This window comes from Dermacentor andersoni, chromosome 5 (genome assembly GCF_023375885.2).
Source record: "Dermacentor andersoni chromosome 5, qqDerAnde1_hic_scaffold, whole genome shotgun sequence".
NCBI classification, from domain to species: domain Eukaryota; kingdom Metazoa; phylum Arthropoda; class Arachnida; order Ixodida; family Ixodidae; genus Dermacentor; species Dermacentor andersoni.
The window spans coordinates 140821259-140933513 of record NC_092818.1 but is presented as its reverse complement, the minus strand read 5'-3'; the positions used below and the strand labels follow the sequence as shown (position 1 = coordinate 140933513).

General features: G+C 44.5%; 2 protein-coding genes across 2 annotated transcripts; one reads left to right on the top strand and one right to left on the bottom strand.

The window, feature by feature from the left end:
• Positions 1-1446: 1446 nt before the first annotated feature.
• Positions 1447-4317, top strand: LOC126531270 (tRNA wybutosine-synthesizing protein 3 homolog). The gene is made up of 7 exons (XM_050178725.2): positions 1447-1710; positions 2054-2134; positions 2294-2392; positions 3249-3320; positions 3392-3460; positions 3617-3681; positions 4060-4317. Exons 1-7 carry the CDS (start codon positions 1528-1530, stop codon positions 4220-4222), a joined length of 732 nt encoding a protein of 243 aa, XP_050034682.1. The 5' UTR covers positions 1447-1527; the 3' UTR covers positions 4223-4317.
• Positions 4318-10097: 5780 nt separating this feature from the next.
• Positions 10098-111715, bottom strand: trx (histone lysine N-methyltransferase trithorax). Its single transcript, XM_050178724.2, has 34 exons — positions 111548-111715; positions 107690-108953; positions 96892-97065; positions 95262-95441; positions 93950-94036; positions 88752-88916; positions 85531-86389; positions 81843-81890; positions 78450-78993; positions 74976-75086; positions 72876-72986; positions 71741-71881; positions 70102-70197; positions 67914-68025; positions 66323-66378; positions 63250-63307; positions 58999-59147; positions 54962-55106; positions 53465-53529; positions 53107-53187; positions 49717-49933; positions 46273-46334; positions 43486-43623; positions 41895-42053; positions 41529-41649; positions 40759-40837; positions 36301-38693; positions 31709-31783; positions 28050-28174; positions 26981-27225; positions 23870-23999; positions 19545-19640; positions 15758-15825; positions 10098-11565 (listed from the first exon to the last, which is right to left on the bottom strand). Exons 1-34 carry the CDS (start codon positions 111713-111715, stop codon positions 11460-11462), a joined length of 8628 nt encoding a protein of 2875 aa, XP_050034681.1. The 3' UTR covers positions 10098-11459.
• Between the last annotated feature and the right edge of the window lie 540 nt (positions 111716-112255).

Sequence of the window (112255 nt, the reverse complement as noted above, 5' to 3'; positions counted from 1 at the left end):
ACCACACCAACGACACGAAAATTTCCTTGGGCGGTAGAGGTATACAGCTTCGCTGCAAAATAAGAGCTCTAGAGAAATCGTAACATCTCCATATTAGCGGTATATTCGCGGACAACTTTCTGTGGTTATGGAGGGAAAGCTACGGGAGCGGAGCTTCTGCGCATGTGTTACCGCGATAAGTAGCCCGCCAGCGTTTGACAGTGCTTTTGGTTGCTCGGAACCGACGCTGAATCGACGCATCATCCATGTGCGATGGTTTCGCGTTTGCCTAGACACGGAAGCGAAAAGCCGCAAAATAAGTAGACCTTTACATTCAGTCGTGTGTTTTTTCTTATTTAACTGTTGCTAATTAAGTGTTTAGATTTTCCCTTCCCCAGCTCAAACTAACGTGGATGAAAACACGGGACTCTTTGCAGAAGCGCTCTCACTTGTGCGCGCTTTGCCTCTGTAGCTTTCCCTTCATAGCCACAGAAAGTTGATCGTACTTACAACCGGTATTTCTTTGTCATCACTAAATACATAGAGTTACTATATTGTTGGTATAATAACTATACTAGTTATATACTAACTCTGACTAAATATTAATTCATTGTTTATTTGGTCAAATTTTTCATTATTGCTCGAATCTCTAACATTTCAATTATAAAGTTGTAGAGTGACTCAAATAACCTCGAATTCAAGCTTCTTCTTTTTTTTTAACAGCGAAGCTGTTGAGGGTTACTTGCCCCAGGATCGTGTCCGTGTGTACGTTTAGCGCGGCATAGGCACCAAATCGGAAATTTGAACTGCGCTTCACGGTGACCTCTCCGCCGTAGCCATCGCAGTGCAAGGCATCGCAGTGCAGTGCAAGGGGAGCACAGCTGACGCCGTGTTTGATTGCCGATAACTCCGCTTCTTCTACGACTACGCATTGAAGTACTTTTTGCGGCAAATTGGTTCTGAAATAGCCTATCTTCACTTCAAATGTCTTTCTCTGCTTCGATAAAAAGTGGTTCAGGGCCCCTTTAATGTTTTTTTTTTTTTTTTTTTCCATCAATCTCGGCGCTTGGCGCGGCCTACGCTGGGTCGATAGCGTTACTGTTATGGACCGCTATCTGGACCATGCTTTCCTCCATCTACGTCATTGCTACCATTTTCGTTGTGATGCAACTTTTTTTACCAACGCGCCAGCTGTTTGCACACACCTTGCGTGAAAGCGCGAAACGTTTCTGAGCGAGAGAGAAGCACAAATAAACGGTAACGAGCGCTTTTTGTCGTGTATTTATGTTCCTGCCTCGCTACCAACCGTTTCGCGCTTTCACACAAAATGCTTCAACACCAACTAGCTCAATCTGCTGTTATGTTACTCAGTTTTGGGCACTTCACAAATAACTATTCCAAGAACCTTTGAAGCTAGCCCCAGCGCCATGGACAATATCGAGAATCAACACAAACGCACATGTAGGTGTTCCGTACGCGTACGCGGTTTTGTTTTGGCCAAAGGCTACACGCCAGTGCGTTTTGCAAACTGATCAGTTACATGTGTTAATGTCCAAATTGATGGATTCGTTTGCTAAGGAAAAACGCGAGCGGCTTGGAAGTGCCGATGCAAGCCGGAAAGGGGCAATAGATTCTAAGATTGTTGATGTGACCGACCAATTGAACTCGTTTCCGCAGTACTGTACGACAAGCTCATGCTCTGGGAGAATTATGATACTTTCAGGCGCAGAAGTAAGTCTTTCCGTCGTTGATAGCGCTTTAAGGTCGTAATTATAGCTGAGTGGTGCGGCACTGTTTTTGTCCATGTTAAGCGCGTATTCACGAGCAGCTTGTTTTGTTCATAGAAAAACTGAAATTCCTGCGAGCTTTACTTGGGATACTATGCATTAGTCCCAGGAAGTTCTACCTTCTGACAGTAAAAGCACAAAGTTATCCGAATTGAAGGACCCTTCAAGAGGTACTGATGGGAAAATTGACAGTTACAATGCAATTAAATTGTCTATTTGTCCGCCCGTAAGGATCGTTACCGCACAGATACACCGCTAGAATTATGTATTTCTTTCGTTCTCTCTAGTCTGACATTGGGAAGCCAACGGTGAAAAAAGGTTGTCGATGGCACCTCGTCACACATGATCTTCTTACAGAGGATGAACTGGTACGTCTTGTTTTCTGCAGGTAAACGAAATGTACCGTGTCTGCAGTACCTGTGCATTACCTGCTAGTTTCAGTTTCGAGGTGCCTTTGAAGTGGCTAGGAACATCGGGAATTATTCCGAAAAGGTTGACTTTACGTTGCTGTTTTTTGTTTTCTGTAGGACGATGCTCTGACGAGAACGACTAACTCTGCAACTTTGAAGTTTGAACCATTTATCCTCCATGTACGGTGTCACAATTTGGATGCAGCCCAGAAACTTGTACGTAAAAATGCCTTTATGGGTACAAACTATTTTATTATCACTGGAGCTGGCCAGAGAATATTTATTCTGCTGCTTAAAAAATGCAGACAGAGCACATTTTTGATTCTATGGAGATTTTTGGTGTATGCCTGAAATAGGTTCAGACTTTTGTTGAACTATACTGACACCATAACCTCTCACAGTAATTATGTATCCTGCGCCTTGAAATAATGTAACTTCCCATAACAGTATGCAGTGTACTGACAGGGGGTTATCGTATTTTGGCCTCTGCCGATTGGCTGGAGTTGAACCAGTGGGAATGAAACTGGATGAAACTGGCTGTAAGTACCTGTTCCCTTCTTGCTGGTACCCCAGCCCAACCACTCAGCACTTCAGTGCAGTACAGGGTAGCCAACCGAGCTCAGTCCTAGTTAACCTCCCTACCTTTATCCTTTTCCTCTCCCTCTCTCAGCTGCAGCTGAAATGGCCATGTCCACTAGGTGGACACTTACAAAATACCTCTCCTGCTGTGCCTGTCATACATCGGTTCACGCAGGCGCTCTAGTTACTAGCGAATTTTATCTGAATCAACTTTGGTGTTAACTTGTACAACCTCTGTGCCCGAAAAGAGACCTGTGTTCTTGTGATGGCTGCACACTCCAAGTACTGTGGCATCAGCATACTACCTACAGAATCCACCAGGTGGCACAGCTTGGCAGGCTTTTCTGTAGCATCACTGATGTGTAGCTTTCTTTGACGTTCTTGGCATAGTTCCATGTTGAACTGTAGTCATTGTCATCATCAAATCAACTTTGCATCTGAAATTATTCCTGAGCTCACTTTATGGATGTGCCACTTTGTCTTACTTCTACAGTTGGCCGTGAGCATAGGGGCTGGATGTCGCAATTCTGGCATAATGTTAGGCAAAACGGGCAAGGTTCATGTGGTAAGCATTAATTGTGGCACTTTCCTGCTGGAGAACGCCAAGCAAGGTCAAGAACAATATTTGTATTGCAGGCAGTTCGGACCACACTTTCAATGGAGGTTCCACTTTCTGATAATGGAAACGTGCTCGTCACACCTAAGGTATGTGCTTCCACAATGCCAATGAAATAGTTGTATGCAAAATAGATAGCTGTGTCTCTTCCTTCTTCCTTATAAAATTGAAAAAATCTGTTCACTGCACACAATGCATTTTAACTATGTAATTCATTGCCAAGTTAAACTTCCTTTTCTTTTCAGTACCTCAAGTTTCTAAGACAAAAAGCGAATGAAAAAATGACAGAAAACTGGAGACGGCTGCAAAGGTATTAAATGCAAGCCCAGCACTATGTTTTTCTATTTTGACTTTCCCTTGCATCTCTGGTTTGCCGTGTTTTATTTGTGCAAAAGCTCAATTATCAGTAAGTATCAAAGTGACACACCACCACTGATAGAAGTGCTGCATCAAGTGTTACTCGGAATGCCAGTTTGTGCAAAGCGAGTTTTAAGACAGAAAAAAATTAATCTAAGATGCTGGAACTGTAGCTCTGCCCTAACCTTATCAAAGCTGAAAGGTCGTGTGCACTGGTGTCACGATTGAAATTTCATTAGTTTTCACTGCTGCTGCTTTGCACCTTATGTGGAACTACAACCCTTTTTGTTGCACAATGTGAAATGCTGCTGTTTACTTGTTTTATTTACAGGTTTTCTGCTGCACTTAACATGCTCAGCTGTGAAAATGAAAGCAATGCGGCAGCATGTAGACTTCCCAGAGATTCGGTGGCTGCAAGGATTAAGAATGAGAAGAGTTCCTCTGCATTCGATTATGATGAAAGCGTTTCTGGCCTGTTTGACTTCTCCATGTGACGACTTCAAGGCACCAGTATGTACTGGGAAGCGTGACAGTGCTTTTATACCATTACGTATTGAATAAAACCATAAATGCTTTTGTGTAATTTTTATGAATGACTGCTATGTGCAAAATGGCTTTTGAAGATGTGAAAAACACATGATGTGCCTACAGGCTCTTGTCAGGATACTATGTGGCAGCGCCACAGATGTCCCTACATTAACAGCTCGACACCTTACCTGATCCTGAACATTTAACATACATAGTGGCAGCGTGGTAGCACTGTGCCTGTCACCATAGCACAGACAAAAGTTGGTGAGGAAATAGAAGTGGGCGGCTCAAACGGTGCAGTAAAGACGAGTAACAGCAGGTGTATTGCATTACTTGCCATCAGAGTTCGGGTACAGAGTTCCTGGGCCGAAAATGGAACCAGCACGCTCCACTAATTGATAGTACATGTTTAGATGCGCTCGGTATTTGATATTAATGCACAGGGACAGGCAACGGCCAAGCGGAGCCAACAACAAAACTCCATCTTCTTCGTCTTCTGCTGGTGCCCACATTTGGCACTACATTACCTTTGCTTCATTATGGTGCATATTTGTGCCACTTCTCGTGTTTAGTGCCCGTGAGCACATAGGCATCCATGAGGTTTGCGCCATTTGGCTGAAACTAAAGTGGAGTTGCACGATTGTACTTGGCAGTACCAACTCCACGGCCTTGTGCAGTTGTCTATAGATAACATACCTCCACGGAAACAACCGACACTGCACAGCCATTGCTCCACTGTAGACACCTGCCTGGTAGGCTGTGACTACGCAAATTAACTTTATGGCTGCACATTGCATTGTCAACGTGGTAAGCTTGCATTGTAGATGTACCACCTGCCTGCAAATGAGCAGCTGACATACTCAAAGGTAAATGTTTGGCAGATATCAAAGAGCAAAAAAAAAGATTTCAAAATTTATTTTGTATATTGGCCAAGACTAAAAAATTTCTGGAAAGAATTCGTCTACACATGAATGACCTTTGCCACTTAAACAGAGAATGCAGTGCGGTGGCAAAACACTGCAAGCTTTTTTGACCACCAGTTTAGCCCCAAAGCCACCGCTGTATTGGAAAGAGAAAAGAACCACCAGCAGCTGCGGTTCCTTTTGGAATCCTAGCACATCCAAAACATGTTGGGTAACATCAGTCATTGCTCAGGAACACGTCCTGCCGTTCACTCTCAATGACTGTGAAAAGTGTTTGCGCAAAGCGGTTAAAAAACACATATACCTAAGCACTGCTGTGCCTCACGCCAGCTTACCCCTGAAAAGGCTGGTCGGGCTCCGAAACATCGTGTTTTTAGAATTGAAACAAAATTTCAGTTAGAGTTTTCTTTGCTCTTCAATTCAGCTGAAATTTTGCATAGCCACTGCTCTAAAATATACACCTGCATAACAGGCCATTAACCTTTGATGGATGAACAGGCAACGCACCAGAAGATTATTTTTTTCTTGCCAAATTTCGGTTTTGAGTACGGAGTTTCAAGTCTTTGGCCAAAATAGAACGACAGGCGGCAAACATCGTAGTGGATAAGGTCTCCTCCTGCTGTGGTATCATGCAGGTAACGTTGAGGAATTGCTATGTGCACCTCTGTTTTATATCCGATGAGAACTGCCTCTAAGTGGTCCACACGAAGCCATAGATTGCTTGGGGTGAAGCTTGCTTCCAGTGTTCTGCCTGGTGATGCCCCCCTATTGCTGGAAATGTTTCCACAAAATATTTTTTTCTTTGCGTTGACCATTATTATTCTCTGGATAATTTTGCACATACATTTCCTTCTATTATGTTTATCTCGTCTCTAAAAGGTTAACAACTTGGCAAGCTTCTACAAACGACTACAGACCATCCATCCGCAAGTAGACATCACACCACTCACTTCCTACGGCATACTCAGGAATAATTTCATGTGAGAATGAATGGACCAGTATAACGTAGGCATAACAAAACAATAAGCAAAGAGCAAATATATATTGCTATCTTTGTTATTTTCGAGGAACAATATCAGTAACATTTCCTCTATATTTAAGCATCTATAACTTTATAACAAGTTCTACTGGTGCTAAGTGGCTGTAGTAGTCAATGCTGCTGGGTGACAGTAGTCAATGCTGCTGAGTTACCCACATTTGCCATAGCCCTTGCTTTGGGACAAGTGCAAGAGAAAAAACTACAAAGAAATGGAATAAGGTGCAACAAAATGATGATGATCCTCTATTACAGCACACACCCACAAAGGGGGATCCAATAGACAAGGGAACGGGTGGCAGGAGGCAGCACTAGAGAAATAATCGTTCTAAAAATTGAAATACAAATGCAAAATGATACATGAAAAAAAAAAAAAAAATGAAAAGAACTCAACTGAGCAGTCAGACTAACTGAAGCACTATAATACAGGTGTTAATAAAGGAGAGATGAAAGATTGCTTCGATAAAAAATTTGAAGAAACAACAGAGAAGACAAAAATTTTGTAAAAAAAAAAATTTTGCCAAGTTCTTTAACTGATCCTCTTCCTCATCGTGTGTCTCGTGATGGGCAAACAGCAATGAGGCTTCGGGCGAGGGGCTTACCAAAAAAAAAAAAGAAAAGTATCTCGCAATGTTATAAGGCAAAATTCGCAGAATAACTAAAGTAGTGCCACTTTCCCTTCCACAAGCTTTCCCTCCCGGTAAACAATGCCAGCAGTGCCATTGTGTTCAGAGGGAAGCTCAAAATGCAAGTGTTGTCCACTTGCTGCTGCACCATTGTTTCTTACCACATCATTCCTGCGCTCTCGGCACAGCACCAGCTCACTCTCCCAGCAAAAGATTCCCGTCAATACCATAGAAGAAGGAAAGAAACTAAGAGGAAGTGCCACACGATACAGCTGAAGCTAGAAAAAGCTTTAGTGAATCTCATTGCTGCACTCTGTGCATGCTTTTCAGAAAAGACAATGGGTCCGACAGCAATGTGCAGCCGCCGCACTTGCAACGATAAATGTGCATGCTACAAGACGTGACTGAAGATTGCACAAGCATATTGCGAGAATATGTGCACACAGTCCCTGGCAAAGCACACAAATAAGTACGCATCGGATGAAACCTACTGGGAGCCAAACATGTTGTGCTCCGAACCTGCAATTTGCAGCACAGACTCCGAGGTCATGTGTTGGGACGAGTCTTGGGGGCAAAGGAGTGAATACAAAAAGTAAAGGGAATGGCTTGCTTGTAACGCTGGTGTAACAAGTGAACACTAGTTCACTATACAAGCAGACCTTGTGGTTGTGAGCCTTGGCAGTAGAGCGTGAACGGAAAAATGAAGCCTCTACAGCTACCATGGCCCGATTAAAATTATTGTTCACACTCTTATGGTTGGTAAAATACCCGCAGTATTTTTACACATGAAAATAGAATCTTGAAGAATAATTTTGCAATCAAAACATAAAAAAAGATTTTAGACCTGCATCTCCCCCTCAACAGTGGACTGTACTACATATTCTCTGTAGAAGTGTACAGAGGAACAATGGTAGAGTATTTGTAGCATATACATTAAATTGTGGGGTTTAATGTCCCAAAACTGTACAGTGGCTTATGGGATGCTGTGGTGTGGTGGAGGGCTCCAGATTAATACTGACCACCTCGGTTTCTCGAATGTGCACGTAAACTAGAGCAGACAAGCGTTTTAATCGTTAAAATTACGAGTATCAAAGTGCAAAGAAGTGTGTTCGTGAAAAGTGGGAAGCAGGTCGTGTGGTAGAGGTAGAGAGGGAATGGGAGAGCTTAGAAGTGTGCACACATGCATGTGTGGGTGTATGTGTATCAGGGTTCTCCCCAGACATTTTTGAGGGGTGGATGTTTTGCAACCGGGGAGGAGGGAGTACACATGCGACTAACAGTCACCTTTTTTCTTTTCTTTTTCTTCCAATACGACAGTTCCACCATTCTGAATAGTAAATTCACCAATTTTGCACTTTGAACCCTTTGAAGGAGCCATGATGCCAAATTTTTGAGCTTAAATTATGCATTGCATGTCAAACTGTATGCATCCCACAGCAAGCTCGCAAAATTTGAGTGCATTTGGTGCAGTACAAAATTTGTACTTGAATTTTTTTTAATGTCGCAGTTGAACTGCAAAGCAGCCTGGCGACACCGAGTGGTGACAAAATGAATGAGCACCCTTGGAAACGGCTACACTCGGGTAACAGATGCCAGTCTCGAAGGCCATAATATTGTGTACTGCAAACACCGGATGTGATTGCAGCTGGAAATACGTCACAGCCGCCATGCTTTGTTTCATTTTTGCATGTACATCTCAGAGTACCTGTGGTTTGCTACTGCTTTTTATCACACAAGGGAAGAAACTGCAGGCAGAAATCAGCAGCAATGCCGTTGCTACTCCGTTGCGTTGTAGAGTGTGTGGAGAAACGTTCGATGTGGTCTCGAACTGTTTCAAAGCAGATGACACAGAGATGGCTCCTCAGTTCCCGACATCGCTCAGTCTTGCCAAAATGGCGGTTGCTGTGAGTGGAAGAAGTTGAGAGGCAGCGATTTCAAATCGAAATTTCTGGTTAAAATAGAAGTGTTGGACGACCTTGTCACAGCCCCTTTAATGAAACTAACAATTTGAGCCAGCGACGCATCCTAACATGATTGCCGTATTTCGTCCGGACAGAGAAATACACAGCTTGCCACTGTCGAAACGCGGGCAAAACGCGCTGGCGATTTAAATCTGCATCAGCTAATAGGAGGGCTTTCTGTGTCTGCATGGGAGCAGTAACCAATTACAACGCTAGTTTTAAAATTTTTCGTTAGCTTCTCTTACTTTATTTGCCACGGCACAATGTGGCACTATGGCTATTTGAAGGTCAGATATCTCCTTTTACGATGGCTAAAAAATGACAGCGTTGCATCAACGAAAAGTCATGCTAGTCACAAGCTTGATTTTCTACCTGATTGTTGTTCACAGCGCCCTATAAAAGTGAGATTTTCTGAACTTGAATGTCACTTTTCCAATATTTCCCCATGTGATAAAGGAACACCTGAATGTTGCAAAAAGAAAAAAGGAAATTTTTTACTACTCAACCGGAGTGATGGACCTGATGCAGTGAGCGGTAAACCAGAGCGGTGGATGATATTTCCACCGCCGTCCACAGGTAGACCCTTGATATTCAGTGGACTCTTTAAACGGAATCCCCAAGGACCAGGGAAATTGGTTCCGTTTATCAGGAGTTCCATTTACTGAGAGACAAAGCTGAATACAATTGCATTAATACAAAACCAACCAACGATTAGGATGGTGTTTCGTTTAGGAGGCAGTTTCAGTTAAGCAATTTCCATTTGCCAAGATTCCACTGTATACTAATACAACTTATTAGTATAAATTAATGCCGGAGCAGACCACAGTCAGTTGCAATTAGCTCGTCAGACATGGTGGGACATGTGTCAAGTGAGCTCCTGAACAACACTTGGCAATGAGGTGAACACAGTTTAAATCATGGATGCAAGACCTCGATCAGGTGCAACATAATGCCTCCCACATTTCTCTTGGCATTTATCGCTAAATCACCACTGAATTTTTTTGCGTTTCACCAGCTGGGTATCGAACCTGTGACCTCATGCGCAGCAGCAGAATGCCATAGCCACTAAGCCACCACGGTAGCTTTTTACAGCATCTATATTCAGTAGTATTATGGGACTATCACAAACTTTAAGCTCATTACAGAAGTCCAGACAAGTCTTGTTTCACAGCCTGGCAGAAAAACACAAGTCTCTTAAGTGCATATTTCTGTAAATGATTCATGTGTGCAGCTTGAGGCGTTCAGGTTAAACCAAGCAGACTGTCCTAAAATAATTGAGGAACACAGCCAAGCAATTCAGAAAACAAACATCTTTATGTGTTGTTATATTTACAGTTTCAATCACTTCTACTAGACCTAAAATGCTGCGGCAATAAATTCGCGTCCTAAACATCACGTGCGTGCTAACAGAGGCATCACAACTTTTGCTTGGGAAAAGAGAGGGAAAAAAAAAGCACTCTAGCAACGTACTTTACAATGTCATGTGTTGTCCACATAAGCCTCGGTAGCACAGTGCGGTAAAACATGCACAGTCAAAAGATCTAAAAACAAGTTACAATTGTTCATGTGCAGTTTTGCTCCCAAGCAACGACAATGAAAATGGTGGCAGGACAGAGCTTGGGTGCGCACATCCCAGGAGCCCCCGCCGAATGACTTGACGACAGAACAAAGTGTGTGTGCTCGCACATGCAATAGTGACATTACAGATACACAATTCCAAAGATTCTGAACACAACAACCGATATACATATATATATATATAATATATATACTATAAGATGAGATATTTATAAATGTGCATATTTTATCGTTTTTCTCCTTGCTGCTTTCTAATAGTGTCACAATAACTCCTCAAGTTTGTTACAACATTGTTGTCTCGTGCTCTCCTTGATGGTGGTAATTACAGCTAAAACTTCTATGCTATGTACAGGTTGACTTCCAGGGATCACAGTTGGCACCCGTAAAAACCACTCAAGGCACTTTCAGGTATCGTGTAACACATCACTCTTGATCTCACATTTTTCTCTCGTCGAATCAAAGAAACAAGACGTCGGTGCGTGTGCACACATTTGCCGACCAGAAAAATATCTCTCGGGCACGAAGCCCTGGCTAACGTGTTATCTGTAGCTCACTCCATTATCTTTTCTTCAATAATTTGTGTTCTTACTTGCTCGTTCATTTGTATTTTTTTTTCTTTTTACACAAGGTACCAAAGAGCAGGCTCGCTCGAGAACAAAGACAGGTGCCCATTCATCTGCTTTAGCACTTGCTAACACTAAGAAACACTTGTTGTTCGCATTTATCAGGAAAAAAAAATGTAAAAAAAAGCATGCTACCATGCAATCATGGCACACACGTACTATACGTACATAGTGAGGGGGTTTCGCGGTTGTGGTGATGGGACAGGGAAACACTGAAGTGAGGAGTGATGACAATAATAATAATAATGATGACAGGAATAATAATTATAATAATGCAACAAAGATGGATGTGGACACAACAGCAGCAGTGAGGGCGAAGCTACAGGCAGAAACAAAGGACTGGAGATAAAAACCCTATGTACACACGTCCCACAATTAGTGTAAGCTCGATGCATGGGGACAACAAGTGCCACCACGGCGGCAGAGTTTCCGTCATCGCCGTGTGCACGTGCCCACTTAGTTCAGAAACTTGCGGCACCTCCGGGAACCGCACGAGCACGGAATCTTGACGTCTTCGATGGGGAACTTATAGTCGTATGTCAGCTCCTCTCCTTTGAGAATGCTGGAAAGGGGCGAAAATAAGCGGACAGAGGAAACCGTTTAGAAGTTCCCACATGCAAGCTGTTCATGAGCATGAGCCATAGTAGTTTGGTTCAGAATATAACCACATGTGGGATTATGCAAATGTTTGCACCAATTATCGAAGCGTTATCTGCTCAGTCTCCAGCATAGTCTCAAATACCACAGCATTTGTAGAATGCCAGAATGCCTTGCAGAATGCCACTCCAATCCCACACTAGTAAAAGAAATATAGTCTAACCTTGCTGTAACAAAGTCACATTGGACATGAAAATACCTTCGTTATATATGATATTAACATACAGATACTGGAAAAAAAAAAAAAAAAACATTGCAATCAGCTTTAAGTGAAGAACGTATAAGTGGGGTGACTCCAACGGGCCAGCAAAAAGTCTCCTGCACATTTTGATGGTCCCTCAGAGTCTTGCTGTGCAGGTAAAATGCACTGGAACAACAATTACAAACATGCACTGCCGCAAATATGCAACCGTTCAATTGGTGTTATCATGTGGGATTGGCATTTTCGCTTGCCGACTGTGATCCAACCAGGCCAAGCCACCACTGCCGGATTTTTCGGACATGGAGGGGATTCCATGTGGTTCTGCACTACTACGGTAGTCAGTCTAGCCTGTGCGTCTGATTTTACACTCGAGTGCCAATAAGTTCTATGAATGCAAACATACTGACGACGAGCTTCCAGCAGCGGCTTGTCGCCAGTCATTCCGCCGGTCGCACTGCTTAAGTTGCCAGCCCTAACTAGTACTGCTCCGTCAGTAGTCTGCAACCAAAGTTGCAGTTTTCGCGACGACTTTGTTAGTGGCTGTTACGTTTTCAGCATCATGCGCACATTTCATGCCTGAAACATTGTACAGTGTCTAACATTTTGGTTATTGCCGTCATGCGTTGGTGCTAGGGGCAGGCTGCAGTGCCGCAGAGAAGTCCGAGTAATCATGCAGGTCTGGGAAGCCAGGTGGGTAAAAAATTAATTGCTGACTGCATTTTACATTTTGCCAACAGAATAGAGTGGAACCTCCGCTTGTATGTTTCTCACTGTTGTGTTTTCCTGGCTGCTGAGTTGCGTTTTCGCGGTCCCATCCTAAATCCCATTGACTCTCATGCATTACGTTCACATTTCATACGTCGCCATTCTGTAATGTTCCCACGTCTTTTGCTGCATTTGAATGTGGTCGCCACATAAAGTTAGCAGTACAGAGAGAAATTCACTCGCGGACATGACTATGAAGACGATAAATGTATACAGTTTACGTTGCAACAGGCGAAGAGTACATTTTAACAAGTGACCAAAGTTTGCAATAAGCGACTGAAGTTGCACTAGCCAGGCACTGAACAAGCATATTGGGAGAAAATGTGCACAGAGCACTTGGCGAAGCACCCGATCATCCAAATCGCAGGGATACATTTACATTGGGGCCAGCAAGGGTCCAACATACGTTGCATAATTAGCAGTGCTCTTTAGTCAGTTTCGCCACAATAGAGCTGTGTTATGCAGTGAAGCATATCAAGAGTGGAAAGGTGCCACTGTCACGGAACACCATATGTGCCCGCATGCACGCACTGTCCCTGGTTAGAGTACGAGTGCCGAGATGCCTAATATCTGTTTTGACAGCCATTCAAGGCTGTTACTGACACTGTGACAATCTGCACCTTCCTCACTGTTATGTATTCCTGGCTGTTCCATTTTTTCTTCCACGGACCCTTGAAAAACGTATCAATGGGGCTCTCCTATATATATATCGCGGCACGTGCAAACAAAAATTTGCTTCACTGTGACCAATACTGTGTCGGATCCCACATTTTCTATTTCATTATAGCAGGAGAAAACTCTGCTGAATGAAAGCACGGCCAACCGAATTTTGAATCTGTAGCCTGTCTTTATATCCAATAATTTGTTATGTCTGTGTTTGTTATTTCGAGGCTCGAGTGTATAAAGCACTGCTGCACTATAAAGTGTAGTGCTTTTATGTAGTGTGATTCAACTTGCTAGAAGCATTGGTACACCATGTCAAATCTGCCAGAGAAGTATTTGCCTGCGTGACACAGAGGCCACGACTTTTGCTACAGATCATGCCTAATTTGTGCCAAGCACTGTAGTACTCAAACTGCGACAGTCATGACAGCTTGAGAGGGGTCCTGCAGAACAGTGCATACAATGTTATGAAAGGTCCCAAATAACAGCAGAAGTGACCGCAGTGAGCATAATGTGCAAGCAATTGATAAGGCCAATGACTGTAGCAGATGACAAAACTGTGCTGAGAAAGCGGTGCCCTGCACTTCTCTTCTACTTTCACTTCTTCGCTGTGAGACATTTAAAAATATTATTTATATCTGACTACTGGATTACGTATTTTCTTGCAGACCACTTAACGTTAAAAAAAATTGCTTAGTACTCAAACCTTTCATGGTGTGATGCCATTTCACTCCAAGGTCTCACCCTTTCATTCACGCACCCCTCACATCATACTGAAGCCTTTTTTCCATGATAGTACAGTGAAACCTCGTTACTACGAACACCACATTAGCGAACTTTTCATATTAAACTTTTCAGAAATCCCCTGGTAACTGCTTATCATTTAAGAATATTTCAGCACAACAAACTTCAAAACACTGAACTTTTCCAGAACAAAAGTTGTTATTCAGCTTCTGTATCATGTTAACAACGTTTCAGTATTACAAATTAATTCAGAAATATGGGGATTCTTAGATTGCCATGTATCCTTCACAGTAGCCAGAACAGTAAGGCTGGCACGTAATAAAGTGCAGAAAGTGGATGCTGCAGCGCATGGCTTCAGAAAACCTGCGACATAACCCAAAGAGAAAAAAGCAAGAGAGCACTACTTTCTTTTTCTTTTCTTCTACTGTGAAGCAATGATGCATCAGGTTTTGGGAGCACATACTCGGTCCAGACAAGTGTTGCCTAGCAACGGAGGCACATTTTCCTTCTTTGGCCCTTCTTTCTGCGCATGCCTCTTTGTTCTTTTCTGCTTCTTTCTGCGGCCACTACGCACGCGGAGACATGTAACATTCGTACTCGCAGGGATGTCACGCAGTTGCATTTTGCACTTTCCAGATGGTGTCATTTACAAGCGCTGGCGCTTTGTAATTGTTTAGGTGTTGGCCTCGAGCGAGACAGTTGCGGTGTCTTACAAGGAATGTGAAAAACAAACATGCGACAAGAAACACTATGCTTTAGGGGGGGTGCCATGCCACTCTTATTTACGGTGCTTCAGTGATGCGTGGCAGCGGAACTATGGAAATTAGCAATAACGTGGGACGATGGCCAAGCGCAACATTTTCGTGGATAGCTCACATGGTGACTACTGAAGAACTGACGAGTTGATGGGCGGAATGGTTAATTCTGAGGCTTTCACTATAACAACTTTTCAGCATAATGAAGAATTTGCCACGCTTCCCTGAAGTTCCTTATATAGAGATTTCACTGAAACAATGTGGTGAACTAGCAATGCTTGCGTGCTGCAAGCGCCGAGTGGGTTTCATTCTCTTTAGGCTTGGCAGTGGCCTTAAAAAACCGTCACCCTGATCAGCAAATCTATACTTTGTTTCTTATACAGCATGCAACGCTACTTAAAAGGCTAGAGATAGAGAGACGTCTCATTCCTTGCATTCGAGACTGAAATATAGTTTGTCACACATAAAAGAAAAATATAGGTATGCATCATGTCATTCCATATCTTATAAAGTCTCAGACTTTGATGTCGCATGATATAAAATAATTATTACATGAAAGGTGTCACAGATCTGAACCTATTTACCGCCAATCGAGCGAAATGACACGTTTCTGTGAAAGCGGCTACAGCACACCAGTAGCGCTTGCGACCAAAACATCGTAGTACATTGCACACCAGAAGCACAAAAGTGCACAAATTATATGCGATATGACATAACTTTATTCTATTGAAAGCGTTGCAGATTAAAAAGAACTGCACTGCTAAACATGCGCAGTTGAGATTTCCATGACCACATTAGTTGATCAGCTTTTTGCAGCATTGCCTGCTAAGTATGAAACAGAGTATAGTAGACAAAAATTTACAGTGCAATAGCGTGGCAAAAGATGTGCATTGGGACTGTCTGCACTTGCATGCAGGGCAAATGTGCCGCACTTAGTGTGCTACAACACTCTGTTTTCAATTACTCACCTTCTCAGTGCGAATATCACAATATGTTTCTTGTTGTCCACAGAAATCACCTTTGAGTAACAGTTGGGCTGCAGAAGAGAAACACCAAGAAGAAAAAGCTAAGTAAATGTGCTTGCTCACAGGTCCCTCAGAGAAAGAAGGACAAAAGGAAAGCAAAAGAGTTTGCAGGCACCTCAGCTACACATAAAATTAAGAAAAGCATACTCAAGTCAAATACAGTAGATTCTTGTTATTTAAACTGTGAGGAGAGTGTGTGAATCTGTCTGCATGCAGTAGAATTTCAAGTTGATGGTTGCGCCTATAAGAGGAAGCTTTAGTGCAGTAGCTCCTCTCTAAATAGTTAAACCTCGATATAACGAAGTTGCTACAATTGGCAATTTGCTCTGTTAAGTGAAATTTCATTATATATTGAAATTCAACTTTGATGCAAATTAAGTACAGTTGCAGATGGATTTTTCTTACGAGGAAGAGGCCGCAAGATTTTCTTAATTATCGGGCAATAGGTAAAAGCAAATTTGAAAGTTGGCAAAGACAGATATGGTTTCATGCCATGTAAATGATGTTTTCCCATTGGTGGCACGAAGAAAAGCCAGTCATGCTCTTGCATCTAACGCCGCCCTTGTGGCTCATAGTGTCGCCCACGGTGGGACGACGCTATCCTGGAAAGCATTGGCAGTGGGGAGCAAATGCTCGGTCTGCCTCTCACTTCAACGCATTTTCAATACTCGAGATTAGGCAACCTCCAGTACTGAACACGCAGGAGGACACCGCACACGATGCCACGCCACCTCGGCACGGCACGCCCACTCTTGGCACACGCAGCATATGATTTCAAAACAGTGATCGTGGGCTGCATATGAACTTGACAGCCATATGAATACGGAGGCTGTAAGAGTTGGGGTCAGGCATGTAAAAAGGGGTAGCTGGCCCATGCCATCGTGCGACTCATCCACACTAAGAATGTTGTTGAAGGGAGGAACATGTTCTCATCGAGAACGAGGAGCACTGGGATTTATTTACAATATCGACATGAAGAGTGGAGAATATTACCGTATTTACACGATTGTAAGTCCTCTTCCCCATATCACGTGACAGAAAAAAAAAAAAAAAAAAGAAAAGAAGGAGAGCATACCCAAGGGTGCATTCGATAACGAAAATTTATTAGTAGCTGACATGGTTAATGAACTACTACTTTTCACTAGTGCTGCCATCGTCATCGTTGCTACGGTCCCACAGCGTGTCGTCGTCCAGCGAAATTTCACATTTGGCAAACAACCACACCACGACATCTTGTGGAACAGCAGCCCACACCGAATGCACTCAACCACACGCAGCCATCAGGGAGGCTCTTTTGACAGTCCAGTTGGTGTAATTTCACGGTCTTCTGCTGCCAGCCACTCATACACACGGTGGAGGAGGTCCTTAAAAGGCGAAGATCCGGGCTTGTTTCATGACCATGTCGCACTTCAGTGGCAAGGACCGATCACGCATTTCAGCGACGTACGCCGCAAGCTTAGCCTACAGCTTAGCCTACAGCTCCGGAAAGCGTCCAGACTTCGGCACGTAGGAAATTCTTCACTTGCCATCACAGGTGAAAATTTTGTTTTGCTGCATTCACCACTCGTACCACCCATTCAGAAACATCGAACTTGCGTCTCGCTGCGCAGTGATTTGTTTCTTCGGCGTAAAGGATGGCAGCCCTCTTGAACGCTGCTGTGAATGAGTGCCGAATGATTAGTGGGCCTGGAGCACTCATGACGACTGAGGAAGCATAGAAGTATCACATAGCCAGCAGTCAAGTGGAATGCGTCAAACCAGTGCCTTTCATCAAACTATAGAGAAAGCTAAGCGCAACAGGGAAAGAGAAACCCGCGAGCAGTGTCTGCTCTTCCATGAACTACCGATACTCCCTGCAAGCGCCACTGTTCTGAGGGTGCCGCCGCGAATGGAACAGCGGCACTTCCATCAGCTAATGACCCCCCCCCCCCCCCCCCCCCGAGTGTTGTATGCACTGTAAAATTGTCAAAATGTTGAAAAACCCTTCCGAAAAGCGAACAAACATGCGTGATAGCAAAAAGCTATGGGTAGGGCCATAGAGCAAACATAAAATTGTAACTAAGTTGTAGCTCCAGTTGGTCTCGCCTTTTTGGCGGTGCCATGTTTTGGTTTCGATTGCAAGTTGACCCCCCGACTTCAGATATTCAAATTTTAAAAAAGTGGGCGACTTACAATCGTGTAAATGCGGTACATCTCATCAGTATAGCATGACTGAATGAAGCACACTGAGCAGCTGAAAACGTCTGCTTAAACCCCCTCTATCCTCCCCAGATCCTTAGGGGCGGGAAACTGCCGTCCAACCTTCGTCCTATAGGACCGTCCAAAGTTGTCGAACGATCTGCATTGAGGGCAAGGGTTCACACACTCACTCCCGCACCTTTGTTCACTGAACACACAGAAAGGAGGGGAGCCTCGTAGACAGGGGTTGTCAGGCTTGACTCAAGCTGGTGCATCTTGGTTTTTGGGATGACCCCGCAGTTGGCTGCAGCACTTGTTATATGACCAACGCAGTTACCGGGGTTCATGACGAAATGCCTTAGAACCCCCCTTACCAGGAGTTTTCTTGCTCCTATTGGCCCGTGAAGGCGACACTGAACCAACAAACAATACTTGGTCCGCCAAACGTGTCTTGCCCGGCTGGCACCAGCCGAGGGGGGCGCACTGTTGCCTTCACTAAGCGATTTGTTGCAGCGGGGCAGGAGAGGCTAGAAGGTTACTACCCCGGTGGCTGATCGTAACAAGCCACAGCCATGCTAGAAAACGAGTCACACCAACCTGCCCCCACCCCTCTCACCTTGCGCACTTGATTGCGTTACTGCAAACAAGAGCCCTCCCCCACTTTCCCCTGTGCTTGTGCAGGAAGACATTTAATCACCGTCCTTCTCGGCTCACCCTCGCACATTTTCACTCACACTTAATGCATACAGTACTCGGGATACAATAGGATTTTACTGACTTGGACTTCATATGGAGCATGACTCTGCTCCACTTCAGTGGTCCCTCTTGGTCACATGGCATGTGATTTAAGGTTGTGCGTTCGCAAGCAGCTGCTTGTAATTCAACTGTTTGACTATATGAAAGCTCTCATTTATTGTCTCGGAATTCCTTTGCGGCAGCAGTGAAATTTCGTTATATTGAAATCGTTATAAACACACTTTGTAATACTGAGGTTCTAGATACATGGTGTTTTATGGCCAAGAAACTTAAAAAGGTCAATACTTCGTTGTATGGAGAATTTCATTATATTGAAGTTCGTGATATAGAGGTTTAGCTGTATTACATGAAAATGTAGAAATTCTTTTTCTCAGCAACCACAGCACCAATTTTGACGAGGCTTGTCGCACTTAAAAGGAAAGTTAAAATCTAGTAAGTGCAGGAAGTGAATTTTCAATTTATGCTATAAATTATTTTTGAAAAATTCTTAAAAATTGCAAAACCTGAAAATTGCAAACACCCTGTGTCAGCCATTCCATAAGGAAAGAATCTAGTATTTTAACATGTTCGGAACAGACAGTTTTTGACAAAACAAGTTTTATCTACAAATGTTTAATAAATGGTGGCCTAAAAAATGCACGAGTTATGAAACTATTACAGACACGTTGAAATTGGAAAGTGAATTCCTCTTGGCCACTGAAGCTATGTGGTAGAGGTAACATATCTATCCAAGCATAACACTTTTGAGAGCTGAACCTGAGACAGTGATGACAATATGTGGCTTGTGCCCACTCACCTCACAAGAGTGGTTGATGAACCTGGCGGCATTGCCATGCATCGTGGCATCAACAACCTCATGGTCGTCAATGCGGAACATGTAACAACCAATCCCCTGCAAACAACAATTGGTCACAATCAGTTTAACTTTCACAACCACAGATGCAACTGCACAGATTGTTATTATAGCCAAAGTGATTCTACAGTCGCATGTTGCAGCGAGGGCTTCATGCAGTGAGGCGACACTTTGAGCTAAACAACTTTGTTTCAATCACAAGTTCTATTATGTTGAGAGTTGCACATTCTAGCAGTTCAAAGAACATTTCACAGTCCTGATGGATCATTAACTAATGAAATATATCAGTATACACACGCCTTAATTAAGTACAAGGATTTGGATCAACAAAGCTTTAGGCTGCCACTGTGGCAGAGCTGTGACAGTAACTGTCTAATTACAGATGTCTGTCACTCCCTGACTTTCTGCCACATACAATCTACAAGCTAAATAAGCCTTGACAAATGTAGCAGTCTAACGTGGCACGAAACCAGTTACAGTCAACAACCAATTTTTCAAATTCCTGATTTTTCTAACATGCCTGCTAATTCGGATACCTTCATGGCACCACCACGTACTGCTTAGAGCCAACATATAAGGATGTCTAAAATTTTGTAAGTTGAAACCCTTTGCTGTCCAATCGTTAAAATTTTTTGCCAACCACAGATCCAAAAGGGCAATGATCGAAGCCACCATCGCTGCCATTTTAATTATCTCACAGCACTGAACCAGTGCTCTTGCATGTCGATCGGCTAGCCGCCATACAGTGCAGCAACTCTATACTTAGCTGCTTTGACATTCGCTACTGCACTTTTCATTTTAAAGAATTTGCCGCTGTCAGCAATGGTGCTGACTCTGTTTTGTCATCTTCAGCTGTGGCTTCGAAGCGCAGAAAGTATGGAAGGGATAGAGTGTTGCATAATGCCAGTTCCCAAAAATCAGCTTTGCCGCAATACAGCAGCATTGCACGGTTAAGCATAAGCAATGTATTGCGGTGAAACATACCAAGAGCGAATGAGCAATGTATTGCGGTGAAACATACCAAGAGCGAAAAGGAGCCATTGTCACAGAACATATGCAATCTTAATTAGACATGCATGTACCTGCCGTCTCCTGTCACACTTTGAGCATTGACACGCCTAATAAGTGGTTGGCTTTCAGGGCAGTTTCAGACGTGCCTGTGGTGATTTGAGCCCTTGAGGACAGTAAAAGCATGAGTTTGTATTTGCAAACTACCAGATTATTTGAATATTTTCGTGGCCTCTAGAGAGTCCGAGAAATCAGACGTTGACTGTATTAAAATTCAAAAATTAGGTGAGGCAGTAACACAAAATCTTTTACCAAGAAATGAAAACATGAATCGGTAGGCTTATTTTATTATCCTCTAATCATCTGATCTGAAATAGCAAGCCCTGCGTTTAAGCAGAGCCGACATCTAGCTTTCATTAAACTTCCTCTTTCAATGAGTAAAAGCCACACCCAAGCTCGTTAAACACACTTTCCACCATGCTGGCTCACACAACGGATGGTACACGTGCAAATGATGATAGACAGGATGTCACGTGATTTGTTGAGGGTGCGAGTGAAGTCAAGAAATTAAGGTAAGAAGGCTTGTTCTGTTCGATAAGCGTATTACAAGGTCTCCAGAGACACGAGAAATGTGCAGTCTGTTTGGCTGCAAGTCAAGATCACTGCAGTTGTTTAGACTGCGTTACACAACCTCAAAATGTTCTATCCAGCAAGTACACATATTAACCTGGCATGCTCGCTGTAGTTCTCAGCTTGTCACCAGTGGACCTCAAGACTGTTTCTAGGGCCCTCAATATAGCCTATGTGTGTGATTTCGGGCCCGATCACCAATGAGCTACTCATACGTCAGCATAGCAGTAAACATTTTGTGACAGTCTGCTGCCTGCCTGCCTGCCACGCCAGCTAGCAGCGAATTTTTTTTTTTGTGGCTGCACACAGTTAGTGTTTGGTGTACAGTTGACGCAGATCCAGTAGCAGCGGCCATATTACTCTCAGGAAGCATATGAACCACCTCACCGGCGAAAAGGAGAGTATCGAACAGAACCTAAATGGTGCCAACTTTTCTCACCGCTGTCATTTTTCAGACATTGCGCATGTGGAGCATGTCTATAAAATTGAGTGTCCTAAGTTTTGGTCAGTGTTACATTTCAGTTCAAGATGGTGGCAGTACTGCAGGATTGTTCAAATAATCAAGCAGGTATGAAAAATCGGTCAGTGAGAGTAAATGAATTCGTATTTGGGTAGTCTTGGCTATGAGCTATGTCAACAGCAATGCGGTTGCTCATCAAAACCAAAACTATCGACAGTATTCGTTTTTAAACTTATATACCGTATTTACTCGAATCTAACGTGCACATTTTCCCCAATAAAGCAGGTCCAAAAATTGCGGGCGTGTTAGAATTGAGTACGAGCCTAAATCTATGTTACCATGCTGCCATCGGCATTTCAACATGGCCGCTTTTTACGCACTTTGAGCCTAGCTGCTGTAGCTTCCTCCATGTGCTGTAGTACGTGTGCTTAGGTTAGTCCACCGTCAGTCTTCCCGTTTTCTGCATTTGCTCTATCAGCACAGAAGTGCCGACTGCAAAGACAAGCCGAGTTCATCATGATGCCGCAATTAAAAGGAAAGTGATTGTATGTGTGGAGATGGACGGAAATCGGGCGCATCACGGGCGTTCGGAGTTCCTGAAACTTGCATGAGCAACTGGCGCGAACAGGAGAGGCATTCTATTTCCGGTGGCAGCTGCTGCATACGGTGCGGCCGCACGGCCCTTATCTTGAAAGCTATCTGCGATGGAGACAGCCTATGCACCTAGGTGCACCGCGCTGTGTTGTTGCTTAGGTCGCGCTGAAGCGAGAGGCCGCATAAAGGTCAATTCGCTCAGTCCTGGTACTGCACTTCCTCACTCCAGCATTTCGATAGAGTTTTTAGGTCGCGTTGCAGCGAGAGACCGCATAAAGGTCAATTTGCTCACTCCTGCTACCGCACTAACCTCACTCCAGCATTTTGATAAAGAGTTTCCTCGGATATTGAGTGATATGTGTTCATGTTTGCTTGAGTGCCCGTGACACCATGCTCGTTAATTTAGTTAGTAAGCGACTGTTTAAAAGTTTATACAATCGATAAAACTACTATCCTTACTTTTCACATAGCTGTCTACCAATTTGTTATTGCAATCGATGCTTCGGCTTTGGGGCGAAACTGCAACTTTTTTATTTATCGCAACTTTAAGTGCATTGGGACTACGTCTTGGTCTTTCCAAATGAGAAAAAGCTGTATTTCTGTATAAAAGAATGAGGTGCGTGATACTGTAAAGGACTTTTCTTTTTTCAGGTCACAGCAAACGGGTGAGCATTACAATCAAGGGCGTTTTTTTTTTTTTCGGTCACGGTCCCCCCCCCCCCCCCCCCCCCCTTTTTTGGTCACGGAAAATGGGTGTGCGTTACAATTGAAGGCGCATTAGAATCGAGTAAATACGGTATTCGTTTGTTCCGATCACTTAAAAAATTCTGAACACTGAAATTTAAACTGAAAAATTATTGAATAGCACAGCATTTGATTGAATGCATGTATTGAATATTCACACAAGCCTAGCCTGTACACATTTTATGGTTACTCTACTAATGAAATACTGGGATGGAGCTGATAACAATAGTGATACTGTCTGACAGTGTTGTCAACCAAACCTTTTAGTGCCTTTTCTGGTTGCATGTTTTTCTTTGCTGCTGGAAAGCTTTCGTCATAGACACAAAATTCATTATGCTCTTTTCCCTGGCAGGTGTCGTTAACTTTGCCAACAAATTTTCATTGGGACTGCTGTCACCGTCGTCCTTGCTGTTAATGTTCCATCTCGGTATACATACCACTAAAACACCAACACTAAAGCTTATATGCACAAGACGAAACATGAATCATATACCTTGAAAGAGAAAACTCAAAATGGTCATCCACCTGAGAGTAACATGAAACTACAAGTTGGTTTCACGGAAAGAAAGCTTTGCAGTTGAAAATTTATCCTGGTCAATGGAATCGAACCTGGGACCAACTCTGAGGAACGCATGTGGGTTTCTTGTGTCACTTCAACAAACTTTCCAAACCTTGCGGCTTTCCACAGAACTGCTTTGCCATATTCCGCCTTATATGTCGTGACAAACCAAGACACTAATTTATAATTTCACATTTTTTTAAGCTCCTGCACAATACTGACTAATTCAACTGAAGATCCCCCAATCACATGAAAAAACGAAAAATAACCCACCTTGCTCTCATAGTACTTCTCCCTCTTGTCCGTGAGGGCTGCTCGGATAACTTCTCCAGCATACTCAATTATCATCTCTCCTCCATCAATGTTGCGCTTACAGTACAGGCCTCTTCCATGAATGCTTGACCTACGAGGGAACAAAGATAAAACACACATGCAGCGACATGAATCAACGCAACCTTTTTTTTTTCTTTTGCTGAAAACCTTGTCTGCTAATTAAGTTGCTCTACCTTCAGTAATCTGCTGCCTTATATACACCACAGTCACACAAGGCACTTTCAACTGCGATCAAGACCAAAAGGGGTCAAATTTCTCAAATGCGATAGGCTCATTGAGCTCATGCTCCAAAATGTCCCATGTGATTGGGATATTAGAAATATTATATTCACATTAATATAAAGTTACGAAGAACTATTGACCCAAATATACATAAACAAAATATTAGTTACGAAGTGAGCCATAGCCATGGGCCTAAAATAATTTTAGCATGGGGCAGCGGCATGAAAAAGAAAAAGCATTCAACGCTGGGATTTTATGTGCCAAAACGACTATGAGGCTCATTATGATGGGGGATTCCGAATTAATTTTGATCACTAGTGAGCATTTTCGCATCACACCTCAAGCAATAAGCAGCTGCAGCGGCCAAGATTGAACTCTTGACCTAGAGCTCAGCAGCGCAGTGCCATAGCCACTGTGCGACTGTGGCAGGTCATGTAGGAAACCACGCAGTCACCTTTTGCAGCAATGAATTGGCCCTTCAGCCTGGTTTGCTCTACTGTGACATTTTACAAATAGAAAGCCCATGCCCACATTCAGACAGGTAGGTTTATTTTCCTCTTGCGGCACTGAAAGGGTGGATTTGCTGCACAGCCCAGTTGTCTGATGGCTGAGCTAGTTGTGTACAAAAGGATGAATTAGGAGAAATGCAAGGAATGTTCCAAAAATAAGTTTCGTCATTTTTTTGAAAGAGAAGATGGTACACCAGGTGAAACAAACATGCCATGAGAATCCACGGCCGTTGCTAGTTCAACGACGGAATGAGCGTCAGCGGAGGAGGAATTACACATCCGCAGAGCGCTGAAGAAGAGAGAGTAGCAGCAGACTGGCGTGCCTGAGGTTATTCAAGTACAAATCCCGATGGCAAGCAGACTTGTGCTGACAATGTGGTCGCCAATGGAAGTGCATGCTGTTATCCGGTATGCATGGGCACCTGCTCCCTTCATTGAAAGCTGCACTCTCGGGACGTCACTTCCAAAATAATGCTGAGGTGGAGCAGGATGTGTGAGTGACAATTCCTTGCATCGTAGGGAACGAGTTTTACCAGAGTGGTTTCTTCAAACTGATTGCACGCTACGACAAATGTTTCGATGTTGGTGGCAACTATGTGGGAAAACAGCGCAAGGTGTATAGTTCATGATGCCATGGCGCATTTTGTTTTTGGCAACAAAGCTTCCGTGTGAAAATAAATGACGAAACCTACTGTCGGAATGTCCCTCGTAAATGTCTCGCACTGTGTGGAATAACTCTGAATATGATATGACGTGCTGCTTATTAACCCTTTCGCTGTCACGGACGTACCGGTACGTCATCGCGCTTCCCCCCCACAGTGTCACTGACGTACCGGTACGTTCTCTATCGTGCGTTCAAAATTTCGCGCCTGAGCGCAAAGCTGGCGCTCTTGGATTGGCCGCGCTATCTGTTGACTCTTTCTACAAGTTCGTTTATTCGCCCTGACCTGTGTTAGTCTATGTATTGAAAAGTACGGTGCGACTGCCACTCCCCACTTTCTCTTTGCTGAGTGGCGCGGTGGCTCCGCGTTCGCTGGATCATGCGTCGCGCGCGTGTGGTTATGGGTTCAAGGGTTGTTCTGCAATCTCCGCTGGTTTGAAGGTTTTTCTTTTTCTTCTGTTGGTGTGTCTGCTACGGCGCGTCAAGTTCAGGCGCACGTGCCGTTGCCTCTCCAAAAAGGGTGACTCGATTGCTGCTTTCGCTCTCTCGCCGCACCCTCGCTTCCGACTTGCAGCCGTAAACGTAAAGCCCTTCGAACTTTGTTTAGCCTTTTTCCATCTCCCTCTGTCTTCTTGATCACGCAACATCCCATTTATCTCCGTTGTGCGGGCGACTGAAAGCGCATCCTCCCTGCGCGCGGTTACTTTCGGATCGCTCGGCGCGCGGGACCTTCGTCTGCTCATTGGAGCGGTGGCTCAATTCCGATTCAGAATACGAGCCGAGCTCGGATTCGGACTCAGACAGAGTCGCATGCGAGGAAGAGGGTTCCGCATCGTCAGATTCGGATGTTGAACGGATTTTATAGTCAGGCTGATGATGATGATGATGTTTACTAACAACAGCTGCAGAACACTGAAATATGCATATTGCATTGACTATGTTATTTGTATACCAATCATAATCAAAAATAATGTGCTATGTTCATTCCCTGTTATGCTCGTTCCCTGAAACCAAGCCGACACTGGGGGTGCGTCACGGCCAGAAAGGTCCGACAGCGAAAGGGTTAAGCAGATAATTTTTTAAGAAGTTTCATGCTATATTCATGCAAACATAAACAGCACCTTAATTAGGAAACTGCTTTTAACAACAACAAAAAAAAAAAAACACAATAACAACAGCATCTTAGATACCCTTTTAGGAGATACTGAACCGCTATGACAGGTGTAGTATTGGTCACCAGATGCATCTTTGAGATGCATCTAGTGCATTCCCACATGTATTCCTCCATTACCACAGGTATCACAACTGTGCTGAAGAGCTTAAAAAAAAAAAAAAGCGAAATTGCTGTGATATTTTACTGTTGTTCAGGCTTCCACTGCGAAACTGAAAATGAAGCTTGCATTACCCATTTTGATTCTGTATTGCCTTGAAAATTTTTTTCGTTTCTCTTCAGACAATCAGCGATACTTTGTTTAGCAGGCGGAGAACAGTAACTAGGCTAATATTTGGCTGTTGCAAAATATTTGGTTAGTTTCGAATATTCATAAACGCCAAATAGTTCCTTTTGAATACAAATAACAAAGTGTATAGTACTCCATTCAAATTCGAAACTTCGAATGTTCACCCACCCCTATTAGAGTGCTTTGTGGTGAAGCCTACCTGTAGACACCGACAGCCTCCTTGGCAGTGTTCTTGAGGTGCCGGAAGCGCATGGCCATGGGAAGATCCAAGCTAGTCAGGCGCCGGGACGACTTGTGCAGAACCTCCACCTCATCTCCATTGTCACTGCTCGGATCGTATCGGGGTGGCGACCGGTGTGCAGACGCCAGGAACTTGAACATGTCATGATGTCCCCGTGACTTGAAGCCCTCCAGACGTGCGCAGCCTGATGGGTTCTCTGGCAGCTGCAGCGTTGAAATGGTAATAGCATTTTGCACTGTTGTACTGAGCAACCAAAACCGTGCTGTACTCGCCAACAACTTTTTCTAGCTATGAAGGTGAAGGAACCAAAGCATCCGTGTAGCACTGCCGCCAGAAATTTTCGCACAACTTCACCAGTTTTTCCAATGTTAGAAATACGAAAACATGGTTGCTTTGTATACATACTATAGCATTCAAATTAACAAGTGTCATACAGTAAAATGCCATCAATTTGAAGCTGTAAAACAGTGAAAAATTGAGGTAGGAGGAGTTTCAAGATATGTGAAATCACAATAAAAGCCTGCTAATTAAGCATAGACAGCATGGAGCCTTTTCAAAATGGCACCAGTAGTATTCCCGGTTGATAACTTTTACATGAGTGCGACTCAGCACACTGGCATCTGTGGCAACAGCATTATTGGCACTATGCCAAGGACTGAGAACTTGGGACTGAGTCAGACAATTGATAATAATGCAAGACTTCAAGTCTATCATCCAGAGAGTTTATTACTGTCTCTGGACATGCAAGAGGTCGACGCTGCTAATTTCTACAGTGTAATGAATTCTAAACAATGTCCCTCAGAAAACCGAAACCGAAACCGCCACCTGTGTGAAATTCGAGAATTAACAAGCCAGCGGCTTGGCTAGATGAGTCCCGTACACCTGCCACTCTTATTAATGCAGCATCTGCCATTTCTTCTTGTTTGCATCGAGTTTTTGTTTCAATAACTCGATTAAGTAGCATTTTTAGCAAGCAACACTTGACACCACAGCACTCAGCTCAATGTGCGCTGTCAATAAAACTTGCCTTGGTGCTGTTCCGCTTGTGGTACTTGAAGATGTAGTTTTCACAGTTATCAGCCCCTCGCAGCTGCTCTGTGAGGTACACAACAGCCTTGTGCGTGAGACCCATCATGGCGAAGCCGTCCACGTCTGCATAGCACATGAAACGAAACAAGCTCAATAAAGACAACGATTACAGATATCACCCTGAAACTAAAATTGAGCTGCCAAAGCCAGAGCTGCTACATGATACAGTATGAAAACTGACCGGCATTAATGACTAGGTTCTTATGAAGCAAAGATTGGAGGCATTTGAACTCTATTTCATTTCGCCCACTGCGCTCCTGCTGGTATTGTCAGTCTTCTCTCCTAGAAATGTCTGATGCTATGTAATCAACTTGAACAATATTTATCATTGCAGAGTGCTGCTCAGCCCCCAGACAGCTCAGTAGGTAACACTTGGGATGAACACTAAGGCTAGGCTTGCTGCTGGTGAACACCTGCTTTTCAAACTTTTTAAACCTTTAAGTGCTGGGTGTTTTGGGCATTTCTGCCTACTTTGAACTATAATCCAAGGTGTGTCAATTTCCAAGATGGATTCAATTTCTGTCAATGTAACACATTAGTAGGCGTTAAATTCAACTTGTATGTATTGGCAATAAGCTGCTGAACATTCTACAAATCTTCTTGATGCTAATAACCAAACAAAAAGCAATGGCTGTTCTGATTAATTATCTTAATTGGAGTAATTGGTACCATACCATGGAAAAATAGAATCTGTGTTAGTTTATGAGAAGACACGCTTAAAAATGTTGTTTGCACACGACACATGAGAAGACTTTTCTTGTGCGATACTCTTGTGCCAGTCCACCATGTGATTCTACATGTGCACCATACAAGCAACACTGACTAATAACCTTTCTCGTGGCACCTGTAACACACACACAAAAACCGCCATGAAATTTCAGTATGACCAATTCCTGTGTTGATGACGTGATGAGCACATAAGGCTTTTCAAGGTTGCAAATTATCTCTGCAAAGGCAGGGAGTGACCAGAAATTGTGGCATGGCTAAACTTGGGCATGGCAAGGGGTCTGTTCAGATGCACAAACACGACAAAACTGGCACAGAGCCTAAAGCGTTAATCAGTAAAGTTGATTAAAATGCCCCCAATTAAGCTGTGAAAACAGAATATGTGCCCTCACACATATCACACACACATATATTTATTTATAATTTGTAGAGTAATTATTTCACTGATGATTATTTGCGCATTACTTGGAACGAGGACTGGGGGACGACGGACACAAGCACAAACTTTCATCTGGTTTTAATGGTAGGAAGTCGAGTGGTTTATATACATACATAAATGGTGACGTAACATGAAAGACATCATAAAATAGCATGCGCAATCAATAAGGCAGACTTGCACACACACATTCGCAATAGAAAGATAATTTCTAAATAATAATAAGTATCATACCCAAGGCACACATGTCGATGGCCTAAGCATCTATCGCTCCACTTTTACAAAATCCAGCCCCGTTAAGATAATCAATTTCTTTTTGTGACAGTTCCAATGAAGCCACTGACGCAGTTTTTCACAAGGTGATGAATTCTTGCCACTTCAATAGAGTGTTTTAGTTGAGCGTCTTTACGGTACGCTCCGCTCCGAGCTGCCCCGCTAAGCCACAGCGGAGCGGCGGGCGATTTTCACGTTTTAGTTATACGTTTAGCGTAGCGGAGCGGACCTTTCGTAGTCGCAGCGCCCCCTGGCTAAATTCAGGGTAATGAAAGAAAATAAAAACACTTTATGATCACTCTTATACCGTAAAACGTATATATGTATATATATAACTTGTTTCTGCATGAAGTATCTAGACGTGCGCTTCTAATGCGTTACCGGTGCATTTTATCTAATGGAAAATAAAGCGCCGTCTTGGGGAACGCCACATGTTAGCCAGCGCGCTTGCTTTCTGCATCCAATCCAATCCGTTCTGACGCCAACGCTAGCCAAAGTGCTGCGCGGCACGCTCCGCTCAGGCAGCTTCTAAGCGGACCGTGTTCCTCGCTCCGCTATCCCGCTTACGGCTAAGCGAACGACACATGCGCATTCGCACCTCCGCTCCGCTTAACCGCTTAGCGGAGCGTAAACACGCTCAACTAAAGCACTCTAATTATGTCGTGCGTCGACTCGCTGTGGTTGCTTAGTGGCTATGGTGTTGGGCTGCTGAGCACGAGGTCGCGGGATCGAATCCTGGCCACGGCGGCAGAATTTCGATGGGGGCAAAATGCGAAAACACCCATTTACTTAGATTTAGGTGCATGTTAAAGAACCCCAGGTGGTCGAAATTTCTGGAGTCCTCCACTACGGCGTGCCTCATAATCAGAAAGTGGTTTTGGCATGTAAAACCCAATAATTTTTATGTCACACATCATCTGATTAGTCTACTTGGCTACAATCTTACAGTCACTGAACAACAGCTTACAACCGCAATCCTGACAGTGCAAGCCCAGATGCCCTTGCACCATCCTGTGTACGCTATTGTTATTTTCCCAAAGCCTATCTTCAGGCATCTGCCCATTTGGCCGATGTACTTTTTCCCGTAGTCAGGTGGGATCTCGTATACCACTTTTTCTGAGCAATCTACATACTGTTTCCTGTGGTACTTTGTACAAGTCGTCTTGCTTGTACTACTTTCTCCCTTTTCTTTGCATAGTGACGCTAACTTGTGGGGCGCCATAAAAACCACTTTTACACCAACACAGCCTCCAATCTTTTTTTAAACGGTGGGAGATGTCATGAAAGCAAGGTGTTACAGACATCCCTTGAGCCCAACTATTCTTGGTCTCGGATTGCCTCGGTTCAGTACTTCGCCCAGACCCCTTGACAGCTCGCAACATTAATCATGAATTGTAACCAACTAGCCCGAACCAGTACTCTTCTAATATATATTTCATTGAGTTTCAATAATGAAACCTGCATTGTATCAAGGCTTGACAATTGCTATGAGACATTCCTTGCTCTTTGCACTCAACAGTTTATTGATGCCCCAATGGTATATTTGACTGGAGTGTCACTTTTCGATGGGAAGGCCCCAGGTTTGAAAGTGGTTGAGGTGCATTTTTGTCTTCAAAATTTAAGTATATTTTATTTCATCTTGCTCATGATGACACGCCAATGGGCATAACTGGAAAGCTACTTGTAGCGCAATGATTTAAAGCACCATTGAGGGTGCATCTGAAGATTCCCATCATCTAGTTCACCACTTAGCTGCTCCTAAATGCAGTGTAAATGGCACGACTTCGGATATTTTTCACTTTACAGTGGCAATGCCTGCTGAGGTATCATCATCTCGTCATAATCATGTTTCCTTGACATAAGAAGTCACAAGAAAGGAAAACCCTATTTGTGCCCTCATGATTTTATCCTAGGTCTATGACGCATGAGCCTGCCATGTCTTTGTCACCGTGCCGTCATTGACTTTGTCGTCATGCCATTGTCGCCATCCCTTACTATTAAGCCACTACTATTGTTGTTGCTTTCTTTTAGGTCGCCCTCAATAATATTTTAAACTCAGGTTCATATAGTAGGCATTGCTGTCATAAAGCTGAGGAACAAAGTACACATTACAGACAAGAAATGGACAGATGGAACAAAATTAAGACAATCATCTCACTTACCATCATTGGTTAAGGGCTGCATGTTGGCACCAGCACGGGCATCCTGAAGCTTTTCGAAAAGGTATCGCCAGACCTCTACAGAAAGACAGAGAGACACAAAGCAAACCATAACATGTGAATGGAAGGTTTCAACAATAACAGCTTTACAATGGCATGTATCTCAGCACCAAGTGTCGATAAACACTTCATTGTTCGAAATGTGCCCAAAAATACTTACAATGAGCTTAACAAACTGTCCCTACTGACTCCACTGTTCCACTCCTTTTTGTTGTTATACTATTTTTAACCTTAAAAGCCAGAAAAGTTGGGCAAAAAAGCAAAGCAGTACCTCCAGGTGGATTTACACTCTTGCCAATAGAAAAGTGCTTTTTACTACTGAACACTTTGCCCAACGGAGTAAGAACAAAACACCTCGACATCATAAGCACCATGCAAAAGATCTGAGAGCCAAGGCCTAAAAACAAGTTCTTTGCATGATACAAGTTACAACACTGCCTTGCTGCTTGCACAGCGCAGCTACAGTTGAACCTTGTTATGGCAGGCATGAATAACATCAACTTTTGCTGAAATTTTATAAAATTCACATGCATTTAAGGGTATCTGTAGTAAACCTGCTCGAGCGTGTTCTGTATGATCTAGATATACTGAACTCTTCAGCGCTGAAATGTGCTTGCCCAGAATGCGTGGGGCAGACTTCTCTGCAGTGCATCAATCCTTGGTGGTCTTGTGGAAAGTGCGAGAGACTCGCTACCGCAAGCAAGCGTAAAACTATCAGATCCAATGCACTGACAGCGTCACTCTTAGCATGACAGCGTAAACACTCGATGAAATAGTCAACCTTGGCACATGGTTTCCAAGACCCAGTGGCATGTGCAGACATGCTAATGATATTGGAGCTGATTGCTGTGCACCCACTCCCACATAGGAAGCAAATCGCATTTTGAGCTTGCGGATTTCGTATCACATGATCATATGTCATCCGTTTCTGCAGCATTTCCATGGTTTGTACGAAGCACTTCACAATACAGCGGAAAGCCAAATCACCGTTGAGATTTTCGGCTCTGTCACCCAAGTGTCTGGGAGTCACAAAAGGGTTGCTCCACCCATGCTGTCATCCTCTGTTGTGTGAACGCTAGCTGCGAAGTTATCCTATGCGCATTCCATATCACGTGACTTATTCATCGTAATCACGTCTGTCATGTGAATCCTGCTTAAATGCTGCTTGTTCTGTGCAGTGAGATAGTCTATGTACATGGCCATGCGGAACGCATGGTGGAAAACACTAAGCGGAAGAGAGCTCTGACATACATGGTGAAGTCACTCGTCTTAAACATATCTGTCAACCTGAGAACATTAAAATTCGTGAAAATCACGTGGATGGGGACGTGGAGGACAGCATGTATTTTCATAAACTTTACCTTTAGCACACACTTTTGTGGTATACATATGGAGCTTATTAATGATGATCATACTTTAGACATGGCACTGACGCGGCAGGAAACTCTGAGCAACAGACTTATTAGCAAAGCATTGTTTTAGATCCAACTGACTTTTTCAGCGACTTTGCTGTTGCTGATCTCACCTGCTTAGGGAACTATACTGCATAAACTTGTTCAATGCAAGTATGCCTCTGGTATATGGTGCCTTGCGCCACTCTGTATTTGAACACCTTTAAAGGGACCCTGAAATGATTTGGACGATTTTGTACAAACATACTGAGTCGTTAGAGTAGGTCCTTCTGATCATTAATTGATGCATCTAAGTGCTCCGTGTAGAGCATGTAATTTATTACAAGGTTTTAAAAATGTGCATCACTACTGGTCGCAGCACACTGCTCGGCAAATTTTCAGCCGCCCCTACCCATATGACGTAAATCACCTATATGACATCATTAGGGCGAGCTATCTGATTGGCTGCCCAGGGCGTGTCACCGATAATTTTTCCATTTTTATGGCGAACAAATGATGTTCGTAGTAGTTGGAATGTTAGTTCATTTGTTTCTATAAAAATGAAAGTAACAGAAAGAGAATGCACAAGAACAATTTCTCACTACACTTAAGCACTTCCCGCACACAGCAAGCGTTGTCTGCTTGTGTTACAACGTACTCCATTTTGACGAGAGCTCTGCGGTCAGAGTCGGTCTGTCTTTTCGCGAGCACTATGATTCAACTCTGTTGCGTTGTGGACTGCAAACATAGCGACTGGCAATATGTCAAGCTGCAACATCGTGTCCCTCTGCAAGGCAGCAGACGAGCGAACTGGCTGCTGCCCATCGGACTGCCGCTATCCGATCGGCGCCAAGATTTGCGCGTTTGCGGCCGTCACTCTACACCGGAAGATTACTAACCAATAGCGTTTCGCGAGTCAGGTATTACGGCAAACGCAAGCGCAAGGGGACAGGGTAGCCGCTTGACTGTGCCGTTTAACGGGATGAGCAGAAGTGCAAATGTGAATGGTCTGCATGGTGCAGCCACCTGGTGGCACAGAGCTCAACCATACACAGTAGCAGTAACGAAATGTATTCTTTGCTGTTGGCGTAAATTTTTCGCAGGAGTGTAATCATCAACACATTGTTTTTGTAAATGTTTAAAATGTTTTACACTTGGTTAGAGCAATATTAGCGCTTTGTTTGGCTGGTTGAGCGCTGTGACATGTGGCTGGACCATGCAGATCGATCAGGCCACTCACGTACGTCTACACTAAAGTTCCTTCATCAGCTTGAGTTTATGCCTCCAGCCATCTTCCGAAATGCCCAGCTTGCCTGTGATTATCGGAATACCAGACATGTTTGGCGCTTCCACAGACTGCTCGCAACGCACGCTGCTTTGATAGCTCTCGCTTGGGGTCAACTGCCAAGCCAGCTGGCACAGAGTTTGGAGAGGCTTAACGCGCTTGCTCCTAGAGAACCGGAAGTCGACGACACGACATGCCATCATGATGCAGAGCCAGTGAATGCGGAGCTTAGCCCCGGTCACTTGGCAAACGAGTTGAGGAGAAAATGCATGACTGTGGAGGAGGTTAACTTATAATCGTCCGTAGCTCACACAAATTGTGGTGTGAATGATTAACTTTAGCTGTACCCTATGCGTCTACAAATTTTGTCCAAACCATTTCAGGGGCCCTTTAAAGCTTTTTCGCGAACAGAACTCATCTTTCTTAAAACATAACACAACATTAATAAAATCGTAGAACTAGCCTAATTTGTAAACTTCACAAAATATTGAGGAGATTTGGCTGTATGTTAACATCATTCTTCTGGCATAAGTTTATGATAACAAATTTCAGCTATGCCAAACTACAGGGATTTTCACTGTTTACTATAATGAGGTTTGGCTGTAGGTGCAGCATCACTGCAAAGCAAACTAGGAGTGAAAAGAAGCAAGCTGGTGAATACACACTCAATTTTAAAATGTGTGGTTCTGGTGCCCATAATAAAGAGTTGCCTTACTAAGTAGACATATGCCACAATGGATGTCTGCACTGCAGCAAAAAGTGAAGATAAATGAATTTCTAATGAACCTGATAGATTGCAAAACATGATGGATATTTAAAAAGTCACTAAATTGTGTAATTAGGGTTGATCGAATAGTAAAATCTCCTAATCAAATTTGATATGAATATTCGAGAAAAACAACCCCCAAATATAGAATTGAATATTTTATTTTTCACTATAGTGAAATATAAAGTTAGTGCAGAGTCCTCTTGGTATAAAAGAGGCCTACTGACATGGCCTACTGATTATATAGATGGCTTATTTAAAGGCATAGTCAAATGTATGCAATGCCATCAGCAAATGGTTGTCCGGTAAACTGAGGAGCTTGTACGAATGAGGAACAACTGCTTTTAAGTTATCTGGTGCACCATGACAGTGACAGTAATGAAGAAAAAAGGAACCGCATGTCATCAGATGCATCTAGGTTCCATTCAAAGAGAGAAGCATTGATACTACTGCACCGCACATTGCTTTAAAGGGACAGAGGCATGGTGCGAATGGCCAATAATAAAGTGATTCGGCTAAATTGCGACAACAAATTCGCACATACTGTATAAACTCATGTAAGAGCTGAACCTTTTTTTTCACAATTTTGACGAAGTGTGGCCCTTTACAGGAACAAATCCTTTGGTCAAAATGGCGCCGATGCAGCCAGCGACTTGCGCACACCCAGGACCCATTGCATCAGAGGTCAACGTGCAGCTCTCACCATCTAGCAGCAGCACGGGGAAGTATGCAGCACACGAAAATGCGCTGATGCACGTGTGTGGTATTGTTTTCTATTATTTCAGGCCACAATAAGCATTGTCATCTCTGACGTACTTAAAAAATATATAGATTCAACAATTTCAAACAGCAAATTCTTGAATTGTATGCAAATCAAATAACAAGGACATTTCAATTTGCAGTCAAAATTTCGAATACTTGCACACCCCTACAAAAAGAATACATCACAAATCAGCCATAGACAACTGCAACACACACTATCTGATTGGAACTCCCCCCAAATACACAATGCGCAACATCAAGCAAGCAAACAACAGCAGGAGTAGGTAACAACTGAAAGACATGCTCGGGCAAAGAAAAAGGAGCCCCATACCATGTGCATCAGGTGAAGAATGCAAAAAGCCATCCTCGCTGCTGATTTCATAGACAACGTAAGGCCGCTCAAAGTGCGACGAGCGCATCTCCTCCTGCAGCGGCACCGCTGGAGGCAGCGTTCCCACCGTGCTATGCACAGGTTCCTTGCCTTCTGGAGGCACGGCCGTGGACGATGTTGGAGGGCACGGCTCAGGATCACCGTCAGTTGGCCAGCCATCCTGAAGAATGCGTTGAGCCGCTTTTTGGAGCAGTGCAAAGATGGACTCTGCACCGAGAGAACCCGAGTCGCCCGCACCACGAGGACTCTCCTGGGGGCTTGGGCTGAATGGCGGCTGTGGCGGTGGCAGAAGCACTGGTGACACGCGTCCCGGTCCGCTGAGGAACTCCGTTGACGAGTCTGGCTCGGGATAAACCTCGGGGGACGGGGCACTGCGTGGTGCATCGGTTGCTGCTGGCAACACTGGTGGAGAAGGAGCCGAAGTCGTGCTTGTTGGCGTGACTACTGGCGCTGCTGGTGGGGAGGTGGTTGTTGCAGGTGCAACTTTCACAGCATCACTCACAGCAGCGACTGCAGCAGCAGAGGTCGCTGCTGTACGCACTGGCAGAACGACGCACTTAGTGCACTGTTCCCGAGCCACAAACGTTTGGCTTTGGGCCACAATAGTCTTTGCCACCTGTTTCCCAGACTGCAGCAGCCTCTTCCGCATCATGGCTGCCTTGGCACACTGTTTCTGGGCAAGCATGTTGCGGTGTGCATTTGCATAACAGGGAACGCGCTTGGACGTCGGGCATGACCTGGAACCTGGTGTTGGTCCAGTGCTCACCATGGAGGTCTGACTGGTGATTGACGTCATGAGTCCCGCCGAGGCCACACCGGGGGCCATGACACCAGCATTTGCTACGAGCCCGCTGCCTGCTACAAGGGGCACCTGGCCGCACACACCAGGCGACTGCAAAGCAAGGGGCATTACAGGTGCCGGAGCTTGGCCTCCGAGGCCACCAATGAACGCAAGTGGTGGTGCTGCTGGCTGCATAAAGGGCGCTGCCACCAGAGGCAGTGAGCCCAGGTAGGCGACTTGAGCCCCTGCTGCCATGCTCAGCGTAGACACACAATTTTCAAGTCGGTAGTGCTGCCGTGGTATGATGATGGTGCCGCCAGGCACTTCATACACCTCAAACTTGTCACAGCTCACGCTCGTCATGTTTATGGTCGATGGGAACTGGTTGATCATGGGAAAGTTGTAAGCATATGGGGAGTAGCTGACCAGGGGCTGCGTGGCGGCCACAGGGGGTATGCCGAGGCACGGCGACTGGGCCTGCAGGGCGTGTGGCACCATTGAGGTTGCTCGCTGCTGCTGGTGATGCTGGTGATGATGATGCTGCTGCTGTTGCTGCTGCTGCTGTGGCTGATGCTGGTGTTGATGGGGTTGCTGCTGGCAAGAGGCAGGCCTCGACCTCTGCTGACAACCCTGGGACTGGGAACCTGGCACCTTGGGCAGGATGGTCTTCGGGGAAGCAGCTGGCCGCGACCGCGCCCGGCTGGGTGTCATAGCCAGCTTGCTAGCTACTGTCTTGGCTGTCCGGTTTTCACAGGTGCACCCACACACGCTTTGCTGCTGCTGCTGTTTCACAGGTTTTGCGACACACTTCGGAGTAGACGACGTTGCACCACTGCTAGCCAGTTGCTGCCCACTGCTCTGCACCGTCACATGTGCCTCAGGGGATGGCACAGTGGACACCAGAGGTGGCTCAATGACCCCTCGGGCACTATCCCGATGCAGCGGCTGCTGGTCCTTGCCACCGACCGCAGGGGCAGTCACTGCCTCGCACTTAGCTACATCACTACTCCTCACCGATTTGTCCTGGCACACTGTCAATGACTGGTCTGCCACAGCAGGAGGTGTCGCAGATGTTGCTGCCTCTGCAAACTCACTACCACCACTATTTACACTGGTTGTCGGTGCAACACTGCTGCTACTGCTGCTACCGCCATCAGCACTTCTGGAGGAAGCAGCCACCGGGTCACACGACCTCGATATGTTCTCCAGGAGCTCAGCAAAGTCCATCTGGCTGTCGCTGCTCTGGACACACCGAGCAAGTTCATCAAGGATTTTGGCATCAAGGTCATCCAAGTCGGGGGCAGGTGGAGCAGGCAAGCCGTCACTTGATGACACACTGAGCCCGCCACCCGTGCTATCACAGTTTGCAGACGAAATATCACATTGTGCTAGGGCACTCCCAACGGGGGATGGGTCGTCGTGTACAGTGGTCACATTTATTCCCCAGTCCTCCTCGCATGGTGGAGGGCGTGGCGGACGCACCTCATACGTCCGGCACACATACACCACTCGCTGCCTAGGATTCTGGGTGCTCCAGAACATGCGCCGAACCCTGCACCATGTAAAAAGAACATCCAGATTGTGTGTGCGTTTTTTTTTCCTCCCACAAAGGCAATGTGCAAGAAAAGCCAAGAAACACCATTCCTAGTCGTCAACCACCTGCAATAAAGTTTTAAGGGACACTAAACAGAAAAATAACTTGAGCTGTACCAGTGCATTATTCTTTTAATATACCAAAATAAAATTCTGCAGATCCAACCCACATGTTGGAAATCTGGGAAGCGAAGCTTTCGTGAAGCTGTTAAATAAATTCCATGCAATTGATTATATTCTGCACAGCATATTGCACCATAGTGGTTAGCTGCTCGCCACTGAATCTCAAGACGCAGAGACCTACACCACATTACTTATGTGCGTGCATTATACTGTCTCCAGGAAAAGACTCATTTGCTTCTACATTGTATTGAGGGTCAGCACACCAACTAGAGTGGGCTGATCCTGGAGATAGTTCAATCTACCTAGAGTATTCTAGAGTGCTTGCACTGCACTCTAGAACAGCCAAAGATGACATTTACCAAGCTCCAAGAATTTGTATGAGCCACAACGGCCCTAATAAGAAAAAAAATACTTTGAAATCAATGTCCCATTGACACACCTTCACTGGGGTTTCGATGTGAAAATTTGGGGTTTCGATGTGAAAATTAAAAGTTACATGTTTAAGTTTCATTTTTACTTTAACGATCAAGCAATTACCACAATATTATCAAAAATGTTATCTTGAAAGAATATTTTATTAGTCTATACTAACTTAATTCTTGTTTTAGTGTCCCTCTCATTTTTGTAAGATGGTGCCGCACATAACATTCAGTGCAATAAATGTCTTGATATCAGCTGAAGTGTACGCTTGGGCAAGTTTTTTGTACATCCCTGGAAGGGGGACAATGCAAAAAGTTTATGAATCCCATGCAGTTTGAAACAGTACTCTGGCAGCTACTACCAGGCATCTCGCAATGCTGGCAGGATGGGGGTTGTTGCCAGTGGCATTGAGAGTGTCATATTTCCATGGTGCATGAGATGAGACCAACAGGAAACCATCAGAGTTAGACAGTGCCCAGTGAAATACTAGATAGGTAAAGTTAGCTTGATGTTTACTGTTCGTTTTGCTCAGACCGGCGTATACACACAGCAGCACAGCAGGAATGCTAGCGCGCTTATTGTGTGTTTACACACACCACTCATGCCAGCAGCAGAAGGCACAAGATTGTCCTGGCTCTCCCACCAAGTTGATTGAGTGGCGCATCGATGATGCGTAAACTCCGCTGTGTCGCTTTTACAGCCATACGCACTCGGCGTCTCTGGAGACTGTCTAACCTTCTGCGCATGATTAGCGCATGCATTGTCGATAGTGGGACAGCATGACCACAGCATGCCTAAAGCATTCACATAATTGCTGTCGCAATAAAAGACACAAGAAAAGAAATAAGTAAAAAAAAAGGGGGGGGGGAGCGCAATGCTGTTGCTCTTTCCCTTCCGTGTCTTTCCACACTGCACTTTTTTCACTCTCTGAAATGGTAGGCATTTATCCATCCACTGTCTCAACACTTTAGCAAGACTGCTAGCAGTCGTGATGATAGTAAGTGTACATTTACCTCTAGTCAGGATTGACTGATAATGTTCAGCACATTCACCTTGAAATTACATTTTTTCCTTCACTGCCCTATGTAAAGAGAAAATGACAGAAAGGCAGCATGACAATGCAATGGCAGCGACATTATGCACACATTTTTACAATGTGGATGTCAAGACTGAATATTCATTCTTCAAGACATAGGCCTACCGCCTGATTATGCGCTACGTGGCTGCATAAACAAGTATGCAGTTACCTCAATGCCTGTGTGAATGAATGCAGAGGCTGCCATAGAACTTGCTTTTTCATAACCTCGGTGTCTTGTACTCTTTCACCACACAATTTATTCTTGCACTAGCAGCACAAGGGCAAGCAAAATTCAGCGAAGTTACGGTCACAGTGCCACCACTTGAATAAAAAAATTTGTTATTCAAGTACCGTATAACAGGCCATTTCCACGACCAGTGTGACAGCAGGAAAAAAGGCGTACCTGTAGTTGACAGGAACAAGAACATTTTCAAGGTCCGACGCCTCTGTCAAGTGTCCCAGGCACTCGATGGTCATGGACCCTGTATAAGAACATACAACACGACACTGCATAGGTGCAAGATGCCACATTGTCTGCTAGAGAAAGGCAGCCATGAAGCACAGTTTAAAAGGCCCAAGCTTTCACTCTACCAGTACAAACTTGTTATGGGCCTCATATGCAAAAATGTGAAGCTATGAACAAGTAAAGATTGTGTTCAAAGAATAGCCTATATTTTGCCCCTTCCAACAGAACCCCAGGTCACTTGGGCAAGTTTTTCATAGATCTCTGGAAGGGGGACAATGAAAAAAAATTTATGAATCCCATTCAGTTTGAAACAGTACTCTGGCAGCTACCAGGCATCTCACAATGCTGGCATGTAGACCCCTTTGTGTAACCATGAGTTGCTGTGGTGGCTATGAGGCTCTAGTGAAAGGTTGCATCACTGACAAAATTTTCAAACTGACCGCTACTTTTTAACAGTATTTACCATCATCATAACCTTAATTAGGTGCACTGCAGGACAAAGGACTTATGCAGGACAGGGATCTCCTCATTATCTCTGTCCTGCATAAACCAAACTTGCCCTGTACCCGTGAATGTTCAGGAGACACCTTCAACCATCAGTGGGCACAATTAGACTGGTAATAATAACAAGCAAAGTGTTATTAAGGCAACGTGAATGAAACCACTCAAAGTGTAAGACACAAGTAAGAAAGTGCGCGTCACAGTACCTGCAATGACAGTCATCTCCTGGGCAAGAGTTCCCTCCCAGGCTTTCTGCCATTTAGGATTGACATCCTGGTGGTCCACATAGACTGCACGGCAGACGGAAAACTTGTCCCCTTCAACCACCTGCACAAGGGCAACACATTTCACTATTCAGAAAGAATTCACTACTCAAAATAAAAATTTGGTACAAGCTCTATCCAGAATAATGCACTACGCTAGTCCCCTATACCTCCAAAACGGAGTTTCAGGGAGGGAGGGAGAGAGAGAGAGAGAATCAAAAGATAACTTCTGTATCTGTGTTCTTTGTAACATGATTCAGCCATGCAGGGAGCCAGCCCCTGCTGGGAAAGACAGTCGGTAACACGCACCTCTCGGTTGACATTGCTCTGGTGGAAGGAACAGAAGACCTTCTTGTCGGCTTGGAAGACGGCTTGCGCTGCTTGTGCGCAGCCAAAGTGGAAGTTGGCGGGGCACCCTCGTACGCAGCACCCTACCGTTGCACCCACGATGCCACACACCTCGCAGCGCTGCATTTTGTCAGGTAAGTATACAGATCAGCGATTCTCTTGTGGTAGTTTCAAAGTAAAAAGTCAGCAGAAAAGTCAGTCACTGAAATTTGTTTTACTGCATGTTTGCAAAATGCTGCGTGCATGCTTACAACGCTTAATCTTACTTTATTGAAGTACAACTTCAGCTAGCCAAATCACCCCACCTATTGCAGCCACTGAAGCTAGAAGCAACATTGCAACCCCAAAAGGGCAGACGAGTGCTGTCACTGCGATTCTATAATTACAGCAATACAAACAACACTTTCTGTAGACCCTCCTGAATGCCTGCCGACAATCCGCACGTGTAGGCAACATACACAAGATTAGAAGCACAGCTCGGTGAAATTTAACCAATCCATGCAGACATCAGTAGTGCTACTTAGTGGGCCAGACTGTTGTTTTTACACATCACTGATACTGGCACTAGATATGTGCAATGTGATAACACTGACATGTCTAGTGTATTTTATTTGCAACTAAGAAATATGTCACACAAAGAAAGCAGGCAGAAGCTATAATTACCAGCTCACTGCGGCTGTGGCCTTTGCAAACACACACACAGCAACGCAAAAACAACCCAAGAAAGGAAACACAGACCACTTGTGCAGGAGTTAATAAGTGACGGCAGGCAAATGCTCAAACTTATAAATACAAATTGCGATTAAATTGCAAGTAAGTAGCACCCGAGATTCCACTGTAAAATGCAACTGCAGAAGCAGAACTGCTCAGCGTATTGCACAAATAAAACTCCTGGGTGCTACAGCTATGCAAGCAAGTCTGACCTCGTCGAGAGCCATAATGCTGGTTGGAACTAGAGCGTGCTTCAATCAAATGACTGTGGTAATAGCTGCACCCTTTCCCTTCTCAAAAACATTCTCAAGGTGCAACTATACAAGTATAACCAGATTTCACAGCATCGGCGGAAAAAGGAGGTAAATGTACACATCATTCTGTACTGCATGCATTGAAAGCCATATTAAGCATATGGTAGCGCTCATAGTACAAAGTGCACACTGAGCTGCATATGGAGTGCCGAGCTACTGTGCCCAAGCAAAGAGAATCACTGAGACCCTGGATCTGACGTGATGGACCTTGCCTTGCTTGCAGGTTAAAGTTACAGAAATGTCTAAAACAAAAGAGGCTTTTATGTATTGGGCACCCAAATAAGCATATTTTAAACATATGACAAAAACTGATGGCACAAACCTAAAACTGTGGCCCTCAGAAGGTTACTAAAAAGCTGATCTGTCTTCAACAAAATTTTGCAGTGTTTACTTACCGGGTCACATGGACTTGCAACTGCAGTCCAGAGCCCACCAGAGCCCACCAAAAATGCATCCATTCTGACTGCTCGTATTTTTTTTTTTTGCACCACACTTTCATCTAGCTAACAGTGGCCACCCACGCTTACCAGGTAGCGCCCTCTTGAGATGGCAGAATGCACCCGGTGCAGGGCACCATCACCCTGTTCAAAGACCTCCGCCGACCAGAGCGCACAGTTGACGTGCACCCAGTTATCCTGGCCAGCATACAAGAGTCGGCCGGACTTCTGCATGAAAGAGCATGGCACACACCAACAATGCATTTATTGCATCAAATTCCTCAGATCCACACTTAAAAGAGCACTACTTCAGTAAAATCTCTTTACTACGAACACTACACTAACGAACTTTTCAGAAATCACCAGCTGACTTCTTATGGTTTCCAATGTAAAAATACTTCACTACTACGAACTTCAGAATACCGAACATTTCAGAATAATGATCGTTATTCAGTTTCTGTGTTATGTTAACAGCGCCTCAGCATTACGAACTAATATTCCGAAATCTGTGGATTCCTAGATTTCCGTGTATCCTTCATGGCAGCCAAAACAGTAGGATAGCAGACAAGGCATTGAAAGTGGACGTCGCGGTGCACGGGTTCAAAAAACCTGAGAGGGCGCTAAAAGAAAAACAAAAATGCAGGAGAGAATATTTTTAATCTATTCCGGATGCAATGGTGCATCGGATTTTGCAAGCACATGCTCCCCGTAGGTAAGTGTCGCCTAGCAATGGAGGCACGTCTCTTCCTTCTTTCGCCCTTCTTTCTGCAAACGCCCCTTTCTTTCACACTTCTTTCTGTGGCTGTGCTAGCTACGCGTGTTGAGAGATGCAACGTCTGTAGTCGCAGGGATGCAACACGGTCACACTTTGCACCTTGTGGACAGCGTCATTTACACGCACTTGCGCTTTGACATAATTCAGGTGTGTGCCTCAACTGAGACATTTGCAGTGTACATGGCAAGGAATGTGAAAGCCAACAAACAAGCGGCATGGACGCAGAAGCGACATGGAGCTTCCTTTTTGTCAGTAGTTTTCTCAGCGTCAGAGCCTGCTTTGCACACGTCACTCAAGGTGCTTCAGTGGTGCGTGGCGGCAGAATCTATGGAATAAAGCAACGGCACAAATTGATAGCCAACAGCGACATTTTCCTGGATAGCTAAAACGGTAACAACTTATTAACTGATGGCCTAATGGGTGGAGTGGTTAATTTTGGGGCTTTCACTAAAACGACCTTTCAGAATAATAAACTACCGTATTTACTCGCGTAATGAACCCACCTTTTTTCCAGATAAGTTGACATAAATTTGGGGGGAGGGTTCATTACGCGGGGAAAAAAAATTTAGATATTTTTTAGGTCGAAATTTCATGTCACAATGAAGATAGGAAAATCGCAATCCCAACCTTACCTTTATAGTAAAAACACGTACGCGATGAATGTGAATTAAAAATTCATTTTTATTTTCATGCTGCTGGCTGCTTATGGTCTGTCTCACTCGGGCTCGCTATCTGAATCCACGCTTCCACTCATATCGCTTGCGACTTCGTCGGCGTCGTCGTCTTCCCACAGCGCGTCGTCTTCACTGCTGTGACTTCTTGCAGTGGCCCGCGCGTGATTCTGTATCAGCTCGTGGGATACGGCACATCCTTCGTTGCGGAGCCTCTTCACATAGCTCAGAACTTCTTCCTCGACGCGAGGAAACTTGCCCTGCTTCGGCCCGCGAAAGGCCCGGCGATCTTTCTTCGTCGCTCTGAGTTCCTCTTGTTGATTCCTCCAGTAGCGCACACGCACGGGGTCTACACTAAAATGCCGTCCAGCCGCGCGATTGCCATGCTCCAAAGCATGCTCCACGACTTTGAGCTTAAAACCGGCCGTGTAGCTAGCGTAACGCCCCATCGCACAACGCGCAGAAAATGCACAGCACGCACGAAATAATGCAAAGGTCGTAGCGAAGCACTTAAACAGCAACAAAATAGGACTGGCGAAATGGCGACCGACGCTGTCCAAGTGCGTTGTCTTTACTTCGTTCTGCCGCCGCCGCGCATGCATGGCGCTATAAGCAGAGGTTTGCTTTGCATTTAATAGATGGCACTCGGCAACCTGCATCATCATCATCATCATTGTAAAAAAAAAGAATCTAGAGAAGTTTGACAAATTGGTTCGAGAAATACAAAGAAAATAGCCGAGCGTGGTGGAAACTGCCGTCACCCCATTTCAAAGAGGACGCCCCAGTAAAGCCCTTTGCGCATCCACCAACGAATCATGCAAGGTCAATGAACGATCAACGAAAGCGTGCAGTCGACGCCCGCGTCACCCGCGTTCGCGTCGCCGGTGTTCAGCATCGTTGGCTTCAAATGATGTTTATTTTATCACTGCGCGATCAGACAATTTTATGATCGTCGACAGTCGACAGCGCCGGCCAATTGAGCCGAGATAACGCGAACATGCTGAACACCGACCCTGCGGGCGGGTGCGCGTTATTTACGCGACGTAAAAAAAAAAAAAAATTCAATTTTCGACGACAAAAGTGGGGGGTGGGTTCATTACGCGAGTGGGTTCATTACGCGAGTAAATACGGTACTTTCGGCAGTCCTGCGTGATTTGTTATATTGAGATTTCACTGTACACTTAGCCAATTATAATGCATACCTTTCTTCCATGAAAATAGGTCAGAAAGCTGTCACTATACAACAAAACTTTGAGCTCAGTGTGGTTTGGGGGCCATTTAAAATATATTCCAAATCTCGCAGAACTGCGGCGTCAAGCACAGAATGCTTAGACATAATTCAGTTGGTTTTATCCAAGCTCTCACATCCTATCACAGTTCCCCATATTCTCTGAGCTGAATAAGTCCGATGCAATTCGGAAGGAAACTCACGGTACAGGAGTCATCACCAGGCTGACCACATAGCACACACTGCCGAGAGTCCACTCCTTGCTCTGCAAGCAAGCAAAAATGTAACACATGTATGAGTTCACTGCTGTGTTAATTAGAATGGACACCACAACATACACAATGCAGATCAAGGATAATCACAGAGCTTCACACAACCGTTGTGGCAGAGAAACCCTGCAAATGTATCTTACCCAAGTTGCACCAACAACATACAGTCAAGCCTTCCTTATAACTGAGTCACAACTGACACGAAGATACCTTCGCTATACAGTCAAACCTCAATATATCGAACAGCGCAGGGATCACGAAATACTGTGGATCGATATAGCCAGAATTCAATATATAAAATAATGTAAAAAAATGCGTAAAGAACTTGTACAAATCAATTAATGAACCAATCGTGGCGTAGCAAATACACCCTTGAAGCTTCACACAAAGTATTTATTTCTTTGGCTGAAAGTACTGCAGTAGTGTAGCCTGCTTCTTATTGGCAGCCACGTGCTTAACCATAGCGTCCCCAACATAGTCTAAACGATCCACAAGTAAGAGGCCGGTGCCTTCTATAGCACTGCAGTAGCGGCGTAGAAGGGCCAAAGCAGCTACAGACTCAGCTGAAGTTGGGAGCAGGGCAAAATCAGCGCTTGCGGGATAAACCTCGGCAGCGCCTTCATTTGGCCGCTACTTCCGCTGCAATCTCTACATGCCGAGTGACGAGCCCCCCTCTACACTGAGTGACATTCTCGATACAGCAACAGGGGCACGGAGGCAATATGGGCACCCCCACCCAAATTTAAACAGTCAACAGGCGAGGAGTTGGCGCCGACTTCAAACACACATGTACCCAAAGCTACATACACTTGGCCATATTTACCACACACAATACACTGACGAATGCCCGTGGCGCGGTGGCGCCCAGACGTTACCGCACAGCAAGTGGATGTACCCAAACAGACCGACACATGGAAGTTCCACACAACTAAAAACAAGATTTTAACAGGCAGTTGGAGGTGTGGCTTATGGATGAGGATCAGGTTTGCCAACTGGCTTTCCCAGACCAAGCCCAGCGAGTCCTCACGCCAGTGGAGCCCTGGACTAAGGGCCCCAACCATGGGACCTCATATTTTGTTTTATTCTATAATGATTCTCTCTTATCCCTCTCTCTCTCCACGTCCGTCAATTGAAGCAATTTGAAACACTGTCAATAACAAAGTATTATCTCTTTCAGGGTAAATGACATAAATAAATGGCGCCGCGAACAAGTCCAAAATCGTTGATGCCGTTATATTTACGGCGCCGTCTGTACGTTTAAAAAGCATGCCAATTTCCTATTTTTTTCTTTCGTGGCATGTCCTGCCATTTGGGAATACAGGGAATTTTTTTCTTGTGCCTCCCTCTCTCGGTTTTCGTTACATGGTTTGTTTTAGAGCTAGTTTGCTCCGGTGCGTCTATATACCACTGCTCACGCATTGGCGCGCGCACCGGCAGGCAGCGGTTTGGGTTTTGTTCTGCAGGCAGTTTTGGCTTCTTGTGCTCGCAAAACTGATAGCTATCTCATTACGAATCACTCAAAGGGCAACTGCCTGTTTCTCGCTCGTTTAGTGCTCACAGGCGTGCGAACAAAATCTACCCTGAAAGGGTTAAGTCGTGTCTGCCATGGTGTCTATGAATGAGCCCAGTCAATGCGCGCTGTCGCACGTCTTTGTGGAAGCAAACCGCCATTTTTCACGAGGCACGGCAGGTGCATAGCGTGGCACCGAGGAGGAGTCAGTGCGGTAAATGCAATGCGTCATTGATGTTGTCTAACAAGCCAAGCCGCCACTTGCGTATGCTGCTACATTCAAATGGCACCGTCGGCGCAATCGATTTGTGTAGCTATAGTGAGCAGCAGTCAGGAACGCCCATTGTGCCATCGCTATCTTCGAGGGTGTTGCGGAAAAGCTTGCCGCCTGTCAACAGAGCACACGTGGTCTGGGGTGGCAGAGTTCGATATATCCATTTTACGTCCGACACCCGTTCGAAATAAAAAATAAAAAATGCATCCAATTTTCCAGGTGATATAGAAAGTGTTTGATATAAGCAATAATTCGATATATCAGTGTTTGATATACTGAGGTTGGACAGTATAAGGGGGTGCAAGGGCACAATGCCCCACAGGCCCAACCCAAAGGTTAAATGCAAGACGGCTTGTGGCAGCACCCCGCGGCGTCCACGGTATGTGTGCTACGCTTTCCATCTCGGAGGCCTGCACAGCACATGTGCAAATGCCGACAAATTAGCAATAACTGTGCTACTCAGAATGTTCTTGCAACCACAAATTCGACCAACAGCTGTTGTGGGTCCAACTACTTGCGATGACGCTGCATGATGACATTACGGAAGCGACAACAAGCGATTCTTCCTTGCTTTATACATGAGACTGAAAGTTCCCTGCTATACGCAGTGCCATAATATTTGGCTCACATTTTCACAAGAGCCTCATTAACAGATTGGCAAGGTTTTGTTATATTCAAAAGGTGTTTCAGCACCCTTTCATTCAATGTGCCTAGGCATCATCATACTTGCCAACCTGTGAACCATAAGATTAATAAAGACCCCCAAAACTTGACAACGCAGGGAGAGGGGATGGGATGGAATAGCCTCCCCCCCTTTTTTTTAATGTTTGCCCTGCGCACACATGCTTTTTGTGGGCTATATATGCCCTTTATGAGCAATCATTGACGTTTAGGCAGAGCACATGACCAGCAGCAGTAAACTACAACAGATGTCAACAAGAAACACATTTCTAGACCAGTTATTTTCTCAGTGATTTTGTTGGAATGTAATCGAATAAAGCAAGTACTCTGTCTTATATGGCACTTTGCACTGCCACAAGAGGGCAGCAGAAGTAATTTCCCAATTAATTTTTTTATTTCTTTGCAAGCATTTTCTGCCGTCTTGCACCATGCCTTATCCTTCAAGTGTTTCAAAAGTTTTCCCAAACAAAATTAATTCTTCCTTTCAGAAAACTTGATGCATGTTTGTAATATTGTAGAAGGAGCCCAAGCTTGTAAACTTTATGAAGAATTGCAGAGAGTAGGCAGGCATGCTGCCCCCCCCCCCCATCCTGAAACCTCATAAGAATAAACCCTTTTCATAATTCTAAAGCTAGCTTTCCTGGGAGTCAGTTTGCCCAGCCAATGGCAGCGCAATCATTTTTCCAAACAGCGTGTACAAGCACAGTTTGCTTGTACGAATAATGACATGAAAAAATGCAGACATGCATCTCTGAAACCATGCACAAGGGACAAACCCCAGCATATGAAGTTAACACTTCGTCTTCCTCTGAACGATGACCGGTGCCGCCATTAGTCAGGAAAATGTGCGGTGCAGAGAAGTCCACTTGGGGGGGGGGGGGAGGAATGTGCCCGAGCAACTTCCCCATCTTACCCGCTGTGTCCCTGAGCAGTCCTGGCTGCTGAGGTTCGGGGGGTCCGGTTCCGTTGGGCCTTGCCTGACACTGGGCGTACAGGTGGTCCCCGTGAGGGGGAAGCACGGCTTCTGCCAGGAGAAGGGATCCAGGAGCTCCCAACAGTGCACTGGGCTCGTGCGGAGGCGTGGGTGGCAGTGGGGAGGGCCGCAGGCCAGGAAATGCTTCCTCCAGGAGCTGCAGCAGGTATTTAAAGGAGTTGCACAACAGTGCCACAAATATGGTGCTGGCTACAGTGCAATGCTTCCTCCCACGGCTAAGACAACTAAAACACAACTTTTTGAGGCAGCTACAAGACACCAAAGCATCTTCAGAAAAGCTACAGACTCCAGCGACTCCTTCGTCCCCTAGCTCAACGTGAACTGCATGAACGTTTTTTGCATTTCGTTTGTGAAGCGATGTTTAAAGCCTACATTATATTTGACATAATTCATCGCAACAGCAGAGCTGGGCTGTAATTTTGTAGCGATGCCTTCCACTCGATTCTGTGCCACTCTTATCCAACGGTCATCGGCAGATGCTCCCAATGATAAAGCGGACTGATCGTCGCTCTGACCACTGAAGAGGGACGAAAAGGAATAGCATCGAAAAAGGCATAGCTACAATATCCCCGTCCTGGGATTCCTTGCTGCATCCCATACCAACTTATTTCTCCCCACAAGGAAGACAAAAATTGTGGCTACTATACCACACTCCACAAATAAAATTACACGAACTATCATGTTCCAACACCACCATTTAAATTGGTGCTCGCTCAGATGTAACAGCTGCCATTTCAGTAAGAATCCTCTAAAAGGGGAGCTAAAGAAAAAGTTAAATTTTAGGTGCATTTGTGACACTTCATTACCAACTGACTTTTTTTTTCCAATACAATTTTAACATATGAAGTAACATAGGGATAGCACTTCTTTGCCAATGCTGGCTACAGATATTCAGTTTCAAATGGCACTCGTATATTTCGCAGCTCCTCTTCAGTTCCCTCTTTCTATGCAGTGAAACTTCACATAACCAAATCAGTTGATGAAAATTTAGGAACAGGAACAACTTCACAGAGATTGGTTTTCTGTCAACTAGATGCGAGCTTGAGGAAGCAGTGTGATACAATGTGCAATGACATAAAGAATAAATATCACATTACAAAACAAAGTCTATAAGAGTGGCGTTGCTGCAACAACCCTTAAATGAGGAATTGAAGCTAAGCAATTGAACAGGTGTGCATTTACTGCCCAAAACCATTTTGCATGCCTTCGCTAAAATGAGAGACCAAGGGAACAGGTGTTGTACTTCACTGCTTTCACCATGGCAGAAAGTAACTAGTAAACCACAGGCAAGTAATGATTTTTGAAATGATTAACATTGAAGCTAAAGCATCAGCAGGCTGCTAAAGAGGATGCAATTACAAGTCTGAAAAGGTAGTAAGGCTGTAAAATGGCTTCAAATTAGGAGTGTGTGAATATCAAAATTTTGCAATACAAATTGAATACGAATAGTACTTTGCTTTGTATACTGAACCAAATGTCGAATAATGATATGTATACATTCATTTATTAGCAAGTTTGGTTAATTTAACATTTTGGAACATTGAAATTACATTGTCCAGGGCAAGAAATTAGGCTAGTAAGTCATTATATTAAAGAATTGTGTATCTGACTCAAGTTAACTTGGAAAATTGAGTCATTTCCATTAGATGTCAGTTCTTGCCAACCTGTGCCTTATGCAGAATCAAATGCCTGTAAACTCGGGGGCATTTGACCCTGTGCTAGTAATCACTCATTGCATTTGCTGTCAGGCAGTAAGCACAGGACTGGGGTGGTGCAGCGAAAGTAACAAATGAGCAAAGCAAAAACTGTGCTCACACCCAACCAAAACAAAGCAGTGCTGTACTGCATGCTATGACCATTGCTTAAAAAAGAACTGCAAGAACATTGTCCTTGCTCCTTCCTATGTTTTGTGCCACATGCAAGCAAGATTCCTGCACCACATAGTCAGTAAGCCCCTTTTGTTGTTTTTTTGCTTTGGTGTGAGACATCTGATCAACTCACTGTTGTCGAGGTACTGCATTTACAAGAATATAGCGCAACCGCAAACATAATGCGAGGCATACTACATTAAACTACAGGAAGAAGAGAGAGAGCAGCTTCGATCGAATGAAAAAAAATGTTTTGATTATAATTCCAAGTAAGCATGTGTAATGTATCTGTCCTAGTTTCAAATAGCGCCTTTTAGCGTGCCACAAAGCGTGCAGGTACTTTCGTAATGCCCATTGCGGAATGCGCATCGCCCTCGAGGTCTGTACTACAAGTGACAAGTTTCGCTTAGGCGCGTATTGCAGTAGTGGATCAGCCATCGCACTGTCCTGAAATGTAACAAGTGTGATATGCGGCACGGAGGCGTGACATGGGCATGCTGCGAGGTGCTGACTTATTTGCACAGTGAGGCTGTGTGGACAAGCAAAGCTGCTGAGCATCCCATTAGACCTGTGCTCCCAGGTAGAACATTCTTATTGCAGCTGGATTTCTTTTTTTGCGCAGTCACCCTGATCCCCTCACATTGCAGTCTAAGTGCATCCTACCTGTCCGCAAACCCGCGGCCTTTGCTAGTGAGAGGATGGCTTTCCCGCACAGCTTAGATGTCCAGTGGCTGAGTGCACTTTACGGAGAAAATTTTAGCTGCACCACAATATTAGCACAAAACTTGGTACAAAATCTGACACATATTCTTAGATTAGATTGAAACAAACGCTAAGAACCATGTTTTCTCCCACACAGCCAGCTATCTATTCGATTTGCTGCGAATATTCGTATCCAACCAAATTTATGAAAATTTTTGAATACCTAGTTTTCGAATCGAATATGCATTCAATGATATTCGAAACTGTAGAATGTTGACACACCCATACTTCAAATCCAATGGCTTGAATGCTGCTAAGACTGCATAAGATTAGGCTAACACATATCTGAGCTATCGTCAAACCCACCAATGTGTTCACCGGTCTATTTGTTTGATCCAAACTTCTATGCCAATATGTTATTGTACCCACCCCGGTTACAACCCGACCGGGGATTGACAGTATCATGAAATAAAATAAAATAAATAAATGAAGATAGTCAGAAAAGCATTGCACTACACCCATGCTACACAAACAGCACCTGCAACGAGGTAAAAACTGCTGAGCCTCTATCCATACTCTGATACATCTTATAACTAAAAGAATGAAAGGAAGGAACACAATAATGAAGAAGATTTCGGGCAAGTTATAACAACCTTAGCTTTGCACTGCAGTGAGTAGCATCACTGGAATGGATGTCAATGAAGGTATTTCATTTTTTAATGCAGTAAAATGAACTCACCTTTCCTAGCAGGTCCCTCACCATTTGTGCGGAGACCCGGCTGTCCATGGTAGCCTGCAAGATGTCTTCGCAAAACTCCTTCTGCAAGTTCATAGCATGACAGTGCAACAGCCGTCAGCTTTGGCCAACTTCAAAGCAAACAAGATTTGAATGCCACAATCAAAGCAACACAAAATGCACACTAGGGCTCCAAGAATAACTTCAAACTTTTTTTTTCAATCTGGGATTGGAGAGAACCAAACTGAAACCAAGGATTCTCAGGCAGATGAAATTTTAACGTGCTAAGCTTTGAGGCTGCAGTAGAAGAAAATGGCAAAACTAGATCAAACTTAAGAGTATGAGGGGAAGAAAAGCTCACCACAGTCGTGTACTCCCCACACTCCAGCCTTCGCTGCACTTTGATAAGATCCACAAAGTGAAGTTCTGTAAAGAGAAGACACACGAGAGAGCCACAAAAATATCAATGCACATGCAGTAGCACTGCTTCCAGAGCTATAGTTGGTGAGAACCTAAGAATGCTGTCCAAAAGAGAATGTCATCAAAATAATGATAACGGCAGCAAAGGAATGGAAACCTATACGTGTTTCCACACGGGTGAACCCCCAACATGGAGGGGAACATGACGTCATGAGCCATCACGCTGCTTCGCACCAATACCTTGCTTACATGGATTGCGAGGATGTAGTGGGGGATTGAGGGATGTTAATGTTGGCGGACAGTTTTTGCGGCCTTTACTCTTAACACCGAACATACACGTCAGCGCAGGATGCTGTGGTGAGTGAGATGAAAAACAAAGTCGCTTCACTGCTGAGCTTTGACATGTCAGAAGGTGTTTGTTCCATTAAAAAACAATCACTACACAGTGAACATGACAGTCAAGCATCTGTAAAGCCAGAAGCGATTTCAATGCCACCTTTACATTGCCAATATATGCATTGTGATAGGTTGCTAGACTAGTTCACAAGGTTCCTGCTATCTTGCCCACCATGGGGGGATGTTTTGTACCGCTGTGGCAAAGCATCTCTCATTTCCTGGTGACATCTAAGTCAGCACCTTGCAGCCACAAAGGCATTCCTCGCTGCAAGGTAAGAAATTTTTCCTTTGTGTACCATATTTACTCGAATCTAACGCAAATTTTTTTTTTTCTGATAAAATGGGTCAAAAAATTGCGTGCACGCTGGAATCGAGTACGACCCTAAATCTGCATTACCATATCTCCATCGGCATTTCAAGATGGCCGCCTCACACATGCTTCCAGCCTCGCTGCCGTAGCTTCCTCCATGTGCTGCAGTATGTGTGCTTAGGTTAGTGCACCGTCCGTCTTCCCGGTCTTCCCGTTTGTGCCTTCGTGCGCCTATCGTTGGCTAATTGGTCCAATCTTCGCACTTGCTTTTGTGCTTTCCATAAGCGCTGCTTTTGCTGTTCCCTCTGTCTCTGCCACATCAACAGTTTCAACTAGTCCCATTAGCTTGGACGAACTTTGTGCCGACAAAGACTGCACGCTGTGGGAATGCTCTGCGCATAAGGGCGCTGACCACGGCAGAGTTTTTCACCTAATACACCAAATATTCTAAAAACGAAATAGTAGATATTCAATTTCACAATCAATTTACTCAAACAAGCACTATTAAGTTCAAAATCGCATATTCGAGTATTCACACATCCCTAGCAGAAATCCCTCTTTGCAACTTAAAATGCTCTTTACTTTTTTAATTAATTCATTATTTTAAAATTTTCTGCAGCTGCATTCTTGCACTTGGACATATATAACCCAGCTCAATGCTGCACAGCAATCCATTGACTGACTCCATTAAAATGAACACGAAAAGAAGAAAAGCAGGCAGTGGGCGCTAACCTGTCCTTGCAAGTGCGGTGGTTGGCTGAGTGGAGTCCAATGAGCCGTCTTTGTCCTGTGTTTCATCAGGCAATGCCATGAGATCAGGAGGCGTGGGCACCGCCTGCTCCAACACTTGGCAGCGATCCTTCGATGCTTTCTGCAGCTGCACATGGCAACAACATGGAACGCTGTCAGCCACATAGTAGGCTGATGCATAGAGTGCCAAGCCACACCCTTTCACAAAGAAGTGATCATATCCCAGAAAGTGAACACTCGAGAATACTGCCCCAGTGTGCACATTATGCAGGTGTTGCTTCAGCTGGAGCAACATGCATGAAGGCATTGTTTCGTGAGCTGAGAACACATCACAGTACTAGGAAGACCTCTGCAATTAAGCAAATGTAAAGCCATTTCAGCCCCAAGTGTCACCTTAATGCACGGAGTAAGACATATAGGAGGTGAAACTCCCGTCAGCGCGAGCGAGCGCGGGCGACCAGATAAAGTCACAATTGTTGCATGCGCCGACGCTACCCTATGCAGTGGCGGCACCATGCGGCGCGTCGTAGAAGCCGCAGCGGAAAAAAAAAAAAACAGCACCCGGCAGGCGGCTCGGCGGCTCCGGCAGCTCCGGCGCTCACTCCGGCGGCGCCCGCTCAAAGCAGACGACAAGCAGACGACACGGGTGTTTGCTTCAGCGGGCACGCCGTAATCGAACTTCGTAGGTGCGCGCACTCAAGAAAACTGTTTTGTTGTGTGCCCATCAAAAAAAGCAACACGTGTGGCAAACTTCCGCTAATCTTCCTCTTATCGCCAAGCAGCTAGGGCAACTAGTTTTCGCGAGTCTTAAAAAAAAAAGAAAAGGAACGGAAACACATGCACGGCGGCATCCTTCCTAAGCGCACCCCTGTGAGCACTAGAGCGAGAAACAAGCGGTCGCCCTTTGAGCGATTAGGAACGAGATAGCCATCAATTTCGCAAGCGCAAAAAGCCGAAAACCGCCCGCCACGGAGCAAGATAGCCCTTTCTACAACCAGAAGCTACGTATCATCTTATAGCTGTCATGGAAAACGCGTTTTATTTTTTACTGTGCTCAAATGGCTGAAGCGTAGCAGCAGTTGCTCTTCGGGCTACGAGCGGTAAAGAAGCGCGCGAGAGTGCCCTCAGTAGAAGTCAGGCGCGCGCGGCCGAACGGGAGCAACACGCTCGACCGGTTGCCCTGGCAACCGAAACGGCGGTAATTTCTTCCCATGCCGCCAGGTGCCGCCAGCATGAAAATATATCCGCGGGCTTGTGACCTTTTCTGGTCGCCGCAAACAGCGGAGTTTCCACTCCTATATTTCTTGCTCCGTGCCTTAATGACAGTACGCAGCACGGGAAAACAAGGTGTCATTCATTTTGTTCATTTTGTCCACCTGATGGCAATATGTAATAGGTAGACACGCTGAATACTACGGTTAAATGTGGCAATAAAATTGCTGGTTTATCATTTTTAAGTATACCTTGCAGGAAGCCCCTGACAAGCTCTGACGGAGCTCGGCAAGCGCCACAAATGTGCGATGCAAAAGAGCAAAAATGGCGCTAGCATCCACTGAAACAAAGCAGCGGAGTTCGCATCGCCAAAGTCATTAGTGGAAAGGTCACGTGAATGACAGCAACACTAGAACGCTTCATGCCCATTTATGTCTTTAAAGCTTTTATTCTGATGTTTACTGCCGCACATAGCACCGTGTTTGCCGCGTGCCTTCATGCCTGCGTAGTGTTGTGCCATATACAAGCACTACGTGGCAACCACGAGGCGATGGGAGCTGCCATACTACATGCACCACGTGGTTACTATGAGGCAACGTGAGCTCCCACTTCTCCGCGACAAATCAAGAATTCGACACGGGAGGCAACTTCAAGAAGCGCCCCGCCATCTCCGCGACGAATCAAGAATTTGATGTGGGCGACGCCATCACCCTGCCCCGCCTGGCCTCTGCCGATGAGAACTCGCCCAAACTCGCCCACGTGTGTTCCTGCCGACGAGGGGTCGCCAAAGGGATTTAAGGGAGAACTGGCCCATTGTGAAGAGAGAGTCGCTTCCAGCAGCCCAGTCGGTCTGATGCGCTCCTACTGCTACCAGTACACTATCATCCACTATCTGTAAATATTGTACAAAGTTTTTCATTTCTTCTTCGTCTGCGGAAAGAGCTTGTCTTTCACCCCCCACCCCGAAGTCACAACAGTAGTCACCATCTATGATCGCGTCGATAGCTGCCGCGGCTGTGGCAATAGCTTTGCTTTGACTCGGTGCGTGCGTCGATAGCGACCGCGATTTCGTGTTCAATTGCAGCGAACAGTGGCTTCGTTCCGACTCGGTGCATGTGTCAGCCATGCTCTTGCAGAACCTCAAGGTCGCTGTCTATGATCGCGTCGACAGTGGCCGTGGTTGTGGCAAACAGTAGTTTTGTTTTTACTCTATGCAAAGCTATCGAGGATGAAGAGCACCGTCTAGATAACAATGGGCGGCAACCTGGCAAAAATATAATCGGGATGTGCATGTGGTAGTGAAAAGCGTGCCTCAGATGAAGGCACATGCTGTGGCCACGCTGTGAAGGAAGTCGCGAGGTTTCCGTCACTGCGAGCACTAATCAGACATGAGGTGACGAGAATTGTAGCTTCCACACTGCTTTTGTGCAAAAGGGAAACAGGATTTGCCGATTCATTCAGTAAATAGAAGCGTGTTGACTTAGTAAGAATTTGTTTATTGTTTTCTTGATACCCTCGATACTTCGACGTTCAGTTAATTCGGATATTTTTTCCGGTCCAGTGAAATCTGAATTAACAAGGTTGTACTGTATTATACCCCACAAGGAAAGACAAAGTACTCAAATCTGTTGGCTAAAACCTAAAGAAAAAATAATGCTATAAAGATATCAATGTCACTGCTTTCTGTTACTATTTCTCTTACCTTTAAAACACTTCCCTGTTGATCACTGGGCATCACAATGACCAAGCAAAATTTATCAAATGAACTCATTCGTGACATTACGTCTTAGAACAACCCCAGCATTTTTTTACTACCGATGAATGACCTCCATAATGAGCGACATTCTCAACTCGCGTTAACCCCGTATGTTTACCTTCCCCCCCACTTCACACTACACCACAAAAGAAGTGGCAACTTCGTTTCGTAGGCGCTCCTTGGGAATTCTTCAGATGAATTCTTTTTATGGGCACACGTATGGTCTAGTGGATGTCACTGGAGTGGAGGCACAGCTTTCAAGCAATTCACCACTACTGCCGAGGACTGCTACTGAAGCACACCATCTTCTTTTAAGGGGGGACGCGGCTTTCGCATCACGAAAAATGACCGAAAAACGATTTTTCGAAAATCACATTTTCAGTTTTTATAACCCTTTCTCGACCTGATTCCAAAATATCTTCCCTGAAAACCACTTAGAAAAGCTTTAAAAAAATTGTTGTATCAGCCATGGCGACGAGAAGTCTTGTGGAAATCGCAAAAAGACAGTGTTTTTCAAGCCACGATATATATCTCCGTAACGGCGCAACCGAGCGCCGCCATCTTGGTCGCAACAGAAAAGAGCATCAGCTTCAGCTATAAAGAGCACCAAGCCACTCGGCCCACTCATCTGTATTCTAGTACACTCTAAATACAGCCGCCCAAATGGCTGTGCGCACACCAGCCACTTGCCAGAAGCACCGAAAAGTCCATTGTTATAAGCACTAAATTGTGTGCGGGAGGTGTCATCGCATGGTGTCTGGCATGTGAACGGTTGCACTCTTTTTTAAAGAACAAATCCCCTTGCTGTTTGTGGCCACTGCCGGAGTACACATGCCGAAGTTGTTCTGGTGCAGCATGGCGGAATTTCCGTCAATTTTCTGTGTTTGATGCAGTTTGGCGCAGAAATTGGCATTTGTATCAAAATGGTGCAATTGGCGCAGGAGTCCCACCCCTGCAGGACGCTTTATGAGGTGGAAAGTTCACAGAAAAGCCGCTCTTCTCCAATGATGTGGACCTCAACAACAGCACACAGGAGTGTTAGCTTGCTTACATCTAGGAGGGAGCTCATGATGCAGCGTAGCCGTTCCTGCAGCACCCGCTCAGCCGTGCCAAGCCACAGACGGGGCGAGTCTGGCTCGCACAGCCGACACAGGTACAGCTCCGTCTCGGGCAGCAGGGACAGCACTTGGTACAGCTCCTCTGCACACAACAGAGCCAGGGTGAGCCGAGAAACACTGCAGCCCTTCGTTCCATGCACAGCAGGCAATGCTACGAAGGCTAGAAAGGGACTCCTCTCCCTGCTCGCATTTGTGACCAGAAAATAGCGTGCAACATATGAAAGAAAGACATCAGTATGCGTCTGGCAATTTGATGTTGCGTTAAGTCTCACACTTTTATGGCGCAAAATGTGAGGTAACTATTACACTGAAAATCAGTTCTGCAGAAATACGTAGATGGGAGAAGCTTCATGAGGGAAACATTGTCAATTCATCCTCACTCTGCGATCTGCTAGCCTCCTGGCTTGCTCAGCTGGTAGAGTGATCGCCCTGAAAAGATGTTTGTCCCAGGTTTGATCCCTAAACCAGGACAAATTTCTCTCCAACTGTTAAGGTTTCTTTTTAAGAAATCCATGGGGATTTCCTTTGTAGCTTCGTGCTACTCTCAAATCCATGATGCGGTGCTTAGCAGCAACGCCATACTCACTGGCCACTACGGCCGGTTGCCGCAATCTTTATCTTTGGTTTATGTCCAACCACGTTTGAATTCATTAATCCAAAGGTAAAAAGTAACAAAAGTGCTTAAGCACCATGAACTTCTTCGAACTTAGTTTCACTCTGTGAAGCTGTCCAGTTCTCTTAAGAATTTTGCTCATTGCACAGAATTACTCCTGATTTATCCTATGACAAGTGCCAACATGCTTACTTGGAACATCTGCTGATCATAAACCAAGCACCACTCTGACAAACTTTTGGTATGGATTACTTCATAGAGTCTTGCTGTCTAAATAACTACAAAGTTCACTATAGCACCATCTATAGCTCATCATGCCAGCATAGAATTTCACTTCTCTTCTGTCGTCGTAATGGGGAGGCTGCGTTTATGGGGTATGAGCCATTGCTTAACCCTTTCAGGGTCAATGACGTAAATGTACAGCACTGTGAACAAGTCCAAAATGGTTGATGCCGCATATTTACTGCGCCGTTTATATGTTTGAAAAGTGCGCCAATTTACTAACTTTTTCTTTTCTGGCACCTGCTGTCATTATGCGGGAATAAAGGGAATTTTTTTCTCGTGCCTCCCTCTCTCGGTTTTCGTTGCATGGTTTGTTTGCTCCGGCGCTTCTATATACTATCACTCACGCTTTGGCGTGATTAGTTTGGGTTTCTTTCCGCGGGTGGTTTCGGCTGCTCGCGCTCGCAAAACTGATGGCTATCTCGTTACTAATCACTTGAAGGGCAACCACCTGTCACTCACTCATTTGTTGCTCGCAGAGGTACACGTACGCGAAGGATGCCGCCGCGCATGCGTTATGTGTTTTCTTTCTTTCTTCTTTTGAGACTTGCGAAAACTAATTGCCTCTGGTTGGCGATAAGATGAACATTAGCAGAAGTTTGTCACACGTTTTGTTTTTCTGACAGGCACACAAACACACAGTTTCCTTGAGTGCGCTCAGCTACGCAGTTCGATTATGCTATGAACATAAGTATTAGTGTAAGAGCAGGAACATTTGATACAGGCGAAATATTCTTGTGTGCGCATTTTCTAAGCCTTTGAACTATGTGTATAACAATGCATCAAATTCTAAATTTTTATAAGTTTATTTCCTTTCTTTATTGTTGTTATTCATGAATAAACAGTACATATATACCTACTCAAAATATTTTTTGTCACTTTACGCTCCCCCTAGAAAAATTACGGTACATTTTTTTCGGAACAGGTCCCTCTGAAGAATTTAAATCTGCAATAAAAAAAATTGACCCTGGGCTGTCGCATATGGTGAGAGAGAGAGAGAAAACTATTTGGTCCATTAAGGGTTTAGCGTTCGGTCTTCGTATTCATCGCTGCAGACGCTTGACCTTCTTAGCAGGGTTGGGCCCCTAGTCCAGGGCTCCACTGAGTTGCGCTGCTTCGCTTGCGTGCTGCACCATTGCCCTTTGGGCGGCGAGCTCGCAGCTGGTGAGCCGGCTCTCCCACTGCTCCGCACTCGGGGTTTTGTGTTGGTGGAATGTGTAGTTACGTTTACACTCCCAGGTTATATGGTAAAGCGTGGGGGTTGCCCTGCACCACGGGCAAGTGTTCCTAAATTGTGTAGGATACATCTTGCTTAGTATATGTAAGTTAGAGAAGGTTCCTGTTTGCAGCCTCCGCCAACTAGCTGCTTCTTGCTGTGTTAAGGCTTTGTGTGGCAGGGAGTATCTAATTCTACTGCCTCTGTGGTAATTCAGTAACTCTGAATAGCCGATCTCCACGGTGAAGTGCTGTCCCAGGGCGTGTGGCCGCTCGACTCGGTACGTGATCTCGCGAGCCAAGCTGTCTGCCCTTTCATTTCCTTCTATCTCCGTGTGCGCCGGAATCCAGATTAGTTTGTGGGCTGTGGTGTGTCTGAGGTGTTCTGCCTTGCGGAGGATAGCTAAGGCAGCCCTGCAGATTCTACCCTTTGTGTAGTTCCTGCATGTCTCTTTTGAATCCGTTAAAATGACCATTGATTTGTCGTTTCAATAGCCCTCAGCCGCTGCCAGCGCAACAGCGACTTCCTCCGCTTCCACTATCCTGTCGCTACGTGTAGTTGTGCAGGTGATTAGCTTGCCTGCGTTGTCAACCACTACCGAAGCTGCCTTAATGTAATTTGTGTGTCTATTCCATGGATACAGTGTTGCATCCGTGAAAACCATGTTTTCTAGCTTGGCTAAATGCCTTTCCACATAGTCTGCCCGCGCCTGCCTTCTGGCTGCATGGAGATTTGGATCCATGTTTTTCGGAATGGGATTGACCTGCAGGGTCTTACGGATCTCGTCGGGTATATCGGCAGATTGATATGGTGAAAAAAATTATATCGGCGCATATGGTGAAAAAAATTGACCCTGAAAGTGTTAAGGGGTTATGAGCCATTCCTTGTCTTGACATGATGGACAGATTTTATTTTGAAGCAATTTAATTTTGAAGAATCACAAGTGGCGATGGTGGGCTGATGCTGCTAACCACGTCGCCAAGCAAACTCGACACATCGAACATGAGCAACGAACATGAGCAACAACAGACTGCAGGCATACCGTCACTCACGTCACTCTCTCCGTCGCAGCCGAGCGTATGTGAAACACAAGGACGTCACCAATAATTAAGAAATACTTTAATGGGCCATCATGACTAACCCAGTGATAAACACCGGGGCCGCACGTTTCAGCTTCACTGGTTAACCATCCGTACGGAGTGCTTTCACAAAGATGCTAGATGAATTGGATTGGTTTCCATAAACCTTGCTGTCAGATACATAAAGAAAATCTGCCAAGTTTTGCTCAAAGCAGAATTCAAGAATCTTTAAGCACTCTGTGAAGCCCAAGGGCTCTCAATGCCTTCAACATACAAGTTCCTTTCAACATACAAGTTTCACATTGAAAAATTTTCAAGTGTTTCAAGGACCGCATGGACCCTGCAGTTATGTGTCTGCATTTGTGTGTGCAAGTTGCAAGTTTCTTCAGAGCATCCCTGCCACCTGTTATCACTTTTCCTTCTCTTCGAAGCTGCGCATTCTTCTCCACAGAGTGTTTGTTGCCAACTGTCAAAACGGCAGACATTTATTTTGTGTCTGTGAGAGAAATAAGGAGACCATTTCTTTTTTTACATCCAAAGCTATTAAGGGGAGTTCCACCGCCGTTTTCGTACGGTGGAAGGCCGGCATGCAATGGCATCCTCTGTATCAAATGCCTATGAAAGAAATGCTATGCCGTGAAACATAATTACCAATAACTACTGAATAAACGTTGCCTTGCGTATACCTAATTTAAATAGACAACTTACTTGCATAGCCTTTCAACCAGTAGCTCGTAATTTTAGTTTCTCACGTCACACTTTACCAGCTCCGTGTTCACCGTCAACTAGGAGATGGTATAGCTGAAGTGATGAAAACTGACTGCACATTTGTTTTTTACTTGTAAAGAAAAAGAGGAAGTGTGGCACACTTTTGTGAGAGCAGCTTCTCCTGCATGTTCCTGGCTCCTCACTGGCAACAGTGCCCAGTATGCATGTAAATGCATCTAATGAGACGACAATGAATGGCAAATGAATTGCCTGCTGCCACCCTCACCTGATATGCCATCACAGCGTGCGTGAATCCATTTTTGGCACTGGGAACATTGGACCATCTGCAACAATACAATGACAGTTTCTGTGCAAGGCAAATTGAAAGAATACAATTACCCTGGCACATTTCAAACACAACAGCCAGGAGAAACTAAAAAACAAAGAGCCACAAGCAACACTATAACACTGCGCGGCCTGAGGTTGTACCGCAGCCCAGTTCAGTAAAGATGCTCAGATAAGTTAATCTAAGCAGTACAACAGTTTAGCCCATTTAATGTTACACCAAGAAGCCAAGCAACATAAAGATGCTTAGCTGCAAAGTGGAAAAAGAAGCCAGCACCACGCAATCACAGCTGAGGTGAACCTGTCAAAATACCACAAATAAGGGCCTAGAAGGCCCCACAGGAGACAATTACCGTGACTACTAGTAATTCGATTCCGGTTAATTAGATTTTTCAGTTAATACAATTTCTGGTGAAAGTCCTGGCTGGCAAATATTGAGATAAAAATAACTAAACGCCCAAACTTCTGTTATTTCAATCTCAAAATTGGCCACCAAATAATTCCAACCTGACTAATCCACTTCCCAGCCATGTTACATGGTGAAGCATACATAATTTACTGCGGTGAAGCGTATCGAGAATGGAAAGTGGCCACTGTCAAGGGACATACTGTAGACTCCGCTTAAATGGAACTCGAAGGGACAGAAAAATATGTTCCATATATCCAAAGTTTCATTTAGGCGAAGGACACAAAAACTGGCAACAATTGTTTTATTCAAAAAGCGTCTGAGTGTCTTGATATTACTGTGGTGAAAGAAATTAGAATTTACAGTTCCATGCTTCTAATATTGTAGACTTCTTTTTGTGCAAGGTTGTGATCATGTGCGAAAGGATTCCCAATAATTCTGCGCAGTTCTCGCATTCAAAATAATGCTCCGGACATTCAAATGCATCTCTTGTTGTCTTGTCTAAAATAGAATCGCCCACTGACACAGTAACAGCTACCGAATTTTTGCCCGTATATCCCGCACCAAAATTCCAAAAAAATTAACAGTAAAGTGGGGATACGGATTATATGCGGATTTCGTCTTGAGCTGTGGCTTCACGGCAAGGTTCTCTGCCAATTCACAGTTTCGTTATCTCCTAGGGAACCCCACCTCCTCTACACCCCTACACATTGAAGCTCCTTGCTCCACTCTTTCACAGTCATTTATTCTCCTCTGCTTTACGGGTCGGAGTTGACAATTACAAGTTGTTACAGTTGTTGTTGACAAGTTTGTTTAGTAGTACTTCACCCATTCCCACGGCACTCCCTCAGTCTGTGCAACGTGCTTCACGATGTACCGGTGAGCCAAATTACTGTTGGGATTTTCGGCACGGTCGCACTTGCTCTGTCACCGTTGCCGATGCAAGGGCTTCTCCGTCTGCGATGTCATCTGCTGTCGTGCGAGTGCTAGCTGCGAAGTGATCCGATTCATGTCAGATATCATGTTATTGATTCAACCCCAATAAAGTCCGGCATGTGAATCCAGCTTTGTCAGCATCGATGAAGAATGGGGGAACAGAGCCGCTGGCCAAAGACACGACGTAGACAAGTCGTGTGTCCACGAATGGAGACTGTTCTTGCGAAGATTTGAGCAGTGTTGTATGCAGTTACTTCCACAAATCACACATGACAATTTCTTTTTCTTTCCGTGCTGTTGTAATTAGGGGTGCGAATTTACACGGTGGCGGGTTATACATGCAAAAATGCGGTATGTTTTCGACACGAACTTCATCTATATTTTCAACTGTCTCCTCAAAGCAGGTAACAAGGGCACTGTCTAAGGTGTCTTATCCCTGGCGGTGTGTGTGAAGCAGCAGAGGCAGCCTGACTGCAAGACACTGCCTACTCCGTAGTGCTCCCTTCTTCCTCTGAAATCTTTACTTGCCTAACGAAGTCCTGATTATGGAACACACAGTTTTGGACATCTTTAATTTGCATTAACTTTCCCACAGCTGGCTCATGGATTGGACATTTTTCACTACTTATAGCTTCGCCATTTTACTTGTTTGACGTTACAAATGCCAATAAGGTAGGTGGCAGTTTGGGTCAATGTTCCGCTTAAGTGGAGTCTGCCAAAAAAAGGGTCCCATTTAACCGAAGTTTGTTGATACTGTGCCTATAGGCTACCCAACCAAAGCTGACATTACCGTTCCATTCATCCTGAATTTCCATTTAAGGGAGTTTTGTTTATTTGAAGTCCACTGCAGTATGCGTTTCTTAATGATACAAGTGCGCATGCTTCGTCTACAGTCACAGTACAAGCACCTAGACACCTATTAAGCATACTGGTAGCCAGTTAGATCTGTTTCTAACATTGCTGTGGCATAGAGAGCCCTCATTTCGCTCGCCATGCATGCATTGTATATGAAAGGGCTAACAGGGCCTAGTATGTATACCTTAATTTATATGCGTGCGCACACACCATGTGCCGAGAAGTGGAGAAAAACCATCTGGTTTCGAAAAATTAGTGAAAAGGAAGCCAGTAAGATGAAAAAAACTTGAGGGGACATTTAAAGCCAACCCAAGAGTTGGGGTCTACCTAAAACTCTGAAGGCCTCGGTATCTCAATGCTCGTACTGCGACTGCAGAGAGCACAGCATGTGCTTGTCTGAATCAGGGAATGTGTGCTATGCCCTGTAACAATGGTGCCGTCCCCGTTTAGTATGCTTCACCACATTACACAGCTATATCGTGGCGAAGCTAACATTAAAGGCAAATACTGCTAAATGAATCAACGGCGTGTTTCAGCAATTTTTCTGCCTTTTGTTTCATTCAACCTGCCACATAATTAAACCAGTTTCATCGGTCTTGTCAAGATCAAATTATTGGACGTCGACTGTATATAAATACCCAATAAAGAAACAAAAAGCTTTTAAAAGTGATACAAGTCTTTTCACTTGCTTCTCCCATCGAGTACCATAAAAATAAATCTTCTGAATTCCTTTATGAAAACACTCAATAATTCATTAATGGTGACATTATAAGTGCATGACACAGAAGGTAAAATAGCTTAGCAGGCAACCACTTACCATTGACTCGTAATCGTCATCTTCATAGCACTTCTCACATAGTGGGCAGTAGTTGCCTGAAAAAAGTGCACAAGTAAAAGGTCAGTGCCAATCAGAACTCACACATGCACTCAAGAGGCTAGCACTAAATCAAGCAGGGTTCGCAGCGAAAAGTGCTTGGTCCTGCAGGAATGAAACTTCACGGACACGCAAACAAACCAACAAAAGCTAAATCAAGCAGAACTAGATTTTAGTAATTTTATATTAGCTTCTTTGGCCCCCTGACTTCTTGTTTTCTTCCTGGTTTGTTTTCTAATAGCCAGCAGGTTCTTTATTCTGCTGTCTACGAAGTTCCACACCTTGTTTGTATCACTGTGCAAGTCAGCTTTCCCAAGCTCTTTATTGTTGCTTCATTCCACTTTGATATCGTATTTATTTTTTGCATCTGATCAAAAGCAATGCATGTGTGTGAAGTAGAGAGTCATCTATATACTCGAATATAAGAAGGTTAGGGGGGGGCATGCAAATGTTACATTCTAGTACCGTATTTACTCGCATAATGATCGCACTTTTTTTGTCAGAAAAATTGACGCAAATTCAGGGGTGCGATCATTACACAGGTTAAATTTCCCGCAAAAAAAAAAAATAATAATTTTTTTCGTCCCGAGTTTGCTGCGGGATGAACACTTTTTTTTTTCTTCTCATGAGTACATTACGTGCATTGAAACAGTTTCTTCCGTATTAGTGATGAATAATATCGTTAATGTCGGCAAGTTTGCGGCAATAACGTAGCCATGTCCACTTTGAGGGGACAGAAACAGATGGGCGCGCTTAGCTGCCAGTGACATAGAAACGCATGGCCGGCGTGCTACAGAAACTGCGGCATCTGTCTTCACTACTATCCTAATACGGCACGTTTCCGCTAAGGGTGGGCGAATATCTTAGCTGTGTTACAACCGTCGGCGTATGAATAGGGTACCCTTTTAACGTATCAGTGTAAACGTGGCTACTGTCTTTGCCGCGCGCGATTTGTTGCGTGCTCATGAGTGCAGATGAAAAGAATTGAAAGGCGCCTTTTTTGTTTTTGTTGACCACAACCATTATAAAGCCTACCCATAATAAAGGCAAGTTTGGTTGTACCTCTTTTTGTCATGGAAGTGCGGAAAGTGATGAAAGTAATGAAATGAGGCGTCTACTTAAGAATGTTTGGTGCGTGCAGGCCGCTTGGCTTGTCTTGAAGAGTCATTCGCGTAGCATTCGACAGATGCTACGCGAACGACTCTTCAACGACTACGCGATCATTATTAGCTAGACTTGGCACACGACATATCGCTGCGGCAAGTTCGGGGTGCGATCATTACGCGAGTGCGATCATTATGCGAGTAAATACGGTAAATCAAAATACCTGCATGAGTTATCTTCAGTTTTCCCACTGTTGGTGCATGACCACTCTTTACAGTTAGTTGTGCTACGTACGCGCTTGCCTTTCTGAAACCCTCTTTTTGTTTGGCTTTGACAAGTCTGTTAACGTGTTTGACAGGTACCAAAATCAAGTGAATCTTATTGACAATTGTTCCTTACAAGCAATGCCCAAAGCTCTCCCAGTGCTCACCTTTTTCCCGAAGAAGCAAACACTCATGGCACAACGAGAGGTCAAAGTTCCACAAAGAGCTTTTAGATGAAGTGGTTCCACAACTTTTGCACCGGATGCACTTGACACAGACCTGATGATGGGGGGGGGGGGGGGGGGGGGGGGAAGAAAATGCAGAAAAGAAACAAAGTACAGTGTTTTTACCTGCACAAAATTGTGCCCTGCCAGCAGTGGCAATTGGAGGATATGCATTTACAAACCAGAGTGCAGTTGTGCCATTTTAGCAATACTGCACATAGTCAGAAATTGTGGACTTCTGTACTTTCTTTAAAAATCATTATGCAAAGGGCACAAGGTAAAAAAATGTTTGCTCTTTAATGTTGTCCCCACTCTGTTCATTATGTGCCTTCCGGCATAACTGACAATAAAATTTTTAATCGGTTCGATGCTCCCAGTGGCACACATGGATGGGAGGCATCTCTAAACCTCCCTCTCCAAAGCCATGCTTGAGACAGAAATGGAATATATGTGGCATGGCCAAACCAGCTGCTTTTCTTTTTCAGCAGGCGACAGTGGCTGCTTGCATTTCAGATCCATGCTTTTGGTCTACGCAAGGTAGCCTACACAATGGTCCCCCACTGCGCCCAGCCTTTCATTTATTGATGTCACTTTCAAACATGATGCATAGTTCAAAACCTACCTCAAGCTCTGAAAGTAAGCTTGAGTGTTTACCATAACAAAATATTTTCTTAGTCAACAGGACAATATTCTCAGACAATTACTTTCAGGGATACTTTCAATTTTCGGAGATGTTGCCTGACTAGCGTGCGCCGGACACCTCGGCATCTATAAGCGACAACATTCTTGGCCCAGGGGTGGAAATACTGTAGCCCATAGATGGCAACAGGCTCGGTGCTAGTCATGCGGAAGAGTGTTCCTCAAAGTGATTGTCCTAGAATACAATACCTAATGACAGTACTTGAATGCAGCAGAACCCCGCTGATACGTTTTTCAAAGGACCACAGAAAACACTTGAAAGCTGGGAAAATGTAACAGTGAGGAAGGCTACAAATCGCCACAGCAACGTCTGAAACAGCCCTCAATGGCTGCCAGTACAGTTATTAGACGCCTTAGCACTCTTACTGTGACCGAAGATAGTGCGTGTGCATGTGTATAATTAAGAGACATGTACTATGGTCCGTGGCAGTGGGCCCTTTCCACTCTTGATATGCTTCACCACATTATCTTGCACAAGTTTCACTGCATAATATGGCTGTTTTGAGGTGAAGGTGACAACAATCAGCAGAAACCACAGCCGTGTCGAGGCACTCTTATTGGAACTGACAATCACACACTTCCGGCGTTTTGGTACGAGGCCATGGACAAACTTAAACAAGCTTGACAAGCTTAAACGTGACCACGTAACTGTGACGATGATAGGAGGGAGCATTATGCCATGCAGTCAGCCTTCACAAGGCAACACTTTGTGAAGCCTTCTCCTTCACTTTTTCTCCTTCAAAAAGTCCCTTTAACGTGTGATCTTGTGCTCAGCAGACTTAGCCCAGCATACTTAGTTTCAGGTAGGTTTTACCAGACGTGCACTTCTTTGGGTGCTTTGCCAACTGCTCTGTGCATGTTTTCTCCAAATATCCTTGTGCAACTGCAGTCATTTATTGCAACGTACACATTTACTGTCTTTGTAGCAACATGTAAGAGAAAATTGCTCTGCGCCGCAAAATTTATGTGGCCACCGCAACCAAATGCAACGCAAGATGAAGCAACATTACAAAATGGCGGCCTATAAATTGGGAACATAGTACATAGGAGTCAATGGGCTTTAGGTTAGAACCACGAAAGTGCAACATCGCAGCTCAGAAAACACAACAGCGAGGCAACGTATCAATGAGATTCCATTGTATCATGTCCATGCTTTCTTATACAAATGCACAAAGTCATTTGCACAAAAGTCGCCCATGGCACGTTCAACACTTTTGCATTAAAACATAATAATGTGAAACATAAGGAAGGCTGATGAGAGGTGATGGCACATTTGATTGCCGCGCAGACATGTGAGGCATGTGCAATGCTATTCTGGAGCAAACCTACACAGATATGCCGCAGGGAGCTGTTATGCAACGCCTTTGCAAAAAGATTATGCATTTTATGTTTTCCACATCACAAGGAATGGTAACCATCACAATGTGCTCACCCAGATTTTCTTTTTCCTCGATGGCTTTGACGGATAGCCTGGGCCCAAGCAGTCCGAGTGGTACATTTGCTGACACTTGTTGCACCTCAAGAGTTGCTGCAAATCGACGCAGTGTGCACATTATATGACATTCACAGCAAGCAAGCCAGACGCATGACAATATCAAACGTTTTTAAAAACAAGCTTTTTTTTTTGCAAGCAAAATTGTAATATCAGAAAACTGACTTTTGTTTCCCCATTGTGCAGCTACCTCGTAAGTTGACAAAAGCCACATGACATGCCACTGTTTTTACCTGCATTAAGTTCATGTCCTCAATGTCCAGTATACAGTTTTACCATGCTGTAGAGGTTATGTTAAGCTTCAACATACCAATATTTTATTTGCGCGTAATCCAGTATTTAGTTTTACTATGCTGCATTTTACTTTAAGTTCGGTTTGGTTAGGTCAAGCCTGAACATACCAAATTCTTGTTTGCACTTGTATGTCACTCAACATCACTTTCAGAGAGTTTTTCACCCAAGTAAGCTAGCCTCAACATAGTCACAGTGTCCTTGACACTCTCCGTCACATTTGTAATTCTACCTTGTTAAAATAGCTCCAAAAATAGTTTGCCATCTTATAGGTGCACACCTCCAAGAGGCAAAAGCATGCAACACAGCTCAAAGGATAAACCCGCTCTAGTGATTTCTCTTTAAGTAAATGGTGTGTTTTAATTGCCATTATGTAGCCCCTTTCTCAGTCAACAAAACCAAGCACAAGCATGTGGTTCATATTATACAAACTTGTGCCTCAATGCTCTTTCGACAGCAACGGCAATTAGCTTTCCAATAGTATCACTCGCACAACTTTGGTTTCACACCCCAAAAGGGTAGCTGCTAAGCAAATACTATGCAAGTGCTTTAATTATCTTTCTTTTAAAGTAATAAAGATGCGTAAATTTATTACAATTTCAAATATACAGTCAGTGACACAATTTTTAAAAACTTGAACAGGTTTGCGAAAGTGCCTCAAAAGGCTACCAACAACAACAAAAAATAGAGCCAGAAAGTTTCTCAAGGCAATTTTCTACACACTTTTGAATTGATTAATCATGGCAACTGGACTAGTTGGCGCATATTCAAAGGACAAGACATACGTAAGTACAATAAAGGACAACTGACGAAGACTAGCACTCTTTCCTGTGTGTTTACTCTCAAACACTATTATTGCATTTGTGTCTGTCTTAGATCTTGAATTCAGGTGCGGCAATATCTTCTTGGATTTTTGATTGTCCAATTATTTCATGTTCCCCGACAAACATGAACATAGTCGTGATGCAGTGAACTGCGACAGCAGTGAGCAACCCTTCTGGACATCGCCTGCAGTACTGGCACATGACATAGACAAATGCAGAAATAAGCAACGGTAACTGAGCGGACCAGGTGACCAACCGATTGATAAGCTTCGATGTTTTAAAAAACATTAGAGTTGTGATAGACACTGTTGTCGAGAGCTATAGATTAATTTTGACTGTCAGGGAACATTTAGTTCAGTACACGAGCGCTTTCGCATTATGCCCCCTTGCAACGTGGCAACTCTGGCCAGGAATTTAGCCCATGACCTCCCATGCAGAAGACAAGGAAACATAGAAATACTCACACTGCTCCGGTGTCCACAGGCAATGCAGGCTTGGCACCTAGGGCAGCACCAGCATTCTCGGTCCGCGCCTGGTTGCGGCACTTCTTCAGTGTCAAGGCAGAACCAGTGGTATGGCTCGCAGCATACAGTGCAAAACAGCAGCTGTTGGAAGAATCAAGAATCACAACAGAGCTCAAGCACGCAAAAGTGGCCAACAAATGTGCAAACCCCCACAGAGGTAAGCACAGGGCTATCTTACACAGCAAGAGTGTGTAGTACTTGACTACGGTATAAATTGGAGCCATCTACCAACTCTGTCTCGTCTAGATGGCTCAATTTACCCATGCACATTAAATCCTGACCTGCGAATGTTAAAATTTGAATAACACTACAGTCAGAACAAGAAAATACAAAAATTTAGTGACAAATATAAAAAAAAAATGTTTTACTGCGCAAGGTCATGAGAGTTTACTAAAATTTTACAGCTTTGTTCTGTAGGGCCACTCTGAACAGGTCTTTAATGTCGCAGCAAGAATGAACTGTACCAAAGAAAAACAAAATGAAAATTAAGAATTTTATCAAATATTTACACAACATTGGCCGAATTTCACTTGCAGTTGTACATTGGTTCAACGAGCGGGTGGCGCTGCTGCAAGCAAGCTCAAATAATTGAGCGAGACCGAAAGTAAGGCCCCGAAAAACAGCTCAAGGACTGTGTTCGTATTCTTTTAAATTCTGCTATAAACTGGACGCAAATGAAAATTGTAAAATTAGTGCTGTCGATACAATGATCCTACATAAAAGAAACTCCAAAAATTGGGCATTCTGCAAGACAGTCGTAAATGTTGGCAGGTATGTTTATCTAATTTTAAGCCAATTAAGAAAATGCAGATTAACTATAACAACCTTTAATTTTTTTTTTTTTGCTCGAATTTAATCCTACAAAAGAAATTGTGAAACACCGAGACAGAAGTGCATGCTGAGCACTACAGACTGCCCAGAGCACAGAGCGCACTTCCTATTGACGATATAAATGTGAGGGACCCCACACTTGTCAACTGTCATCACGCCAATGACCAACATTGCAGCTATTTTCTCGAGCATGGGAAGCCCAATAAATGTGAAACAATGAAAGCAGGAAAAACGCGAACCGCACCTCTTCCTCTCCGGCACTTCCACAGAGAAAGCAGACTGCCTGCACTGCAAACTGCTTCGCCGACACCAGCGGGAACCCTGATGAGATAAGCTTTGACCGCTCATACTCGTCCTGTAAAAAACACCACACCACACAGGCGATGTGAGTACAAGGCAGAAGAGAGGCACGCAGTCAAGAGGACAGAAATTTATTTATTGACGTGAAAGCATCAATTGGCCTTTTGAGTGAAAAAAGTGGCGACGTCTGTAGTAGCGAAACGGCACCTAAATTTCCACTCGCTGCAACGCCATGTCATGAGTGTACCTCGCACGCTCGTGGCATGCAGTGTTGGCACCACAAGTCGCTGCTGCTGCTGCTGCTGCTTGCTGGCTCAGGCAGCACGTACCGCTATGGAATCTGAACGATCTACGTCGTAGTCGGCCCCAACCTCAGCAGTAGCGAAACGTGGCTGTCCGTGCCAATACACTACAAACAGGCGAAGAGGTAGGCAGTGAAATCCACCATTACCATCAACTCTCCCAATACACAGCGGGCGGAACGAGCATTAACACAAACATTACTCGCAGCGCAAAACTCGAAGGACTGCTCAGCAGCGTTCGATTGGACATTAATGCTTTCACATTCACAACCCATCAGAAGTGCTTAGGTGTCCTCGGATTTTTTTATTTAATAAATGCTGGGGTTTCACATGCCAAAGCCACAATCTGATCGAGAGGCAGTTGGTAGTGAGGGAGCTCAGGATTAATTTTGACCAAGTGGGTTCTTTAATGTGCACCTAAATTAACTACATTTGCATTTCGCCCCTATCGATATGTGGCCACCACAGTCAGGATTTAACCCAAAACCTTGAGCACACAAGTGCAAAGCTATAGTCACCAAGTTACTGCGGCAGGCTTACATTGACACAGGTATTCATTCAGTGATTTATTTATTTGCTTATTTATTTATATTCTATTTATATTTAAAATTGGGGTATACAGACGTATATATTTCAGAGGAGAAAGGCAAGGCATACATATGTAAGCAATAAATGCATTTGAAAAAAAAAAAAAAAAAAAACTCCTTCATAAGGTGCATAAAGAGAATTGGGGAGAAAAAAATGGCACTATAAATAAGTTTGTTCCTACATTATTGAAGAGCGCAGGTTCTCATAAACTGGTACAGGAAAAAGGCAGATTAAAAAGGGACACTAAGGAAAAACACCACATCAGTTTGGACTGATAAAGTTGGTTCTTTTAATACTTTTTCTAATTTCGCAGTATCATGCGGATTACTAAGAAAATGAAGAGGAGACTCCCATTATTTCTCCATTTTGTGCCGTAACTGCAGCATCGCTACATCAGGGTGACAACAGATTTCAGAGTGCTTTCTCGTATTTGGGCTGCTGTTATGATGGAGTAAATGTTCAGTTGTTGGCTTCTTTGACATACACTGCAGTCCACCTTTACCAATAACACATTAATTAGGGCCAAACAGACGTACTCAAAATCAATGAAGTCAAGGCAAGCTGGTGCGTTTGATTAGACCAGCACAAACCTTGCGCTTGGCAACAGAATGCCACAGCCATGTGAACCCAATGGTGCATGTGCTATTCGACCACTTTAGCATGCCCCATCGGGAAAAAAGCAAAGTCCAACTGGCCGCTGCCGGCTATGGCAGGCTTGGCCTATAGGCCTTTTCTTTTGTGTGACAGGGCGTACTGTTAGCAGCATAGGTTTATATACAAGAGGACCTAAGCAAAACCTGAATATTTCCACAATGTGGGCATACAGATTAACATCTGGATTTGAAACCTGTGCAAGTAACATGCGAACAACATGATGTTACACGGTTCTACCGCCTGCGGTCACAAACTGTTAGGAAATTCAACGTTTCCACAAATCCCGCGGTCTGTAAACTTTTGACGCCAATTGTACTACACATCAGTGCAGCAAGGCACTGACAGCTTTAGCCCCCGCAGCATTGAATTATTGTGGCATGTGTAGAGCATTCCATACTACAGGTGGCTTTGTGGGACACCGTAACTTCCGTGCACTGACTGATCGGCAACTTGTTTGTACGGAAGTCATGCAGTGCCCCAGAACGTCAGGAAGTGCTTACCCACAATAAGGCCTGAACCAGGGGCTGGTTTCCGTGCCCCACAGACTTCTTGCTCAGCTGCCGAGAAGACAGCGGGTGGTCAACAACCTTGGGCACTAGAGGAGCATACATCTGGAGGACAGGCAGAGAGAGTGGGTCACAAGTAATTGCTGACCATATTTTCAAGGTTGTACGATCTCTATCACATGCTTCTCAGATGTCAAAAGATGACATTCGGCAAGTACAAGGGATGGGAAACAAAGGATATAAGTTGGTCCCGAATTTCCAGACTTGGTAGAAAGTTTTAGCAGACTGGTTTTCAGCTCCTCCAAATAACCTAGTTATGCAATATCTTTTCAAATCAGTTCTAACCATTGAATGGTCTGTTATGAATGTCATGAGGGATGGAGAGGGGGGGGGGGAGACATTGCTTGTTTAAATACCAGGCCCCAACTCCACAAATATGCCAATGTAGATAGAATAGTTCCCTGATAAAAGCTACACAAAGTAAAACACTGCCCACTTTGTCTTGTCTCAAGTGTCTACTCAGCAGTGACACCAAAGATTCATTCCAGTGATCAATCCAAAGCAAGTTTTCCTGTTCCGCAGCAGATAATTTGTTTTCCAGCTTTTTGTTTCAAATCAATTTACCTACTTTGAAGTGGATTGCCTACTTTCTTCCCTCTCAGTGCACGCATTCAACCAGAAGGTTGATAATGCATGAACTAAGCAGACATTACATGCTGGCTGAAACTAACTACTTCTGCAACAATCTGTTACAAAATTTCCTCTGGAAGATTTGGAAACAAGAAATTCAAGCATGATCCAGGCCTTCGTTCAATAATTCAAAATAGCTCCTCCTCTCAAATTTGCCACAAGGAACCTATAGCCTGAAAGCATAACAACGCAGGGCAAGTAGTGCTATGCGTGCATTCCAATAGGTGTGAGCGACCACCGCCTATGCTCTGGCTTACCAATTCACTGCAGTGGAGTGAAGGCTAGAGATCAGGTGAGCCAGTCAGTAACAAGAGCCAGCCGCGTGCTACTACTCCTAGCGTGAATTTAGTAAGGTGGCTGACTCAGCTAACTGGTAATCCATACTAAACGTGAACAGTGCAAAAGCAGCACAGGGATGAAAACAACATGCGTTGAGGGCTGACTTCCAACTGATGATTTTATTGACATGTATGCAATATATATGCATGCGCAAAACAAGAAAATTACTTGAACGATTTTAGCAAGAAACAAAAACAAAAACTCGTAAAACCATAACAATCACAGTCAGTTGCACGTGCTTGTTTATGGTTTTACAATTTTTATTTTGTTTTTTTGCAAAAACCTTTGAAGTAAATTTTTTGTTTTGTGCATATGTATTGCATAATTGTCAATACCGTATTTACTCGCATAATGATTGCACTCGCGTAATGATCGCACCCCGGAATTTTGTCGTCAAAATTAGAAACTTGCCACAGTGATATGTCGTGTGCCAAGTCTAGCTAATATTGATCGCGCTTACCATCTGTCGAATGCTACGCGAACGACTCTTCAAGACAAACCAAGCGGCCTGCACGCACCAAACATTCTTAAGTAGATGCTTCATTTCATTACTTTCATCACTTTCCGCACTTCCATGACTAAAAGAAAGCTGCAACCAAACTTGCCTTTATTATGGGTAGGCTTTATAATGGTTGTGGTTAACAAAAACAAAAAAGGCGCCTTTCGATTCTTTTCATCTGCACTCGTGAGCACGCAAAAAATCGCGCGCGGCAATGACAGCAGCCACGTTTACACTGATACGTTAAAAGGGTACCCTATTCATACGCCGACGCTTGTAACATAGCTGAGATATTCACCCACCCTTAGCGGAAACGTGCCGTATTAGGATAGTAGTGAAGACAGATGCCGCAGTTTCCGCAGCCTGCCGGCCATGTGTTTCTATGTCACTGGCAGCTAAGCGCGCACATCTGTTTCTGTCCCCTCAAAGTGGACATGGCTATGTTATTGCCGCAAACTTATTCATTACTGATATTATGATATTATTCATTACTGATACGGAAAAAACTGTTTCAATGCACGTAATGTACTCACGAGAAGAAAAAAAAAATCACGTTCGGCGCGTTCGGCTTGCTCCGCTGGCCGCCATTCTTGTTTTGGTGTCCCACAGCAAACGCGGGACGAAAAACAAATTTTTTTTTTTCGCAGCAAATTTAACCCGCGTAATGATCGCACCCCTGATTTTGCACCAATTTTTCTGACAAAAAAGTGTGATCATGATGCGAGTAAATACGGTAATACTGTCAGTTGCAAGTCAGCACTGTTCACATTTAGCCTACTAGTGTGAAGCTTCCATTTGGTCACCAACGCACGGAGGACAATCAGAGGCGAACAGTGTATGAGCCCTTCTCATGTTCTGTTTTTTTTTTTTGTTTTTTTTTCTGGCTGTCTGATGTGACTCGTAGGTTTTGCTACACTGCAAAGAATTGCTGACATAAAGTATCCCTTTCAGTCATGGTGCCTCCAAATGGAGACGTAAGTTACTTTTGAATGTTCCAATGAGCTGCAACAGGAATAACATTCTAAAACATAGCAATGAATGTAAATATAACTGTCTGCTATCCAAAACAATGTCAAAGCCACGTTAATATGAACAGTATACGAAGGTTTATTTAGCTACGTGCCTGCTCTCCTAAGTTCATGTGTTACGTGATGCCATCGAGCAAAAAAAAAAAAAAAAAAAAAAAAAGGAAGTTCCATACCTTTTCCCCGTGCCCCTGAGTGTTGCTGGCTAACGCACCTAGGGCTAGATCTAGTACAAATAAATATCTAAGATAGTCGAGGGATTGACGGCCATTGCCTTAGCACAATTGGAAGTGCATTACAAGCATAATGCGAAGGTTGTGGGTTCGTCTCCCACCGGCGACTAGTTACCTTTTCATGCACTTTCATTTCCCCTTTTCTTCGTTATTTTCTACATTTTAACATCAACCACAGCTAATTACCCCTCTGCTTTCGTTGGCTTCATTGCCTGTCAGCTTTATATGGTTGTGATTAACAAAAATCGAGCCCCTCCGTTTCCCTTCTACTCGTTCATACAAAACAAACATATTTTATGAGGTACACAACTAGGTTTGACGAAAAGTTCGATGTGTTACTCTGTATCACTGCTATTGGCATTTTCCTTTGCTTCAGAGGCCCTTCACTCAATAATAACAAACACATCCACTTGTAGCGAATATTTAAGTTCTTTTCCCGATATAACACCTCCTTTATTAGAGGTCAATATCCATAATTACATAATTAACTTTAGCATTTACGACGAGTGGTCTGACGTGACTTCAATATTCATGTCACAAATCGAAAACTTATTTCAGCAAGTTCTGCGCCACGTCTCCAGAAAGGTAGTATACATTTGGAGGCCTTCAGAACACAGTCATAACTCGCGACTGCATGGTGCGTATCACACCTGCCACAAAACAAATCCAGTAGGCAGTATACCTTTGCCTGCAGCCTGGCCTCCTTAGCAGCTGCGCTGTTGCTGCCACCAAGGCTGCTGGTGGCAGTACTGGAGCTGCCATTGCTGTTCTCCCAGCTGCCAAGGCTTGCAGTCTCCTGATCGGCGGGGACACAACCAGCCGAGGAACCACCCTCTTTGGCGCTTCTCAATTCTTCGGCCTCTCCTCCAAAGGGCGTTTCGGTCTTGCACTTGGCTACCGGGGGCTTTCGTGCGGGCTTTTTCTTGGCAAGCCGACTTCTTGGCGTCTTCACTTTCCCACCAGCTTTCTCCTTCTGCCTCAGCAGCCGCTTGTACTTGTCCAGCTTGGGCCGGTACCTCTGCACTGGCTTTGGTGGCGGCAGCATCCTCTTTGGCTTCCTCCTCGTTCTCGTCTTAGTCTCCGGCTTGTTGCCAGCTTCCTCCTCGATTTTGCAAGACTCCAAGGGGCTCCTCTGACTCTGCTCTGATGCCAACTCTGCCTCACTCGCTTCGCGCTGTGCAGGACGGTTCCACGACTTCAGAGACAAGTTCGAGCAGCGCCTTTGCCTGGGAAAGAGTAACTGCACTGTTCAGATCCTCACTTTATTCCCGTTTCATACATTGCAGCTAACGCTACTAAAACTGCAGAGACTTCCTTTACTGCTTGCATGTGCGACCAAAAAATACAGTGCAACATACGAAAGTAGGATATAGGTATGTATCATGTTTTTCGATGTAATGTTAAGCCTTATATGTTATATATAATGCTCACATACCACAAAAACGACATAATTATTACGTGGAAAGCATTGCAGATCAGAACCTATTTACCTGTAAACAAGCGGAGTGAGACCTTTCTGCAACCAGAGCTAGTGTGCAGCACTTGCACGCACGACCAAAACATACTACAGTAAAACCTTGTTCATTCAGATTTCACAGTACTGAAATAAATGCTTGATATTAAAGTTAAACCTCAATATAACAAACTTCAATATACCGAAATTCTCGACGTAACAAAGTATGTAACTTTTCATAACCTCTTGTCCCTAGAACACCATGCATTTGAAAGCCCAATATAATGAAGTGTGTTTGTATGGCGATTACAATATCACAAAACTTCCCTGTCGCCGCAAAGGAATGCCAAGACAATAAATGGAAACCTCCACGGATGCAGATCGTCAAATTATTTAATTACAAGCAGCTGCTTGCAAACAAGAGCGACCACCAAAATGGAGCTGCATCATGTTTCGCATGAAGTCCAAGTGCGATAACATCCTATAAAAAAAAATTTAATGATGGGTTTTTATGTGCCAAAACCACTTTCTGATCATGAGGCACGCTGTAGTGGAGGACTCCGGAAATTTCGACCACCTGGGGTTCTTTAACGTGCACCTAAATCTAAGTACACAGGTGTTTTCGCATTTCGCCCCCATCGAAATGCGGCCACCGTGGCCGGGATTCGATCCCGCGACCTCGTGCTCAGCAGCCCAACACCATAGCCACTGAGCAACCACGGTGGGTAACATCCTATCAAGCACTGTGTGCTTTAGGTGTGAGTGAAAGCCAAGGAAGGCGAGACAACAAATATAGGGGCTTCATGAGTGCCGCCTTCCCCCGCGATCAGGGGAAAAAAGGGGAGGGAAGCGAGTTCGCAGTAACGCGATCAAGCATGCACAAGGGGGCGAGGGGTGGGGGAGGGGCAGGGCGAGGGGTTAGTTGGTGGACGTCTCAGCTGTGGCTGCGCATGGCTGTAAGCGCAGCTGAGCGCATATGCAGTCGCACACCCTGCTTGAGAGGTAATCTGCCACGTGTGCAAAGAGAGGGCATGCCGAAACGACGTGGCACTAAGCAGTCTTACCATGCATTTAGTATTAAAGGTTGCATAATCTCAAGTTTTGGAGACACAGAGGAACGAAAGGCAGATGAAGCATTCACTCCCTGCTTTCACTCCCTGAAGCAGTTCCTGTGATGACTATGGTGATGTGGACTCCACCGCATCGTTTCAGTTAGACGGCAGCGCCACATTTGCTCTTTTATGCCACACATTTGCAGCACTTCCGAGAGTTGTCCGAATTAACCAATGTGCAGAAAATACGTCCCAATTAACAAGAGCTTGATTACATTACATAGTTATTAGATGTCTCAGCACTCATACTGTTACCATGAAAGCACATGCACACTTGAATAATCAACGGACACATACTGTGTTCTGTAATAGTGGGCCCTATCCGCTCTTATCACGCTTCTCCGCAGAACACAGCTATATTGTGGTAAAGCAGACTTGGGGAACTGGCAAAAACTAATATTGTGCTGAGGCATGCTTATCGGGGCTGATCGCCTACATTTGGCATTTCGAGGGAAGTCACAAGCAGAGCTTCACAGGCTTAACCACAAGCACACATTTATAATCTTCATGGCAATGTGCATGAGTACCTTTGTCTCTGCACTGCTAAATTTACACGACTACTACATTCAAAGGCATCTTAAGAAGCAGGAACATTACAGATAGTGACATCTCAAATGGGAACATAATACCTAGGAGTCAATCGGTTTTAGGTCGAGACCGCCGGGAAAACTCAACAGCCATGAACATACCAACAGGGTTTCACTGTATTTGCTATTTTAAGCAACATTTACAAAATAGCAACATGATCAATCGTTACTAGCAAACACAAGACGGCAGTGCATCCAACACCTGAGCAGCAGACTGTGCATTATGAAGCGAGATGCTGACAGCGAATTCAGTGCCTAAAGATATGAGATACCTTCGAGTGGCACAAGACGAATTACGGTTTACAAGGTTTTTATTGCAAACAGCACTGGGATGCTTACAACATTTGAAATCCTACACAGAACAAAAAAAAAAAAAAATTGGGAATTAGTTCTGGCCTCTTTTCATTTTTTTAAAGTATTTTTCATTTATTTTTTAAGCTTCTGCTATTGAAACTAAACAGCTAATTAAACAAATGCAATTACCAGTAAGTGAATTCTAGAGCAAGTGTCACGACTTTTCCACATGACAGCCTGCAAATGACACTAACGATAAAGTGCGCTCGGTCTAAGTGACACTAAATTTTCCCATCTTACAGGGATACAACATGCTGAAACAGAAAGACATTTTCATTTCAACTACTTGCCAGTCAATCACCATAAGTATAATACACATTTTAAGATAGTGTAAGAGAGCAGTCTTCCAACACTTAAGAATGCACTACTGCCATTAAAACAGCCAGTGACTGTAATGCTTCTTGTTGCAGTCAAACCTGCTTGTCCATTCAACTGCCTCAGCCAATTGAAACAGTCTTCTCATCCCCGTGGAGATAGGATATGAGTGGGAACACAGCCATCGGCTACAGATATTAACTTACACTTGCGAACTCGACAACAGGACAGAAAAGGAAACAAAAAGTACTCACAAGCATGCCTGTTTCAGAAGGTTCTTTCCACCAAATTTCTTCTTGTCCCTGTGAATGATCACAACATAAAAGCGCTTTTTGTACAGGAACCCAAAGATGCATCTTTACTAATGACAAAAATCAACACTTCAAAGTACTTTATCACACAGGCACATTCACATAGCATACATCCACGTTTTGGCATTTCTGTGCCATCTGATGAGTTGGCTGCCCAACAAAATAAAAAATTTAATTAGAGAAAACATGACAGAGAAATAGCGGTAGTGCTAAAAGACACAAGGACAGAAGAACAAGGGAGACACACAGCACTACGAAGACAGCACAGTCCACTGGCGATGTAAGCCACAGTATGACCAAGACCATGAGCAACATATAAAACGGGGCCCGTTGCACGAGAAATGAAGTCAACCAGAGCAGCAATTTGGGCTGGTTGGTAATGCATGACAGAGAACTAGTTGTAGTGCCAAAAGGCACAATTCACTGTCACCGGTTCTCTGTCATACAGTACCAACAAGCACACATTGCTGCTCTAGCTGACTTCATTTTTCGTGCAATGGGTCCCTTTCTATATGTTCCTTGTGATCCTGGTCGTACTGTAGCCTACACATCCTGTGCAATGTGCCGTTCTCATAGCAGTGCATGTCTACCCTTTGTTCTTCTGTCCCTGTACCTTTTAGCACTACCGCTAGTTCTCTGTCGTGCAACACCAACAAGCCCGCATTGCTGCTCTAGAGAGGACATGTCTATTCTACAGCATGAATGGTCTCTCCAACACCCCTCTTCACCATTTCCTGAGTCTCAGTCCGCGATACATATCCAGCTAATAGCATCACAATCGCCGTTATACCATCACTGAATACGAAAGCCCATTAGTGGGTCTGAACAGTCAGGTGAAGGCAAAGGGGGGGGAGGATGCATCAGGCATGAACAAGTGCACTTACAATAATGAAAAAATAACCATGGGCAGCAAAGCAAAAAAAATGTTGAACGAGGCACAAATGACAAGTATTTGGTTATGTTCCTAGATCGCACTTCCAGAATACTAAATAGATGAGTCTTACTGTGAACAGCAGCTTGGAAAGTTGGAGATTACACAAAAATGATAAACGTGTGGCAAAGCACACCTTGATGTTCTGACACCAGTGCCAATTTTGGCAGTGTCTGCTTGTGGTTAGTTCCTTATTTGTTGAAGGACGACATTGCATTATAAAGCAACAAAGGACTCAAACAAGTATCTTATAGGACCTCCACGCCAGCACAAATACTTTTTCATACAATTTAGCGTATGTTTTCAGCAACAAAACTTGAGAGGAAGCTTTAGCTTGGGCCTAACTCCGACGCAGCCTAATCAGATACATGTAAAACGCAAGAACGCTTTTCTAAGATAACCCCTGGACCAATTTTAATGAAATTTGTTGCACTGGAGAGAGGAACTTAAATTCTAGTGACTGTTGGAAGCAGAATTTCGATTTAGGGCCTGAATTTTATTAAAAAGATGTTCAAAAAATCAGAAGTTAGAAAAATAATAGACGCACGAAGTTGATAAAACAATAGCTCTGCATCAAAAGCAGATATCGCAGTTCTGTAAATGGCATCCATTAGACTATTCAACATGGACAAATTCAATATGTCAATTTATATCTTACAAGAATTTGTTACATTGTGTACAAAGGTTCTGCAGAAGCTGTATTTCCATATTACTAAATTTTTTTTAGCATCATGTGTGACATATATCAATTTTGTCCGTTTTAGATGTACTATTAGATGCAACTCACAGAACTGTGATATCGTTTTTCATTGCAGAGTTACGGAGTTGTAAACTTGGTAGTTTCGTTTTCTGAAAATATGGTATTTTTGTCATTTTTTAATAAAATATTGACGACCTAATCCAAAAAAGAAAGAACAGTCACTAGATCTGAAACATTTCTTTTAAATGCAACAAACCTCGCCAAATTTGGTACGGTGGTTGCCAAGAAAAAGGAATTCCCCTTTTACATGTATTTAGATAGGAGCACCCGAGCTAAAGCTTCGTCTTAAGAAATAGAAGGGCTGCAAATGCAGAACTAAAGCTAACTTTAAAATAGATTTTTTTTCATGATCTCGTTACAGATTCGAAGCCTCCGTCTGCTCTGTAAGCTGGTAGCAATTATGTTCAAAGATTAAGACACTGAGTCAACATAGTTATAACACAACACCAACTATAACTCAAACTAATGTTGCAAAATGAAATACAGTAAACTTCCATTTATTCGACATAGGTTAATTCGGTCCTGACCGAACATCCTGGCCAGAGCCTATACATCTTTATGGGACCAAACTTTCATTATTTCGATCCTGAAATTGGCGTTCGCCAGATAATTCTAACTTCGCTGGTCAACATGCGCATACCCAACCTCAATGGTGACCACAGTGATGACACCAATAGCGTCAGCGTCTGTCTTGGCAGCACTTATATAGCGAATGCGTCAAACACCTGCGATCTCCCATCGAAGAGACCTATTTTTAGCCTGCTTCAGGAAGATTCTAAAGCAAGAACAATAGTTCACAATGAATTATTATAGTATTTACCCTAATCTGACGCATACCGTATTTGTTGTTGTTGTTGTTTTTCAGGGCAAAACTTGCTAAAAACTTCCTTGGGCGGTCCAATCCAATACAAAACTAGAGACTAATGAAACTGAAACTGCATTCGCAACAGTGTACATTAAGAGCCAGCCTAGACAGCGTCATTGCCATTGCCATCACAAGATGGCCACCATGCATGGCACCAGAGTGAGTTTGCGCATAGCACAGCAACAACAACGCTCTGCTTTCAGTCTGATTAGGAAAGCGCATACAAACAATGTTATTTTACATGTTAAGCTAGCGACAACTATTCGCGTCCAGAATTTTGGCGTTCCGGAGAATCACATGCATCGCAGTACGAAGTAACAAAGTCTAGGCGTGGGCGACCATCCCATTTGAGACTGTTGCGGAGTCGTTTGATAAATGCAGAATATCATACACACACTATGGACTGTACGGAGGACGAGACATTGCTGTTCTTTGTAGAGGGTGTTAAAGTGATGAAAATAGATATTAAATAAAGTTCCATTCTCTAAAAGTAAACATTGCTGATTTATTTTCTTCTTTATCTTTTTCCCCCAGAATTGGAGCCATGCTATGTTTCTCTTGTTAAGAAATTGGGTGCACGTTAAATTTTGGGGTGTGTTGGAATTGGGGCAAATGCTGCCAAACAAATCAGCAGTGTGTTTTCATTTTTTTTTCTGCCTCTTGTTTAACTCGACTAACAGGGTAATACAACCAATTTCGTTGGTCCCATTAGGGTCAAACTAACAGAAGTCGACTGTACAGGTAATTTCATGCAAAAGCACAAGTATCTTAGCTGCCACAGTATAGCACTGGCTTCGTATTTTCCTGAAAGATATATGAGCAGCATTAGGTCACGCCCATAATGACATGTGCCAAATAAGCATGTAACCCACATCCTGTAGTGTGTAAAGTACCTAGGAATAGGGTGTGAAAGATGTGAACGCTTCATCTCACAGCTTTTTTACAGTACAAGTAGGGAGAGAGAGAAATGAGATGGGAAAGGCAGGAAGCGCGAGTTAGCCAAGCTCATCACAACTGTAGAAGCGCATTGAAAAAATAAGAAAGAGAAGGAAGGAAAGCCACAGTAGATACTGACCGACAACAGACGCATTTGCCGCAGTCCTCTGCCAGACACCCCGCACACTGGTTGCAGCGGCCTTTGCGAACCCTTACATGAAGAATCTTGCTCACGGGCACTCGGAACCTATCTGCCTTGCGCCGCAGTGCCCTACCAGAGCCCGACGTCTCCACTGGCACCTCTCCTTGTTCTTCTTCACCCTTGTTTGATGCAAGATCCTCCACTGGTGCCTCCGAAAGATGCTCCTTTTCCTCTGCAACATCAGGCGATTCCGTTCTCGATGGCTGCGTCTTTGGCACACCCACTTCATCGCTGATGTTCTCCTGTTTCACCTGCCTCACCAACTGATCGAGCTGCTCAACCACTGGGCTTTCCACACCCGTTTCGTTGGCCTCCGCTTTCCTCTTTTTTGTCTCCGGTGTCCCCAAGACTTCTTTGGCCTCCTCCGCTCCTTGCTTCCCCTCCTGGCCAACTTTGCTCTCCCCACTGGCACTTCTTGCGCCCCCTCTTCGCTGCTGGTGACCTTCCTCCTGCTGGCCATCGGTGCTGCTATCTTTCTGCTCCTGTCCATGCTGCTGCCGGTGGTGCTGGTGCTGATGCTCCTCATCTTGACTCTGCTGCCGTTGCCGCTGCTGGTGATGCTGGTCTCGGTGGTGGTGGTCCGTCCTGTAGTTGTGGTCCTTGCCACGACGTGACCTCTCGTGTGGCGGCGGATGGTGCTGCTCATCTTCCCTCCCTGGTGCACCGCCGCCACCTCTCCTCTCATGGTCCCTCCTTCGGCCTCCCTCATCCCGCTTCCTGCCCCCACTGTCGTCCCTCTTCTTGCTGTCGTCCTTCCGGCGGTTCCGCTCGGGCACCTCAGGAGATGAGTCTTCTTCTGCAAAGTAGCAGCAAAGTAGTGTAAAGTTGTTCACACGCTTAAAAGGACTGACAACTGACCAGAATGTGTTGTGAGACGTTGATGGAAATGAAATGACCACAATTTATAGTCATAAAATCCAGCACACCGTTTGCAATTTAAGTAGGAATTATAATTTTAAATTTGCAAAAGAAGTCTAAACACCAATAAGTGGCGTGGCAGTGAAATCTCGGTATTTCACATGTAGTAACTATATGAGATTACGGAAGTCAGCTGTTATGGAGTACATTACTGCTTAAATTGCAGTTGGTATATTATTAGGCTTTTGCGCTGTATTCTGTGCATATTAGGAAGTAAAGAAAGTCCATGCTAACAAGTGGAGTGGCAGAGAGGGCAGAGCTGTTCAATGCATCGCAGCACACATAAGGGCTGTTGTACACACAGGAGTTTGCATGTTAGTACCCCGAGTTCTATGGTGCTGTGAGGTACAAAATGCCTTCAACGTATTGTGCTATGAATTGGTGCCAGCACTGCAATAATAGCACTACTGGCGTATCCTACCACTTAGCTTGGCTTGGCTAAAAAAAAAAAAGCCTGGCATATGCAGCCAGAAAATGCATGGCCTTTGAGATCAGATGGCGTTACTCAGGGGGAGCCACCGCAGGGGCTTAGATTCGGACACCAACTATTATTGTAAAAATAATTCAACACTTCATAAAACCTGAACCACAGAAACATCGGCGTAATAAACACAATACAGTCGACTCTCGTTACAACGGATCCTGATAATTCGACAAAACATGTCCGCTTTATCCGAAGTCTGTAATATCCGAAACACCTCACTTCGGAAACTTTGGTCGCGATGTGTAACAACATTATTGCAAAGGGTGAGTGACAAACGTCCAAAGAAAAAAAAAAAAAAAAAAAAAAACCCAACCAAACAAACAAGTTGCAGTTTCGCCCGAAAGGCAAAGCATCAATTGCAATAGCAAATCAGTAGACAGCTATGCGAAGTAAGGATAGTAGTTTTTACGGCTATATAATGTTGTTAAAATTAGTCTACTAACTAAATTAACAAGCACTATGTCACGCGCGCACAGGTAAACACGAACACATCTCGCTCGATGACCTCGGAAAGTTGCTGTCAGAACGTTGGAATGAGGAATCGCAGAAGCAACAGCGAGCGAATTGACGTTCGTGCTGTCTCCCACTTAAATTCAAACTAAATGTCGGAAGCACAGCGCATGTGAAGCTGCAGGCACTGGGCACACTCAATCCACATCGCAGATCCCTTTCAAGATGAGGCCTACGCGGGCGCGCACTTTGTCCACATTGCAGCTCGCTTTCAAGATACGGCACTCGTGTGGCCACACCGTTAACAGTAGCCACCAGAGTAGAACCCATCTCCCTCTCCTTCCCCCCGCCGTCATTCGCGCACTAAAGACTGTGCGCTTCCGCCCCGCTTTCCTCCCTCCCTCGTATGCACAATATTGAGCCGCCCGTGTTGGCACGGCAAAAGTCCATCTTGTACACCCGAGTTCGACAAAAGTTGCTGCTAATTTCGTCCACTGTAGCCGATAGTCTGTTGTGGTGCCGCCCGTTAAAAGTGAACTTTGTTGCATTAATAAAATAGGTAGAACTAAGACTGAAATATAGTCCGTTATATCCGAAAGTCTGTTGTACGTGGGTTCGTTATAACGAGCGTAGACTGTATTACTTTCTTACTATTAGAGCCGCACTTATCATGTGCTTCCTATCAATGCCGGTACGTAATCGCTATTGTGCTCACCTATCCCTTTTTTCAGCATATTTCTTGAGCATGACTGCATCCCCAAAGCAGATCGGAAAACTCTGATAAAAAAAAATTTTCCACGGCACTTTTTGCATTACCGCTGTATAATTGGACACTCAGACCAGTAAGCTTTCTGTTGCATTAAAAACCAGGTACCATAAAAACTGGTTGTCAGGGACACAAAGAGGAACACTAAACCAAAACCGAATTCAAATAAATCAAGTTCTTTCAAAACTCTTTTATTTCAGATTATTTCTGAAATGGCTATCAGACTATAGCAGCCTAAAAAATTCACAAAGACACACAAACAATGTTGCAGCTCCTATAGCTACAGCTGACATGTGGACCGAATTGGTTTTCGTGTTCTTGTGATTTCGCTCGTGTTTCATCTCTCTTCTTTGTCTGTGTTTTTACTGCACGCCATAAGTAATAACAATGCAGATTTGGATTACAGCAATCTTGAAAGCCGATGATGACAGCTTGTCACCATTACAGTTTTCGTTTTATACTCGATTCATGTGCCTGCCACTGTTTTTAGTAAATTTTTCGAGTAAATCAAGTAATTACAGTAACTTTGCTTCTGCTCACCCTGTGAGGAGTGGTGCACAATGAGGCGGCTCTTGTCCTCTTCGGACAGAGCACTGAGGCTGATGCGGCCTGCAGGCGCTGGGGAAAACGTGGCCCGCTTCTGTCCCAGTACGACAGCTGCACGGCGGCACACGTGCTTGATGCGCGGCCCATGGCTGCTCTTGACTGCAAAAAAAAAACAAGACGAAGCAAAAGAGTTCTTGCTTGAGCGTTTCTCCCGCCTTTGTGGGTGCTCAGGAGCTTCTTGCAAGAAAAGAAACGACCATGGAGTAGTTCACACACAAAAGGGCATTTACCACTTTATTTACATAATGTCAGCTGGCCCAAATACGTGCAAGGAATAATGCCACAATGAAGACAAGCTGAAAAGCTGAGAAAATTTGACTTGCCATGCAATGTCAATGAGCAAATGTCCACACGTGCAAGACACAGGGTCATACCCGTACACCCAAGTTTCGTTGCCAGTGATATTCTTTAACATGGAAAACAAGTAATTCACAAAGTTTCACTCCTACTGATTTCACTCTCATTCCTAAATATTAAAAACCCAGATCAAAGACAGCGGTTTTGACACGACTGATGAAGTCGAGTGCGAATTGCAGAGAGTGCTCAACTCGTTGCAGAAAGACTTCCAGTACACTTTCGAAAAGTGGTAGGAATGGTGGGAATACTGTACTGTTGTGCAAGGAGGCCATTCTGAAGGTTACAGTGCTTGAATGCGCTTAAATAAATTACTTCAAAAACGAAGCTAGTCATCAGAAACTTTTTATTGAATTATAGGAGACACACATTGTGCCTGGAAAATGTAAAGCGTACACCAAATACATACATGCATGCCTATTATTTAAAACTAGGCTTACAGTAACAATAAATGTGGAATGTAAATCCAGGCAGCAGCACGAAAAGCACTGCCAAGCAATAAACTTTAGAAAGAAATATCAAGTAAAAAAATTTTGTAACGAAGTTCACACAACAGAGCTAATATGAAAATGTTAATAAATAACCAACAAGCAGCGAGTAGCAGTGCAGCCAATATCTGTGACACCTCCGGCACAGTTCAGAGACCTTGCGGAGGTAAATGATTGACGGTGACTCAGGCACAATGCAGGGTATAGCTTTAAAGGCAATGCCTTCAATGTTATACTCTCTTTCACTGCAGATTTTGCAGTGATCAAATTTAAGCAATCACTTTCTTACAGAACCTTCCTTGGTTTTTTTGGGTGTATGATCTGTCCTACAAACAACATCCAAGGCTTGCAAATAGAATCAGCATTGGTGATAGGCAGAAACGCATCAACAAATAAGAGAAACCAAGATACAATGCAATGTCATCGTTTCAGCTATCGCTCTCACCGTTGTCTCCATTTTCATCATGCCACCATTGTCACTGTCACTATCAATCTAGCATCAGCTTGCTGAACATCGTCAATTTATCGTCAGTCTTTTATAGTGGTCCTTTCATCACAACATCATTGCCATTTCGCTGCTACAATAAAACCTCGTTAATTTGGCCCCTGTTAATTCGGAAATTCGGACACACTGTCTGGTCCCGTCAAACATGTACATAGTCCTATGGCACACAACTCCTGTTAATTCGGAGATATATTTGGTCGTACTTCAGTTAATTCGGACAGTTCGCGGAGCTCAGAGGCACGTGAGGCATATAGGATCGGGTGGCACTAGGGGGTGTTCAAATAGCACCGCCAGCGATGCCGTCTCTGATAAGCGCGTGCCATTCTCAAAGGCCATGCTTGCATGTGCTGGGAGTGCTGAAAGGCCGGAAATACGTCAAGGCCGCCATGCTTATTTTATTGCGACATAACAGACAAACCTATGTCTCAAAAAATGTGGCAGCAATGACGTACTTATGGCTTCGCTGTCGCTTTTGGCGCTTGGCACTACCTCTGCATCACTATGGTTAACAGCACGGTAGTTATTGGTCTATGCTAGCAACCCTAATCTATAGATATGTTTTTTTTTCTTTGCATCGCGGTCTGCCATTTCTGATGTCTTTTGCTTGAGCAGTTGTGTGGTTGCGCAGTTGTGCAGTTCTTTTTTCGTTGTCGTTTTTACCGCATTTGTCGGTTTGCGTCAGGTGCGTGTGCGAGGACGGCGGAACTCTTATTTTATGTGTATTAAATATTGTTTGCGCTTTTCTTTTTTTTTTCATTTATACTTTGTTTTTTCTTGACATCATGTGTGTACCCATCGCTTAGTTGCCATGCCTAGCCGCGCCGCACCACCATGTGCTTTCGTGCCCCACCGAAGCGGGCGAAGTACGAGGCAAAGGATTTGGGAGCGAAAGTAGAAATATTGAAAGCCGTGAAAGCAGGGGTGCCTCGGCAGGTCATAATGAATAAATTCAACGTGAAGAGAAGCACGCTCAGCACGTACATGAAAAATGAAGCGGAGATTCTTCAGGCGTACGACAGTGACAGGTTCGCTGACAACAGGAAGAGACTGCGAATGGCAGCGCACCCAAAACTTGAAGATGCGTTGCTAAACACGGCCTGGTCTTCCGAAGCGCGTGAGACGAGAAAGGAGCTGTGAATGAAGACGTTGTCGAAGATTGGAGGGCCGGATTACCCGCACGCCTAGCCGATTATGAAGCCTGCGACATTTTTAATGCAGATGAGACGGCCCTCTTCTACAAAGCCCTGCCGGATAAAACTATCACACTTAAGGGGGGACCCTTGCGTTGGCGGTAAACGAAGCAAGAACAGAATAACAGTTTTGCTGGCTGCCAACATGACTGGCGCAGAGCGGCTATTGCTATTGATAACCGGCAAAGCAGAAAAGCCGAGATGCTTCAAAAGCATAAAGAAACTTCCCGTGGACTATCGCTCGAATCGAAAGGCGTGGATTACCTCAGTGATATTTGAGGCCTGGCTGTGCGAATTGGACCGCCGCTTTTGTGCAAAATTGCACAAAGCGCTAATTGTTCTAGATAACTGAAGTGCACACAATAATGTGTTGGGGCTGACAAACATAAAGCTGCTTTTTTTGCCGCCTAACACAACGGCTTCCCTGCAGCCTCTGGATCAGGGAATTATTCAGTATGTGAAAGGCCGATACAGAATACAAGTGCTTGAGCGCATGTTGCTCTGTATGAAGGCAAAGAAAAAATATGATGTAACTCTGCTCAGTGCAGTGCACATGGTGGCGCATGTGTGGAGGAGCACGCCGCCCGCAGTAATTGCAAACTGCTTCTGACACAGCGGCTTTGTCCGTGACGGTGATTCTTTGGAAGCCGGGGATGCGGATGTTAACCAAAACGCCAAGGAAGATGGCAGTCGCTTCGACAGACTTCTGCCTCCGGACGTCCTGCTGGACGAATACATCCACATTGATAGTGACGTTGCTGTTGCCGGTCGCCTAAACGATGATGAAATACTGGATGTACTAGGCGACAAAGAGCCCAACTCTGATAGCGAAAATGTGCCCATCATGGATGTGTGTGAAGTGCTGCACCACACTGCTAAAGGCGCTGATGACACCCTTAAAGTTTTGGAGTACATCTGTGTCGTTTCTCCCGACAGTCTGTGTGGACTGCACCACCTACAAGAACTCCGGAAAATTGTGTTTTCCGCGCAAATTTCTCACGCACAACAAGCAACAATAACCAGTTATTTCATGAAGTAAAGGTATGTTGATGTTTTAGGCATCTTTTGAGTTATTGTCGAAACCTCGTTAATTCGACATTCGGTTAATTCAGACATTTTCTCTGGTCTCGTGAAATCCGAATTAACAGGGTTTTACTGTATGTCATTGCCATCACCACCTTTTTGTCATCATCAGGCATGCGCTCGTCCTACACAATCATCCCTTAACAGTTTCTGCCATTTTTTTGTTTTAGGTTTACATCCGATGCCAAGAGGGCGCTGATTTACAATCGAACCTGGCTATATCGAACTCGCAGAAAAACGCCTATCAGTTCGACATAGAGCATAATTCAATATAAGCCTGCTAAGGAATTGGATGTCATAAAAGCACATACCATTTATAAAACCACTTTACTGATGAAATTAGCTTAGTTTCCCTTGAAACAGTCCTGTATTTTCTTCTGCTTGGGCAATTTTACTGCCTGCGACACACGCACTTCTCCACATTGTCTAAGGAGTCGGAGCAGCTGAGGCTGCAACCTTCCGCATTCGCGCAGAAGCACCAGATTAGTGCGAGTGCACCAATCACCTCGGAGGATGTGGGCAATGAATCGTCGCCGCTTTCCTCATGGTGACCCCTTTCACTTGTGCTCAGTACGATGTCGGCAACGTAGTCTTCATTTTCAGGCACTCCCGTGGTCGCGACACCGTCAGCTGCACTCACACACTCGTTGACCGTTGATTCGTCAACAGCTTCCGGAAATTCTGACAGCTCGCTCCAAACTTCGGCAACATCAGCAACGACTTCGTCGCATTTATCAGAATTTACAGTCATCACCGAGCATGCGGAAGCCAGCATGTCTGATGCAATTTCTAATTAATTACTTGTACACGGCCGCGGGTACGCATCGGGCGCCACGGGCACCAGGTCAGGAGTTTGGCCACTTTGGCCCTAATCTCCGGTTTTGTCCCCTCAGGCCCTTATTCTTCAAGATTATGCTAAGAGTGCTCCTCGGAATCTCGCACACTGCGGGGACATACGACTTCTCACCGTGTTTGACCTGATTTATGATTTCGAGCTTCATGACGAAAGGCGAATTCTGCCGCTTCATTGCGGCAACACAGGGGAGAAGGCCCACAAGGTGCCAACACAACGAACCAGAAAAGTAGAAAGACAACTTGCACTTGCACCATCTTGCACACCGAAGGCACAAGAGCCTCTGACTGGTTGCCTGTGCAAGCGCTCCTGGTGGGCCAGGATCATTTTAGCCACGTCGCCGGGTTTCTCCGCCACCGCGAGGGAAAGCCAACTTCTGGAGGCACTTTTCCGCCGCTTGAAGTTCGATGTATCGGCAGTCGCTGCTATTTTTTGTTCGATTTAAGCGTAATTTTTTGCTATATACACTCGCTGTAACTCTACCACGTTCAGATAGTGTTCGATATATAAAACAATTCTATGTAATCGGGTTCGATATAGTCAGGTTCGACTGTACTCAATTTATGAGAAGGAGCGTCGCTGGAAAGGCACTACCCCCCCCCCCCCCCCCCCCCCGCTTGTCTGCAACCCAAGCAAGCAGGCAACACTATTCTGCTTACTTGAATCGCTGCTGGAAGTCATGGTATCCTGTGAATCCTCTGGACTAGAAAGAACAGGCTTTGGCATTTCTGAGTGGCTCTCAGCACCTGCAAGGAGGAAGGGCGAGAAAGGACAATTAAGAATGGGCTGTCACACAACCAAAAACCAACATTCAAAACAGGACTAGACAACAGGTGGAAAAACTGCTGTCTAGTTCTATCCCATGACTGTTCACTGCATGCAGATTAACATAGCAAGAAAGCCCTGAAACATCACACAAGCTGATAAAACAAGACACAAAACATGAGCAGATCATAAAATGACCGTGTGATGCTTACTTGTCCAAACAAAATCAGGAAGCAGACCCATGGTCTTTAGAGGGTGCATAATGTATTTATTCAGCAGGAAAAACAAATCCAATCACAGCTGGCTCATGGAAACACTTTCTTGGTGTTTAACACCGCAAGAATAGATGGCTGGAAATTGCACTTATTCCCAAGATATCCGTGTCCCCTACAAATAACACTGATTGGTTCATGGTGACAAATGTATAGGTTACTAGAATATATTGCTGCTGGTGCTAGGTGGTTCAAACTTGTAGGTTCAACAAGAGCACACCATAGCGCGGACAAAAGAGGGCAGACACCGGACAAGCACTTGTCCTGTGTTTGTCCCAGCTATGGTGTGCACTGGTTAACTCTGCAAAACAAGTAGGTGCTTGCTCTAGGTTGTCCCAGCTGCCAGTTTTAAGTACCATTAAAGGCCAGCTGCAATGAAGTTTCACATTGGCTAAAGTGGTTACAAATGAATAGCACTTATATACCATCGAAGTAACCCTGGAAAAGCTGCAGGGTAGGTAATTGTCGATTTTCTTGCTAGTAGCATTTAAATAGCATTTAAGCAGTAGATGTGTGTACCCAGTGGTTCGCGAACATGATGCAGGTCCCAACACGTCACCTTTGATATTTTCAGCGTGCTACAAGCAACATTCAATCTTGGGAGGTTATGCCGAGGAGCCGGACGTTTTAAGTTGTCACTTCTGGCAAATGGTAATGGCGACTTCTTTTTTTTTATGAAAAGCGTTTGTTTTTGCTAGCCCTTCCTGATGAATGTACTCATACTTTAAATACAAAATTTTGCACGAAAGCTGATCTACATCTACACTATTCGAAAATAGGTTTCTTGCACGACCGAAAATATTGTCGTACGTGGCCTTTTTTAGAGTATACCTCAGTGATAAATTCAGGAAGAGGCTATTGAGTGGCCTCAGACAGTCTTGTAACCTGTTATGAACAGGATTTTTTAATGTGTAAACAACAAATAGGCACTCACGCGTCTTGTCCTCGGACAATTTCCGTTTCCGTGGTGGCCGCCGTGGCCGGCCGTCACCCCGAGGTGGGCGAAGGTGTCGCTCCATGCGATGTTTCAGGGGAGCCGGGATGTCAAACAAGTTCCAGCACGCATGTACAAGGCACCCCTTGCACTTGGATGGTTGTGCGAGGTTACAGTTCCCTGGGTGGTTGCAATGCACACAGGCATACAAAGTGCTCAGGTTTGTTGCAAATTCAAAGCATCGGAATTACACTTAGACATGCACTCTCAGGAAGAGCAAGATGAAATACTTAACTAAAACACAGTAAAAAATTTTGTAGTCACAGAAAGCACTCAGGACATTATGAAAAATAAAACTATCAAGCTAACCTCGTGTAAGACATAAAAGGATTTGGCTTGACAACAGCAAACGCACCTCGAGCATACATAAAACTGCTAGCACAATAAAATTTACCTAGTGCAACACCTAGCAGGACTAAAATGCTTACAATACATAAGCTTAACACATAAAAAGGGCAAACCAACAAAAGTGAGCAGCACAAGAAGCAGTGGTGAATGAAGCAAGAATACATCTACAATGTCAAGCCGCAGGACAGAGGTTGTTAATGTGCACAAAAAGCTTAGAACTGCAGGTAACCATATTGTGGCATGTTTGCAATGGTGCTTGCAGGCAAAAATGATAGCAAGGTCTCAGCTTCTCAAGTGAAAGATCATTCTCGCTGGTCCCTTGCAATAAGAGATCATTACTGCCACCTCCTGATACTAACAGTGGAAAACACATAATCTTGCTCTACAGTGAAAATTGGGGCTTGTTTGTTATTTGTGATCGTCTGAGAAAAGCTCCTAAAACTAGGGACCAACACAGAAGAAACATGTTTGTCCCTCATTTTATGTACTGTTAACGATTGCTCTATAAGTGGCTACATGATTGTTTACAATGCCCAGCTGGCACCTTCCAAAGGTTTAACTGCCATAAGAGGTGCTTCCAAAAAAAAAAAGATAAAGCCCTCATGTGTAGAAAATGGTGAAATGCTCATGCAGACCTGCCAATTTTAGAATTAGAAAAACACAACAGTGGAAGCCATAAAATACTAAAATTTGGTGAAAATACTAAAATTTGTGGGGTTATTCAATATGCTGACAGTTCATTGCAGATTTGCTCACTTTGTTCTGTATGGATTCTACGAAGAGGCACTTTACTCTATAGACGCAGTAATAACATTCTACACTGCAGACAAGCAGAAATGCTTGTGAAGTTTATAGTGAAATATTCACGTGACAGCTGTCAAAGATTTTGTTGCCATCATACAGTGGTTCTATCAGTTGATGTTAATGCCGTGCGGGTAGGTCCTCATAACCGCGAGTCCAAGATATTGGACCATAAAATATCAGTCAGAAACTATATTTGCTTTTTTTTTTCATTGACTTTGCCCTAAACTACACACACATGAAAAAAAAAATTCTGAAGATATCTGTGTCACTATTACCATCATAAACGAGCACTAAGAAACAGGCATTTCACAATAAAATTGCAAACGTTAGCAGGTATGCTCATATTTCATCTCCTCAGGCCAAAAATAAGGAACACATAGGATGTATCGGCTAAATGGGTGTCATGATGTGTCCTTACCGTCCTTGGGGCAGACAAATTTCTTGGGCTTCCTCAGGAAAGCAGCGTAGAATCGGAAGCAGAAGCGGCATGCATATTGGCCATAGCGAATGGAAAGCTCAGCCGACCGCTTGTACTGCTGGCAGACACTGCACTTGGACTCGCTCGAAGCCACCGATGAGCCTTTCTCTGCCACTGCAACCAAACAACAAGGTCACAGGTGTCAATTGCGGCAAAAGTGACGTCTATTTCAGTGAACAGACCAGACTCTAAATGTCAACCTCCAATTATGAAATTATGAAAGGGGGCCATTGTTATAGGCCAGAATCGCACAATATTTGCTAACTGGGAGTGAATAGCACAGTGCAAGCAATCTTATTTCCTGCATACGGTAACTGTAGACTATTTTAATATGCATTGGGCCTTTCCGACAGCCTACAGCCCCAGTGCAAAGAAACAGCAAGCACCAAGGCACGAAAATATTAATGTGCACTTCGGTAAACTGAATGACCAGCTGCTTTCTGCAAGCAATCATTGATACTGCTGCCAACCATGCAGCATTAGGTAGAGAGAAAAGGTCCACACACATATAAGTCGCCACACAATGCTAATGATGTAACCCTATTCATTTGTTTAAGCCTGGTCTTCTATGTTAATTACCATTACACATCAGGTAAAAAACTTGCAATTTTCTACTGACGACCTAACCTTTCCCTCTTTTGTCACAAAATGCACATTCATTTGGTTTTGACATAAATGCTAGACAGCTTCTTCAAGGTGTTCAACAATGAATGTATTTTCCACAAACATACATAGAGACATGAACTACATTCACACTACAGGAAAAAGGGAATGAAAAATTCATTATTTCAGACTTAGGGTCAGCAACAAAATACACCACAATTCTGACTGCAAAAGAGCGCTGACACACCTGCAGCTGCATGTAAAGCACAGTAACAATGTTTGCTTGTAATGCTAATAGAAAATGTGAATGCGCATGTGGCACCACCATAAACATGTGAAATTTTTGTTTTATACAGTACAAAGCGTAATAATTGAACCCCAGCTAATACTAAAGAGCATCCAGCACTGGATGCTTTTCACCCCTTCATTATCACCCCTTCAATTGATGCCGAAGCAATTGCTTTACCTGTGCCATGAACCACATTACTGGAACGGGTAGCTGGCTTTGTACTAGAATTCCTGCGGGTAACAGGTCTTGCAGGGTGCCTTTAACTAGATACATCCATGCCCTGCTCCCCCACCTCTTGTAACACTAATGAGAATTTAAGTAATCGTCTCTACTATGGCAAAGACAGCGGTTCACAATTTTACTCGCCAGAGAATACAATGACAACTACGTTTTAAAGTGATGAATGTGCAAAACAACAAACAGCACAGCAGAAAGTTTGACTCATCAGCAATCGATATACGATACTTATGCCATTTGTCAAAAGGCAGCTGTGAACCAGGTGCCACAGACAGCAACCTTTGTTGTTTAATAAATAATGTGCTAACATCAACAAAGAGAATGCTCATATGCACACCCCACATTCTTGAATGGAATTTCCAGGGGTTACATCACTTTTTCTACCAAGTTCCGTTTAAAAAAATCAGAAAACTTAAGTATTCCTTCCAACTCGGAACTCGCAACAAAGGTAGTTACACCCCCCAACAGCACCCAATGCCTTCAACTATGTGGAAAACTCTTGCAATACTGTGTAAACTCCCCTGATGGCATAATGAGGACAACACTTCGTTCACTAATTAACATCTAAGGAAGCAAACAGCTGCCTTCTTGAGGGGGATGCAGAGGACAACAGCTGAGTTGAAAGCCACTCCGGGAACAATGGCTACACTACATACCACCTACACTACGTCAGCCTAATGCCTGCTGTTGCAACGGAAATACATATGCCATTCATTTCACCATGGAGGTCAAGCCAGCCATGCCAACAAAGCAACTTTTCACCTCTTTCATTGTATTCAAATGTCACAACGGATACCCACGCTCTATGTAAGAGCATGCATAGAACTAGAACTTTCTATGCCTTATGCTATGCTTTCTATTCAAGAAAAAGCTCATCAAATCAACCTTGAAATTTAAAAGTACACTTGAATGGAACAGGAGACACAGCAGACAGCATACAAGCATTTCAGACATGCCAAGGATACAAATAAATGAAATCTTTATTAAATACAGTAGACTTCTGTTAATTTGACTCCGGTTAATTTGATTTTTCAGTTAATTTGACGCCAAATGAAGGTCCCGGTCAGCGCCCATGCATTTCTATGGGCTCAAACTTCCGTTAATCTGATCCTAAAATTGGCCTTTTCCAAATAATTAGAACTTGACTAGCCAGCTCGCACGCACCTGACCCCTATGGTAGCCCCAACAGCGACTCATTTAGTTTCCACATCTCTCTCGGCAGAGCTTAACGGACAGTGAATGCGTTGAACATACGTAATCTCCCATCGAAAGCACCTATTTTTGCCTTGCCCTAGAAATATCTTCAAGCAATAACCATAGCTCACAATGGCTGATTACTATATTTACTCAATTCTAATGCACTACTGTTTTTTCTGCATCTTGTTTAATTCGACTCGCTGCATAAGTGGCTCAATTTAGCCGGACTGTCAGGATCGAATCAGCGAAAGTTTACTGTATAAGTGCACTATCATGCAAGTTGTTTGAGTATTAAAAAAAATAATTAAATTATGGGGTTTCACGTGCCAAAACCACTTTCTGATTATGAGGCACGCCGTAGTGGGGGACTCCGGAAATTTCGACCATCTGGGGTTCTTTAACGTGCACCTAAATCTAAGTACACAAGAGATTTCGCATTTTGCCCCCATTGAAATGCGGCCGCCGTGGCCAGGATTTGATCCTGTGACCTCGTGCTTAGCAGCCCAACACCATAGCCACTAAGCAACCACGGCGGGTGTTGTTTGATTCTGGGCCATAGAGCAATGACTGATCGATTCATCGATATTTGATGTTTTGAGGTCCCAAATAATAACTGAAGCTGCGAGACATGCCATAGTGGAAGGCTCCAGGTTGATTCTGACCACCTGAGTTTTTGAACTCTTAGTGCCATGGCCAACTATGGCAACCAATGCACACCCCTCGGCCGTTCCTGTGATATTTTTTTGCTAAGGTGAGGCATCTGTAGATTGGTTGTATGATCTACTCTGAAGTTATTTGAAATAAAATTTCATGCTAGGTTTTGTTTTCATACAACAACGCCATGACAAAGATTACTGACTGTTGGTGTTGCTTGTGTCTCATTTTCTGACATGGTAGACTGGTGCAAATAGCCTGCGCAGTTTTTTAACAAAGCAGAAATTTAAGAACTTCTTATGAACTCTAATTCAGAGGACTTCAATTTTGAATACATGTCTTCAAAAGGCACTGACAGCAATGAAGAAGACACATTGCCTGAGGAACACTAATTATTCTAATTAAAATAATTAGGATGTCAGTTTCTGTGTGAACTTTCAGATGAAAAAAATCTAAAAAGATGTTCAGCAATGTATTGCCAATAAATAGCATTTAAATTTAAACATTACTCATGAATTAGTTACAATGTGAAATTGCTGCACTTTGGAGGCACCCAAAGGCTTAACATGCACCTAAATCCAAGTACACAAGCATTTTTACATTTTGCCTTAATCAAAATATGGATGCGGGGGTGCATGCTGGATGGTGTTAGGAATGAAACTGTCTAGAGTTCTTTGACAAAACAGTATTCAGCTACAAACCATTCTGCTAGCTCAATTTGCCACAGCTCTGAGGACAGAAAGCTCTGAAGGCATTATGACACAATCTGACTATGAAAGGAGCCCACTTGGGGTACGAGCGCATCAGTGGGACGACGCCTTGCCAGCTGCAGCTCGCGGGCTTATGTTTTCCGGCAGTTTTCCTACAAAACGGCAAGGTTTCACTGCTGCCGAACAAATATGTCAGAGCAATATTGTTGTCCACTGCCACCCCCAAGCAAAGCACCAACTAGTGCCTCCCGTGGGTGTCTCCATAACAACGCACATTATTCTCACCATGGTCTGCACCATCCTTGCGCCAGTCTTCAGGTTCACGGTAAACTTAAGAGTGCTTTCTGCAGCAAGTTCTGTTGTACGCTTTCCTACACGGTAAGATGCTACCGAATTAGAAGGATAAAGATAAAGAAACAAACCAGTGAGAACTCATTGTCGGTAGTTACTTGTGCGTGCGAGTGACCCGAGACTACTCAAGGTAACTCTGCTCACATGACTCCCACGCCGTCAAAATGAAGATAAGTGTTGCCAGCGCCACTACTTGCCGCACTACGGTGCAGGCGCCAACACGCGGCCCGTCGCTGTGGGAAGCTTGCTGCTAGTGTGTTCCAGCCATTACAAAGTCTTGTGATCATTCATGTGCATCTCAGTCTTGGTTACATGGATGCACCTAGTGCTGCTCTTGAACTACAGCACCACCTCCCACAACCACACACCAAAGCTCCTCGTCACCTGTATTCACAGCACTTTCCTTTAGTGCTGAATGCATGCTGCATGTGGTGTGCTTGGAGTGTCAGCAGTGCAAAGGCCAGACAAATTAAAATGAGCCTGTCCCTGTTGCCATCATCAGAATAGGCGCCAATGCTCATAATCTACATACTGTAGTTTCCCCCACAGTTCGAACCATCCAACTTTAGTTGCTACACGTGCAAAATAGTAAGCTAAATTAATCAAGCATAAGATGTAGGTGCTCTAGCCTGTTTCCGCTCAGTTTCATGACATTTTCGAAGTTACAAGCACGGACATATATCACCAATCTTTTGATCTTTAATTATCTTGTTCAGAGCAGAGAACACAGCTGCACACTGACAGGTAGCTACAAATGCTTCATCAAGCATCTCGCTCACCATTTCTATGAACAACACTTGTTAATTGTGTGCAATTGAAGCAGTCTGTGCCTATCTCCTTTAAACTGTTCTAACGACTCCTTGGAGCCTTTGGGCTACACTTCAAAGGGCTTTGCTATGCACGATTAGCAAAAGAGATGAAGAGCGTGTGCATTATTGGCTGCCGAGAGCTAGTATACACGACAAGCATACAAGATGAACGAAAACCATTGCAGTAGCTCAACGGCAACAGCATTCCACTGCTGAGCATGAGGTTCCATCTACAATTCCTTGCCACCATGACAGCCTTACAAAAGGGGCAGACCAACAATGGGCAACAATGAAAACAAAATGTTTTGAGTGCAATTATTCTGCAGCCTTCCACTTTGGCTTCCCTCACAGCAAGGGTGTTATCAATCAATCAATCAATCAATCAATCAATCAATCAATCAATCAATCAGTCAATCAATGCCAAGAGAGAAAAGCAAATGAAGGAAGAAAGTTTGCATGACCAGCGCAGGATATGGAGCAGTAATTGAATGGTGAGTCACCATGACACACAAGTCAAGCCCGCACAGCTGAAGCAAGCATCATAGCAGCAAAATCTTGTTTGAAGAGAACACAATGTGTAGAAAAGCTGCGCACGTGCAGCTGTAATACCTTTGCTCACGGGTGATTTAGTGAAGCTGCTGCAAAAATGTAGGGTTCAGACTATAGGACCAGGCTGTACTGTGACAATTCAAAAGGCGCAGCGCGAATTGGACGGAGACAGAAACACAAACCACATCACAAGCACTGACTAACAATTGGTTTTAATTGCACTGAAGCCAGCCTATTTATGCGCAAAGGCTTGACGTGTAACATCACAGTTAACACAGATATGGTTGCACATGATCAACAAAAAACAAGATGCTGCAAACGATTAAAAAGAACAAGATATGTCTATCAAACTTAGTTTACTATCGCCACGTGTCTCAATGCTTAAGGTTAAGGCAAAGTCACTATGCAGAAAAAAGTAATGAAACAAACATGCACAAAGAACAAGTTATCCACACACTTGGCTTGAGTAGGCGTCTGTGATACAAATGTAAAAAGAAAATGTTATAAAGGGGGTGAAACATTTAAGGCGTCAACAAAACCTTTAAGAAACTTGATCTCAGCTTCACTAAAAAAATGAATGGCTTGCTCACACAGTTGTCCACCGATCTTTCAATAAAAAAACACACTTCTACGATTTCTCGCTTGGTCCTGTTGCTTGCTTTCCTCACAAACTTGGTGCCTTGGAATCTTCGCTTAAAGCTGCACAGCTTGCAATGTTCAGCCAGAAAGCCACCCATCTTATTACGTACATTAAGATTAAGCTACCTGGCCCACTAGTTCAAACATCTCCCCTTTTGGCCTACATACCAGCAACCACAACCCAAAGGAATTTCATAAACATTTGCCACACAGTCTGTGTATTTCTGTGCTGATCATTGCATTGTGGCAACTTCTCTTTGTTTGTCATTGCGCAATTTTCGACAACTTACACGGTGCAGAAAACACGATCTGAACATCATGCTTAAAGCAATCTTCTTGATGCTGTGTAACAGTTAATGAATGTACAGAATCGCCTGTACCGGCCTTTTTTGTTTACCAGGCTTACTTTTTGGATCAGGGTTCTTAATTTTTCGAAGCAATGCTTCTGAAACCGCAGTAATTAAAACCGATGGGTATCCGGCAGCCGTGCTTTCAGCTGCTGCTGCTGCTGTTCCCCCCGCCCCCCACTTTGTCACAGACGCCTGCTCAAGCCAAGTGTGTGGATACCTTGTTCTGTACGTATGTTTCTTGTTTTCATTAATACTTTTTTCTGCATAGCGGCTTCGCCTTAGCCTGAAGTATTGAGACATGGGGTGATAGTAAACTATGAAAATATCTTGGTTCTTTTTCATTGTTTGAGGCATCTTGTTTTTGGTTGATCATGTGTGACCATACCTATGTTAACTGTGCTGTTACATGGCAAGCCTTTGCACATAAATAGGCCTGTTTCAATGCAAATAAAACCAGTTGTTAGTCAGCGCTTGCAATGTCATTTATGTTTCTTTCTCTCTGTCCCAGTCACGCTGTGCCTTTTGAATAGCTATGAACCAACTCACCCAAATCAAAGCTTCAGTACAGTGACAGGTAATCTTGTGTAATGTGCAATGCTTTAAGCAAGTGCGGGGAGAGCTGCATGTATGGGAGAACGCTCCGACCAATGATCTCAGCTGCACAGAAATAACCCTTGCTCCATCAAAGAGGGCAACAGAGCAGAATGTAAACAAACGTGCTTTAGCTAAATCTGTTGTTTTCACCTCACCAATATTCCAGCCAAAGGATGCAGCTTACAAAGAATTCTTTAAATATCAATAAAATACCAACAATGTGCAAGGTGCCATGTCATTCTCCCTAGTGGGCATGCTCTTATGCAAGATTCATGCAATGCCTTTCCATTTTAAGTTTAGGTTTGGACCACCACTGAGAGTTATTTGAAGAGGATAAAGACACAATTTTATTAAAATTTTATAAAAGCTTGCGAAGCACCGGCTAATTCAATCAATCGGTAGTCCAGACTATTCTTGCATGCACTGGCAAATTAAGAGTTAGCGAGTTATGGGGGGACACTGCAGTGTAAGGCTTCAAACTAATTCTGACCATCCGACGTTCTTTAAGGCGCACCTTTATGAAATTGTTTGTGCACATCACCTCTATAGACCTCAGACTCTGCCCAGGCGGCGCTGCGAAAAAACCGGTCACCAGCGCCCCCATCGGAGCCTTGGCGCGAACTGAGTAGTGCAAGGAGAGCTGTCCGCAAGCGAAGGTGCATAGGCCACAATGGATCCTTCTCTTTCGTTTGTGTTGAGGCGCGGTTTCCTAACAATCAAAGACCTGGAAAGCTTCTTCCGCCCATCCGCGCTTCGGAAAGGAAGCTCAACAGGGCGAAGTACGTGTACAATATAAAATAAAGTCTCAAGTGTTATTTCGGCGTGCTGCAACTCGCAAGTACAGAGAGCATCAGGTTTGTCTATAGGCATATCAGCATAAAAATATAAGCATTTCAAATTGGTTCATATTGAATATGTCCTGAATACAAGACTTATTAAGTATCTCCTATATTTTTATGTATTTAATCGTAATGTTCTGTCTCGCAATTATTTACAGAGAGTAAATCCTTTCATAGCCTTTTCCAGGGCAGCAAACAGAAAACGTTTTCCAAGGCAGCAAATAGCGCGCGATCATAATGAAAGTAAGCTTCCTTCAGTGCCTACGCGCTGCAGCTTTCTTTCTCGCAGGAGCTACGGCATCGCTCAGTACCTTAATTTGAACTTTTTGCAGATGCTTCGAGCAGCGAGCGCGGACACATAAATGTAAATAAACGCTACATTTTTTTTTCTTTACACATGTGCGTTATTTCCCAATTACTCATCCGGTGCTCCTACAGCAACTTTATTGCTCACATTTGAAAAACGCAGTCGAGCAGGCTCAGCACATTGCGAAGCGTGCTTGTTGTATCGGCGCAGGACATACAAAATACCGGAAGTAGGAATGAGCTCGCAATACAACGATGCTCCAGAACAAGATTTTGAATTCATAAACGAACCAAAATGTTTGGTTAAGCTGACCTGCCAAATCTCTCCGTTGTACTTGTTGAGTAAAGCGGAGGCGGACGTCTGTTAAAAGGCGGAAATATCGATGGCACATAAGCAGGATGGTTCGCAACGTTGTTTTTTATGTTACCAACGAAGTGGCGGCTGCAGATTCTTGAGTTTTCGCTTGGTTACCACGGTCCTCCGTCAGGGCTACGCAACACAATTACAGAAGAACAAAATTGTCGCACTTTCTCATGCGAGCCGCTGTGTTGTAGGTAATGCAAGTAATCCGATAAGCCAACAGGTTGAACGGCACGTATCCAGCGCTCTCCCCTTTCCCCTTCATACGATCGCGATGGAAATCGGTAAAACTGAACGTTGTTATTCCGTCCTTCACGTTCATGACAATTTACAACACAACAGTAGCGTCGATTGCGGCGTTTCTTCGTAGCGCGCGGAGCTATCGCGGTTGCCGTTGTTTCCGTCATCAGTCTGATGAGTGAGCCAGCTAGCGCTTTATGGCAGCTCGGCGGCGCGTCCGACTGGAGTAGAAATTCATAGCTCTCTGTCTGGGTGTTAAATGCGCAAAGCACTCGCCATATGTACCAAAATCTAGTTAAATCGTTGTTTCGCAGTCGCTAGCTGCATAGGCAACTTAGCAAGGGAGTCGGGCTTCGCACTACTCAATTACTCTCTCTTCGCACCGGCAGGTGGCGCTACGCGTCTTGCAAAACTCCAGAGTCTGACGTCCATTGAAAGGTAGCCACTGTGGCTGGGAGGTGCACCCATGACCCCGTGCTCAAGAGCAGATTGCCACATCACTGAGCCATGGCAGGCGGCATACCAAAATGTACGATGATAACAGCGAAGCAAATGGAGCAAACAGCCACAAAACAATGCTCAAAATGAGGTAACTGTCTGGTCACCTTTGAATTAATACATACTCCATGTGACACTAGGCTGGTTAAGAGCAAATGCAAATCCACGATTCATTACAGTCCACTCGCTGGTTGGTGCCAATATATACCTAAGAGATTAATGGGTTTAACGCCACGAAGCAACACTATGACTATGACGGACGCTGTAATGGAGGGCTTTGGATTCATGCTGACCACCTATTTAACATGCGCGTAAAGCTTAGTGCATAATGTTATCACATTTTATTCTTATCAGAATGCAGCCAGGTATTGAACCCATGACCTCGTGCTGAACAGCAGAATGCCACATCTTATCAGCCACCACAGCAGGTAGGGCATCAACGACAGTGCTGCTAAACATGGAGAAGGTACCACTCTCGCTGCACAGTGGAGTCTTGGAAGGTTGCATGGTAGTGGTTGAGCCCTAACCGTCGGGCCAGCTTCATCCATGACTAACAGTGCTACATCGGTAGGTGTTCGTCCCATGTCCGACCTGTGCGGCTTCCCTGCCAGCTGTGCGACTGACCCAACAATGTGGATGTGCCAGGCCCGTGGCCCCCATTGTGGTCTCGCACAGCTCTAGAAAATGATGAATCCCACATTCGTGATGACGATGGCTTATTGGGTAACAGCAAGTGCAAGACTGATTGCCCATCCAGGATGGGATGGCTGGGGTGGGTTTGACTGAAAGTGCAATGTGGTGAAGGACAAAGCTTAAGCTACACCGCAGTCACTCTTCGCCAGTGCTTATGTGTCCCAAGCTTACAAATACTTTTTCTTTCGGTACATCAACATGAAGTCACTGAAGAGACTCATACTGCTGCCACTTGCTTCACTGTACACCAATTGCAGTACTCATTTTCATACAGAATATTTTTCCTTTTCTGTCATTGTTCAGTTACACACACAAACAAGAACCAGTCTGAACTGCTGCTATTTCACTCCAGAACTAATCCAGACACAAAAATTTCCTGTGAACTGGAACAAAAAGCATTTCAGTTTAACACCCTGTTTCCAAAACACACTTGTCATCACAAAGCAAGTGAGAACGAAACGCATAACCACCAAGGCAACAACAAAGATTTCAACATGAAGCAACATAAACGACAATCCACTGCCTACAGAACGATGCAGGCATTTTCAAATGAAGCCCTCAACACGAGAACTGGTTTATTTTCCCTATTTGTTTTAATCCTTAAGCAGTCTCATCTACTAATGTGCTACTTATCCAAGGTTTCTCTTGCCACAATGTTCAGTGCTCACACGGGACAAGCTACTGCCACAACTACCAAAAACCTACTACCAACACCTTAGTTACCACAAAAATGTTTGAGTAAATGTTCAACACCAAGAAGCAGCGCCTGAGGGCCCTACCAGACCATCAGTTAGCCACTGCAGTGGAAATGGGCCTCACCTCTTTTTATTCCATTTAGAGGCGGAACCCTCCGTTCCCTCTGCTTCCTCGGCGACTCTGCAATCTCTTCTGCTCCAACATCTGGCGTCACCTCAGACACAACACTTTCCTCTGCACTCTCCTCGAGTGGCTGCCTCAACTTCTTAAGCGTCCGCTGGCTAAGCCGTAGCCGTGCTTTCCGAAGCACCACATTCCGCCGTGGGCCACTGCCGCCCGAGCCCAGGCGATTCTCCCATTGTGACTTGAGTAGCCTCGCAATCTTGGCAGCCACCTTGTCCTCCAGGGGCGCCGTGCCCGGCGGAGAGTTGGGAACCTCTGCTGATGGGCCGTCCTCCCGCGTCGCCATGATCTCGGCATAACGCGACACCATATCCCGTTTGATGGACTCCCTAGTTGAGTCAGCCGAGGAGGTGGTCTGTGATCCCCTTCGACTGCCCTTGAAAGCAAACGGTGAACCAAGATTGGCCTCCGATAGCCGAAGCTGCACCTTGAGGGATGGCTTCCACGGACGTTTGCCTTGCAACACGAGGGGCTGCTCAAAGAGGCCCACACGCTCCAAAGCACTGTCTCCTTCCGCTGCACTTTGGTCTGTCTCCAGGTGGCAGCTCGAGTCATCCATCCTGCCAGCAGTGTGCTCGCCACTGCTTCCTTCCTCCTGCAACGTGACTTGGCTGGTGCCATCATCACTACCCTCCACTGCACCTCCTTCCGGAAGAGCCGGTAGCTGCACCACAATGCCCTTCTTCTTCTGTACATGTAGCTGCTGTGGCACATCTTCCTCACTGTCCTCTAGGTACCGCTTACGAGGGATGATCCGTCTCGACGAGCGCGCACTCACAGCCGGCAGCTGAAAGCAGCCATTCCGCGTGGTCAAGGCACCATTGCGGCTCTCTGCGCTCTCCTTCTTTGGTGGGGCTTTGTTACGGCCCCGTTTGGCACGATCTAAAAGGCGCTGCGCCGCGTGACGGCCGGATACTCTTCTCCGTTCCCTGTTGTCGTGAGGCTCTGGCAACTTGTCAGGAGCTGGACGTCTGCTCTGTTTAGCAGGCACTGCTTCAAGCGGTCGGTCGGCTGTCTGGTTACCGCCACCTGGGTCTGGCAAGAGGTTGCTACGACCTGTGAGCTTGTCAGCTGGCTTGACAGGTATGACATCGCTGATGAGCTCATCCTTGTGGCACGGTTCTGAAGTGTCACCACTGAAATGTCTTAACTTCTGGATGGCTTTCCGGACGTCCCTGGGCGAGAATCCCTCGAACTCCTCATCCTGCAACAAAGGCAAAAATAACAGCTTTAAACGTGAATTGAACAGTTTTCATGCCATATCCTGTAGATATGGCACGAAACAGATCTATCTTGTAGATAGATCTGTACAGCATGTTAACAACAGCAATGAAATAGAGAGCTGTCTCAGCACTGGGCACTCTATATGTAATATTGGCAAAGCAAGAGCACAAACATTGCATTGGATAACTTTTAGGCTCTGTAGTGTTGATGAAGTTTAGCTTGTACTTACATCCTCGATTATCTGTTCATTCATTTAGCATTCTCTTAGACTATCCCGAATGTAATGTGTTTATGTCTACTGCGACATAACACAGAACACCAATGCTCTGAAGTAAATCACAATGAAACCTTGGTCAGGGAGAAATAAAGTAATGTGAAGCAGTTTCTGCGCATATGAATGCTAATGGGCAAGGTTCACATAAAATATCTTGATCTTGGAAAGGAATCGAATGCAATAAAATGCAACCTGAGGCACAAAGAAGCATGCAATCAAGCATTATACACATATAACAATGCCTGTGGATGAGATACTCCAGCAAAATATGTCCATCAGGGTTTCAAGGTACAACAACCTACGTTATAAAGATCCCAATACAGCAAACAAGCCAATGACAGTGACGTGTAAACAAGGTCTGTTCAATTAGAATTTGAAGCGGACTGCTATTCAAAGGTAAGGTGAAACGATAGAGAGGCCATTTCGAATATTAATTATTCCATTTGATTATTCTAACTAGTTTTTAATAGAATGTTGGTGAGAACAACAAAGCAATGCTGCCAAGTAATAGCAATCAAACACCCTACACACGACGTGCAATAAAATTAAATTCATGTCGTGAACTGTCATCCCATTGCACAAGCTACAGCAATGCGAAGCATCGATTTGAACCCCGAGATACTCGATTACATATAGTCGAAGCTACAAGTCCTCACTATAAAATAGACAGGTAAAACTATTACAACTCGAAATCAGCTGCAGTTGTAGGTCAAAACCGATCAATGTAACGCACAATGGGCTAATACGCAGCACGCTGGGAATCGTAAATCAAGCACAGATCAAAACATGCGATGGAGACCACGTAGAAGCAATACAGCTATGCCAACGTTAACACCCGGGAAACGGTAAATCGAAAGTACGAGGACGAGCCGATCCTTGGAGAGTGCAGGCGAACTGCCGTCAAAACAAACACACCCACCGCGTAGAGCACATTGATGAGAGGAAAGAACGACAACCGAAGCACCCCCTTCAACTCGGTATTAAGCATCACACGTGTGACTTCCGGCCAGCGCTTGCGTGTTCCCACAGAAGCTAGCGGTGCGAATTCGAAAGCAACGCCGCGGCGCTTTTTTTACAAGCCGACGACATGGCAGCAAACAAGCTTATAATCACCCCCCCCCCCCCCACTTCTCGGCACCGCACAGCGTGTCGTCATGCACGCACGGTGGCCCGCACGATGCGACATAACACTCGTCCCCCATTTAGTAAACGACGGTAGCGGTCGCTGCATGCTGTGCAAATCAATCAATCAAGCCAGAACAAGCTTAATGGCCATGTTTGAGCACGCAAGTTCAGCACACTTTAAAGAATAATCTATCAGATGCAAAGTGGTCATTAAAGTCCCTAGACTGCAACGCTTAAACCGATGGTTGTAGCAGTGACGCGGCTTTGTCACCGGATCAAAAAAAGAAAAAAAAAGAAAGAAAAGAAAGCACTCAAGATCACGCAACCAGTGCAACACAGCGGTGGCCGGTAACAACTACACAGTGTACGACAATCAGCGCCGCTCGTTAGGAAACTACAAAACTGTAATGCTGGTGAGGCAACGATCTAATAGGTTAAGTGAGCAATATCTGCGTCAGTGTTTGAAAACGGGGATGATCGCTGTCACAAAGATCGGCAACCTAAATTCGTGACAGGCTCCCGCGCAAACAAACCGAACGTGAAAACGCAAAATGTCAGAGCGGAATGTGCGCGCCTGGACATTTTTGCCGAGGTAGCTCGCACTAGCCAGGATCACAAACATGCGGCAAGCGGCGACTTGAGTCCAAATGACATTCAGAAAGGATCGTACTTAACGCGGTCATAGAAAGGTTGTGCAAATAGCCGCGAACACAAGGGGGGAACGGCTAGGCACGCTAGCGGTACCCTGGCAACTCGGCACACCGACGTCGCCAAGCCGAGCACGTCTGGTTAGAAGTATTCAAACTTATCCGGCTCAAGCACACGTCACATAGTATCATTACAAAGCACAAAAGTCGAGCACGACACGCGTGCATATGCCTTTTTCTGACACCCCGTGGCACAAAGTTAAAAAAAGTGCAAGTTTTGAAACAACGATGCGGCGACGCACGGTGTTGGCACGATCAGGCCTAGGCCTAAGGGCATGTTAAACTGTTTTTGGCGCGTAGGATGCCTGTAGAGCTAACAACAGGTGTCGACAGGCTGGACGAAGAGCCAAAAATGAATCAAAAAGCTGAAATTAACTCTCACACCGTCGATAAAACATCGGAACCTTGCGTTATCATCAGACAGCAAAGCCACCTCAAATACGCAATGTGTCGTAAGGCAGTACCTACCTCATCCGACGCTCCAAACAGCTCATAAAAACAGTTATAACTCCTCTGAAGGTTTGACACAGCACTTAGCGTTGGGTCACACTGCAGACGACTCTTATTGTCTTCAAAGGTAACACCATTTCTTCCAATTCTCTGTCCAGGACATCCAGGGAAACGCAGTCGCGCCATTTTGGATGGTGCTATCGCTACCTCACACGGGTTTGCGCTTGAAAATGTAGTTCTAAATGTTTCAAGTTCGAGGCCGCTTTGGACAGGCACGTAGAATCAAGATTAGCATTTTCATAACGTACAAATTATTTAAAATAAACTTTCTTCTCAATGTTTATATCTACTAAATACACTACAGCCGTCAAGTCATTTCTTTTTCTTCCTATGAGAACGTTGCTGTATCCCTGCGCGGCTTCGCGCCATATTCAATGTTATGGGAGTATTTTTATTTGCTTGCGGTACAACAACGGTGATGTTTTGACGGATATTGATCCTTCGATAACACAAACACACATGTAGTAACGCCAGCCACGAGTGTCCTGAATATATGGCCTAAATTAAAGCTTCTTTCTTCAGTTGCGGAGCTCTTCAAAAACGCGAATGCCAAAATAAGTTCAATCGGCGAACGCTTGCCAAGTTCGTTTTGCGTGGAATTTACAAAAAATGCTGCAGTAAAAAAAATGAAACACTGTTGATTCGTGTTTGAAGCACATATTTGTT

Bases quoted from the DNA above. Each gene is read 5' to 3' on its own strand.
- LOC126531270 (XM_050178725.2), top strand. From the start codon at position 1,528: ATGTCCAAATTGATGGATTCGTTTGCTAAGGAAAAACGCGAGCGGCTT. The intron at 2,393-3,248 runs GTACGTAAAAAT...TTACTTCTACAG, and splicing joins TGGATGCAGCCCAGAAACTT to TTGGCCGTGAGCATAGGGGC. The intron at 3,321-3,391 runs GTAAGCATTAAT...TTTGTATTGCAG, and splicing joins AAACGGGCAAGGTTCATGTG to GCAGTTCGGACCACACTTTC.
- trx (XM_050178724.2), bottom strand. From the start codon at position 111,715: ATGGCGCGACTGCGTTTCCCTGGATGTCCTGGACAGAGAATTGGAAGA. The intron at 86,390-88,751 runs GTGAGCAGAAGC...GCTACTTTGCAG, and splicing joins TGTGCACCACTCCTCACAGG to AAGAAGACTCATCTCCTGAG. The intron at 38,694-40,758 runs GTACGCCTTTTT...TACATGGTGCAG, and splicing joins CTTGTTCCTGTCAACTACAG to GGTTCGGCGCATGTTCTGGA.